The sequence below is a fragment of the Ornithorhynchus anatinus genome, chromosome 4 (genome assembly GCF_004115215.2).
Source record: "Ornithorhynchus anatinus isolate Pmale09 chromosome 4, mOrnAna1.pri.v4, whole genome shotgun sequence".
Taxonomy (NCBI): domain Eukaryota; kingdom Metazoa; phylum Chordata; class Mammalia; order Monotremata; family Ornithorhynchidae; genus Ornithorhynchus; species Ornithorhynchus anatinus.
The window spans coordinates 14,589,158-14,733,336 of NC_041731.1; the positions used below are offsets into that span (position 1 = coordinate 14,589,158).

At 45.9% G+C, this 144,179-nt stretch overlaps 3 protein-coding genes and 1 non-coding gene across 20 annotated transcripts in view; 2 read left to right on the forward strand and 2 right to left on the reverse strand.

Moving 5' to 3' along the window:
* Window positions 1–8,432: 8,432 nt before the first annotated feature.
* DDC (dopa decarboxylase) lies at window positions 8,433–87,120 on the forward strand. 2 transcript variants are annotated; one of them, XM_029064121.2, is made up of 15 exons: window positions 8,433–8,533; window positions 27,354–27,559; window positions 32,878–32,991; window positions 34,467–34,586; window positions 42,572–42,706; window positions 46,932–47,075; window positions 51,549–51,615; window positions 53,378–53,472; window positions 60,833–60,900; window positions 67,933–68,009; window positions 74,640–74,659; window positions 77,031–77,129; window positions 81,142–81,243; window positions 85,436–85,655; window positions 86,715–87,120. In XM_029064121.2, exons 2-14 carry the CDS (start codon window positions 27,359–27,361, stop codon window positions 85,643–85,645), a joined length of 1,452 nt encoding a protein of 483 aa, XP_028919954.1. In that variant the 5' UTR covers window positions 8,433–8,533; window positions 27,354–27,358; the 3' UTR covers window positions 85,646–85,655; window positions 86,715–87,120. The 2 variants fall into 2 exon arrangements, with proteins under 2 accessions (XP_028919954.1, XP_028919953.1); XM_029064120.2 differs by lacking the exon at window positions 8,433–8,533 and adding an exon at window positions 16,966–17,050.
* On the reverse strand, window positions 9,678–9,815 carry LOC114811923. Its single transcript, XR_003759618.1, has one exon. It is a non-coding gene; the product is annotated as a small nucleolar RNA SNORA7 (small nucleolar RNA).
* A 3,762-nt stretch (window positions 87,121–90,882) lies between the features above and the next one.
* Window positions 90,883–95,461, forward strand: FIGNL1 (fidgetin like 1). The gene is made up of 2 exons (XM_029063912.1): window positions 90,883–90,950; window positions 92,530–95,461. The coding sequence occupies exon 2, from the start codon at window positions 92,540–92,542 to the stop codon at window positions 94,589–94,591; it is 2,052 nt and encodes a 683-aa protein (XP_028919745.1). The 5' UTR covers window positions 90,883–90,950; window positions 92,530–92,539; the 3' UTR covers window positions 94,592–95,461.
* A 40,821-nt stretch (window positions 95,462–136,282) lies between these two features.
* The window catches only part of IKZF1 (IKAROS family zinc finger 1), a 139,100-nt gene continuing 131,203 nt past the window's right edge, over window positions 136,283–144,179 (reverse strand). For all 16 annotated transcript variants that reach the window (XM_039911720.1, XM_039911719.1, XM_039911718.1 and 13 more), the window contains one exon: window positions 136,283–141,047. In XM_039911720.1, coding sequence (XP_039767654.1) covers window positions 140,341–141,047 — 707 coding nt within the window. In that variant the 3' untranslated portion in view covers window positions 136,283–140,340. The remainder of the gene's footprint in view (window positions 141,048–144,179) is intronic.

The window sequence follows — 144,179 nt, forward strand, 5'->3', positions numbered from 1 at the left end:
GAAATTTTCCAGGCGTAGCCAAGGGTTTGAGCTGGCTATCTTTGCTGGCTCTGATTGGTTGTGGCTTTGACTAGCTCTCCATTCCACATTTTCCTATAATGGGGTGGGAGTTGACTGAGTTCCGCAGCAGATGTAGAGTTTCCGACGAAGCGTTTCAATCATATTAATCACCTCCCCACAGTGTGGTTTTTTTCCAAGAAAGGTGATTCATTCTCCCTGACATTTCTTTTACGTGGGTTTCTGTTGCCATTTGAGAGGTGTGTGTGTCTATTTTTACTGATGCAATCTTTTGTTTCAAACATTACATTTGGCCTCTATTTTCCTCCTGTTTTCAAAATAAGCCAATTTGGATGTCATCAGAGCAGAAGGAGGCTTCAACTGGGCCAACTCCGCATCTGCAAAATTCTTGGTGGAAATCAGTCCAAGCGACGTGGCCTAGTGCTCCCAGGCCTAAAGAATGGGCCTGGGAGTCAGCAGGACCTGGGTTCTAATCCTGGCTCTGCCACTTGTCTGCTCTGTGACATGGGGTGAGTCACTTCACTTTTCTTTGCCGTAGTTATCTCATCTGTGAAATGAGGATTAGGATGGAGAGCGCCATGTGGACAGGGACTCTGTCCAACCTGATTTATCTTTATCTACCCCAACACTTAGTACAGTGCCTGGCAGATAGTAAGTGCTTAACAAATACCCACCAAAAGGAAAAAAAAATCCTTCCCTGCCCCATAGGCTCCTACCTGAGATAGTAGCAGCCAAAGCCTGTTCCCTTATAACTTTCTCAGTGCTACAGAGAGTAAGCCTCCTTAGACATTGTCTTCCCTGTTTACTCCACTGCCATTCTTCAGTCCTTCCTGGGCACTGCCGGGACAGCTGCCCACTAGCCGATGGGTGGAGCAAAGCAGACTGCCCCGCTCCCTGTGGGCTGGGGTGGGGAGGACTTTTGGATGTATTTGCATATTTGGATTGATTTCTCACCTCCCTCCCCCCTCCACCCCCCCCATTCACAATCTCCCTCTCCCACCTTCTCCATTTTCTGATCTCTCCCCACAAAGCTCTTCTAAATCCCACCTCCTCCAAAAAGCCTTCCCCGATTCATTCCCAGCATCCCAAGTCTTACAAGACCACCAGCCAACTCTAGCACTTTCAAACTCATTCTCGGCCCTACCGTAGACTTTTTAAAATGCGTTTCAGCGTATTTGTAAATAATGTTGATATTTGTTTGTATCCGTTAAGCGCCTCCTATGTGCCGAGCACTGGTCTAAGCGCTGGGTAAGATACAAGGTAATTGGGTTGTCCCACGTGAGGCTCACAGTCTTAATCCCCATTTTACAGATGAGGGAACTGAGGCACCGAGAAGTTAAGTGACTTGCCCAAAGTCACACAGCTGACGGGTGGTGGGGATTAGAACCCATGACCTCTGACTCCCAGGCCCGTGCTCTACCGCTAGGCCATATCGTTATATCGTACTCTCCCAGGTTCTTAGTACGGCGCTCTACACGCAGTAAGGGCTCGGTAAACACGATTGACTGACTGTTAGACAAAATAACGCACAGTATAGTAGGCTAGAAAGCTCAAAAGCGGGGCTGGAAAAATCTTGGTAAGAGAAAACTGTAAATGGTAGGTAGGAAGCCTTTGGGTTAGAGCATCTGCAGCTTACAATCCGCCCACCTGATGGCAGTCAGAGTAGCTCTAACCAGCTCCTGCCCTGTGGTTTTAGCAACTGGAACCCCGAGCTTCCTTTCCATCCCAGCCCTGCAGAACTCTGCTTTCAGGAAACCTAAAAGTGTAGCAAGCCAAGCCCCGAATTATGCTGCAGCATCACATCCTATGCAGGCAGATCCGCCTTATCAAACGAATGTTCTCTAACTCCTCAAAAGCTTCACATCCCGAATGGGAAGCGCAAATACGTGTCAGGGTAAAACTGAGTGAACACATTCTGCAGGCATCCCCTGGGTGCCGATAGGGGTGGGCTGGAGCGAGGATTCAGAGAGACATAATGATAATGTTGGTATCCGTTAAGCGCTTACTATGTGCAGAGCACAGTTCTAAGCCCTGGGGTAGATACAGGGTAATCAGGTTGTTCCACGTGAGGGTCACAGTTAATCCCCTTTTTACAGATGAGGCAACTGAGGCCCAGAGAAGTTAAGTGACTTGCCCACAGTCACACAGCTGACAAGTGGCAGATCTGGGATTCGAACTCATGACCTCTGACTCCAAAGCCCAGGCTCTTTCCACTGAGCCACGCTGCTTCTCATTAAATAACTTACCCAAGAGCACGCAGAAGGAAAGTGACAGAGCCAGGTTTAGACGTCAGGTTTCCTCATTCCCGGGCTTGGGTCTTTTTCCACAGGGCTGAGGTGAAGAAGAGTCTGGGAAGGGCACACAAGTAAAGAAAAACACATCGGTGAAAAGACATACATCTGGCAGCCAGATAGGACTTGTGAAAACAAATACTTTCGGTGAGCATCTTGTGGAACGTGGATGGTGTTTGAAAGAATCGTTTTTCATTACTTAATCTCAGAGTTTAAAAAGGCATGTAACATTTTTTAAAGTCCCATATTTTGAAGGATCTTTCTGTTATACAGAAGCCATTAAGATTAAATACCTAGAATGAGAAGTCTTGGGAGCCCTTAGCCGCAGTAGGAATTCAAAAGGAATAAAGGAGAGGTGGAATCTGGCCAGAATCCAAAAGGGAACTCTACCTGGGTTCTTTGACAGTGCTTGACACAATGCTCGACAAAGTCAGTCTTCCATGAATCTACTGACTGGAGTTCTTTACTTCCTCTTAGACTTTCAGGAACTGTTAGTCTCAGAAGCAGGAGCTTCATGAGGTAAGGGCCGCTTAGCTGCATGGAATCAAGCTAGGACTAAAAATGGCCACCCAACATTTAGAGCATTCCAGGAAAAAAAGTTCCACCTATAAGCTCTGCAAGAACCCTAACCAGGGCCTAGCAGAATAATGGCTCAAGCAATATAAAAAAATGGGAAAAACACAAACAGAAAGATGCAAAGATTGAGATTTAAAGACTATTTAAAGCCACTGAGGTTTAAAATTGAAACTACAAAGTTTGACCCCCACCCAATTACTCCAAGCCACTTACCGTGTGTTTGGTCACCACTAAAATGGGTTTAATTAAAATAATCTCAAACCTGATCCCTCCTCCCCCCACCCAATGCATGGACCCTGTGATTAGGTTAAACACTAACAATAATGATGGTATTTATTAAATGCTATGTGCCAAGCACTGGGTTAAGTGCTTGGGTAGATACAAGATCATCAGATTGGACATAGTCTCTATCCCACATGCGTCTCACAGTGTAGGAGAGAGAAATACCTCCCTTACCACATGGATGACTTTTTCTAGCCCGTTTCAGGAAGGAGGAAGAGAGGGCACAGCAGGAGTCCAAGCAGAATACCCCTAAAAATGAGGCTTTTTTTTCCAGAGTTTTCTCTGAGGAAAAATTGACCCCACCTAGAGAGAAGGTAGAGCTCTTCCACTACTGATGGAGAAGCCAAATTCCTTCCAGAATATCCCAACAGCTTCTGGGAGATGTAAGCAAAATCACTCCCTTTGCACACTGGGTTTTTTTAGTCCTTCTGGTCCTTTTCTTCCTTGCAATGCTTCTGCCAGTCTTTTTAAGTGGGTTTTAAAAGTCACCAATTCAGCTGTGACCTCACCACCTAACACGAACGAGGGTGGTGAATCCTGGCTCAGTGGTGATCACAGTAGCTCTTTCTCCTGGGCTTGAGAAATGTTGGATTTGCCTGAATTCATCAGTATCAGTCCCAATTTATATTTAGAGCTAGGCCACGTGGAGCAGAAATGATTAGGGGTTAGCCATACGCTGGTCACACAAGTCAAAACCGGGAGGTTGATAAAGGTGACTTCTCCATTTGGGATTAAAACTGAAGCTAATGATTTGTTTTATTGTTTTATGGCTTAAGACTGATTTCACACTCACGTGCTTCAAGTGCTCAGTTCAATACTACCAGCGCTTTCCTGACCAGGCTATATTTGCGCTAAATACAGTCATTTAGTACAGTGTTCTGCACATAGAATGTGCTCAGTAAATACCATTGGTTTATTGAATGATGTGAAGCAGAAGCAAAAAACTGTGATTCAGGAGAAGAAGTCAGGCAGGCCAAACTAGAGGACAAGGTTGAGAATGAACAGGAAGCAAGAGGAGAAAATGGGGGAGGATCAGGAGGGAGAGACCAGAGATGAGAAATAAGACAAGAGAAATATTCAGTTCCAAAGTAGGTCTCTCAGGCCTTGGCTGTAGGACTGAATGCTCCATAGACCCTGGCCACAGCTGGGTAAAAGGCTGGACTTTCCAAGGTTCGTAGATATAGAGCACGTCTAGAGTAATACTCATTTCCCTAAAAGAACAGCTAATAATAATAATGTTGGTATTTGTTAAGCGCTTACCATGTGCAGAGCACTGTTCTAAGCGCTGGGGTAGATACAAGGTAATCAGGTTGTCCCACGTGAGGCTCACAGTCTTAATCCCCATTTTACAGATGAGGGAACTGAGGCACAGAGAAGTTAAGTGACTTGCCCACAGTCACACAGCTGGCAAGTGACAGAGCTGGGATTCGAACCCATGACCTCTGACTCCGAAGCCCAGGCTCTTTCCACTGAGCCATGCTGCTTCTTCTTATCCATGAAACAGTGGCACGAGCAGCCCAGGGAGGGACTTTTACCCAGGCCAACAGGTTGTTTGGACTACCGAAGAGAATTCTCAGCTAAGTTCCCAGGGAGGGATAAAATACTGATGGTATCTGTTAAGCGCTCACTATGTGCTGAGCACTGTTGAGAAAAGTGCCAGTAAGAAAGCACACCAAACTTCAAGAAACCCCAGTGGTTTCCCATGTCCCTCCACATGAAACAAACTTCTTACTATTGGTTTTAAAGCACTCAATCACCTTTCCCCCTCCTATTTTACCTCTCTGATTTCCCGTTTTCCCATTACAACCCAGCCTGCGCTCCTTGCTCACTGTATCTTGATCTCATCTATCTCACTGCCTACCCCTTGCCCGTGTCCTGCCTCTGCCCTGGAACTCCCTCCTCCTTCGTATCTGATAAATGATCACTCGCACTACCTTCAGAACCTTATTGCATGGGTTTGTTAAGACCCTGAAGAACAGGAATGTCACAAAGAGAGGCAACCAGAGAAGCAGTGTGGCGTAGTAGAAAGAGCCTGGGCCTGGGCCTTTAAGGGCTTACCACCTGCTTCAAAGCACTCATTCACCTTGCCCTCTCCTATCTTGCCTTCCTGATTCCTACTATAACTCAGCCCGAACACTTTGCTTATTCATTCATTCATTCATTCATTCATTCATTCATTCATTCAATAGTATTTATTGAACGCTTACTATGTGCAGAGCACTGTACTAAGCGCTTGGAATGTACAAATCAGCAACAGATGGAGACAGTCCCTGCCCATTGATGGGCTTACAGTCTAATCTCATGCCAACCTACTCACTGTACCCTAATTAAATCCATCTCCCTCTTGATCATTCTCCCACGTCCTGCCTCTGGACTGGAATGCCTTCCCTCTTCATATCTGCAAGACGATCACTCTCCTCACCTTCAAATCCTTACTTAAGGCACATCTCCTCCAAGAGGCCTTCCCCAAATAAAACCCTCATTTTCTCTTCTCCCACTCCCTCTGCATCACCTTGCTTGGATTTGCTCCCTATATTAACCCTTCCTTTGGCCCTACAGCATATATGTACATATTCATAATTTTTCTATAAGAATACCTGCCTCTCCCTCTGGACTGCAAGCTCATTGTGGACAGGGAACCTGTCTACCAGATGTTTTATGTTGTACTCTTTCAAGGGCTTAGTATGGTGCTCTGCACACAGTAAAAGCTCTCAATAAATAGGATTGCTTGATTGATTCATTGGGAGTCACAGAATCTGGTTTCTAATCCATGCTCCTCGGCTCGTCTGCTGTGTGACCTTGGGCAAGTCACTTCACTTCTCTGTGTCTGTTATCTCATCTGTAAAATGGGGATTTAAGACCATTAGCCCCATGTGGGACATGGGCTGTGTCTTTTCTGATTATCTTGCATCTACCCCAGTGCTTAGTACAAACAGAGAGGCAGCATGGCTCGGTGGAAAGAACCCCGGGCTTGGGAGTCAGAGGTGATGGGTTTGAATCCCGGATCTGCCACTTGTCAGCTGTCTGACTGTGGGCAAGTCACTTAACTTCTCTGTGCCTCAGTTACCTCATCTGTAAAATGGGGATTAACTGTGAGCCTCACCTGGGACAACCTGATTACCCTGTATCTACCCCAGCGCTTAGAACAGTTCTCTGCACATACTAAGCACTTAACAAATACCAACATTATTATTACAACGCCTGGCACACAGTAAGTTTTAACAGATACCATTAAAAGGGTCAGGAAGAAACCAGACATTAATTAGGCCAAGGAGAAATTTAAAGAGCACTTTTCAGGGAGTGCCAGAGCTACTCTTAAAAGTTTCTTCAAAACCAGGAAACAATTTAGGGAAACAGTAGGTCCTTTGGACAAAATAGTGAGGGAAAGGTGCACTCTTAGATAAAAGGAGATTGCTGATGTCAATGAACTCTAAGTTAAGTGCTTATATATGACATAATAATAAAATGAATGATCTGATCGACACTCATGCCCAATGCCCTCGTCAGTTGTTCCAGACATTTAACTGTCTCCTCAAGCACCCTGTCCCCACTTCTCCAATCCCTTGCCCCTAATGACCTGGACATCTCCTTTACTGAGAAAATTGAAACTAACTGACATGTCAAGAGGCCTTCCCTGACTAAACCCTCCTTTCCTCTTCTCCCACTCCCTTCTGCCTCACCTTAACTTGCTCCCCTTATTCATTCCCCCTCCCGGCCCCACAGCACTCATTTACATAGCTGTAATTTTATTAATTTATATTAATGCCTGTCTCCCCCTCTAGACTGTAAGCTTGCTGTGGGCAGGGAGTGTATCGGGTATATCATCATATTGTACTCTCCCAGGCGCTTAGTACAGTGCTCTGGTGCTCTGCACACAGTAAGCGCTCAATAAATACAACTGACTGACTGACTGACTGACTGATAAAGTTTTCAGCCACAGGAATAAAATGCTGGGTGCCCTGTTTTTAGAGAAGAATCCCATAGCTTATTGGGATAGAAAGCTGCAGGGAGAGAACAATTATCCATTCCCTTTCATCCAAAACAGAAATACCATCATCATCACCCTCCTGGAAAGGCACTACCTGGAGCCAGGAGAATTAGGATTTATTGCTAGCTCTGCCACTTACCTATGTTGTGACCTTAGATAAGTCATTTAACTTCTCTATTCCTCAGTTTCCTCAGCTGTAAAATTGAGATAAGATACCTGTTTTCCCTCCCCCTTAGTCCATGAGCCCATGTGGGATGGGGACCATGTCTGATCTGATTATAGTGTACCTACCACAGCATTTAGTGCAATGCATGGCACAGACTAAGTATTTAACGAATACCTCTATTATCTTCAACATCATCTATCGCACTACTGGGACACTTGTGCAAGAGACAGAATAGCCTGGAAGGGAGCGACCTGAGGGAAGGATTATCCCTCTAGAGTTAAGGTATTGTAAAAATTAAAAATAATAATAATAATGGTATTTTTTAAGTGCCTACTGTGTGCCAGGCACTGTACTAAGCACCAGGGTGGATAAGAGCAAATCGAGTTGGACGCAGTTCTTGTCCTTGTGGGGCTCACAGTCTCAATCTCCATTTTACTAGATGAGGAAACTGAGGCAAAGAGAAGTGAACTGATTTGCCCAAGGTCACATACCAGACAAGTGGTAGAGCCAGAAATAGAGCCAGGCCCATGCTGTATTCACTATGCCATGCTGCAGGTTACCAGAGATAGGTTCTCTCCCGTACAAACCATTTAGCACAGCAAGGAACCATATTTCCGGGGAAAAAATGTAGTACGGTGCATCAGACTTTTCAGCCACCCTCACGTGGCTATCTCCATCAGTAGCATCATTTTCTATAGTTTATGCGTACATCTGATTTCAGTTTTAATATTTAAATATCAATAACATCACGCACTGTCTTGTATCTTTTAAATATTTTATATCTCTCATACATCTCATGCCCTTTTTTAGCTACTCAAAGTTTCATAAATAGCGATTACTGTATACGCTACCTCCCCTAATATTTTGGAATATTACTCCACTCATTTTGCAATGTCACAGTGATCTTCTGGGCTTTCCCAATTGCTTATACTCACATGCCACAAAGCATTTTCTTGGCTAGAGTACTTTCTCCAAGATTCCATAATCTTTCTCACTGTAAATGCTTAATGATTAACTGGAGAAGCAGACTGAAAATATAAGGGCAGGGGTACATGTGAGTCATCAGATTGACAGATCAGTGCTTGGGTCTTCCTGAATACAAAGCTCCACTGCTGCTGATTCCCATTTTCCTATGTCATCAAAAACTAAGGAGACCAGAAAGGAATTGGACCTTCAGGAAGACTTTGCCAGATTGTTGGAAACCCCTGAAAAGTAAGTCCGATGATTATCGTTATTATTGCTTTCATTAATTTTATATTTGTTAGGTAATCAGTCACACTTATTGAGCGCTTACTGTGCGCAGAGCACTGTACAAAGTGCTTGGGAGAGTATGGTGTAACAGAGTTCGTAGACATGTTCCTCACTATGTGTCAAGCACCATTCTAAGAGCTGCATAGGTTAGTCAGGTCGGGCAGGGTACTTGTCCCACTCGGAGCTCACAGTTGAAGAAGGAGGGAGAACACGTCTCTAAAATCTCCATTTTAGACATGAGGAATCTGAGGCACAGAGAAGTTATTTAACTTGCCCAAGTTCACACAGCAGACAACTTGCCGAGTTAGGATTAGAATCCAGGTCCTCTGTCTCCCAGGTCTGTGCCCTTTCCACTAGGGAGTGCTGCTGCTCAGAACAGTCAGTTCTTTTTGAAAATAGTATTTTTGGAAAAGTGAGTTAGTGACTTGTACAGTTGTGGCTGGTTAACAGCACTGTAACTGAAAATGTGTTTTAAACATTAACTAGTTGTTGACAGGATAATAGTTCCGGTGGAACTAAATGGCAGCTATCAGCTTGGAAGGGGAAAGTACCAGCTGTTTTGAATTTGGTGATCGTCGCTCTTTTCCCAGTTCATTCCATAATGGCTAAAACTATTGAAAGTGGATAAATTCTCCATAGTCAATTACTGATTCACTGTTGAACAAATTGTCCTTGAAAAAAACAGATTCTCCTTAGACTTGCGAATCACTGAAATAGTCACACTGATCATGCCAAACGAAGTATGTATCTTGCCAGCTGTATGTTTTAGGGTCTTACCTCTCCCTTTGATCCCAGTTGTGGTAACTGGGATACTGTTATGCTGAAAGTTTCAGGGAACTATTAAATGCTCACTGGACCAAGCTAAAACAGGGCCTCTGTCTTCTCATGTCTTATGCCGTAGAGCCGTTTCCTATCCATAACAACCCAGACACATCTCCTCCAGAATGCCCCGCTCTCCATCTGTAATCCTTCTGGTAGTGTATCCATAGAGTTTTCTTGGTGAAAATACGGAAGTGGTTTACCATTGCCTCCTTCTGTGCGGTAAACTTAGTCTCCACCCTCGACTCTCTCCCGTGCCTCTGCTGCCCAGCATGGGTGAGTTTTGACTTGTAGTAGATTGTCTTCCACTCATTAGCCACTGGCCAAGCTAGGAATGGAGTGGGTAGGCCTCTGCTTGACTCTCTCTCCTATAGCCTAAACTGGTAGAGGACTGGAAACTCTCCAGGTGTGACCCTGAGAGGACAGGGCCTCTACTCCATCCTAATCCTCCACAACATCTCAGCTTCCTTTGACACTGTGGACCACCCCCTTCTGGAAACATTAGCTAACCTTGGCTTCACTGATATTATCCTCTCCTGGTTCTCCTCCTATCTGTCTGACTGCTTCTTCTCGGTGTCTCGCACAGGCTCCTCCTCTACCTCCACCCTCTCACTGTGGGAGTCCCTCAGTGTTCACTTTTGGGTTACCTTCTATTCTACACCTACACCCACTCCTTTGGAAAACTGATTTTTCCCTAAATTTCAACTACCATCTTCATATGGATGATGCTCAAGTCTGCATCTCTAGCCATGACCTCTCTCCTGCTCTGTAGTCTCCCATTTCCTCCTCCCTTCTGGACATCTCTACTTGGATGTCCTGCCGTCACCTTCTACTTAACATGTCCAGAAAAACCCCAAAACCTTCACATATCCCCACCCAAACCCTGTTCTCCTCAGTCTTTTTCATCACTGTAGACAACAACACTATCCTCCCTGTCTCACGAGTCCATAACCTTGGTATTATCCTCTGCTCATCTCTCTCATTCAACCTACATAGTCAAACTGTCCCCAAATTCTGTCAGTTCTACCTTCATGTCAGTAATATCCACTCCTTCCTTTCTATCCAAATGACTACCACACTGATCCAAACACTTATCATACCCCACCTTGATTACTGCATCAGCCTCCTCACTGACCTCCCTGCCTCCTGACTCTCCCCTTTCAAGTTCTTACTTCACTCTGCTTCCCGGATCATTTTTCTAGAAAAAAAAATTCAGTTCTGATCTCACTACTCCTCAAAAACCTACTATGGTGGCCCATCCACTCCACTGCAAATGAAATTTCTTACCATCAGATTTAAGCACTGAATCAACTCATCCCCCATCTTACCTCGTTGATTTCCTATTGCAACCTAGCCTGCACGCTTTGCTCCTCCAACACCAACCTTCTTACTGTACTTCAATCTCTACTATCTCGCCGCCGAACCCTTGTCTCTGTCCTCCCTCTGTCGTGGAACTCCATGGGAATTCCTCCACTGTAGCCAACTTCAAAGTCTTATTAAAACCACATCTCCTCCAACAAGGCTTCCCTGACTAAGCTCTCATTTCCCCTACTCTCTTCCTTATAACATTTGCCTATGCACTTATATCTGTACCCTATCAGCACTTGATATTAACCCCACCCTCAGCTCTTCAGACATTATGCATATGTCTATAATTTATTTTAATGTCTGTCTCCCCACCTTGACAGTAAGCTCCTGGTGGGCAGGGAATGTTTCTATGAACTTTTGGGTATTGTACTTTCCCAAGCACTTAGTACAGTGGTCTGCATACAGTAAAGTGCTCAGTAAATGCCATGGATTGATTGATTAATTGGTTAATTAGGATTGGAATCCTAGATCAAGGAGAGGGGCCCAGCTGGGGGAAACCCAGAGAAAAAGATAAAATCATGTTTAGCGTAAAGATTTGGCTCCCCTTAACCTGCCTCACCATGATGAAACTGCGGCACAGAGAAGTTAAGTGATGTGCCCAAGGTCACATAGCCAGTAAGTGGCAGAGCTGGAATTAGAACCCAGTCCCCCTGACTCCCAAGCCCAGGTACTTTCCACTAGACCACACTTTTTCTTTAATTAATGATTATCACTATAATAATACAGGTTTTTAAATGCTTACTGTGCACCAAGCATTGTACTAAGTGCTGGGATAGATACAAGATAATGAGGTGGGACACAATCCCTGCCTAACATGGGACTCACAGTCTAAGTGTTGAAAATAATTGTTGGGTTTTCAGTTGCCCATCCCCCTCTAAGTGCAGTCTCCATTTTAGAGATGTTTGAGTTAATCTTTAGTTTTTGTACTTCCAACTGTACTATGCTCTGCACACTTGAACGCATCCATAAATTTTGATGACTGAAGACCAAAACCATGATTAAAAGAGCAGGAGGAGAAGGAATTTCCACTGAAAGTGTCCGTCCTCCTGATAGACTACCCTATATGTACTGAAGTTAGCCAGGCATCACTTGAAAACACCTTCCTGATTTCAGTACCACATTGATATATATATATATATATATATATATACATGTACATATTTCCCATGAGAACATTTTTGGACTTTCTTTTTTGTTTTCCTGCCTGGAAAATATAATAATAATAGTATTTGTTAAGCGCTTACTATGTGCCAAGCACTGTACTAAGCTCTGGGGTGAACACAAGCAATTTAGGTTGAACACAGTCCCTGCATCACGTGGGGCTCACAGTCTCAATCCTCATTTTACAGATGAAGTAACTGAGGCACAGAGAAGCGAAGTGACTTGCCCAAGGCCACACAGCAGACAAGTGGTGGAGTTGGGATTAGAACCCATGACTTTATAACTCCCAGGCCCATGCTTTATCCACTATGCCTGCAGGTTTATGTGTGTGGAGAGGGACCACATCTAATTCTATATTTGAGAGGGACTTAACAGTATGCTATTATATTTAGGGTTCAGAGATGATACTATGGATGATGACCAGTAGTTAGTGGTTGAAATGACCAGTGTCCCATTGGGCCATTCCAAAGTGGTTACAGAAAAAAAAAATACTGTCTCTCCTTTATGGACGTAAGACCAAAAGAAACATCGTTTTGAATCAGATTAATAATTCACCCAGGCCAGTTTTCTGTCCCTATCAAGGACAAAGGGACTCTTTGGAGATCCACTGTGCTGTTTCTAGACTGTAAGGTCGTTGTAGGTAGGAAACGTGTCTATAAACTTTGTTTTATTCTACTTTCCCAAGCATTTAATGCATGGCTCTGCACATACAGTAAGTGCTCATAAATACCATTGATTGATTTATTGATTCTTTAATATTCAAAGGGCTTGTGATGGCAGCCTGGCCCTCAGTTGATTACTCTGCTTTTAGGCTAATAATGAATAATAATACTAATAATAATACCAATACTACTGCTACTAATTATCATTAGCAGTAGCAGTAATAGTGGTAGTATTATTAGTATTATTATTCATTAAGCACTTACTACGTGTGAAAACCTTTACTATGCATTGCAATAAATGTGCATGAATGAGTGAATGCATTGGGGTAGATACAAGATAATCAAGCAGTACTTCGGCCGCCTTCACCTCTCCGCAGCTAAACCCTCTTCTCTCTCCTTTCCCTCTCCTCCTCCCCCTCTCCCGTCCCACCCCCTCAGCACTGTACTCGTCCGCTCAACTGCATATATCTTCATCACCCTATTTATTTTGTTTATTTTGTTTAATGAGATGCACATCACCCTGATTCTATTTATTTGCCATTGTTTTTATGAGATGTTCTTCCTCTTGACTCTATTTATTGCCATTGTTCTTGTCTGCCTGTCTCCCCCGATTAGACCGTAAGCCCGTCAAAGGGCAGGGACTGTCTCTATCTGTTGCTGACTTGTTCATTCCAAGCGCTTAGTACAGTTCTCTGCACATAGTAAGCGCTCAATAAATACTACTGAATGAATGAATGAATGAATACTGCATCCCACATGGGCTCACGGTCTAAGAAGAGAGGTTATGTGGCCTAGTGAAAGAAAATGGGCCTGGGAGTCAGAGGACCTGGGTTCTAATCCTTATTCCACTACTTGTCTGCTATGTGATCTTGTGCAAATCACTATCGAGTCTTCTTCGATGATGATGATGATGAGGGTACTCGTTAAGTGCTTACTATATGCCAAACACTGTTCTAAGTGCTGGGGTAGATACAAGGTAATCAGATTGGATTTAGTCTCTGTACCACAGGGGGCTCACACTCCTAATCCCCAGTTTACAGATGAGGTGACTGAGGCCCGGAGAAGTGAAGTGACTTCCCCAGGGTCACACAGCAGACATGTGGCAGAGTAGGGTTTAGAACCCAGGTCCTTTTGACCCCTAGGCCCATGCTCTATCCACTAAGCCATGCTCCGTTCTTTCTAGCTCTGTTCTGGTCAATTTTTAATAGGCTCAGAAATGAAGAATTCGCTTGTCTCCCCAGGAGACACTTTACCTAGTGGCAAAAGGCTCTCTAAGTGTAGATAATTTGTCTTGATATTTAGCAATGAATGTGCCATATCTTCACATTCACATGCCTCTGGAATCACAATGTGCTTACCAAAGGTACCAAAGATGAGGAGAGAGAGAAAAGTGACGAGGAAAGGAGTAGGATGGGAGAGAAAGTTGGGAGAGGAAAAGAGAAGGGGTGGAGAGGGTACAAGAGGAAAAAGGAGGAGAAAAAAGAAAGAAACGAGAGGAAAGGTCAGAAAGAAAAGAAAAAGGGGAGAAGGAGGAGAGTGGGTAGAGGGAAAATCCCTCATCTCTTTCCCCTCTCCTTCCTCATCCCTCTCTGAGGGATGTACAGCCACAGGTGATTCATTCATTCCATCGTTTATTTATAATAATGTCTTTCTCCCTCTCTAGAATGTAAACTCATTGTGGGCAGGGCAGGAAATGTACCTGTTAGATTGGTGCGTGTGTTCTCCCAAGTGCATAGTACAGTGCCCTGCACACAGTAAACACTCAACAAATATGACTGATTGATTGAGATCCTGGAGCAAGGTCCATCCTCCTTCATCAAAACCATGCTAGTCCCTTCACTTCTAGGGAACCTGTGAGGAGGATGAGGACCAGTAAAATATCCATGTTTCCCCCCCCCTCAAGAACCTCCAGTGGTTGCCCAACCATCTCTTCATCAAACAGAAACTCCTCACCACTGGCTTTAAAGCCCTCAATCACCTTGCCCCCTCTTGCCTCACCTCGCCTTTCTCCTACTTCAACCCAGCCTGGACACTTCGTTCCACTAATGCTAACCTTCTTACTGTACCTTAATTTCGTCTATCTCACCGCCGACCTCTTGCCCACGTCCTGCCTCTGGCCTGGAATGCTCTCCCCCTTTATATCCGACTGACAATTACTCTCCCCGCCTTCAGAGTCTTTTCGAAGGCACATCTCCTCCAAGAGGTCTTCTCTGACTAAGCCTTTCTTTCTTCTTCTCCCACTCTCTTCTGTGTCACCTGACTGGATCGCTTTCTTCATCCCCCCTCCTAGCCCCACAGCAGTAATTTGTTTATATTAATTTTTGTCTCCCTCTCTAGATTGTAAGCTTACTGTGGGTATGGAATGTGTCTGTTTATTGTTATATTTTACCCTCCCAAGTGTTTAATTCAGTGCTCTGCCCACAGTAAGTGTTCAATAAATATGGACTGAATGAATATCCAAACTGTTCCCATTGGGTGAGCTGAAATAGATAAGAAAGAGGAAGGACAGAATAAACAATTTAAAGACACAATGAAGAAAAACTTCCAACAGTGTAGTATAGTCATGGGCTACTTCAGAGTTAGCAACAGAAGACTGGTCAGCCTTGCATACGACAGATAGAAATTGGGTGAACCTCTTAGACTTTCTTGAGAAAATTCCAGCAAAAGGAAGGAGAAAGTAAAATGTGCTTAGTCCCTTTGGGTAACAACAGATCAGCAAGGGATAACCTCCATGTGCACATGAAAGGATTGTGATCATGCACTGGTCTTCTGACTCACTCCGACATCACTGATAAATGTCTTACCAGTCATAGCATTATCTTCAAATCCAAAAGACGACTCTCTATATGTGTATTTCTCTCTCTTTTTAAAATTTTCCCTAGGTTTCCTGGGTTAACATCTCTGAGAGGAAAGTATTCGGTTTGATACACAGTCCTAGGTTAGGGCATAGAGTTTCAAGCTCTGTATGTTGTTTTCATTCCTGGTCTTTCTCCACAAAGCAAAGACTCAGATTAGAATTGAGGGAGATAGAGCTTCTGAGATGCTGTAGAGGCACCACCTGAAGGGAATAAAAATGATTGTTCTAATAATTACATTTGGCAATTAGGGCCTTATTCTTGGCACGCAAATGACTAGCCCAGCACGGAGATTTTTATGAGGGCAATCGATCAACGTAACGGGCCTGATGGTCTTCTTGGAATCCATCCAAAATAGGGCAGGATTTCCTCACCTGCTGAAAGCCACCCTTATTTCTGCTCCTGGTTCCCACTGAAAGAGAGGAGCACTTTGTTCACTCTTGGACTCTTCAGATTGGATTCTTAACACAGTGACCCTGCCCAGATCACACAAGCTTTGGCATCCCAGAAGACTCTCAATATTGTACTCTCCCAAGCGCTTGGAAGCTCTGCAGACAGTAAACGCTCAATAAATAGGATTGATCGGCTGAGTGATTGAAACACCCTAGATATGCTGTCTCCATCATGCTCCCAAAGATCCGGGAAGGAGAGAGAACAACAAAAACCAATAAGCTCTTTCTATCGCACTGTCCTCGGCTAAGAACTCACAAGCGCCTACTATTGTGCCCTGCACAGTATAAATGCTCAATAAATACCACTGGCTAGTTCCCCAAAGACTGGCAGAATTTGAGTTTGAAGTCTGCTCGAGTCCTCGTCACTATTACACTGTAGGTTCTAGCCCTCAGAGGGCAGCTTCAAAGCATGGAATTGAAAGCAGGGAATGTGTCTACCAACTCTGTTAGACTGTACTCTCCCAAATGCTTAGTGCAGTGCTCCGCACACAGTAAGCACTTAATAGATCTGCTTGGTTGATTGATTAGTTGAAGCAGGCTTCCTTCATGGAGATTTAAAGAAGCTGAGGGCCTGTCAGAGGAATCTTGCTTCCTGTTTGCAGATTTGGTGTCCCAGGTAGAAATCACACCAAACATCTGAGGTCTCTGATGAAATGAAGCTCAAAATCCAAGTTAAGCAGTTGCACAATTCAGATTTACAGCTTACAATTAGCGCCAGTCCCCGTTTCCTCCCTTTCTTTCTCTACTCCAAAGAAACACATCCCCCAATTAGCATACCCCACCATTAATCATGAGGCTGCTGCCCTGGTTTTCTTTCAATCACTCAATCAATCAATCGCATTTATTGAAAGCTTACTGTGTCCAGGGCACTGCACTAGGTGTTGCAAAGGTACAATATAACAGAGTGGGTAAATATGTTCCCAGCTTTGGGATAGTTTGCCACTTTTTCCAGAATGCCTGGGGTGCGGGGAGTGAGATGGAAAGGGGAGGGTGGAGGAAGAGGTTGCTGATGTTAATGCAAAACAAGTAGATCTGATTGGCTTTGGGGAGGTGGATACTTTGTCTATATAAACTGGCAACTGCATCCTCTGGGTTTCTTAACTGTCACAGAGGAGCAAAGAGGGAAAAGAAGGAGAAGAATCGATTCTCACCCCCTGGTCTGTAAGTAACATTCTATGCCCTTGTAGCTTTTTGGTTCCTGCATCCAGGGTGAATATCTGGATTCATGCAACAGTTTGAGATTTAATTCTGCGAATCAATTGTAAATACCGAGTCTAATGTTTTGGGTTTTACTAGGGTAAATGAAAACTGGTTGCTTAGAATATCTTGGAAAATATTGGTACCATTTAAAATTCTATTCTGAGCTGTTCATTTTGTATTTTATAAGAATTATGTTAAGCACGTTATACCCAATCTCGTGACAATTTCAAATCTGCAGCTATCTTCCAACATACACTGTGTGAGAATATCAATATAAAGTTGTTCCTTTTTGTATGTTCATGCATTATACCCATAGCATTGAAGTTTGTCAAATAAATGCCCGTGATAAGAAACTCCCAGATGCATTTATTTACATAGAAAGAGCTCAGATAACTGGAAAAAAGTGAGTAAAATGATTTTTTTTTCCAGGAGATTTAATGGTGTGATTATACAAAATTTATTGAGCAGTACAAATGAACAAAAGAGAGAAACAAAGAAAACATGGCCCGACACAGTGATAAACCATTATGGTTTTCAAGTGGCATATACTGTGTCTTCAGGAAATTCAAGGAAATTCAAGGAAATGATGGGTTTTTTTAATCTTTAGCTAAGAAAGCATAGGTAAAATAACACTGGGAGAGAGGCATACCCCTCTCATGATACCCAAGAGGTGCTATTTAGTCACAAAAATGAAAACTGCCCTACCAGAGACACTTGCTGCATGAAAGAAAGCATTTCTTTTCAGTGGGTGCCTCCAGGGTGCTGAGTTGAAACTGCTTTGCCGTGTCTGCTCCCAACATTCATAACTAAGTGTTCTGAGAATTGTGCATAAAATGAGCAGCGACTCAGCCAGCGTCGGAGATCTCCCAAAACACACGGTGCTGGGAGCTTCGGTGGGATTCAGTTAATGAAATATAGAAGTGTGTAAAATTACAATAACGAGTTTGCTCAGGCTATGGGGCTTCCCGATCAATAGGGCTTCTGTTGCATTTTGCAGATAAAATGTCTTCAATCTGGACTGGACTTATTATTATCTCATTAACTGGATCATCATTTTTCTTTTCATCTACGTCTATGAAAGTGCTAGTGAAATGAAAGATCAATAGATATTTGAGGTTTATAAACCCAAGGTTTCTCTTTGTGCTGCTTCATCCTGCTTTACTTTATGAATTTGAATATTCGCTGCATGATAACAAGATCAATGATAACAAGACCTATCTCAATGGAAACATGAAATGTGTGGTCTGCTGCTATATGACACTCTTTTGTAATTGATTTCTTGTGACTACTATTCTCTAAATAACATATTGCCAGCAACGTAGTATCTATTCATCCATTGTGTTATTTCATTGAATTTATCGGAAAAATGTAAAAAGGAGGCAAGCATAAACGCGACAACTTGGAAATCCTTATTTTGGAATGTCTAAGGACATCTCTAGCTTCAGGAAGAGGGTCAGGGTGGTGTAAAGACTGTTCTGGGTTGCAGTCTTAAGGGGATTGGAGTGGGCATCACCTCTTATTTCTCTGTCAAGATCATTATTGGGTAGAATTACAGACAGAAAAAAGGCTACCTGCCAAACAGTATAATGGTCCAATGCAAAGCAGGAAGCGTGTTCTCTAATTTCTAGAGTAAGTTAGAAATTGCTGTTCTACCCCAATCAGATATTTTTCTTATTACTTAATTTTAGGACAATTATTATTCATTCATTCATTCATTCAATAGTATTTCTTAAGCCTTATTATGTGCAGAGCACTGTACTAAGCGCTTGGAATGTACAAGTCGGCAACAGATAGAGACAGTCCCTGCCCTTTGACGGGCTTACGATCTAATCGGAGGAGACAGGCAGACAAGAACAATGGCAACTAAATAGAATCAGGGTGATGTACATCTCATTAAACAAAATAAATAGGGCGATAAAGATATATACAGTCGAGCGGACAAGTACAGTGCTGAGGGGGTGGGACGGGAGGGGGGAGGAGGAGAGGGAAAGTGGGGAGAAGAGGGTTTAGCTGCGGAGAGGTGAAGGGGGGGTAGAGGGAGCAGAGGGAAAAAGGGGGGAGCTCAGTCTGGGAAGGCCTCTTGGAGGAGGTGAGTTTTAAGTAGGGTTTTGAAGAGGGGAAGAGAATCAGTTTGGCGGAGATGAGGAGGGAGGGCGTTTCAGGACCGCGGGAGGACGTGGCCCAGGGGTCGACGGCGGGATAGGCGAGACTGAGGGACGGTGAGGAGGTGGGCGGCGGAGGAACGGAGCGTGCGGGGTGGCCGGTGGAAAGAGAGAAGGGAGGAGACATTTTCTGCAGACTGCATACTTTTTTCCTAAACCAGAAGATGACTCTTGAGTCTCATTTCTTCTGGTTTCTCTGACCAGCCCTCTTATTTATCCCAGCTGTTATGATTTCTAGCTGATATGCTGCTTAACTTTCTCTGGCACATCCTCTAGCACTTACCCTACTTATAGAGAGTCTGAATCAAAAGCTTGGTACAGTGCCCTGCACATAGTAAGTGCTCAATAAATGCTATTGATTCATTGATTCATTGATGAATTTCCCAGCACTATATTACTCCCTGGTTGAAGAATAAATATCCTTGGAAACCACATAGTAGGGCTCCACTGAACTATTCCAAAACTTCAGGGAATGAATTTTCACCCTGGACATGTTAGAATCCAGTATGTGGAATTTTAATCTGCAGAGCAATTATGACTCTACCTCCCAGCTATCACCAGATCTAAGAGCTCTTATCATTTGGCTTGTGCGCCTCATAGATCACGTCTTTTAATCCTGAAGGCCAACACCACAACATATTTTTTTCCAAGAGTTATTGAGGGAGTGTCTGAAATCTACTTCTCTCAAGAATTCAATCAGTTGATCCATAGCATGTGCTTTCTCTGTACATTTAGGAAAAAGTGCCATTGGGGAAGCAGAGTGGCCTAGTGGAAAGAGCATGGGACTTGGGAGTCAGAAGATCTGAGTTCTAAACCCAGCTCGGCCACATACCTGCTGTGTGACCCCCGGGCAAGTCACTTTACTTCTCTGAGCCTCAGTTTCCTTATCTGCAAAATGGGAATCCAATACCTGTTTCCATTCCTACTTGCACTACGAGACCCAAGTGGAACCTGATTAGCTTATATCTCCCCCAGAGCTTAGTACGGTCCTTGGCACCTAGGAAATGCTTAATATATATCACAATCATTATAATTATCTTAACAATATGCACCTGTGTGGATAGAATTCAATTTAATGTCTGAAGAAATAATTAAAAAAACACTGTGGTATTGGTTTAGCTCTTACTATTTGCCAACCCTATACTAAGTGCTGAGGTAGGTACAAGATAATCAGGTTAGACCGTAATCCCTGTCCCAATGGGCTCATAGTCTAAATCCCCATTTTATAGATGAAGAAACTGAGGCCCAGAGAAGCTGAGCGACTTGCCCAAGGACACAAAGCAGACAGGTGGCGCAGCTAGGATTAGAACCCAGTCCTCTGACTCCCAGGCCTGGAGTCTTTCCATTAGGTCATGCTGCTGCGTGAAATGACTTCTTAAAGTCAGGTTCTTCATAAATGCAACACTGTGTCAGCAGAGAACTGATTATTCAGAACCAGAAGGATCATAGGATCTACTCCCTGGTCCTTTGAAGGCTCTGAAATGGAGGCCTAGCCTCTCGATATACATTTCTTGGGGCCTGTAGCTCCTGAAGGCCCAGTACCATTGCCAAGTGGCAGGAGCCACAGGCTAGCTAATCACTGGCGGCCTTAGTAAAGCTGAGCAACAACAAGTTTACAGATCCTGAAGCGACTTAAAGCAGCCCTAGCAAACCTCTGTAGGTTCGTCTGGGTCCAAGGTGACTTCAGGAGTCCTCTCACCTCAGTGATGTTGGATATAGGCTATGGATACAAGGCCATACCTTACCTTCCTGATGAACTCTGAGAGGCAGGGGACTTCCCTGAGTTTCAGTTCCCTCATCTGCAAAATGGAGATTCAATACCCGTTCTCCTTCTCATTTAGACTGGTAGCCCATTTGATTATCTTGTATTTACCCCAGCTCTTCCTACAGTACTTAGCACTTTGTAAACACTTAACAAATACCACAGATTAGTCAATTAACTCTTGACTCACCTCGAAGGGACAAGGTAACCCGAATCTTATAAAGAGGGACCTTCCATTTCTTCCTCAATATCTCACAAGCAGCTTTATCCTAGAGAAACAATATATAGAGGTCTAAACAAACTATTAAGTACTGGGGAGAAGAAACGAAGGAAAGTCGAATCTTGTTTCCCAAAAGTCAACACGTATGAGGAGTTTGGGATTATAGCTACATATTACATAGTGAAATTTGTCAAACATCTGATTTTAGAAGGAGGAGAAAATCAACAAGGGAAATGAACAATGTATCACTCACTACTGGAAAACTGAAATCCATGAACATTTTCACTGGTTTGTCTGAAGAATGATTACGGTGGGATGAGTGAAGAGTAGAGGTGATGCCATCCTTTTTTCAAACAAAGGTGGAAATGTGTGTGAGATGACAACGATGCTACATCTTGTGAAAAAACATCCGACAATCCGACATAAATCTCTAGGAAATACACAGAACTTATCTACCATGTAAACGTGACTGTCATTCCTATCTTTGCGCGAGTCGCCCCTAAACCATAGTTCATAGTTCCTAGATCAGATAGAGGAATTACTTAAACTTAAGTGCAGGTAAGGGTTGACCAGGGAAAAATATAGATGATCAGGAAAATTAGTTAGATCTATAGTTAGAAGATTATTTCACATTTCAGGCTTCTCCGTCCTGAAAATTATAATTTTCCTTGAATGATCTGTTTTAATCATTTCACTTTTACAATCCTCTAGACCGTAAGCTCATATAGGCAGGGAACTTGCGTACCAATTCTGTTATATTGTACACTACCAAGTGTTTAGTACAGTGCTCTGCATACAATAAGCACTCAATAAATACCATTGATTGATTGATTGATTGATTATTGTTATTAGACAGGACTATTCTTAGAGAAGAAGCCTGGCCTCCTTCGCAGGCACCTCCTCCCCCTCCCATCCTTTAACTGTTGGAGTTCCTCAAGGGTCAGTTCTCGGCCCGCTTCTGTTCTCCATTTACACTCACTCCCTCGGTGAAATCATATGCTCTCACGGCTTTGACTACCATCTCTACGCAGTTGACACGCAGATCTACATATCTGCTCCTGTCCTCTCCCCCTCCCTTCAGGCTCACATCTCCTCCCGCTTCCGGGACGTCTCCACCCGGATGTCGGCCCGCCACCTAAAACTCAACATGAGCAAGACTGAGCTCCTCATCTTCCCTCCCAAACCCGGTCCTCTCCCAGACTTCCCTATCACTGTGGATGGCATGACCATCCTTCCCGTCTCTCGGGCCCGTAATCTCGGTGTCATCTTTGACTCGTCTCTCTCGTTCACCCCCCACATCCTATCCAGTACCGAGACCTGCCGGTCTCACCTTTACAATATCGCCAAGATCCACCCTTTCCTGTCCACCAAAATGGCTACCTTACTGCTACGGGCTCTCGTTATATCCCGGCTAGATTACTGTGTCAGCCTTTTCTCTGATCTCCCTTCCTCCTCTCTCGCCCTGCTCCAGTCTATTCTTCATTCCGCTTCCCGGCTCATCTTCCCGCAGAAACGCTCTGGGCCTGTCACTCCCCTTCTTAAACACCTCCAGTGGTTGCCTAACAACCTCCGCTCCAAACAAAAACTCCTCACTCTAGGCTTCGAGGCTCTCCATCACCTTGCCCCTTCCTACCTCTCCTCCCTTCTCTCTTTCTACCGCCCACCCCGCATGCTCCGCTCCTCTGTCGCCCACCCCCTCACCGTCCCTCGGTCTCGTCAATCCCGCCGTCGACCCCTGGGCCGCGTCCTCCCGCGGTCCTGGAACGCCCTCCCTCCTCACCTCCACCAAACTGATTCTCTTCCCCTCTTCAAAATCCTACTTAAAGCTCACCTCCCCCAAGAGGCCTTCCCAGACTGAGCTCCTCCTCTCCCTCTACTCCCTCTACCACCCCCCCTTCACCTCTCCACAGCTAAACCCTCTTTTCCCCCTTTCCCTCTGCTCCTCCACCTCTCCCTTCCCATCCCCTCAACACTGTACTCGTCTGCTCAACTGTATATATTTTCATTACCCTATTAATTTTGTTAATGAGATGTACATCGCCTTGATTCTATTTAATTGCCATCGTTTTTACGAGATGTTCTTCCCCTTGACTCTATTTATTGCCAGTGTTCTTGTCTGTCCGTCTCCCCCGATTAGACTGTGAGCCCGTCAAGGGGCAGGGACTGTCTCTATCTGTTGCCGACTTGTTCATTCCAAGCGCTTAGTACAGTGCTCTGCACATAGTAAGCGCTCAATAAATACTTTTGAATGAATGAATGAATGGCCTAGTGGAAAGTACACAGGCCTGGGAGTCAGAGGACCTGGGATGAATTCCAGCTCTGCAAAAGTGTCTGCTGTGTGACCTTGGGCAAAGCACTTAACTTCTCTGTGCCTCAGTTACTTCATCTTTAAAATGGGGATTAAATTCTACTCCCTTCTACTTAGGCTCTGAGCCCCATGAGGGACACGGATTGTGTCCAATTTGCTTATCTTGCATCCACCCCAGTGGTAAGTGCTTAATAAGTGCTATTTTTATAATAATTATCATTATTATTATTATTATCATTATGATGCCAATACGTCTTCAGTTCAGCTGGAGGTCCCTGTCCTCTCAATTGCCGAGCTTAAGTTTTTCAATTTATTATTTTTTTGTATTGCTTCATTTATTCATTCAATTGTATTAATTGAGCATTTACTGTGTGCAGAGCACTGTACTAAGCGCTTGGAAAAGTACATTATAACAATAAAAAGACATATTCCCTTGCCAAAATGAGCTTACAGTCTAGAGGTGGAGACAGACAGTACTATAAATGTCTTTGCAAATCTACTATTGGTTTGAGAAAGGTGAGATCTGTTTCTTTAATGGACAATTAATTCGTTGTGAAATCAGTTAATTTTTATCAGTTTTTAATACTAAAGATGTGCCCCAAGAGCTGTCTGGAAATCATGGGGTAGATACACCTAGAGATTTTTATCCTTTAGAAGCTGTGAGTTCTGAACATGAAAGCTGTGAAATTAAATCCATAGATGCCTAAAGAGTAGCACTGTTTGCCTATATTTGGAAAAACATGTTTTTTTTAGCATATTCCCCACATAAAATATAGTGCTTTGCTCCTGCTTTCAAAAGCCAAGATTTAATTATATAAACAATCCCTTCTGGCTGGCCTGGTAACACAAGCAATAAAAGTTATCTAAGTTTGCATCTGTTAGTCAATATTTGCCCAGCTTGGGGGTCCTGAAACTTCAAGCATTATGTATAAATGAATAAAAAACCGACTTGTCATTGCTCTTAGGCAAAGCCACATAAATGATTTTAACTGAATTATTTTGATGGGCTTACAAACCAGCCAAGATTTGAAAGAGGATGATGGGGAAAAAAAGATAGTAAAGGCTTTTTAATGTCTTTCAAATATACAGCAGATTTTGGGAGGGTGATAGGAAAACTGTGGAAGTTGATATTTTGAAAGGTTTCTAAAATGCTTATACATTGCCCCAAATAAACAACTAGGGAAGAATATATAAATCTATCCTAATTTAGATATATATAATATTATATATTATATAATGATTATATAATATATAATATAAATATATATCTTCGAAGGAGGTGCCAGTGACTGTGAAATTCACCTCAGCATGTTCGTGTGCCTGCAAAAAGCCAATGTAGAACCCACAGCCACATTATACTCTCCAAGAAGCTATCCCTTGTGAGTTCATGTTTAATGTTTACATCCTAACTGCCGTATTCTCTTTCGTCTTTTCGTCTCTCTTTCCTTACAAAACCTTTGCTCAGAAAGCCACTCCTCTTTTTTGATATCACTGTGCCATGCTGCTATATTCTGGATGATGGACTGAAACTTTTTCAGTTTTCCACCGAGATGCAGCACTGTCTCAGGCTTTATCTTACTGTGTTCTTAAAGTGTTTCCTTTGCCTTCTTTGTCTTTGGTCTCCCATGGTGAGAATGTTGAGACACAATAGGTCTTAGCATGATGAATTGAAAGGCTTCTGGGAAGCTTTTATGATTTTATTCCTCCAATGAATTCATGGATTCTAATCCTGGTTTCACCACTTGTCTGTTGTGTGGCCTTGGGCAAATCACTTCACTTCTCTGGGTCTCAGTTATCTCATCTGTAAAATGGGGATTGAGACTGTGAACGCTATGCGGGACAGGGACTGTGTCCAACCCGATTTGCTTGTATCCACCCCAGCGCTTAGTATGGTGCTTGGAACATAGTAAGTGCTTAACAAATATCATAATCATTATTATTATAACTATTGAAGACCCAAAAAGTTAAGTAAATTTCACAGTCAGTGCCAGGTTCAGATGGTAAACATCCATTCTGTCAGGAAACAGAAAGCTCACTGGCAGTGGGGTTATAAATATGAAAGTGGCCACCAAATGAAAAATAAATACCACTGACTGCTGTTAACATAGACTCTGCTAATCAATCTGGGAAGGTAAGGTAATTGGTCTAGAGCAAAGAGGACAAGTCAGGATCTGCCCAGAGGAAAGCTAGGTCCAGGACATTGTGTCCATACAAAGGGTAATGTAATGGTGTCATAGGGAATGACCGAGAGCAACAAATGTATTCCTGCTACTGGAAAACCGAAACTCTGAAGCCGGCCTAGCTCAAAGTTCGACAGTGAATTCCCAACAGAGAGGTTGACTCCGGTTGCTCTCTTTCCTCAAGTTCTACCTTTCTGGTTGATTCAATAAAAACCTTTAGATAAAACACTCTTTCACAGCTTACCCAGAGCAAAAATTTCAAAAAATGGTTTCCATTCTTGGAAAATTTAAATCTGAAGTAAAAATTCAGATAAAGAAACCCTTTTACGGAACATTTGTTTTTGAATAGGGAAGACATTGTGTTTTTCTAGCAACAGAGTAAGAAAAGACATGACCACAAATTCTTCCCAAGTTAGGTGTCAGGCTACATTTACCTCTATGGTCACTTGTTGTTTTTTTTGTTTGTTTGTTTTTAAAAAAAGTTCGCAGTGAAATAGTAATAGTAATGATAACTTTTATTGAGCAACTACTAGGTGAGATGCATCTTTATAGGCACTTGGGAAGTACAGAATAACAAAGCCAAACATTCCTTGCCCACAAGGAGCCTACAGTCTAATGGAGGAGACCAACATAAAAGTACGTACGAGCTGTCAAGGTAAATACAGTGAGTAGACATATATCGTATCCTACACTGTAAGTTCATTGTGGGCAGGGAACATATCTGCCAACTCTGTCGTATTGTACTTTTCCATGTGCTTAGTACAGTGCTCTGCATAAGTAAGTGATCGGTAATAATAATTGTGATATTTGTTAAGTGCTTACTATGTGCCAAGCATTGTTCTAAAAGCTGGGGTATTTACAAGATTATCAGATTGGACAGAGTCCCTGTCCCACATGGGGCTGACAGTCTCAATCCACATTTTACAGATGAGGTAACTGAGTCACAGAGAAGTTAAATGACCTGCCCAAGGTCACAGAGCGGACACATGACAGAGCTGGGATCAATAAGTCAATGATGAATTCATAACTGCTAGAGATGGATGAAGAAATGATACGGCTCAAGAGGCTGGAAAATTAATCAGGAAAAGCTGGTTGGAGGAGGTGGAATTTTAGAGGGGATTTGCATGTGGGGAATGTTGTGCTCTGACTGATATTGGAAGGGAGGGAGTTTCCAGCTGGGGAAACAATGTGAGCAAAAAGATAGAGGTGGGAAAATTGAGAATAAAAAACTAAGCTAGCAGATTGGATTGGGAAGAACAAAGATAGTGTGTTGGGGAACAGTGGGTGAAGAAAGCAGATAGGAAAGTTCTGATTAGATGGTGGAGACCCTTGAAGCCAATTGAAAGGATTTTTCCTTATAACACCTGCATCCAGTGGAGTGTTTTGAAGAGAGGAGATATGTGGGCTGAGAGATGCTTCAGGAAGATGAAGTATAGATTAGAGGGAGATGAAGCTGGGAGGCTAATGTAATAGTCTTAGCCTTGGCAAGAACAGGGCTTGTACCAGAGTGGTAATCATTTGGTGAATCTGGGAAATGGCATGAAAGAATAAATGGAAGGATTTGGCAGCAGCCTGAAATGGTGGTCTGGGGAGTCCTTAGTGTTGCTTTCAATGTTGTGATTTGACTTTCAGGTACTATGAACATCAATGAGTTCCGCAAGAGAGGAAAGGAGATGGTGGACTACATTGCACATTACATGGAGGAAATCGATAAACGCCAGGTCTTTCCAGAGGTGCAACCAGGGTATTTGAGAAATCTCATTCCAGACTCAGCTCCGCAAGAGCCAGAAACTTTTGAGGATGTCATGAGAGATGTTGATAGGATAGTTATGCCTGGGGTAAGAGCTATTTCATGGAATTCAAATGCAATAGATCCATCAGCTAAAATGCCATCACATTTATTCCACTGAAAAATCATCAAAAAAGAAAATGGATAAGTAGATGACATTTAATGACCTTGAAGTGCTGGGTCAAAGGAATTAAAACGTCCTTGAGTAAATCTAGCAACTTATCCTACAAATGATGCAAAATAACAGAGCTAGACATAAGGAAAAAGAGAGCTAGAATGCTTATCACTAATGTTTCATGTTTAGTGAGTTAACCATGTTCATAATCATGTTTGGTAAGTCATTATTAAGTGAAAATGTTTTTGGAACCAAATTCTGAAGCTGGAAATTGTATATGCATAGGAGAGATTTCCCCAAAGTCTTTGATTTGTAGCCAGCAAAACAATTCCATTTGAAATCTGTGTCCCACTTGTGATAATTATGTATGTGTACATGGAAAAGATTTGAAAAAATATGACAGCTTACAAATCTGCCTTTTAAAAGGAAAGACTAAGAAATTATTGGTTCTTATATGATGGAGAACAATTATTTCTCCTGGGTTTTTTTTCTAGTTTATTACTACTGGGCATTTTGGGCTTTAAAAGGAGACCGAGGTTGAATGTTTTATAAAGGAGTTGGGAGGTTTAGCTGCACTGTGCACAATGACTAAGCTACTTATCAAAAAACTGTATTTGTGGAAAATGTCAAGTGTGCAGAGGAATTAACTATCTATTGCTTTACCTTTTAAAATTAATTTGAAATCATTTCATGCTTGGTCTGTTGATTTATTCATCCAATATTTTCAGTGCAGCTGGCTCCTCTGTCAATATTATGTCCTCCAGATTCATGTTTGATACGATGATAAAAGACAGAAGGTTTAGTAATATTTCAAGGTCCCCACTGACCCAACTGCTCTGTCCAAATGCTGATTTTCCTTGTAAAAACATCAGCAGTGCCACACTAGGTCAAGCTAGTCCAGAATGGTTCTTCCAGCCTGGAATTATGTCTCCAACTCTGGAATGCTGAAAGATTCTTGGAAAGGCAGGGTGATAGTTACCTCAACAGCATTATAATTAATTATAATTCCTTAGTTTTCCCCTTTCAGTAATCCACAAAGACCTACCATCCACAGATCTATTTAAACCCATTTTGAGATTTTGGCCGTCCCAATATTCTCTTTAATATCTCATTATGCCTTTCACCATTAATTTATGTAAAACGTTCTTAAACCTGTTGGTATTGTCTCCCTGTGCAGTTTACAGCCTGGCGATGAATTCTATATTCTCACCTCTTGCTTGTGCTAAAGGTAGTCTTCCTTTTGGCTTTGAACCTAACGTCTTCAGCAGTGCAGCTATAGACAAGTGGTGCACCTATTGGGCAGGGAAATAGAAAATCTAATGTCCAAGGCCAACCTATCCTCTGGTAGAGATGTAGATATGTATAATGGCGTATCTGACATCAGAGAAGTGCAAATTTCTACATTAGTGTAGTGTTTTCCAACATCAATTATCATTCCAACTCCTGGCCCAGTTCCATCAGTGCCACTTATGGCCCATATACAGAATCGAGTGGCAAGATTGAATCACGAACAATGAAATCCTAGTCGTCAAGTAAACATTTTGCACTAATCAGGATGGAAAAATGGCTGGCCCAGAAACAGAGATCAGCTCTGTAGGGGATAAACCCGTTAGTGCAGCAAGAATCTAGTTTTAGATGCAAGTCAATGTGGGCTATGCTTTGGCAATGCATCAGGCTCCCCAGTCCCCAAGCGCATCCATGGGTAAGTTCTCCAATGGAGAAAAGAACAGTTCATTCAGTTGTATTTTGTGAGCGCTTAATGTGTTCAGAACACTGTACTAGGTGCTTGGGAGAGTACAATACAACGATAAACAGATACATTCCCTGCCCATAATCTGCTATGGTTATTTGTGAACAGATGGTAGTAGGATCACGAGATGAGGAAGCAAAAGCAAAAACAGCACCAGATGCACTGCAGACAACAAGTATGATGACCCAACAAAGGTTAGCCATCTTGTATGCTCAAGTGGCCAAGACTGCAGGCCTTGTGTGGGCCCACTCAGAAGCACACACACCCATTGGTGAACTTCACCATCCAAAGCAGCACCTTTGAGTAATGAAAACCAATTAGATGGATGGTCTTCCAACTTCTTTGGTGTCTACTCCTTCTGGAAAGGCCAGCACTTGTGCTCATTCTACTCATAGCTTCCATTATTTTGTAGTCTTCGCTCAGGAGCCTTCTCGCCATTAATCTTTTCAGACAAAAAGTTTCCAGCCTTTTCATTTTATACCTTTCCATTCATTCATTCATTCAATCATATTTATCGAGCGCTTACGGTGTGCAGAGCACTGTACTAAGCACTTTCCGGGAGCTGTAAGCTTGCGGTAGGCAGGGGATGTGTCTGTTACTGTGTTGTATTGCACTCTCCCAAGGGCTTAGTAATAATAATAATAATGTTGGCATTTGTTAAGCGCTTACTATGTGCGGAGCACTGTTCTAAGCGCTGGGGTAGATACAGGGTCATCAGGTTGTCCCACATGAGGCTCCAAGTTAATCCCTATTAATCCCCATTTTACAGATGAGGTAACAGGCACAGAGAAGTGAAGTGACTTGCCCACAGTCACACAGCTGACAAGTGGCAGAGTCAGGATTTGAACCCATGACCTCTGACTCCCAAGCCCGGGCTCTTTCCACTGAGCCAAGCTGCTTACGGTGCTCTGCACACAATACGTGCTCAATAAATACGATTGATTCATTGACTCTACCAAATCTAATCTCTGTGACCTCCATTCTCCCTAACCTGCACTATTCTATCCTTCCTCAGTTATGATGATGAGAATTAGGCTAGCATTCCAGGAATTTACATACCATATTGCTATAATAATATAAATGATTGTGGTTGTTGTTGAGTGCTTACTATGGAGCAGGCATTGTACTAAACGCTGGCTCTACATGGGACTCACAAGCTAAGTAGGAGGGAGAATGGGTTCTGAATTCCCATTTAATATGAAGGAACTGAGTCACAGAGAAGTTAAGTGACTTACCCAAGGTCACACAACAGGTACATGGCAGAGCTGGGATTAGTACCCATGTCCTTGGCCCACCAAGCCTGCACTCTTTCCACTAGGCCATGCTGCTTTTCTTTATACATACGTAAACCCAAGTTTTTGTTTGGATTTCTTTCTCTTCCTGTTAATGCCTAGAATTTATCAGCCTTTATGGTTGCACTGTACAGTGAGCCAATGATCAGAATGGAATAAGTGGTAAACAATGACTCTGAGAGCTCTTTCTGAGCCATGGACCTGTAATTCAGAATTAATTGTTCTACTGTCCTTGGAGGCTTTTTTGTGCTTATTCGCATTTAAGCTCTTCGGCATTTTATCCTGTCTACAAGATATTACATCACTTAGAAGGAATAAAGGCACCTATAAATTTAGAGATTTTACTGGATACTCTCTTCCAATCATTTATGAAAATGCTAAGTAAAATCAGTCCTCGCTCTGATCCTTAAAATGCCCCGCTATTAGAACTTCTTCACACCCCCAAAACCGGTCATTTTATCTCCATTTTTTTCTGCATTCCTTTATAAGTACCTTTTTAAAACCTTATGCAGAGGAAAATTTTTCAAAAGTCGTTTGAAAAATCTAACTATTATGCCTACAGACTCTTCTCCATCCATATGCTTATTAACAAACTCCAGCATGTTCTAGTAGAAAAAGCACAAGTCTGAGAGTCAGAAGACCTGGATTCTAATGTGGGCTTCACCTGTTGCCTTCTGTGTGACCTTGGGCAAGTCATTTAACTTCTCTATGCCTCAGATTCCTCATGTGTAAAGCGAGGATTGAATACCCATTTTCCTCCACCCTACGCTGTGGAACTGGGATTGTATCTGGCTTGATGATCTTCTATCTATCCCAGATCTTAATATAGTGTTTACCACATAGTAAATGCTTAGCAAGTACCACGATTATTTATCATTATTCTTTCTAACAAAAAAACAAGGCATGATACCCCTTCCAGAAACTAAGACAGGTTGCTGAAAGCTTCTCTAATTCTACATCGAGCAGATTTTGCCAGGTTTCTAGGTACAGGTGACCTCCACAGGCTGATAATTATCAAGGTCTCTTCTAGAAACCTGATTATAGATGGAACACAAACCCCCCTTCTCAGTGAGATGTGGGAGTCACTTCTCTCCTTCAGTGGGATTGGGTTCCCGGCCTGATAAGGCTAGTGTCCAAAGTGGGCAACCCAAAGAGGGAGGTGGACCCAGGAACAGGATGTTATGTTACTTGCAGTTGGACTGTTTGCTTTTGATCTACATCTCTAGCTATTTGTTTGTTGTGCATCTCTCTTTTGCCAGATCAGTATCCTGCTCTCCATCGCTCTAAACACTTCACTGATCCACATACCTCTCTGCTTAGGAAGTCCAGATCCGCAGCTGGTTCACTCACCTGAGAGCAAATGACACCCCAGCATGCACATCCACCCCCCTCGCCCAAAGTCCAATAAAACAGTAATCAGGCCTTCTCTGGGAAGAAATGATCCTTTTGCTCTTTCTCAGTGTGACACCTCCAATCTTCTTTGTTTCATCAAAGAAATGCTCCATGGATCAGTACTAAGTTGATTTAACTTGATTAACCCAGGCTGAAGGACTCAGGGCCACCTTGTCAATCGGCCCGAGGTTTATGGTTATTGTAAGTAGGATGAGTTTTTAACTAAGTCAGAGAGAATCTATATCTGAGATTTAGCCTATCCATGGAAACTGTAATGTGCTGTTTCCACTTTTGTGAATCATAAAGGGGAAAGAATATTGGTTTTACATTAAAGGTGCAGCTTGCAGGTAAGATGGCTCCATGCTGAAGTCTCCCTCTCAGTGAATCTTATCTCCTGGCTTAGATTTAAAACAAAAGATCGTATTTTTCAGGTCTAGGGAAGAAATTATACTTCCTAGAAAAGATCTACATAATCAAATACCTCAACATTTCCATTTCTTTCCACAGAAGACTGTATGCATATTTCATTTTGGAAAATATTTGTATGGAAGAAGAGTTGATGGCATTGCTCTTGACTAAATATGAACATGATGGACCAAAAAAAAAATCTTGGTTGTCACTTAGTAAAGATCAGTCCTGAATGACTTTACAAACTCTTTTAAAAAGCACCAAATAACCTGGTATCTTTCATGTTGGAAAGAGCTGCTCCTGACTTTTGAACTGACCATCTCCTGCCCAAGAGGTAGTGCCCCAGAATCCCTTAAGAATGGATCACCCATCTCTTTCTCACCTTTAAAATGAACTTTTTCTCCTCCCAGGTGACCCACTGGCACAGTCCCTACTTCTTTGCCTATTTCCCAACAGCCAGTTCCTATCCGGCAATGTTGGGAGACATGCTGTGTGGGGCCATTGGCTGCATAGGATTTTCTTGGGTAAGTGGTGAATTTTGGGGGAAGAAAAAACACAGTCTTTCAAGTATGTGGCACTGTGACAAGCAGACTTTCTACTCACTATCCAGAACAGCAAGAGTGGCAAATAGTTTGTTTTGTTTGTTAAAAACATTCTGTTATTGAAAAACTATGTGAGGACCAAAAGGGGACTCTGAAAAAAAATGTAATTGGGAGGAAATGAGGGAAGGGCAAGACTAGAAGCACAGTTTAAAATTAATCCATGTCGTTAGGTCTGGGGCCTGATTATAGGGAGCACTTATTGAACACCTACTGCATGCAGCACACTATATACCAAGCATTTGAGAGAGTAAAATAGGGCTTGGAAAAATGATCACTGCTTTAAAGGACTTTCCATGCTGATTTGAGTTTAGTGCAGACAGAATCAAAATTCAGTGGGTTGCAATGGGATGCAATTCTGACTCTACTGTATTATCCTCTTCCAAGTGCTTAGTACAGTGCTCTGGGCACAGAAAGCCCTCAGTAAACGCCACTGATCGATGGACTGACTTCGCTCTTTCAGTTAGTTGAAGAGAGGCTCCTATTTATCACTGGTGAGCGCCATTTCTCTATTTAGGTCTGGTTTTATGACTACTCAAACGTAGAGAAAATATTATCCAGGGAAGTGGCATTGTGAGGAGAAATGGAACAGAAGAGGGTTCTTAAGATTACAGACTCCAGTTCCGAAAAGAGGATCAAGGAACCACGGGGATTAAAAACTTGATATCACGTGACCCGAAATCCCCTCTCCTCGGCTTTTCTCCCGCTGCTTCAAAAATTGTGCGGGTTCAGCCTTTGGAGATGAGGAAAGAATCATGTTTGAGAGTTGAGAAATTGTTCTCCTTCTACCTTTAAATAAGGAAGAGAGTGTTTCAGGAAATTAAAGAATGATTTGCAGACAGACAGAAAAACTCCAAGATAAACATATTAGACCAAATTCTTACTTTCAACTTAGGTGGGACAATAATAACAATAGTAATAATTATGATATTTGTTAAGTGCTTACTATGTGCCATACACTGTTGTAAGCGCTAGGGTAGATACAAGCTAATCAGGTGGACACAGTCCCTGTCCCACAGTCATAATTCCCATTTTACAGATGAAAGAACTGAGGGACAGAGAAATTAAGTGACTTGCCCAAGGTCACATAGCAGACAAGTAGCAGAGTTAGAACTCACATCTTCTGACTTGCAAGCCCGTGTTCTTGCCACTAGGCCATGCAGCTTCTCAGACTGGTTCTCTCACAATCATTGCTCTCCTTTGGGAAACTTGATGGGAGATTCACTTCAAAAAAAAATGGTGATGTGACTCCCTGAAGAAGGAGAGTAAACTTTTCTGATTTCACTGAGCAAAAGTAAGGCAACACCCTGCAGATCAAGCACACACTTATTCCCCAAGGAACCTATTATGACTAAGTACTCTCATGATTTTTGGTTCACACTGTCTTCCTTTCCCAACAGGTTGCTAGTCCAGCTTGCACTGAACTGGAAACTGTGATGTTGGATTGGCTGGGGAGGATGATTAATCTTCCAGAAGAGTTTTTAGCTGGGAGAGATGGAGAAGGTGGTGGCGTGATTCAGGTAAGGAGAAGCAAGAAATTGGGAATTATGTTCTTCAGTAAGCTCCTTGCGGTCAAGGAAAGTGTCTGTAATATTGTAGTACTGTATTCTCCCTCACACTTAGTACAATGCTCTGCACACAATAAGAGCTCAGTAAATATGATTTGTTGGTTGGTTGATTAAAACTCTACCCATTGGCCTCTGCTAGAGGCCACTCACATTTATTGAATCCCTACTGTATGCAGATTACTGTACTCTGTACTTGGGAGAATACAACAGGAGTAGGAGACAAGGTCTTTGTCCCCAAGGAGCTTATAGTCTAAGAGGGGAAATGACCAGGCATAAAATGTTTACAGAAAGTGGAAGCAGAAGAAAGAAGCAATGCTATAATGGCTTATAGCAAGGCTGTGGTAAATTAAAGAGGAACATAAACAAATGTGAGTGAATTTAAGTCAGCAACATAACTAAGTGCTGAGAACACTTGTTGGACTAATGCAATCTGGGAAGGTGGAGTTTAATTAGGAAATGCCTCCTGAAGGACATGAACGTCAAATCAATTAGTCAATAGTATTTTTTGAGCTCCTACTCTGGCAGAGCACTGTCTTAAGCAATTGGGAGCATTCAGTTGAATAAAAGCTCCAAAGAGTTTATAATCCAATTGGAGAAACTCAGAGACCCAGAACGTTCCCAAAACACTACAGCTGTTGAAAGCAAAAGTAGACAGTGGTAAATAGGTGTTAAAATATAAACTGAAAATAGGCACAAACACAAGGTATACCATCACGAGGGTGAATGGTGGTTGTTGAATGAAAGGTACCCTAAAATCAGTCAATCAATCAATCAGTAGGATGCATTGAACCCCTGCTATGTGTAGCTCATTGTACAAACACACTTGGGAAAGAACAACAGAGTTAGTAGACATGATCCCTTCCCTCAAAGGGCCTTGAAATTTAGAGTGGGAGACAGACACTAAAACATATTACAGGTGGAGGAAGCAACCAATTATAAAGGTTTGTATATAAGTGCTATGGGGTGGAGGGACTGATTTCCTAAGTGCATAGGGGTGCGGACGTAAGCGCATAGGTGACGCAGAATTCCTTAAGAGGCAGGAGTGTGGAGAAATAGGGTGGGGAGATGAGAAATTAATCAGGGAAAGCCTCCTTGGTGGAGAGGTGATTTTAGAAGGGTTTGAAGATGGGGAGAGAATAGTGGTTTGATGGATATAATAAGGTAGGAGGGAGGGAGAGAGCAGGAGCGAGCAGGAAGTCGTCAGTGAAAGAGATGAGATCGAATGCGTAGTCCATAGGTTTGGTGCATAGGTTTGGTGCATAGAGGAGTGCATTGTGTGGGCTGGGCTCTCCTGGGAGAGGACTGAGGATAGATAGTGGGCAAAGAGTTGAACTGAGAGTTGAACTGAGCGTCTCGAAGCTGGTGGTGAAGGGTGAGTTTCTGTTTGATGTGGAGAGAAACAGGCAGCCATTGGAGGCTTTTGAGGAGTGGAAAAACATCTAAGCACTTAAATGTCTGATCGACCCACACATGTGTTAGAAAATATGGGAAAAATCAAAGTTCAGCTCAGTGGCTACAGAAATGTCCCTGTCTCTGATATTTAACACACTTCATAGCAGTGAAGTAGTATTTATTGAATAAAAGCTACTAGGGAAAAATAGCTGTGATAGAGAAATGACTTTACTCATCTCTTAAAACATTTGATTGTTACATTAAAACAATTCTGAATGTTGAGAAAGGAGGGCAGCCAGCCAGAGCATGGCCTAGTGGAAAGAACTTGGGCCTGAGAGTCAGAGGACCTGAGTTCTAATCACAGCTTTGCCACTTGCCTGCTGCGTTACCTTGGACAAGTTCTCTACGCCTCAGTTTTCACATCTGTAAAACAGGGTTTAAATGCCTGCCCCTCTCCTCCTTAGACTGGGAGCCCCATGTGGGACAGGGACTATGCTCAACCTGATGACATTGACTCTACCCTAGAGCTTAGTACAGTGTTTGGCACATAGTAAGGACTTATCAAATATTACAGTTATTACTGTGATCGATAGGTCTAGCAGCTTCTGTAGGTGCCGTCCCCTGGAGGATGCAAATCTGTGCTCGCTCACCCTGGTTTCCCTAATGCAGTCGATTCTCCTCTCAGTCTTCTGGTGGCTTCCGGAAAATCCCAGGTTGTTTTTGGATGAGGATTTACAAAGTTTTGGGGGGCAGTTCTGGGCCCAGACCCTTTTTCAAATGGAAGCACATCTCTTTCCCTTGGAGTTTAGTGGCCAACAATCCTCGTTCATGCAGCTAAGTGGCTAGTTGGAAGATTAGGACTCTTAGAAGCCAAGAGCTCATAGAAATCAAGGGGCTTCCAGCTCCAGTTTTCTCCCCACATTCTATCCTCAACTCGTTTCCACTCTCCCCTGCCCCAAGGACCAGAAATCCAGGGAGGGCTTTGTCTGGAGTCAGCACTATAACATCTCTGAGGGAAGTGATTTGCTGCCACACAAGATATCTTGCACTTCAATTTCCCCCCTCCTACTAGACTGTAAGCTCATTGTAGGCAGAGAACGTGTCTACCAAGTCTGATATATTGTGCTCTCCCAAGTGCTTAGTACAGGGCTCTGCACACAGCAAGCACTGAGTAAATAGGATTGATCGATTTGATTGAGGTCTTTGCCTGATGCTTCTCCGCATAGATTGCCAATTCTATATATTGCTACTTTGCGGCCTGCGTCATTTCGTTTGCCGTGTTCTTTATAATCCATTTGATTGGCTGTCAGTTCTGAAAAGAGCTTGGTCTGCCAGAGGTGCTGTTTAAATAACATTTCCCTGAGAAACGCACTGAATCCCAGGAAATTATAATGGCAACCCATTGACATGGTAACTAGGGAAGCATGATTCAGTAGAGTCATCTATTCAAAAAGATAAACATCTAAGGCATCAGCAAATGAAACGCAATGTGGCCTTGATCAATGAATGAGCCTATTATGAGAGGACTGAGCCCCTCTCCCTCACAAGGATCCATTGTTCCTTTTGGGAATGCCTAGGATTATGGTATTGGTGGGAAGCTATAGAACAGCTTTTCCATGGGTCCTAGGGCCAGATTTCAGCCTGGGGACCCCGCATTCTAGAATTGTGATGTCAGGCATCACTCGTGGGAGCAAGGAAGGAAGGAGCATAAATGCAGTCCCATTGGGAACAGTGGGAGAGACTCTATTGCATGGGCTCCCGAAATTCACCGTTGTACTCCGCGGAGCTGGGAATCGTATTCTGGTCACCAGAGTAGCAGAAGCAGCAGTAGAATTAGTATTTATTAAGCTCCCATTAGGTGTGATTCACCGTCCTAGACACCGGGGTTGTTCATTAATTCATTCAGCGGTATTTACCGAGCGTTTACTGTGTGCAAAGCTCTGTACAATAGAACAACAAACAGACACATTCCCTGCCCACAACGAGCTCACAGTCTAGCAGGTTCCCTGCTCAGAAGTAGCTTATACTCCACAGGGGAGACAAACATAGAAATATTTTCAACTAGAGAGATGTCAACTAAATAAAGAAAGTGGACATATTCTGTTGGCATGAGGCATGGATCCCTTCTCGTGTTAGAGCCCTGAGGCAGTTCTCCAGATTGCTCCTGTTTCATCCAGTCCCTTTTGCTACATGTGTGTTAGTGATTCTAGGGTGGTATTTAAAGTTCAGTTCCATCCTAGTCTATTCCCCATCCAGCGAGAAGGCTTCCAGTATTACAGAGTCATGAAGGGCATGTGGATATTTCCAGAGCGTTTTCTTTTTTTAGCTGAGATTCGAAGTATCTTTGCCTCTTGGGCCTGAACTCCTCTGTTCTCTGCTGACGACAAAGGGTAATTACATTGACTGTTCACTAGCAGGAAATGTCACCCTTCCCAGCTGACAAGGTTGATTACCTGTAATTTGGAAAGGCCTCGGACATCAGGAAGGTTTAGGAACAGCTAGAGAGGTGTCCATGCTCTTGCTTAAGATGAGACACTTTGAAGTATCGATTCTCTCCCTTCGGCCCTCCTCTCCAAAACAATCAGAAAGGAACGTATAGCAAGGAAAGACAATAGAGGAGTGTCAATCATTTTAGACTCAAATGCCAAACGATAATTGTGCTGACGGACCAATGAGGCCTTTGAAAATTGGCCGTTAATTGTGTTTGAAAGCCCATAGTGCCGTGAAGCCAATTTCCCACTGTGAGTGAGGGGACACTTGAAAAAAACAAAAAAACAGAAGATGAAAGAAAATTTCGGTCTGCGGCTCCAGCGGTCATTTAGCATCAACTCCCACCAATATTTCCTTATGCCTCTTGATCCTGGCTCCCCATGGCAACCATTGTTTGACTTCAATAAAAATAAAGGTATCATTACAGCCCTTATAGCCTAGAGGATGGCACTTTTCAAAGATGTGTTTTCAAGAAAGGAAAAAAAAATCATGGTTAATTCCTTGTGTGGGTTTGCGGGAACATATACTGCATACTGCGGACTGCAGCGGTGGGCTCTTTGATATGCTTGGGAAAGCTTGGCCCATTATGTGTGTTTTTCCGATATTTTTGATCCTTGAGAAAGGGAACTAGTCATTCTTATGGCCTACAGAACCTTCACTCGATAAATGAAAATCCTTACATAATTTGGTTAATGGAGAATGGAGTGAGGGAAGGGAAAGGTATTTGCTTACAAGGGGAAAGATGGGACAACTAGATTCAGTAGCACATCCAGAAGAGAGGAAAATGTCATAAACTTTGATCAACTTGAGTCATGTCTTCATCCCTCTTTTAACTAGTCCTTCAGTCACCCTTTTCTTCACTCTACCTCTTCCAACGTGGCCCTTATTTTTCTGGCTTCCTTCCGTTCCGGTGTGCTGTGGTTTCCAGTTGCACTTCCTCTTCTCTTTTCCTGTCCTGAGACTACACTCGGAAACTCAGGATGGACAATAATCTCTACGTAACTTTTAATGATGGAAGGAATATGATATACTCGCTCCCTTATCCCTTCGCCCTTCTCGTACCACAAACCCTCAGCCCTGGGTCACCCCCAGAATCAACATCTTCCCTCTTCATATCTGACAGACCATCACCCTCCCAACCTTCAAAATCATATTAAAAGCACATCTCCTCCAAGAGGCCTTCCCTAACTAAGCCCTCATTTCCTCTCTTCCACTCACTTCTGTGTCACCCTTGCACTTGAATTTACGTATTTCATTCAACCCTCTCTCAACCCACAGCACTTATGTACATATCTGTAATTTGTTTATGTTAACGTCTGTCTCCCCCTCTAGTCTGTAAGTTCACTGTGGGCAGGGAACGTGTCTGCCAACTCTGTTTTATCATACTCTCCCGAGTGGTTAGTGAGCTTTGCACGCAGTAAGTGCTCAGTAGATATGATTGATTGGAATACCGATGGATGCTACAGTGACAGGAAAACAATGTTAGACTGAGGATGGAATAAAAAGCCTTTTTGAAGTCTAGAGAGATTACATTACTGCTTCCCCACCTTGTCATTTTGGTTTGTCATTCTATCATAGAGGAGATTTAACTAAGTTTATAGGATTTACTTTTCACCAAGAATTGAAATCTAGTTTAAGAACATGAAAAACAATCAGAGAAAATCTTTCCCGTCCTTACCAAGCCCTCTTCCTTTCTTTCTTCCTTTCTCTTCTGATGTCTGACTTACATTTATTAGGTACTGACTGTGTATTATGTTCTTCCCCTTGATTATGCTCTTCCCCTTGTTTTTATTTATTGCCATTGTTCTTGTCTGTCCTTCTCCCCGGAGTAGACTGTAAGCCCATCAAAGGGCAGGGACTGTCTCTGTCGGTTACCGATTTGTACATTCCAAGCGCTTAGTACAGTGCTCTGCACATAGTAAGCGCTCAATAAATACTATTGAACGAATATGGGAATCTCCATTAAAAGCAAAAGATAGACTCCCTGCTCTCAAGAGGAAGACAATCCAATGGGAGAACATGCAAATGCAGATTGTATCCAGGCAGCCATTCCCAAGAGATGACTTCAGAAGGTGGAAAGGGGTTTCCCACTGCCACGTGACAGGAGGCCAGTAGATCAGCAGTGGGCAAAGAGCATAGGAGTTGTGGGTGTGAGGTGTGGTGCTCAAAGACTTTCAGCCCACAGAGAGCTTTTCCGGATCAGATAGACTTCCCCTCCCCGGCCTGGGTTACTAAACTTGACACAGGACAGATTGGGATGAAGTCCTGGAGAGACAGGCATTGTTGGCTGTTCTAGAGTAGCAGAAGCAGCGTGGCTCAGTGGAAAGAGCCCGGGCTTTGGAGTCAGAGGTCATGGGATCGAATCCCGGCTCGGCCACTTGTCAGCTGTGTGACTTTGGACAAGTCACTTAACTTCTCGGTGCCTCAGTTACCTCATCTGTAAAATGGGGATTAAGACTGTGAGCCCCACATGGGACAACCTGATTCCCCCGTGTCTACCCCAGCGCTTGGAACAGTGCTCGGCACACAGTAAGCGCTTAACAAATACCAACATTATTATTATCAGAGTATCACTCTGGCAGTGAAAGCCACATCTTCTTAACCCCTGACCTACTAAGTGGCACTCGGTCAATTAACCAGTGGTATCTATTGAGCACTTATTGTGTGCAGAGCACTGTACTAAATGGTCTGGAGAGCACAGAAACAGCTCGGCCTAGTGGAAAGAGCACAGGCTTGGGAGTCAGAGGACTTGGGTTCTAAATCCGGCTCTTCCACCTGTCTGTTGTGTGACCTTGGGCAAGCCACTTAACTTCTCTGTGCCTCAGTTACCTCATCTGTATAATGGAGATTGTGAGCCTCACATGGGACAACCTGATTACCCTGTATCTACTCCAGTGCTTAGAACAGTGCTGGCACATAGTAAATGTTTAAACAATAGCATAATTACAATTATTATTACAAAATAATTGGTAGATGTGATCCCTGCTCTCTAGGAGATTACAGTTTTGTGGCAAATAAAATCTTACTGAATCCCACCTGTCGCCACTGGGTATCGCCCTGTCAGAGATTGCTCTGAATAATAATTATAACTGTAGTAGTAATTATAGTTATGGAATTTGTTAAGCACTTTCTATGTGCCAAGCACTGTTCTAAACACTGGGGTACAAACAAGGTAATCAGGCTGGTCACAGTCCCTGTCCCACATGGGGCTCACAGTCTTAATCCCCATTTTACAGATGAAGTAAATGAGGCAAAGAGAAGTGAAATGATTTGCCCAAGGTCACAGAGCAGTGGAGCCAGGATTAGAACTCATGTCTTCTGAGTCCCAAGACTGTACTCTTGCCACTAGGGCATGCTGCTTCTCTGAAAGGAGCTTTCTTCATGATCCAAAGAGATGGGGCAGGAAGAATATATCGTGGGCACGGCTGGGACTGTAGTCCTTCTGAGTGCAGAGGGATTTCTGGGACTGCGAACCTGGGGTCGCTGACACTATTTACACAAGGCCACAGTCCCCCTCCCAGCCCCAAGACTTCTTTGAGAAGCAGCGTGGCTCAGTGGAAAGAGCCCGGGCTTTGGAGTCAGAGGTCATGGGATCGAATCCCGGCTCTGCCACTTGTCAGCTGTGTGACTGTGGGCGAGTCACTTAACTTCTCTGTGCCTCAGTTCCCTCATCTGTAAAATGGGGATAAAGACTGGGAGCCTCACGTGGGACAACCCGATAACCCTGTATCTCCCCCAGCGCTTAGAACAGTGCTCTACATATAGTAAGCGCTTAACAAATACCAAAATTATTATTATTATTATTATTAAATGGCAGCCTAACTACAACCTAGCCAACTTCATCAATCAATCCTATTTATTGAGCGCTTACCTGTGCAGCTCATTGTACTAAGTGCTCAGGGGAGTACAGTATAACAGAGTTGGTAGACATGTTCCCTGTTCACAACAAGGTAACAGTCTGCAGGACTGAAGGTCAAACAGAGTTCATTCACAGTTTTATCTCAGGGTTTGTCTCCTTCACTTGTGTCCTCACTGGGCTTTCTTTTTTACCTCAGGGAAGTGCCAGTGAAGCCACACTGGTTACTCTGCTTGCTGCTAGGATGAAAGCCATTCGACACATCCGCTCGAAGAACCCAAAGCTGACAGAAACAGCTGTCATGGAAAAGCTGGTTGCATATGCCTCTGATCAGGTGAACTCACTCGGTCTCACGGAAGATCCGAAAATGTAGCCAAAGCTCAAATTTTCAGTTAGTAATAATAATAATAACTGTGGTATTTGTTAAGTGGTTACTATGTGCCAGTCACCGCACTAAGCACTGGGATAGATCCAAGTTTATCAGGTTGGACACAGTCCTTGCCCCTCATGGGGCTCACTGTCTTGATCCCCGTTTTACGGATGAGGTGGCTGAGGCACAGAGAAGTTAAGCGACTTGCCCAAGGCCAGGCAGCAGCCAACTGGTGGAGCTGGGAATAGAAATCAGGTCCTTTTGACTCCCAAGCCCATGCTCAATCCACTAAGCAACCCTGCTTCAGTGTGGAAAACAGGTGATATAGTGTTTTACCAAGCATTAGAGTATGCGCAATCTTGCATAAACAAACATTTGTGGTGTCTCGGTAAACTTTATAATAATAATGTTGGTATTCGTTAAGCGCTTCCTATGTGCAGAGCACTGTTCTAAGAGCCGGGGAGATACAGGGCAATCAGGTTGTCCCACGTGAGGCTCACGGTCTTAATCCCCTTTATCATTCATTCATTCATTCAATAGTATTTATTGAGCGCTTACTATGTGCAGAGCACTGTACTAAGTGCTTGGGATGAACAAGTCGGCAACAGATAGAGACAGTCCCTGCCGTTTGACGGGCTTACAGTCTAATCGGGGGAGACGGACAGACGAGAACAATGGCAATAAACAGAGTCAAGGGGAAGAACATCTCGTAAAAACAATGGCAACTAAATAGAATCGAGGCGATGTACAATTCATTAACAAAATAAATAGGGTAATGAAAATATATACAGTTGAGCGGACGAGTACAGTGCTGTGGGGATGGGAAGGGAGAGGTGGAGGAGCAGAGGGAAAAGGGGACAATGAGGCTTTAGCTGCAGAGAGGTAAAGGGGGGATGGCAGAGGGAGTAGAGGGGGAAGAGGAGCTCAGTCTGGGAACGCCTCATGGAGGAGGTGATTTTTAAGTAGGGTTTTGAAGAGGGAAAGAGAATCAGTTTGGTGGAGGTGAGGAGGGAGGGCGTTCCGGGACCGCGGGAGGACGTGACCCAGGGGTCGACGGCGGGATAGGCGAGACCGAGGGACGGTGAGGAGGTGGGCGGCGGAGGAGCGGAGCGTGCGGGGTGGGCGGTAGAAAGAGAGAAGGGAGGAGAGGTAGGAAGGGGCGAGGTGATGGAGAGCCTTGAAGCCTAGAGTGAGGAGTTTTTGTTTGGAGCGGAGGTCGATAGGCAACCACTGGACTTGTCTAAGAAGGGGAGATCAGATGAGGTCACTGAGGCACAGAGAAGTGAAGTGACTTGCCCACAGTCACACAGCTGACAAGTGGCGGAGCCGGGTTTCGAACCCGTGACCTCTGACTCCCAAGCCCGGGCTCTTTCCACTGAGCCACGCTGCTTCTCTATGCCACAGATACCTCATCTGTAAAACCGAGATTCAATCTTCCTTCCTCTGATTTAGACTGTCGGTCCCATGTGGATTAGGGACTGTGTCCAATCTGATTATCTTGTATTTACTCCAGCGTTTAGTTCAGTACCAAGTACATAGTAAGTGCTTAACAAGTACCATTAAAAAATAATTACACTTACAATGGAATCGCGGATGTTCGGCCTGAACTACAAATCTTATGAGAAAGCTGAGTGTATCCGTCTGGATTTTAACCACAGCAGTTTTAGTGAGCTAAGAAAATGCACAGCCAATTTATGGTAAAACTGTGAATTCTCATGCTCACAGAATTATATAAAAATTCTTATTTAACATGACTAATTAGCCCACTGGCTCCCCACTCAACAGTTTCTAAAAATGCTAATCCTACCCGAGGGAGATTACCCAATTCACTTTAAAAAGTATATTTTTTCAATCTCCAAGGATGGAAATAACTGAGATAATAGCAATGCTCTGAATCCATTAATCATGCAACAGGATAGGGCCGCATCTGGAAGTTTGTCTACAGTGGCCCGTTAAGATCACGAGGATTTTCTGAATAGACCGTGTTTTATTCAGGCCGTATCTGGATGTGGTAATGGACGGATGTGAATATTTGTAGAAGCTAAGTGAAAAACACGCAAAGAATTATTGCCCCTGTTCAGGGGCAACATGGCCTAATGGAGAAAGCACAGGCCTGGGAGTCAGAAGATCTGGGTTCTAATCCTGGCTCTGCCTCTTACCTGCTCTGTGACCTTAGGCAAGTCATTTCACTCTCTGAGCCTCAGTTCCTTCATCTGCAAACTGCGGTTTCAATACCTCTTCCCCCAACTACTAGAATGTGAGCTCCGTGGAGGACCTGATTATTTTAAATCTACTCCAGCACTTAATACGGTGCTTGGAACATAGTGTTTAACAAATTCCATAATTATTATTTTTTTAAATCACCCACTTGCTCTTCTTCATCTCACCTCCGCTTTTACCATTTCAGCATCCCCCTCAAGAAATCTTCTTTCCTGAAACAAATTGTTGCGTGTCATGGGTTTGACTATTCGAAATGATAACTTGTTAGGTAATAGAAGTAAAAGATTCCGAACCACTTGCTTTTTGGCTAAAATGAGAAGGGTCGGAAATGCAGCTTGCAATCGGATTCCGATTTTCTCTTAGGGATTGTCGATGTTCCCATCCCTTTTCTCCTCTACCACATTTCCACTCTAATCTCCAAATTTTCAAAGCCGCAGAGCATTGCAGCAATAGGTAATCTATGACAGAATGCCACTTGTCTGCTGTGTGACACCGGGCAAGTCACTTCACTTCTCTGTGTTTCATTTACCTTGTCTGGGAAATGAGGATTGTTGACTGTAAATCCCATATGGACCATGGATTGTGCCTAACCTGATTATCTTGTATTTATCCCGGCACTGAGTACAGTGCCTGACACAGAGTAAGCACTTAAAAAATATGAAAAAATGCTGCATTTAGACTTGAGCCATATGGATTTCCAGCTGGGAGAATAGTGAGGGAGGAGCTTCTAAGATTCATGCTCCACAAACTCTATCGTTTTTTGCTGCTGTGGAGAGCTAATTAGAAATAGAGGACAGCACTGGAGGCCTGGGGAAGGAGGATTCATTTTATGAGTAATAATAATAACTATTAAAATTGTGGTATTTGTTAAGCACTTACTACGTGCCAGGCACTGTACTAAGCGCTGTGGTGGATACAAGCAAACTGGGTTGGACACAATCCCTGTCCCACTTGGGAATCCCAGTCTCGATCCCCATTTTACAGATGAGGTAACTGAGGAACAGAGAATTGAAGTGACTTGTCCAAGCCCACACAGAAGACAAGTGGTGGAGCAGGAATTAGAACCCATGACCTTCGGACTCCCAGGCCCGTACTCTATCCACTAAATCATGCTGCTTCTCTTATGACATTACTGACCTTTTAAGGTAGATCTGGGCTGTATTTACCTTCATTATTTGCTTGCTGTAATCACAAGACCTCTCTGCTGGAAATCCAGTGATAAACCTATGGCTTATCTTGGATGCGAAAGCAAAGTAGTTTAAACACGATCACAAGATGGGTGTTCTTGCAGAACCACTCTTGCTGAATATGTTCTATATACTCTAAACGTTTTAGAAGTCTTGGGAAACTTAAGTTACACAGTACTCTGCTTTCTTTTTGATTTTTAAGTGCCACTTCTGCTGTCATATCACGGCAGCATTGACTTTTTTTAATATTCCCAGAGTCAGAAACAAAATAGCCTTTTAGGTGGATGATGATGTTGGTATTTCATAAGCGCTTACTATGTGCTGAGCACTGTTCTAAGCGCTGGGGGAGGTACAGGGTCATCAGGTTGTCCCTCGAGGGGCTCACGGTCTTCATCCCCATTTTACAGATGAGGTAGAGAAGTGGGTCCCCAGAGCGGCAAGCAAAAGAAGGAAAGAGGAAAAGCGATTAGAGATTTTATAATTTGTCACACCATCCCATGCTGTGTGCTGTGTGTGCCCTTGGGCAAGTCACATAACTTCTCTGTGCCTCAGTTTTCTCATCTGTATTATGAGAATTAAATTCTACTCCCTCCTATTTAGATTGTGAGCCCTCTGTGGGACAGGGACTGTGTCCAACCTGATCAACTTGTAGCTATCCCAGTGCTTAGAACAGTACTAGCTAGATAGTAAACACTTTAGTAGTACCATAATCATTATAATAATAATTATCATCATCATAATACTTATTAATAATAGTAATAATGCTGCTACTTTCCTCCTAGTCCCATTCATCAGTGGAAAGGGCTGCATTGATTGGGGGAGTGAAGTTCAAGACCATCCCATCAGATGATAAATTTGCTGTGCGTGGTGCAACCCTGCGGAAGATTCTGGACGAAGACAGAGCTGCAGGACTCATCCCGTTTTTTGTAAGTTCTTGAGAACATGTTCAATTGGTTTCAGGAAAATCTAAGTTCCTGAAGTCCTGTTGTTAAGTCTATTTACCCCTTTGCAAAATGGGAAGCAAAGTGGCCTGAGGAAGCTGAGCTAAGTACTTGTGAACTCACTGACAAAAAGGATAAACCTGAGAGAGGAAATACCTTCCTTTGCCTCTAACTAGACCTCTATATCTAGACTGCATTAGGGCCTATCTCTCACCCTCACTACCAGATTCCCTCCCAATCAATCAGGGATATTTTTTGAGCCCCAATTCATACTGGGCACTGTAGCGAGGATACACTTGGAAGAGAGAGATACAGTTGTAGATACCAATCCTGTCCAAAAGGCCCATTGGTTGGAGGATTCTCTCCCTACAGACCTCCACTCTATCCCACTTTGAAGATGGAAAAATCCATCCTCTGAGTCTAAGATTAGCTACCTCACCAGTCATCCCTCTATACCGCCCTTCCCATCATCCCCACCTGAGAACCCACAGCCTCTTGGTGACCACCAGTGGAAGCAGCATGGCTCAGTGTGGAAGCAGCATGGCTCAGTGGAAAAGAACCTGGGCTTCGGAGTCAGAGGTCATGAGTTCGACTCCCAGCTCTGCCACTTGTCAACTGTGTGACTGTGGGCAAGTCACTTAACTTCTCTGTGCCTCAGTTCCCTCATCTGTAAAATGGGGATTAAAACTGTGCGCCTCACGTGGGACAACCTGATTACCCTGTATCTCCCCCAGCGCTTAGAACAGTGCTCGGCACATAGTAAGCGCTTAACAAATACCAACATTATTATTATTATTATTATGAAGTCAAGGCCTCTCTCTTGACGATGATGGTAGATCTCATTTTCTCAATAGTATTTATACCTACCAGGTGCAGAACACTGCAATAAATGCTGGGGGAGGGCCATAGAATTCAAATACATGATCCTTGCCCTTAAGGCACTTACATCTAGCTGGGGAAGACAAACATTAAAATAAGTTACAGGCAAGAAGATGTAATAGAATATAAAGGTCCGTATATCCATAGGAGCAGCTGAGGAGTCCTAATACAGTATCATCATTTGAACTTGAAGATAGAGTTGTACTGCCTTGGTGGGTCTCCCTCGTTACATTGTAAACTCCTTGAGGGCAGGGATTGTGTCTCCTAATTCGACTGCACTCTCCTAAGTGTTTAGTACAGTGCTCTCTACAGAGTAACCGCTCAGTAAATACGATCGACCGATGGACGGATTGATTGATTGAAGCAGGGTTGGAGTGTCTTGGAAGAGGCTGGGCAAAAATATTTCTTGTGGGGTTCCCTTGCCGAGACATAACCCTTCCGCTTCCTGGTTCCTTGGCTGTAAAGTCCTCTCTGTCCAGGCCGTGTGGAGATCAGTCTGCCTTCTCCACGGAATAAACTGCCAAGGTGTTCTTATCGTCAGCAGTGTGGGACCTGACAAACCTAGAGAAGTAGAGTGGCCTAGTGGATAGAGCACGGGCCTGGGAGTCAGAGGAATCTGGGTTCTAATGCCAGCTCCACCACTTGTCTGCTGCCTGACCTTGTGCAAGTCACTTGATTTTTCCGTGCTTTGATTTCCTTTGTAATCCTCATTTGTAAAATGGGGATTAAAACTGTGAGACCTATGTGGGACAGGTACTGTGTCCAACCCGATTTGTTTGTACCCACCTCAGTGCTTAGTACAGTGCATAGCACATAGCAACTACTTAAAAAATACCACTATTATTAGCATTATCATTATTAATGAAGACAATTGAATTTCTAGGTTCCCAGAAAAATCTCAGCACCAAACGTTAGTGACTTGAGTCTCATTAAGTCCACGAGCAGATCACTTTTTTGCAGTCCACAGTAGACTTTAAAAGAAGATTCCCAGAAAAATCAGAATTGGACCTGGGTTTGGAACGCTTAAAAATCACAGGTCCTCATTTTGACTTGCTCTTTCTGAATGGGTTGTGCTTTTCAATGCGAGGAAGATGACGGCAGTTTTAAATGTTCTTATGCTAAAAACCCACAAGGCATTCCAAATATCAGAGGTTCACTAACGTGGACCTTTGAGGAGACAGGTGATGCATGAGTTTGGCTGACAGAGATTTTGCATCCGGGCCAAGACCTCTAGATTTAGTTGAAAATGCCCCTCCTGAAAAGAATAAAGCTTGAGGGCTATTCTGAGCTGTCAGATCAATTTCTAAAATGCAGCCTCCCTGTCTTTCTCTCCCTGCAAATGTGATTATGCTTCTGTACCTCGGGTTATAAATTAGGTTAAAATCATTGTGCAGTGCTAAAGCAGGGTAATAAGGGCCTTGAGGAGAGCAGGTGCTGTTACTTTCAAGTGGTTTCTGGGAATTAGTACAAGCAGCTTTTTGGCTCATACGTCTTTAGAAAGGGCACAGAAAGATAGCACTTAGCAATGTAAAGGCCATTTTCTCACGTAGGCAGGGTCTTGGTGAAAAATATAATCTGGACGTACACACTCACAAGGCATCCTGGGTCTCTGTTTGTCACAGCTCCATTTGGACTAACGGCTTTACCAAGCCACTGGCCCAGATTCTGGATTCTGGTTCTCCAAGCCACGGTGGGCTTAGAGTCGACCGACAGCCCAGATTATACTGTCTGAGAAACGAGGGCACAAAGAAGTTTTTCTTCAGCCATTTCCTATGTTTTGGTTGACTCTACCTGTTTTGAGCGGTGCATCTGAGCTTCCTGAATAATCAATATGAGGAATTCGGGAAAAAAATATCTAATCGAGGGTCTGAATTACGAAGCCTGGCTGTGGATACCGCCCTAAATTCTCCAAATAACTGCCAGACCCTTCCCTTTCCCCCACCCCTATGGAACAGATCTGCTCTTGGAATCAAGTCCTCTCTAATCCCATGCCGTTTTGGTTCTGTAGGTCAGATCACATGCTGGATTTAGAGGGGGAGACAGACATTTACAGAAATAAGCAATTGACAGGTTCGTAAGTGCTGTGGGGCTGAGAGTGGGGTGAATAGCAAATTCCCAAAGAGGACAGATCCAACTCCAGAAACAACAGGTTGGATCACTCCCAGTGTTTTAGGGTGGCACACTCCTTCATCTAATTCTCCCCCACTCCTGTTTTTCCTCAGAGATCAGGCCACAACGTCATACCCTCCAGGGCCAACGCTAACCTTTCGCTGGCACTCGGCAACCTGGCATTTCACAGCTCCAGCACGGGGGCGGGGGGGCGGGGGTTGGGAATCTTCAAGAAGTGCTTCAGGGAGAAGAAGCTCCTTTGCTCATCTGCTCCTTAAGATGCCCCATCCCTGGACTGAGTCCAGGAGACGACGGTTCCTTCACAGCCGAGAGTTTGGTCCGGAGAGGAGGCATTTTAATAATGTTGGTATTTGTTAAGCGCTTATTATTTTCAGACCACTATTCTAAGCGCTGGGGTAGATATAGGGTAATCAGGTTGTCCCACGTGAAGCTCACGGTTAATCCCCATTTTTCAGATGAGGGAACTGAGGCGCAGAGAAGTTAAGTGACTTGCCCACAGTCACACAGCTGACAAGTGGCAGAGCCGGGAGTCGAACCCATGACCTCTGACTCCGAAGCCCAGGCTCTTTCCACTGAGCCACGCTGCTTCTCTTGAGCCACGCTGCTTCTCATTTTAAGGAACGGAAGTACTGGGGCCATAGTGACTCAATTCTTTCTCCCTAGCCTGAAGCCATGAGAGGCCAGTTTACCTAAAGCTTCCTCAAACTGAGGACTTGTACCACTCCTTAGGAGGAGAAGGCAGCCCCATCGGCAGCCCGAACGGGCCCTGCCCCCATTGAAACGACAGTGAGTCCCAGTAGGATCGGAGATCCACTGCTATTTTCTCAGTGGGCTTCCCCTGTCCCCGGGAGACCACCTCCCACACATTTTACCTGTTCTGAGGGCAAAACTATAGGCCCCTGTGGGTGAGTAGATTTGTTCTAATCCCGGCTCCACTATTTATCTGCTGTATGATCTTGAGCAAGTCACTTTATTTCTCTGGGCCTCAGTTCCCTCATCTGTAATATGGGGATTAAGACTGTGAGCCCCATATGGGACAGGGACCGCGTCGGACCAGACTACCTCTCATCTACTCTAGTACTTAGAACAGTGCTTGGCACACAGTAACTGATTAACGAATACCACAATTACTAGTATTTTCATTATTATGGGGCCTGGTCCAGCCTGTTGAAGGTTCTCCTGGTCCAGGAATTTCTCAGCTAGAGAGAGAGCCGTGATCTGGGTGCTGGCTCAAGTCAGTGCCGCTGCTCATGCTGACGTCGAGGGCCAGGTGCGCAGCAGGAACTTGGAAGGGGAAAGGCTTAATCGCTTCCCAAGCGTCAGGCTGAAATCGAGGCAGTCAATCTCACAGTTTACCCCAACGAGTTTTGGGTCATCACTCTCGACATTTCTGTTGTCCGGGATGCAAAAACGAACGTGAATCTTTTGTCTCGTTCTTCGGCTTTTCAGTTTGTTGCTACCCTTGGAACTACTCCCTGCTGCTCCTTTGATAAACTGGAAGAACTGGGTCCGATCTGTAAGTACTCACCTCCTCCTCCTCTTTTGGGGAGAAGGAGCGGGGTCTGCCAGAGGAAGAGCCGTTTCCGGGACGACCCTCTCAGAGAGAGGCAGCTCTAGTTTAGGGTGCACAGTAGAGGCTCTGGCCGACATCAGAACCCAAAGTCAAGGACCGATGATGCCTAGCTTTGTCTTGACAGTGATTTTCTTGGGTGGCTTGTGAATTTAGATCTGCGGAGCCAGACAGGAAGCTTTGTTTTCCTCTTGTAATTTAGAGAGAAACAAACATAAAGCAGCTCCTATCACCTTCCGAAGGTTTCCCTTCCCCCCAAAGTCTTAGAAAAGCATGGCACCTGTAGTATTATTTCAGAGAAGCAGTGTGACCCAGTGGAAAGATCTTGGGTCTAGGAGTCAGAGTTCTGGGTTCTAATCTTGGTTGCACTACTTTTTTTTAAAAAACGGTATTTGTTAAGTTCCCCCCTCAAGATCTCACCTAGAGAGTTTCCAGTACTCTACCAGTCTCTGCTATGGGAGGGAGAGTCAAGCAGAGGCCTACCCACTCCATTCTTAGCTTGGGCAGTGGCTAGCGAGTGGAAGGCAATCCGCTACAAGGCAAAACTCATCTGTGCTGGGCAGCAGCAGCACGGGAGAGAGTCGAGGGCAGAGACTCAAGTTTACTGTGTGAAAGCAAAAAAAAAAAAAAAAAAAAAAGTTGGTATTTGTTAAGCGCTTACTATGTGCCGAGCACCGTTCTGAGCGCTGGGGTAGACATAGGGGAATCAGGTTGTCCCACGTGGGGCTCACAGTCTTAATCCCCATTTTACAGATGAGGGAACTGAGGCCCAGAGAAGTTAAGTGACTTGTCCACAGTCACACAGCCAAGTGGCAGAGCTGGGATTCGAACTCATGAGCCCTGACTCCAAAGCCCGTGCTCTTTCCACTGAGCCACGCTGCTTCTCCTGGGTGAAAGCAGGCAATGGTAAACCATTTCTGTATTTTTAACCAAGAAAACCCTATGGATACATTTCCAGAACGATTGCAGGTAGAGGTGGGGCATTATGGGAGAGATGTGTCCATGGCACTGCTATGTGTCGGAGATGATTTGACGGCATAAGACAAGATCCGATAAGTGCTTGCTTTGTGCCAGGCACTGTTCTAAGTTCTAGAGTAGATAGAAGGTAATAAGGTTGTACACAGTCCTTGTCCCACATGGGGCTCACAGTCTCATTCCCCATTTTACAGATGAGGTAACTGAGGCACAAAGAAGTGAAGTGACCTGCCCAAGATCACACAACACACAAGTAATGGTGGAGCCAGGGTTAGGACCCACAACCTTCTGACTCTTAAGTCTGTGCTCTTTCCACTAAGCCATGCTTTTTGTCTCTTTCCTTCTGCTCTGTAGTGTGTAAATCAGCATACACAGCCAAATTGGCCTATTCACCATTCAGTTTACCTTGCCTGGTTCTAATCCCGGCTCTGCCGCTTGTCTAGAGTGGGCCTAGGGTAAGTCGTTTCACTTCTCTGTGCCTCAGTTACCTCTTCTGTAAATTGGGCATTCAGAACGTGAGCCCCAATTTGGGACAGGAACTGTGTCTAACCCAATTTGCTTATATCCGCCGTAGTGTTTAGTATAGTGCCTGGCACATAGTAATGGCTTAACAGATAATTATCATTATTATTAATAATGTCATTCCACAGAATCAGTTTGGGATCTCAGGAAAAAGAATCTTGAGTTTTCTAATTCCCATAGCTCTTCTCTTTTGATTAATTTCATATTTCAGGCAATAGGGAGAATATTTGGATGCACATTGATGCAGCATATGCAGGAAGTTCTTTCATCTGCCCTGAATTCCGACATCTTCTGAATGGAGTAGAGGTAAGCATGGAAAATGATTAAGATTTAATCAATTATTTATCGAGCATTTATTCTGAGGAGCTCACTGCACAATGCGCTTGGGAGAGTTTAGGTGAGTCGCCTCATTTACAGAGATATTTTTGTTTTATCAATCAGCCAATTAATGGTATTTTTGAGTGTTGAACTGTGTGTCAAGCACCATAGTAAGCATGATTGTGTCCAACCTGATTTGCTTGTATCCACCCCAGCACTTAGTACAGTGCCTGGCACATAGTAAGTGCTTAACAAATACCACAATTATTATTACATGAAAATAGCTTAGGGATTGGGAGAAATAGGACAGTAAAATAATATTTTCATATATATCGTAGGACTAGGATGAGTATCAAAATGCTTAAATGGTACTAACTCAAGTTCACATTTGATGCTGAAAGGAGGGTGGATGGGGAAATAATCAACCAATCAATCATATTAATTGAGTGCTTACTGTGAGCAGAGCACTGACCTAAACACTTGGAAGAGTTCAGTAAAACAGAGTTAGTAGACATGTTCCCTACCCACAAGGAGCATACAGTCTAGAGCTTAGTCTGGGAAGTCCTCTTGCTTCATTATTTTTAAAAGGTCCAGACTTGATTTTTCTCGTGGCTCACTGGAAAGAGCACGGGCTTTGGAGTCAGAGGTCATGGGTTCGAACCCCGGCTCTACCACTTGTCAGCTGTGTGACTTTGGGCAAGTCACTTAACTTCTCGGTGCCTCAGTTACCTCATCTGTAAAATGGGGATTAAGACTGTGAGCCCCACGTGGGACAACCTGATTCCCCTGTGTCTACCCCAGCGCTTAGAACAGTGCTCGGCACATAGTAAGCGCTTAACAAATACCAACATTATTATTATTATTATTAATGCCGCACAGTCCCCCAGTAGAATAATGGTCTGGCAAAATTATTTTGAGCAATGCAATCTCATTTTCAAGCACCCTGGACTATGGCCTGTCATATCAGAAAGGAGATGGCAAAAGGAACTCCACGGAGCTGTGACATTTAAAAGCACATTAAAAGCCTTATGAAAGCACATCTCCTTCAAGAGGCTTTCTCTGAGTAAGCCCTCATTTTCCCTCTCCCACGCCCTTTTACGTCACTGTTGAACTTGAATTTGCACCCTTAATTCACCCCTCCCACAACCCCACACCACTTATGTACATATCCATAATTCATTTATTTATAGTAATGTATCTCTCTCTGTCTAGACTGTAAGCTTCTTGTGGTCAGGGAACTTGTCTACCAACTCTGTTGTATTGTACTCTCCCATGAACTTAGTACAGCGCTCTGTACCCAGTAAGCACTCAGTAAATGTGATCGACTGACTGACTGATGACTCTACTAGTCAGTCCACAGAGAAAAGTCTCCATGCTAAGCACTGCTTGGCAAGTCAAATGTTGTGATCACTCCATTCTTCCCAAACCTGCACATTTTTCTCACTCGGAGCAGTTGTCATGATTGGAGAAGATGGTTATTTTTTTCCTTTTCATTTGAATCCACTTTGAGGGTTGATATAGAGATCCCCCGGATTTTGGGGAATCAAGGAGTCTAAACCATCATTATTAATATGGAATTTATGGAACTCTTCCTAGGTACCCAACACTGTGTTAAGCCCCAGGGTAGAAAAAGGATACAGTGTCTCTCCCCAACACAGGGTCCACAGCCTAGGGAGTACTGCTATCTTATCCCCATTTTACAGAAGAGGAAGTTGAAGCCTAGAGAGGTTAAGTCTCTTGCTCCAAGGCCGCCCAGCTGAAACTTTAGTGTCCTGTCTCCCAAGCCGTAGTCTTCCACTATCCCACGTCACCTCCCTAATCTTCAAACTTCAGAGGCTTGCCTCATGTCTCGCCTTATAGTAATCCTTTCATCTTCCTTTCTAATAATTTCCTCAATCTTATGAAAAAACTCTCTCCCTCATAAAAAGAGAATGCAGGGAAAAGGAGGAGAAATTGAATGGGTGAGATCAGAGATCTGTAGCATCCTGTGAACCTGATTCTGGACTCAAATGCTGCTCTCTTGCTTGAAATTCCAGTGAAATTCCTTTTAGAGGCCAGTGAAAACAATTTTTTAAAATAGGCAGGACAATTCGGAAGGTTCCATTTCGATGAAAGAGAATCAAAGGGTTAAATCAGCTTGACATATAAGGTTTTCTTAATTAGTTCCTATCTAATAAGGCCTTTTTTAAAAAAACCTCGGTTGGTACCAAACAGTTATATTTTTCATCCTTATCTAAGTGTCTAGGGAAGCATCAGGAAATTAAATACCCCTTATCTGACTCTCTGAGCAGGAAGTTCCGTAGCAAGACAAGGGAAAAAGGCTGAAGGCAATATTGGAGGGACACGTAGAATGACTCATTCTAGACTGGTAAGCACTGTCCGAAAGAGATATGCTTAGGCCAGAATGTCCCTTATAATGACACTTGTTAGAATTACATATTTCTCTTCTTAAAGAAGGCACCTCTTAAAATGATAACCGGGGAGACAAAGACCATCATGTTGCATGACGTTGAACCCTGAGTTGAAACGGTGGCTGGAAAACTTCAGCAAAGTGTGCTCTAGAAAATCTTTAATTCAAATATATATATTTTTTCAAAATGGAGCCTTTAGCATGGCTTAGCCCGGTGAGTGACATTGAGTCTTTCATCACTCCCTGGAGTATCTCCAGAGGAGAACCCCCATCGCCTCTCAAAATCTATCCCTTCCACCCCATCCCTTCACAACTAATTAAATCACTTGCCCTCTCCCTTCTTCCCTCCCTGTCTACTATTTTCAACCGTTCACTTCCAATGGTTCCTTCCTCTCTGCTTTCCAACATGCTCATGTCTCCCCTATCCTGAAAAAACCCTCCCTTAACCCCAAGGCTTCCTCCAGTTTTTGTCTCATCTCCCTTCCACTCCTCCTCTCCAAACTCCTTGAGTGAACTGTCTACACCCCCTGCCTCCACTTTCTCTCCTCTAATTTTCTCCTTGATCCCCTCTAATCTGTCTTCTGTCTCTTTCACTCCAGGGAAGCTGATCTCTCTAAGGTCACTAGTGACCTCCTTCTTGCCAAATCCAACGACCTGCCAAATCCAACGACCTCCATTTCATTCTAATCCTTATTGACCGCTCAGTGGCCACCGACATCCCCTTCTCCTTGAAACATTCATTCATTCAATCGTATTTACCGAGCGCTTACTGTTTGCAGAGCATCTAACCTTGGCTTCACTGACATTGCCCTCTCTGGTTTTCCTCCTGTCTCTCTGGCTGCTTCCTCTCAGACTTTTTCCACAGGCTCCTCCTCTGCCTCTCTCTCTCAAGAAGTCCCTTCTTTTCTCTATCTAAATCCACTCCCTTGGAGAACTCATTGCCTCCCATGGCTTTAACTACCATCTGTACAAAAATTATTCCGAAATCTATATCTCCTGCCCCGACCTCTCTCCCCACATTTCCTCCTGCCTTCAGGACTTCTCTACTTGGATGTCCCGCTGACACCTCAGACTAAAAATGTCCAAAACAGAACTTCCCATTTTCCCACCCAAACCCTGTCTTCCCCTAGTCCTTTTTTTCATGATATTTGTTTATCACTTACTATGTGCCAGGCACTGTACTAAGTGCTGGAATATATGCAAGCTAATTGGGTTGGACACAGTCTATAACCCAGCTGGAGCTAGCTGTCAATCCCCATTTTACAGATGAGGTTACTGAGGCATGGAGAAGTTAAGTAGCATTCCCAAGGTCACACACAGTTTAAAATCCAGCTCCTTCTGAGTCCCACCCCATGCTCTATCCACTAGGCCATGCTGTTTCAGGTCTTTCCAACACCGTAACCAACACCACTATCCTCCTTTTCCTCGACTCATTTCTCTCATTCAACCCACATAGTCAATTTGTCACAGAATCCTGTTGGTTTTACCATCACAACATCAATAAAATCTGCCCTTTCCTTTCCATCCAAACTGCTATTACAATGATCCAAGCACTCATCACAACCTGCCCTGACTACTACATCAGCCTCCTCACAGACTTCCCTGCCTTCGGTCTGTCCCCACTCGAGTCGTGTTGCCAAGATCATTTTTCTAAAAAAAATTCATTCTACATCTCTCAACTCCTCAAGAACCTCCAGTGACTGCCCATTCACCTCTGCATCCAACAGAACCAGCTCATCCCCTCCTCCTTAACTCACTCATTTTCTGATTGATTGGGTTTATCCAATTTTTGCCTTGGGTCCAGCCAGGGGCTTCAAGGGTTCCCCATGGAGTCCAGTGATTAGCCCTGGTTAGCGACCTCATGCTTGCCTCACTCCAAACATTATCGTTCGATCAATCAGTGGTATGTATTGAGTGCTTACTGTGTGCAGAGCGCTGTAGTAAGCATTGGAGAGAGTAGAGTATAATGGACACGATCCCAGCCCTCCAGGAAGTTTACAGTGTCGTGAAGAGCCGGGCATTAAATTACAGATAAAGGAAACTACAGATAAAGGCTACATGCTATGGGGTAAGGGGCAAAGTATCAGAGCACTTAGTGGGTATGGACCCAAATGCATGGGTGACAAAGAAGGGATAGAGAACATGGTGGAGAAATGACAGATCAAGCATGGAAGGCATCCTGGGCAGCATGGCTCAGTGGAAAGAGCCTGGGCTTTGGAGTCAGAGGTCATGGGTTCGACTCCCGGCTCTGCCACTTGTCAGCTGTGTGACTGTGGGCAGGTCACTTAACTTCTCTGTACCTCAGTTACCTCATCTGTAAAATGGGGATTAACTGTGAGCCTCACGTGGGGCAACCTGATTACCCTGTATCTACCCCGGGGCTTAGAACAGTGCTCTGCACATAGGAAGCGCTTAACAAATACCAACATTATATGACCCCCTGTGGGACAAGGACTGTGTAATCTGATGACCTTATAGTTTCTCCAGAGCTTGGCGTATAGTAAGCACTTCATAAATGCCACCATCAGCATTATTATTATGTGGGGGAAAAAACCTGGACACCGGCATTCTGCCTTAAATGGTGGGAGGAAAACATTTAGAATAACTTTTCGGGCTACTATAAATGTCTCCTGAATATACTTCCAATTTCAGTCATGCAAAAATATTCCAACAGTTTTGAGATGTAGAAAGTTAGCAGTTAAGCCTGTGAAATTGATGGGAGCTTTCACATAACAACCAACGGAAGCAGTTGCTGAAATACAGCATATGTCCTTGCCTCGATATTCAACGGCCAAGCAGTATCTCAAGGAATGGAGTTGTAGAATGAAGTTAGTCTCCTAGCATCGAAGCAAGGTTCGCCCTTCAGTGCAGCTATACCGAGCAACACATGGGAGGAGAATGAACAACAGCCAGATACCCCAACATCTGCGTTGTGAAGAGCTGAAATTGAGAAACCGGAAGTGAGGAGGAGCTTTTAAAGGACAGGGTAGTACAAAATCTTGGCTAATACTCAAAGCTGGGGGTCAACTGCCAAGGATAGACCAGCACAGGGCCCTGCCATCAAGTAAGGAATGGCTGATTTTGAGCAAAATCTCCATAAGGAATGAGCGAGGTGGAGGTAAAAAGGAAGACAGCACTAAGTACTAAAATCTCCAAACATGATAATAAAACAGGAGACAGCGAGTTTGCATGCAGAATAGTTCAGAGATGGTGAATCCTCCGGTGGCTTTTTTAGTCACATGTCAATCAATCAGTCAATCATTTATTGAGACCTAACTGTGCACAGAGCACTGTACTAAGTAATTGGGAGAGTACAATAAAACAGAGTTGGTGGACACATTCCCGGCCTACAGTGAACTTACAATCTAGGCACGCAGAGGTGAATTTTACTATCGGTGGCATCTTCTTTGAATACGAAAGACTCAGGTTCCTCTCCTGGCTCTGTCACTGATCGGCTGTGTGTCTTGGGGCAAGTCACCTAACCACCCTGGGCCTCGACTTCCTCATCTGTAAAAGGGTGCTAAGGTACCTGGTCTCCCTACCCCTTAATTGCTAGTCTGTGTGGAACAGGGATTGCATCATATCTGTTCCTCTTGCATCTACTCTAGTGCTTAGCACAATGCTGGACTTATAGTGCTTAATTAAACCCCTTCTTTTTTTATAGTTAGGACTTTTATATATTCCTTTATTATCTGCTGATAACAGCTATTGAAGAAATAGAAATAATTTTCCCCGGCCAGGTTTGCTACCTCATGCTTGCCTCACCTTAATCATTATCAATCGATCACTGATATGCATTGAGTGCTTACTGTGTTTGGATGATGATATTTTCATGCAAAAGGGCATCCTGGCTGACAAAGACCTTAATTTATGTTTTTCCTCTCTATGCTAGCTTTCTTCATTTAGATTAGACTGTAAAGGAAATACCAGACTTGAGACGGAGAGAACCGAAAACTGCCAATTACCCAAAGAACTGCCCCAAGGAGGAGTGAAATGGGGCAACTATAACTAGGGAGGCAGGAAGAAATGACAGTGAAGCTCCCTCCCCCTTTATATCCATCAGACCACCATTCTTCTCATCCTCAAAACCTTATTAAAATCACTTCTCCTCCAAGAAGCCTTCCCTGACTAAGCCTTCATTTCACAATACTATTCACCTTCCCCACTGGATCGTCTTTGCACTTAATTCTGTAAATCTGTAATTTATTTTACTGTCTCCCAACTTGATTATAAACTCCTCAGGGGCAAGGATCATGCCTGCCAACTCTACGGTATTGTACTCAACTGTGCACTTAGTACAGTGCTCTGCACACAGTAAGCACTCGATAAATACCATTGATTGATAACATAAATACTTTTGTTTGCATTTTAACTGTCCTTGGACTACACTTTTTACCCATCCAGGGAGAAGACCAGACAGCAACTTAACTGTAACAGTAGAAGAGAAAAATAAAAATTCCTACCAACAGTTATTTTCACCAACAGTCTTTCCAGTGTTGGCTTCCAATTGACATTTACTGGAGAGGTTTTCATTTACATGTTAAAATAGAAATTTTCTCTTGGGGCTCTAGCCTGAGAAGCTGATAAACTAGTAATATGAGCATTTTTAGTTCCATGCATATCTCTTTTATGGTATTTGTTCAACTCTTACTGCGTGTCAGGCACTGAACTAACTTTGGAGTAGACACAAGCTAATCGGATTGAACACAGTCCACGTTGCACATGGGGCTCACGGTCTTAATTCCCATTTTACAGATGAGGTAACTGAGGCATAGAGAGGTTAAGTGACTTGTCCCAAGTCACATAGCAGTCAAGTGGCCATACCAAGATTAAAATCCAGGTCCTCTTACTCCCAGGTTTATGCTTTTTCCACTAAGCCACGCTGCTTCACACAGAATTTGGAATACTATTTGATTGGATGCATTTTTTTCTTGTCAGTTTGCAGATTCATTTGACTTTAACCCCCACAAATGGCTGCTGGTGAATTTTGACTGCTCTACTCTGTGGTAAGATCTATAATATCTGTTTGTCATGTCTCCGTATTCTATGGCATTCTCCCAGGCACTCAGTTGTTTGATTGATTATATACTGATCTTTCTAAAACAGGGGAGCTCTTGGTCAGTTCCTTGCTTTCACCATTTTGCTCTTCTCATTTCTTCTTTTCTAGTGCTGGAAAAAAGAAACTTTGCTTTCCTACTATTATGCACATTAAAGAGGATAGCCAATATTTATCATTTTTATGGGTTATTGAGAAAAATTTATTAAAGATAGGCCCCGGGTAGAGCTATATTGCTTTATACTGGGGTTTAGGGGAATTTTTCAGAGACTTAGAGGTAGGAGGAGTGTTTGTCCAAACCTTGATGAATGCTCCTTTCCATTGTTTTCCCCCCAAAGTTAAGAATGTTGCTGTGAAATTCCCCATTCCTTCTAAATGGTCAGAACTAAATTGAATGAACATATCACTGATTATAAGAAAATTTGGTTCCACTCCCATTACTGCATTATTTCTCAAGCCATGCCTAGTTCCAACTGAGGAACCACTTTTCTCTCAGATTGGATTCATCCTTCCCCACTGACTACCTCTCGTATCAGTGCAGCTTCAGAACTTAATGCATCCATCTACAGTGGTCTTCAGGTACCTATTAAAAGGACTGTGGGATTCCAGGAAGTTATGAAAGCTTTTAATGGAATTTCTTCTAGTATTCCCAAAATTTTATTGACTTTGGGCAATATGCTGAGAAGCAGCTCGGCCTAGTGGAAAGAGCATTTTCTGGGGAGTCGGAGGACCTGGGTTCTAGTCCTGGCTCCGCCGCTTGTCTGCCGGGTGACCTTGAGCAAGTCACTTTACTTTTCTATGCCTCAGTTATCTCATATGTACAATGGGGAATAAGACTGTGAACCCCATGTGGGACAGAGACTGTGTCCAACCCGATTATCTTGTAGCTACCCCAGTACTTATTAGAGTGCCTGGTACACAGTAAGTGCTTTATAAATACCCTTAAAAAACAAATATGTAAAATTGGGAAGTAGTCACATGACCTCGAATGCATGAAGGCTTTAGGTAGTCCGGTCTAGTACAATGCGTAAAGTAGGCGCTTAATCAATCAACCAATCAGTCGGTGGTATTTATTGAGCACTGACTCTATGTAGACCACCGCAGTAAGTGTTTGGGAAATTTCAGTACAATGGAGTTGGTAGACACAGTGTCTGCCCACAAGGAGTTTATAGACTAGAGGGAGAGAAAGACATTAAAATAAGTTATTGATGGATGTGTACATAAGGGCTGTGGGCGTGGGTGGAAAATCAAAGAGCTCAAGGGGCATAGACCCAAGTACACAGAAAACGTGAAAGGGAGGGAAAATAAAGGAAGCTAGGGTGTAGTCAAGGACCTCTTGGAGGAGATGTGATTTTAGTAGAGTTTTGAACATGTGGAGACTGTTGGTCCATAGGATATTAATGAAGTTCCAGACTGGAGGGAGGATGTGAGCCAACTGGTTAGTGGTGACAAAGATGAGATAATAATAATAATAATGTTGGTATTTGTTAAGCTCTTACTATGTGCAGAGCACTGTTCTAAGCGCTGGGATACGGGATAATCAGGTTGTCCCACGTGAGGCTCACAGTTAATCCCCATTTTACAAACGAGGTAACTGAGGCCCAGAGAAGTGAAGTGACTCGCCCACAGTCACCCAGCTGACAAGTGGCAGAGCCGGGAGTCGAACCCATGACTCTGACTCCCAAGCCCGTGCTCTTTCCAGTGAGCCATGCTGCTTCTGTAATCCAGGTACAGTGAGTAATCGGAGGTGTTAAAGGACAAAGTGTGTGGGTTGGGCTGTAGTAGGAGATCAGTGAGGTAAATTAGGAGGGCAGAACTGATTAAGTGCCTTCAAACTGATGGTAAGGAGTCTCTGATAAAGAGGTGGATGGGCAGCCATTGGAGATTTCTGAGGAGAGAGGAAACGCGGACTGATCGTCTTTTTAGAAAGATGATCCGGGCATCGCAGAATGAGATGCTACCAGTGTTACTACTTGGGAAAAACAATTTGAGCTTTCCTCACTGTTCAAATATTATCCCTTCTGAGTGCAGCCCAGCCTATCTGTGAATCGGGCCATTCCAGCAAGCAAGGGTGGATCGAGGAAGGGTCAACTACTCCCCGAGGCCCAGTAGGGTTCAATCAGGAAGCACCACCGGAACCAGTGACAAGAAGCAGCGTGGCTCAGTGGAAAGAGCACGGGCTTTGGAGTCAGGGCTCATGAGTTCGAATCCCAGCTCTGCCACTTGTCGGCTGTGTGACTCTGGGCAAGTCACTTAACTTCTCTGTGCCTCAGTTCCCTCATCTGTAAAATGGGGATTAAGACTGTGAGCCCCACGTGGGACAACCTGATTCCCCTATGTCTACCCCAGCGCTTAGAACAGTGCTCGGCACATAGTAAGCGCTTAACAAATACCAACATTATTAAAACCAAACCAGTCAATACTTGGAACCGAATCATTTAAAATCAGTGTGTCTATACTTAGTTGTGTCCTCTCCGTTAAATCCAAAAGCCACTCTGGGGTCCAGTGGTTTGGAAGGCTGTTCTAAGGAAGCAGCTTGACTAGTGGATAGAGCATGGGCCTGTGAGTCAGAAGGACCTGGGTTTTAATCCTGACTCCTCCCCTTGCCTATTGTGTGACCTTGGGCAAGTCACTTCACTTCTCCATGCCTCAGTTACCTTATGGGGGTGAAGACTGTGAGCCCCTTGTGTGACAGGGACTGTATCTATCCCTGTGCTTAGTACAGTGCCTGGCATATAGTAAGCTCTTAATAAAGATCATTAAAAAAATAAGGGAGGCCCAGTCTCAATGAAATACTGGTATCACCCCCAGATCTGAAAAGAGGAAACAGCTTCATCAAATGAATTATTTTCACCATCTCAGTTTCAATCAGCCGTTAGTGCCAGGGAGATTGATCTGTTAGCCAAGAAACAACAAAAAAAAAAACCCCAAAATAAGACCATCACGGAGACCCTTGGCCCAAGTCGTGTTCCTAGTCAAAAAGAACTGCTCTTTAGTGACCAAAACCTAACTCATTCTCAAGTCTTCTCATGATACTGAAATACCAAAGGCTGAGCTTAAAAGCAGCTGGTTCCTGTTAGAAATCTACAGAAACCGGTGATAGCAGAGGCTGTTTTATTACTAGTCCTGCAAATATTTTCTCACCTGGGCCGCTATTGATTTCCCTTCCTGCCCAGCGTGTTTCCGCATGTTCATTAACCAGGTGTCAACTAGGCTAGTGCAGTTGTGATAGCTCTAATTGATTTTCTGCATCTAAATGCCAAGCCCCTCTACTTTGTGTCCCTCCCCGCCCCCCCCCCCCCCGCCCCCGCCGGTAAAAAAACAAAAAACAAAACTATAAATAGTAGCAATGATGATCATGATTCAGTGGCAAAACTCACCATGAGTAAAATCGTTAAAAGATGAGGCATTAAATGAGAATGGTTTTTAATGCTGGATTCAGCTGCTTTGAATTGGATTTCTTCGGGTGACTATTTTGTTTGATTACGTGTGTGTTTATTCAAATAGGAACGGTTCTGACAAGATTGGTTTGGTCAGTTTCCCTACAGCAGGCCTACAGGGGACCTGGAGCAGGGAAGGCAAAATTTCAGGAGGCCAGATCACAGGATGGATCCCTTCTCTCAGACACCTACGCTTTTTCTCTTTTAACCTTTTCCATTTTCACCCCCATTACCACACTCCCTGCAGCCCTACCCCCACCAGCAGTTCAGGGTCACTGTGTTTTCCACTGCCCAAGTGGCATTTTCCCCAGGATCCTCAGCAGAAGAAAGCAAGAGAAAAAGAAACAGCGTCACCTAGTAGAAAGAGCACAGGAATGGGATTCAGAGAACCTGGGCACTAATCTCCTGTGGGACCTTGGGCAAGTTACTTAACTTCTCAGTGCCTAAGTTACTGTAAAATCTGTAAAATGGGGATGAAGACTGAGTAACTTGCCCAAGGTAACCCAGTAGGCATATGGTGGAGCCGAGCCTGGAACCCAGGGCGCGCACCTTGTAGAAGGCAAGTCAGTTCAGGTCTGGTCGCCTGGCGAGCACAGACCCAAGACCCAGAGAAATGGGGTTTATGACTGCAAAGATGTTAATTCTGGCAATTGAACCGGGTCGGGCTAAATCATAATGGTCTGGGGGAAAGAGCTTGGACCTGGGATTCAGAGAGCCTGAGTTCTAATCCTTGCTCTGCCAACCGTTTACCGTGTGACCTTAGCTGAGTCACTTCACTGTACCTCAGTTTCCTCTTCTGTAAACTGGGGATTCAATAGCTGTTCTCCCTCCACCTTAAACTGTAATCCCAACATAGGACCACACTGTGTCCAACCTGGTTATTTTATCTCAACTCCAGCGGTTAGTACATAGTGTAAATGGGATTACTAAATCACCTGACTGGAGGATAGAAACCCCAGTTCAGGTGACAAGCCAAAGTCCACTGAACAAAAACACCCAGTGTGTCCTTAACCATTACTGCCATAGTAATGGTTAGTATTACTAACAACAAATGCAAAGCACAGGAATAACGCTGAAAGATAGTGTGAGATCACTTTGCTCTAATAGGATGTACTTCCCTAGTAATTCTGTGCAAGAACTGAAAGAAGTATATTCATGAGTTCAATGGTATTTAAGTGCTTACTGTGTGCAGAGCACTATATATCAAATCCAGGGTTCTTCCTTATCAATAAACATCGCAGGAAAGAGTGATGCATGACATTCTGAGTTTAACGTAGCATCCTAAAAGACCGCTATCAAAGAAAGCACCGCCTGGTCCTGGGGTTTAGTACAGGACAACAAAGAAACATGAAATCAGGGAAAACTAAGGTAAGAGTTTCTCAGGTTGGTACAGACTTGGCTATATAACAAACAAAAGAGGATAGGACAGGAAATTGTCCTATTATTTCATTATCTGTTGCATACTCCCCACCATAAAAACTGTTCCTGTATTTGATAATGAAATTTTACCAATAGTTGGTTCATAATGTGAAGTAACCACTTTGGTTATTTTCTTTAAATATTGAAACGGACAAGATAATTGCGTTTCCTAAAAGCTGCAACTGCACAAGCACAGTAAATACTTTTCATTATTCCGGTTACAGATCTTTTATTAGGCAGTTGGCTTTATGAATCCTTAATATGCAAGCTTGAGCCACTTTTGCTCAATCTTAATATGTTATTAACACAGCATCAAGTCTTAAAGAAGCTGCCACCTCCCTAGCATGTCAGTGGAACTGAGTTTTTTTTATTGAGTTGAAAAAAAATCCCAATTAAGTTGAATCCATTATCACCCTAAAATTCATAAATACTGCAACGGTCCTTTGAGGTTTGAAGATGCCATTTGTGATGGAGAGATTGTATCACTATGAGCAAATGATGCCGGTATAACCGTTGCCTGACCAATCATCTTCCTGTAATGTGGACAAGTAGATACTCTCTTATTGCCCTCACAGTTGCTTCGCAGTTTATTCTTTTTAATAATATTTGTTAAGCAATTACTATATATCAAGCACAGTTTTAAAAGCTGGGTTGGTTAATCAGATTGGACGTGGTCCTTGTTCCACATGGGGCTCACAGTCTAAGTGGAAAGGAGAAAGGGCACCGAATCCCCATTTTATAATTGTGAAAACTGTGGCATGGAGAAGTTGTGACTTACCCAAGTTCACACAAGGCAAGTCGAGAGTCAGGATTAGAACCCAGGTCTTCTGACTCCCAGGCTCGTGCTCTTTTCACTAGGCCGTGCTGCTTCTTTGCAACTATAAACATCTGTGGGCTGCATATCTTTTAAAGGAGGCTTATAAAAAGAGTCCAAATTCGTCGACCAGGGTTCATTTTAAAATTGTGCCTTCTTTTTCATTCAGTCTCCCTCTCTCATCTCTCTCTCTGTGCGTGTCTCTGCCCATCTGCTCCTGTTTGCCCATTTCTGTGTCCACTAGAATACAACCTCTGGAAACTAAGACACAGCCACTATCTCTGTATCTGATGAGCAGTGGTCTGGAGACGAGCACTGGTCTGGAAACCACAATGGACCCTAAATTTAATTCCCTCACCTCTCGAATACCTGGATTTTTGGGGATTCTGTGCAATCTGAGAATGCCAACACAAAGCCTATGCAAATATTTAGAGCACTGCAGGACTTTCAACTCTCAGCATGTTTTCATGCCTCATGGGAGCTTAATTCCCATCAGATTAGATGGCATTCTCCTACATATGGCAAGCAGATAATTCAGTCCAGAATGTTTATTTTCACTCATGGACACAGCACCCCGCCCACTGCCCCCGCTTTTTGAAAGGAAAAAACACACCACCATTTGCTTTTGAAAATGAGTCAAGCTACTTTGCTCTCTTCTTTCCTCATTGGTAGTCAATACTTAGTCATTCCTTATTTCATGCTTGCTGGGCTTTCTCTTTCAGTGGTTATTATATTACATTTGTTTTCAAAGCCAAGCCTCTTATCAGATTGAAATTTCTTCTTCAATATGCCACGAGGAAACTTTTTATCCAATGCAAATTTATGTGATTTTATGCAGGAAAAGTGAATTTGGAAACCAGAACTGTCTGGGCTCCCACATACCCTGCTTTGAGGGGAAGAGCACAGGATTTGGGGCCTGAATGATGGGGAGTCACCATCTTTGGCTGAAATTTCCAGAGAATATTCACTTTCCCTCGTCCCGTCATAGTAACAACAATAATCGCGACAATAATCGTGGTATTCATTAATCACTTACAGTATGCCCAACACTGTACTAAGCCCTGGGTGAGATACAAGATAGACAGGTCCTTAATCTAGACACTTTATTTTCCTGTTTAATAATTTGGCGTCTTTCCTTCTTACCTGATAGACCATGGTCATATTAGAGCAAAGTCAAGGATTGGGGCTGATGCACAAGAGTTTGGTTCTGAAGCAGCTCTGGGCAAAGAAGTTCAGGTCCTATTTCCTGGTCATTCCTTGGGACATGAAGGCAACCATGGCAACTGCTTCATCTGATCTTTTCTCCCAGGGTGAAGAAGAGAGTGGATTTAACAGGTGCCTTTAAATTGGACCCTCTCTATTTGCAGCACCATCACCAAGAATCTGGTAAACAGTCTTGCTTCCATTTTATCCTTGTTGTTGCAATCCAAGTGGTAATCTGATGGGCCCTAGCGCATTTTAATACTAATGCTAATAGTAATTGTGGTTAAGCACTTTCCAAGTTAAGCACTTATTTTGTGTCAAGCCCCTTATTAGGTGCTGGGGTAGAGACAAAATAATCATACTAATGAACATACCTATATATTATATGAGTATTTATATTGATGTCTGTCTCCTCCCCTAGACGGTAAGCTCATTATGGGCAGGGAAGTGTCTATCAGTTCTGTTGTATTGCACTCACCCAAGTGCTTAGTACTGTGCTTTGCACACAGAAAGTGCTCAAAAAATACGATTGATTGAATGAATGAATTTAGAGGAAAATATCCCCTGCCCAGGTCCTCCTCCTTGGCTCTGTGAAGAGCTACCAGTTTTCTACTTGGCTTCCCCTAGAGAATCACTCTTCCTCAGTTCATTCATTCAGTCATATTTATTGAACGCTTGCTGGGTGCAGAGCACTGTACTAAGAGCTTGGAAAGTACAATTTGGCAACAAATAGAGACAATCCCTACCCAACAACGGGCTGCCTAAAGTCAAGGCGAGGCTCAATCTGAGATGAAAACTAAGCATTTTCTGCACAGTTGCTCAGGAAGAGGTCAAGACCTAGAGGGCATGTATTAATAATCATAACCATAACTGTAGTGTTTGTTAAGCACTTACCACATGTCAAGCAAGGATTGTCTCTCTTCATTGCCATACTGTACTTTCCAAGCGCTTAGTACAGTGCTCTGCACACAGCAAGTGCTCAATAAATATGATTGATTGAATGAATGAATGAATGTTCAACCCTGGGGCAGACTCAGTCAGATCAGATTCAGTCCTGGTCCCACTTAGGGCTGACAATCTAAGCGGGTGGGAGAACTGGTGTTAATTCCCTATTTTACAGATGAGGAAACTGAGGCACAGAGTTTGTCCTGTGTTTAGGGAGGTCGTATCAAGCTCATTCCCATAAAAGGGTGGATCACGAGAAAATTATAAAATTATCATTATTCAGAATAAAAACTGTTTGAAGTACTCAATCCAAATTAAATAATTAAGTACAGATTGTTGAGAAGTTAGCATGTGTTCAAGGTAAGAAAATGATTACATGCTAAGCATAACAAATCAGTAGAGAACCAAATGAACTATCCAGGTTCTGACCTGCCCATAGAGAAGTTTAGTTTCTCTAGTCTGTGTCCATTTCAGATTATTAACTCATTTCTGGGTCTCAGCACCAATTTTATTGGCTCAGATGTCTCTGGTTAATGTTCAATCATTAGGAACTATGAATTATTTCACTAAGTTGGATCTGTCTAGATTTACAAAGTGTGCTGGTCATCATCATTTGTGAAAAACCCCTTTCTTCCTATAAATTTTAAAAGGAAAAATCTAGAGAACCTTATGAAAATGATGACATAACAAAAGCTTTTGAAAAAAGTAATCATATTCACTTCCAAGTGATTTGTAACACCACGGGCATTAGTGTCTTAATGTGGGCATTTTCTAGGCTTGAAAAACTCAGGTAGGGATCCCCTTGCGTTTCTTGGGTCATACACGTGGTTTTAGAAAGATATGAAGGGCCATGTTTCCTGGTTTTCCTCAAAATGACTTTCCTCATAGGACACCATTGGTATGAGCTTGTTCTCAAACCTCTATAATAGGTTCACATTCTGTTCACTAGATGAATAGTTCATGGCTATACTTGGCTATATAACTATATTTCCCTTTCCTCTATACACTTTGGGAGCTACAGGGGTGGTCTCACGAGGGCCTCTGTCATCTGGAAATCTAGGTAATGATAATAATAATGATAATGGCATTTGTTAAGTGCATACTATGTGCCAAGTACTGTACTAAGCGCTGGGGTAGGTACTTCATATCCCTCGTGGAGCTCACAGTTTAAGTAGGAGGGAGAACAGGCATTGAATCCCCATTTTTGGAGATGAGGAAACTGAGGCATTAAGAAGTTAATGCCTTGCCCAAGGTCACACAGCAAAACATGGTGGAGCTGGGTTTGGAACTCAGTTCCTCTGATTCCCAGGCCTATGCTCTTTCCACTAGGCCATACCGCTTCTTCTAATGATAATTTACGGAGAACATCAAGAGTTCTGGGGAGTTCACGCAGCACAGTTACCCACAGTTACACCCAGACCTCAAGGAACAGACACACAAAATCAAAATTAGATTCCTAGTAGTCGATGCTCACTGATAAACCCAGAAAACTTACTGGGATTTGGAGGTAGGCGGAGGAAAGGGAAGATTTGAAAAAGGGAGTAACATAAGAAGTAGATGGGGTCATCTACTGAAGAACATACCATCTCACAAGCTGAATGGAACACAAAAGAAAGGTCATCAAATGGTGACTTGGGTTGTTAAAAGTCTTAACCAGTCATTGTGAGCTGTCTTACTTGGGACCTATTTCTGAAGCACTTAGTACAGTGCTCTGTACACAGTAAGTGCTCAATAAATACGACTGAATGAATGAAGGAATGAACCCATAATTCTCTCATTTCCCAAAGCTGGGTTAGGTAAGTGATGGGTTACCTCATTTCTGTTACTCATCAGTTAACATGGTTGACTAACATGAAAAATGGTCCTGTGTACATTTCCTTTCAATAGCCAGATAGCAGCTTCCGAAGAACTCCAAAGAGGGAGTTCTTTTTTTCTGGCAACAGAGATTACTTGGAATGATTTTTTTCTTTATGTCTTTATAATGCAAGAAGCCTACCATTCTGCCTGGCGACCAAAAATATAAGTGAGACGCTATCATTCCAGATGTAAAGCTAAAGCTTTGCCCCCTACTGCAAGTCGATCCCATCACGTACCACCACCATTCATCTGTGATTAAGTCCAGGTGTCGGAGGATGGCTTATCACTGAGACAAGGAATGATCATGGATTGCATCATGCTTCAGGGCCTCCCCAAAGGGACTCCGATGGATCATCAGATTCGGCCCGTTACCGAAACACGCAATTAGACACCCGTCACCAGTTGTCTCACTCCATACTGTCAGCCCTGGAGCCGTTTAGTTAAACGTAGGAGAAGGGAGACAATGTTATCCAATTGTAATATTCCTCATCTGGTCTACATCAGATCCTCAGAACTTCAAAACGAATGACCGCCTTCTCTACCCATTTGGATGTGGGGAGTAGAGAGAAGAGGTCTGGGGACCGTTTGTACGAGCAAATGGAAGGACAGGCACCATATCAGTCTTAATAAGGAACTCTCCTCTCATTCTAAGCTCTTATCCTATCAGCTTTTTTTATTTGGGCTACGAAGTCGGAGCAGAATGTCTAAATGGCTTTGAGGAGCCACGCAACCGATGGGAAACTAAATGATCTAGTGAATTCAGAAGTGTCCTGGAAGCTCATCTGGATATTTCATCAACTCTCTTGGATCTCCTGCAATGTAGCTTCCTTCCCCTTCAGTCTACTGAGACTAGGGTTCCTCACCAAGGTTTCCAAAGACTTTTCTTTTTTTGGCAGAATCTTTTGGACTATTCTGTCCTGGTCTTCCTCTGCCTCTCAGTTACCACTGACGTTATCGACTGCTTTCCTCTTCCTAGATTCTACACTTTGGCCGTGGTTTCACCGACATCGTACTCTTTTAGTTCTCTTCTACCTCTCTGATTGTTCCTTCAGTGGTTGTCTGCTCTCCCCTCAACCGTTAACTGTGGAGTCCCACAACGCTCTGGGATGGGGCATCTACTCTCTCCCTCCATTTATTCATTCAGTCATGTTAACTGAGCGCTTAATGTGCTCAAAGCACTGTACCAAATGCTTCGGCGAGTACAATATAACAATAAACAGACACAGTCCCTGTCCACAGTGACTTATAGTATAGAGTCGAGTTTACAGTCTAGAGAAGAGCTACTTTAGTTTCATTTTCTCTGGATGCTCCTTGGACTCCTAGGAGTTTCAGCTACCAACTCTGACTCCCAAATCTACCTCACCAGTTCAGACCACTCCTCTGTTTTACTCTTTCTCATTACCTCCAGCCTCCAGGACATTTCCACAGGGTTGATCCACTAATGTCTTACACTTTAATAGGATACAACTGAACTTCTCCTCTTCCCTTCTAAACTTAATCCTTCTTCTAATTTTCCCAATCAATCTTCCTGTTGCAAGGCTTGCAACCCTGCTGTTTATCTCTGTTTATTCCTTGTCTTCAAGGAAGAAGTGTGTGGTGTGTATATGTGTGCATCTGTGAATTTAGAATCTTGTCTGTGTTTATCTTTCTCTCCCTCTCTTTTTGATTATGATGATCATGGTATTTGTTAAGCGCTTACTAGGTGCCAAGCACTGATCTAAGCGCTGGGGTAGACATAAGGTAATCAGGTTGTCCCACGTGGGGCTCACAGTCTTAATCCCCATTTTGCAGATGAGGTAAATGAGTCACAGAGAAGTTAAGTGACTTGCCCAGAGTCACACAGCTGACAGGTGGCAGAGCCAGGATTAGTACCCATAACCTCTGACTCCCAAACCCGTGCACTTTCCCGCAAGCCATGCTTTTAGTCTCTTTCCTTCTGCTCTGTAGTGTGTAAATCAAAATACACAGCCAAATTGGCCAACTTGCCATTCAGTTTAATAATAACAATAATAATGGTGGCATTTGTTAAGCGCTTACTATGTGCAAAGCACTGTTTTAAGCGCTGGGGGATACAAGGTGTTCAGGTTGTCCCACGTGGGGCTCACAGTTTTAATCCCCCTTTTACAGATGAGGTAACTGAGGCACAGGGAAGTTAAGTGACTTGCCCAAAGTCACACAGCTGACAAGCGGTGGAGCCAGGATTCGAACCCATGACCTCTGACTCCCAAGCCCGGGCTCTTTCCACTGAGCCACGCTGCTTCCCTTACCTCAAGTATACCAAGCTTCATGTTTGGAAACAATGAGGCGCACATGACTAGCAACAAAAGAACTTAAATAAAGAATGATTAGGCCAAATACATATATATGTATACATACATATAAAATCTAGTGTGTATATTATGTGACATATATGTATCTATGTATATAGATACACACACATCCTATCTGGATGTGATATCACATATCCGTTTTCCCTTCCCCTTCGATTGCATGTAGAACTAGGACTATGTCCAGTTTGCTCATATTGTATCTTTGCCAGAGCTTAATGCAGTGTGTGGCATAAAGTAAGCATTTAACAAACACAACTATTATTAATAATGATAATAATATTGAAAATTCTATCAAGCCAGAGAATGTTATTGCATTTGAATGTCGCCATCTGGATTTCATTTCTCAGCGCCATTCTGTCGAACCTTCGGTAACAAAGACTTGCTATTATCTGCAGTTCACGGTTCAGAGAGCAGACGGCCTTATCGGACGTCTCCACGGAAGCACCATTTGTTTCTTTGGGTTCTGTTGCCCGAATGCTTATCATAGATTAGTGATTCGGATCCCAGCAAATGTATTTCCAGAAGAGATGACTCCAGGTGTCCAGGTGGATGGATACTGTAGCATTGAAAGATGGAGCTCTGAATCCCAACCCAGGCCGGATATGAGACACCAGAGCAGGAAGATGGAGAGGCAGCTGCAGTCAATGAAAGACAAATGTTTCTTGAGTGGCTGCAGTCTCATGCTTGCCTGAGCTCACCTACCAACATAGAAACAGCGCGGCTTAATGGGAAGAGCACGGGCCTGGGAGTCAGAGGACCTGGATTCTAATCCCAGTTCTGCCAATTGCTCGCCCCGTGATCTTGGGAAAGTCTATTAATTTCTCTGTGCCTCAGTTTCCTCAAAGGTGAAATTCATGATTCAAACCCTGTCCTCCTCCTTAGACTGTAAGCCTCACGTGGGACAGGAATTGTGTCCGACCTAATTAACCCGCACCTACAGAACAGTGTTTGACACAGTAAGTGCTCAAGAAATATCATTTTAAAAGATGAACCGAAAAAAACCCCCTGCTTCAACCCCACTCCTCGGCCTTCAGCTGCCGAGAAAAGCAGCTTGGCATAGTGGAGTGTGAGCCTGGGAGTCAGGTTGTGGGTTCTAATTCCGATTCCACCACTTATCTGCTGTGTGACTTGGGACAAGTCACTTCACTTCTATGTGCCTCAGTTACCTCATCTGTAAAATGGGGATTGAGACTGTGAGTCCCATATGGGGCAGGGACTGTATCCAACCCAATTTGCTTGTATCTACCCCAGGGCTTAGTACAGTGGCTGGAACATAGTAAGAGCTTAACAAATACCATAATTATTCATTATTATTATTATACAATAAATCACATCAGGCACAGTCCCTGTCCACCATGGGACTCAGAGTCAAAAGGGGAAGGAGAATAGTTATTTAATCCCCATTTTACAGATAATGAAACTGAGGCAGAGAGAAGTTTAATGACTTACCTGAGGTCACGGAGCAGGCAAGTGGCAGAGCCGGGAATAGAACTCAAATCTCTCGACTCCCAGGCTCTTGCTGTTGGGCCATGCTGCAGAGAGGGAACTTGAAGAAAAGTTAGTCATTTAAGAAACTCCCTATTTGGGGCATTAATAATGTAATGCAATATTCAAAGTATTCCTAAATGGCATATTATCTGGATTTCTGAAAAAGTTGTCTTCTGTTTTTTTTTTTTTTCAGGATTTGTCACGGATTATAGGGTAAGCAAAATCCTACTCATCTCTATTTTGCTTTTTCTTTGTGTCATTACCATTTTAATGAATGCTTATACTGTCCTGGGGTGACAGGAAGGATGTGGCAATATTATTGACTTTGAATATAATCTATACCCCTGGCAATTTCTAATTCAGTCAATTATAAATTTCTTAAAAATACATCTAGATGATGGACTATTTCAAATAAATAGGCCTATTACTAACTTAATCACTTCATAGACTAGGTTTGGAGATTAGAAACATGTTTTCCTGAAGACATGTTAATTGGTTTCAATAATTCGGTTGACGCCACGTGGCCTAATGGAAAGAGCATGGACCTGGGAATCAGGAGACCCGGGTTCTAATTCCGGCTCTTCCGATTCCTTACTGTGTGACCTTGGGCAAATCAGTTAACTTCTCTGTGCCTCCGTCCTCTTCTTCTCTCTTCTACTTAGACTGTGAGCCCCATGTGGGACAGGGAGTGTGTCCAACCAAATTAACTTGTATCTACCCAAGCGCTTAGGACAGTGTTTGACGCATAGTAAGCATGTTAAAAAAATAAGATAGTCCACTGAGATCTGAGTCGACAGGTGTGTAAAGGAGACAAAGAAAACTTGGAAGTCAGTGTCAGGGACTGTATCCAACCTAATCAACTTGCATCTACCCCAGAGCTTAGTACACTGCTCTACACATAGTAAGCGCCCAATAAACCTTGATTCTATTTATTTGCTGTTGTTCTAATGAGATGTTCATCCCCTCGATTCTATTTATCGCTATTGTTTTTATCTGTCCGTCTCCCCCCGATTAGACCGTAAGCCCGTCAAAGGGCAGGGACCGTCTCTATCTGTTACCGATTTGTACATTCCAAGCGCTTAGTACAGTGCTCTGCACATAGTGAGCGCTCAATAAATACTATTGAATGAATGAATGAATGAATACACTATTGATTGACGGAGACGGGAGAGGATTTGTAAGGCTTCTCTCCTAAAAAGGACCTACACTAGAGAGCAAGAAGTTGGAAAACTCCCTAGTGACTGTTACTTCACAAATAAACACAACACGCTCAAGTAAAAAGGGGGACAGAAGACACTAACCTCGTATTCTCAAACGAAGTGGAAAGTAGAACCACTCATTTCAGTTTAGTAGTTTTCAAGAGAAAGAAGTAAACTCGGGGTCCACCTCATTTTTTAAAAAATGGTACTTGTAAGCTGCTTACTATGTGTCACACCCTGTTCTAAGCGCTAGGAGAGATAGACATTAATCACAATGGACACCGTCCCAGCCCCACATGGGGCTGACAGTCTAAGTAGGAGAGAGAACAGGTATCGAATCTCCAGTTTATCGGTGAGGAAACTGAGGCGCAGAGAAATGAAATGACTTGCCCAAAGTCACGTAGCAGGCAATTAAACTACTCACTTTAGGTTTCAAGGCTCTCCATCACCTTGCCCCCTCCTACCTCTCCTCCCTTCTCTCTTTCTACCGCCCACCCCGCACGCTCCGCTCCTCCGTTGCCCACCTCGTCACCGTCCCTCGGTCTCGCCTATCCCGCCGTCGACCCCTGGGTCACGTCCTCCCGCGGTCCTGGAACGCCCTCCCTCCTCACCTCCGCCAAACTGATTCTCTTTCCCTCTTCAAAACCTTACTTAAAAATCACCTCCTCCAAGAGGCCTTCCCAGATTGAGCTCCCCTTTTCCCTCTGCTCCCTCTACCCCCCCTTCACCTCTCCGCAGCTAAACCCTCTTCTCCCCCCTTTCCCTCTCCTCCTCCCCCTCTCCCGTCCCACCCCCTCGGCACCGTACTCGTCCGCTCGACTGTCTATATCTTCATCACCCTATTTATTTTGTTAATGAGATGTACATCACCTTGATTCCATTTATTTGCTATTGTTTTAATGAGATGTTCTTCCCCTCGATTCTATTTATTGCTATTTTCTTGTCTGTCCGTCTCCCCCGATTAGACCGTAAGCCCGTCAGAGGGCAGGGACTGTCTCCGTCTGTTACCGATTTGTACATTCCAAGCGCTTAGTACAGCTCTGCACATAGTAAGCGCTCAATAAATACTACTGAATGAATTTATGAATTGGCAGAACCATAGTTTGAACCCACGTTCCTCTGACTCCATGCCTGTGCTCTTTCCACGAGACCACGATGCTGCTTCTTAGAAGAACAGCCTTCCAATCTGATCGACAAATAGCAGACATGTTCGCTTTCATTGTCTTTTCAAAAGATCCGGGAACAAATGTATCGAATTAGGTATTAACGGGTTAAAGGGTAATAAATGTCTTTGAGGACGTAGATTGATGAGCCAGAAAGTTATACTTATGGGGAAAAGGCTCCAAGTGAGCATCCACTGATGTAATGCTTTCATCCGTTTTCAGCACTGGCAGATCCCCCTGGGACGAAGATTCCGCTCTTTGAAAATGTGGTTTGTGTTTAGGATGTATGGAGTAAAAGGCTTACAAGCGTACATCCGCAAGGTGATTTTATTTAACAGTTAATCTGGCATAATAAAGGAATATATTAAGGCATGGGGCTCCGGTCTAAGTGAGAGGGAGTAGGATGTCATGCCCATTTCACAGATGAGGAAACTGAAGCCCAGAAAAGTGAAGTGGCATCTGGGAAGTGCTTACTGTGTGCCAGGCACTGTACTAAGCGCTGGGATAGATACTAGTGCTGGGGCAGATGGGAAGCGGCATGGCCTAGTGGATAGAGCAAAGGTCCGACAGGCAGAAGGACATGGGTTCTAATCTCCACCCTGCCACTTGTCTGCTCTGTGACCACGGGCAAGTCACTTTACTTCTGTGTGTCTCACTTACCTCATCTGTAAAATGAGGATTGAGACTGAGCCCCATGTGGGACAGGGACTGCATGCAACCCAATTTGCTTATATCTACCCCAGCGCTTAGTACAGTGTCCGGCACCTATTAGGTGCATGATAAATACCGCAACTATTATCGGTATTATCATTATTAAGGGGAGCAAAAAGGGGAGAGGGAAGAGATGGTGGAACCCAGCCAGGTCAACGACTCTCCAAAGCTACTTGTCTGCTGTGTGACCTTGGGCAAGTCACTTCACTTCTCTCAGCGTGGCTCAGTGGAAAGAGCCCGGGCTTGGGAGTCAGAGGTCATGGGTTCTAATCCCGCCTCTGCCGCTCGCCAGCTGTGTGACCTTGGGCAAGTCATTTAACTGCTCTGTGCCTCAGTTCCCTCATCTGTAAAATGGGGATTAAAACGGTGAGCCCCACGTGGGACAATCTGCTCACCTTGTATCCCCCCAGCGCTTAGAACAGTGCTTTGCACATAGTAAGCGCTTAATAAATACCACCATTATTGAAGCAGCGTGGCTCAGTGGAAAGAGCCCGGGCTTGGGAGGCAGAGGTCATGCGTTCGAATCTCGGCTCTGCCACTTGTCAGCTGTGTGACTGGGGGCAAGTCACTTCACTTCTCTGGGCCTCAGTGACCTCATCTGTAAAATGGGGATGAAGACTGTGAGCCCCACGTGGGACAACCTGATTCCCCTGTGTCTACCCCAGCGCTTAGAACAGTGCTCATAGTAAGCGCTTAACAAATACCAACATTATTATTATTATTATTACTCTCTCAGTTACCTCATCTGGAAAAATGGGGATTAAAAAATGTGAGCCCCACGGGGGACGATCCGATTACCCCGTATCTACCCCCAGTGCTTAGAACAGTGCTCAGCACACAGTAAGCGCTTAACAAATACCAACATTATCATTATAATTCTTCACCCAAGAAATAGCATCATAGGTACTGTGGCTATCTGATAGACCGGGTCATGCCCGTGGTCTTTCTCCTGAATGCCCTGTTCCCTTCATGTCCCCCGCATCTCACAGACTTCCCAGGGGTCTGACATCGTGCCCGCTCCCTGTCTGATCCTTCAGGGAAGGACAAATTTAGGAAAAATCCCTGCCCAGGGAGAGGGGGACCTCACCTGCCTCAGCAGCTTCCCTGGGGATCAGAGCCAAACATTTGCTGCCCTCTCTTGACTCAACGGGAAACGGCTTCGCTACTGGAAAGGGACTTCTGCGGGGTAGAAAGAAATGATAAGGTTGGTATTTGTTAAGCGCTTACTATGTGCCGAGCACTGTTCTAAGCGCTGGGGGAGATACAGGGTAATCAGGTCGTCCCACGTGAGGCTCACAGTTAATCCTCATTTTACAGATGAGGGAACTGAGGCCCAGAGAAGTGAAGTGACTTGCCCACCGTCACACAGCTGACAAGTGGCAGAGCCGGGAGTCGAACTCATGACCCCTGACTCCCAAGCCCGGGCTCTTTCCACTGAGCCACGCTGAGAGAGAGAGAGAGACGGAGAGAGTCATTGGAATATTTCTGACTGTGACGATTTCATCCCTGGGTATAAGTGAAGCTGAGAAGACATAGGCCACCCTCTCCCCCACCCCCAAAGCTTTACTGAAGGCCCTTCTCCTCCAAAGGCCTTCCCAGACTATGCCCCACTTTTCCTCCTCTCCTACTGCCTTCTGCATCTCCCTGATTTGCTCCCTTTAACAATAATAATAATAATAATAATACTGTTGGTATCTGTTAAGCGCTTACTATGTGCAGAGCACTGTTCTAAGCGCTGGGGTAGAATCAGGTCGTCCCACGTGAGGCTCATAGTTAATCCCCATTTTACAGATGAGGTAACTGAGGCCCAGAGAAGTGAAGTGACTTGCCCACAGTCACAGAGCTGACAAGTGGCAGAGCAGGGATTCGAACCCATGACCCCTGACTCTGAAGCCCGGGATCTTCCCACTGAGCCACGCTGCTTCCCTTTGCGGTTCTTCCACCCCCAGCCCCACGGCCCTTATTTATATATCCGTAATTTTATTTCTTTGTATCGACGTCCGTCTCCCTCCTCTAGATTGTGAGCTCGCCGTGGGCAGGGAAGGTCACCCCCCGTACTTTCCCGAGCGGGTACTAGAGCGCACCGCACTCCGGAAGCGCTTAATAAGTATGATTGATTGGTTTGATTATTTGTATTAATGTCTGCCTCGCCCACTATAGACCGTAAGCCCACTGAGGGAAGGGAATGTGACTGTCTAATGCCGTATTGTCTCCCCAGCGCTCAGTACAGTATTCTGCACACAGTAAGCGCTCGGTAAATATGACAGAAAGAAAGAAGGAATGAATATGCCCTTGTGCAGACTGTATCACCTTGGGCTGTCACGTTTGTTTGCCTGTAGTGCCTCGAGTCAAATACCATTTCACTACATTCCTCGTATCAAATGGCTGGGGTTTTTTTCTTAGACACGTATCATTTCATCGTCGGCCAAGTGATAAAACACAACATGCATTTTTTAAGGGAATGGTTGTGGATCTGTAGTTTATAATTACTATTTTTTTAATGGTATTTAAGTCCTTACTATGTGGCAGGTACTGTACTAAGTCCTGGGGGGGGGGGGGGCGGGGATACAAGCTAATCAGGGTGGACACTGTCCATGCCCCACATAGGATTTACAGTCTCAATTCCCAATTTATAGATGAGGGACTGAAGCATAGGGAAGCAAAGTGACTTGCCCAAGTTCGCTCAGCAGACAAGTGGCAGAGCTAGAATTAGAACCGGGGTCCTTCTGACTCCCAGCTCCAACCTCTTTCCACTAGACCACACGGCTTCTCAATTATTATTACTAATTATTCACTACATTTGTTAATTTCAAATGTAATTATGGATATGGATCCGTTCACTTAGTAAAGAACTCTGACCTACAAGATGATTTTTAGTCCAGAGATTGCAGCTCATTTTTGGATCCTGCTAGCCATTTTCTCTCAATATTTTATTCCATCTGAGCACCAGTTCCAAAAGATCATTTGATCATTTAGTTAGGAGAGTGGAGTGTATGCCCTTATGAAAAACTTCAGACACTACTTTCTTTCATTTTTCTCAGTATTGAGGTTCAAACATTTTGAAAATAACATGACTAATAGTAATTGTGATATTTATTAATAATAATGTCGGTATTTGTTAAGCGCTTACTATGTGCCGAGCACTGTTCTAAACGCTGGGGTAGACACAGGGGAATCAGGTTGTCCCACGTGGGGCTCGCAGTCTTAATCCCCATTTTACAGATGAGGGAACTGGGGAACGAGAAGTTAAGTGACTTGCCCAAAGTCACACAGCTGACAAGTGGCGGAGCTGGGATTCGAACCCATGACCTCTGACTCCAAAGCCCGTGCTCTTTCCACTGAGCCACGCTGTTAGGTGTTCTGTGTCTTAAACGTTGTGCTAAACAACATGAATACATAGTGAGATTAGACATAGTTCCTGTGAGACATGAGGCTCACAGTAGAATAAGACTAACAACTAAACATCAAAAGAAACCTAAAAATACCCATAAAGTATGTAAGGGATAGAAAAATTAAGAGGCAATCTCAGGAAGCAGAAAAACTCTTGTAGGTCTAATAGTTCTGATCATTTCAGTTTCAAAATCTTCTTACTTATGAAGAATCTTTTCTTTACCTTGTCTAGCATGTAAAGTTAGCGCATACATTTGAAAACCTGGTTCTTCAGGATGATCGATTTGAGATCTGTGCTGAAGTCGTCCTGGGGCTGGTATGCTTCCGGATGAAGGTAAACTTATGCCTGTTTCAATTTCCCCACCTTCCCTTTTATTTGATAAAATCTTTGAGCATGGCAAATGAGAGGGAGCGAGAGACTAAACTAAAAACAAACTGATGTTATTTTTTAAGCTGTGATGTCTGATCTTATGGGATAAATACAATACTCTGTTTCCTGGGCGGGATAGTCTTGCCTATATGCGCGGAATGAGATAATTCCTAGCCCCGACTCTTGATTTTCCCTGTCTGTCTGGCCTTCTAAGAATCAAAGCAGAAAATTCATTTGTCCTTTACTGAAGTGAGGATGAAGCTTAAGCCAAGAGGGCGCAGTGAGGTGGAGATACTTATTTTTCACGTGTCTCAAACTACAGTGAGTTTCCAACCCTGAATTGTGCTGCAGTTTTGGAGGTGGTGTGGTTTTCAGTTAACCTTCCCCTGTGTAACTTCCGTCCAATCCTGGACACTGAGGAGAGATTTCTTGCTAAACATAGTGCAACGGAGGACTTTCTTACAAATCAGTGTTTTGCTTTTACTCATCCTGGACATCCTCTAATCTCAGGTATTTTCCTCGACTGCTTCAAACCAGAGTTCAAAAAATCCATTGTTCTAATCCGTTCAGTGGCTTCCTTCCCCGCAGACAGGTGACACCTAGGAATTCCATATCATAAGAATATTATTCTGCAGACACCGCGATTGAAAATCTTGTGAACTAGTTGTGGTAATGCTATTTAATGGTATCTCCAGTTTAGGTTTTAGGCTTCAGAAGGGCTTTTGATTCCATCCCATATAACTTTCTCATTGATAAGTTAGGGAAAATTGGTCTTGATTTACCACCAAAAGTTTGGTGGGTGTGGAGCTGGCCAGATCTCAAAGGACTCAGTCCTGACAGTATACTGCAGATGATACTAAATTGGATGGGGCTGCTAGTCAACCAATCAATTGTATTTATTGAGGGCTTACTGGGCGTAGAGCACTGTAGACACATTCCCTGCCCAAAAGGAGCTAGAGGAGCTAACACTTTGGAAGAAAGAAATAGAACTGGAAATGACCTTGGCAAATCGGGAAATACTCTTAGTAATGATAATGGTATTTGTTAAGCACTTATTATGTGTGAAACATCGAAGTATATTTCAGTACACGCAGTTCAGACACAATCCCTGTCATATGTGGGGCTCACAGTCTTAGTAGGAGGGAAAGTCCCCATTTTCCAGATGAGGAAACTGAGGCCCAGAGAAGCTAAAAAAAATGATGGTATTTTTAAAGTGCTTACTATGTTCCAGGCACTATTCTAAGAGGTGGATGGTTTACAAGCAAATCGGGTTGGACACAGTCCTTGTCCCATATGGGGGTCACAATCTCAATCCCCATTTTACATTATAAAGTAACTGAGGCACAGAAAAGTGAAGTGACTTGCCCGGCATCACACAGACAAGCGGCAGAGCTGGATTAGAACCAGGCCCGTGTCTCTCCACTAGGCCCTGTTGCTTCCTGCAGGAACAGAATGAAATTTTAGAACAGACACTCTTATGTGCTTACGTATGTCCGGCAGACGACGCAATGACAAGATGAAGAAGATATGTCCAAGACAAATAGAGAAGAAAAAGACCGCAAGCTGAATATGAATCAACAATAAAATACCTTTATTTAAAAAGCCAAACAGGCACTGCGATGAACCAACAGGAATACGGCATGACAAAAATAGCAATCTTTCTGCTGTTGTCTGAACTAATTAGACAGTTGTTTAGAGTGCTCTCCTTAATTTGGGTCCGCACATTCTGAAAAGGATTTTCAGAAGTTGGAGTGAGTCCAAGAAAGGGTGTCCAAAATGAAAAAAGGAATGGAAAATAGTTCCTAGGGGCAACGAAAGGTATTAGGGTTAATTCCTAGAAAAATAAAAGAATCAGGGATGACTCTGTATCTGTGCCTCTAGGCCATAAGATCTCTGTGGGCAGGGAATGTGTCTGTTATATTGTACTCTCCCAGAGAGCTTAGAACTATACTCTGAACACTGTAAGTGCTCCATAAATACCGTTGCTTGATTGACTGAAAATGATCAGTTCTGCATATCCCTTGGGGACCCAACAAGGGAGACCGGGCTTATGCTGCTGAAACAGACACCAATTCAGACGAAGAAGAACTTCGTGACTATCAGGGTGAGAAAACACTGGAGTAGGATCCCACAGGAAAGAATGGAGAAAAAGGAGGTTAAGACTCTCTGTCCTGGGTGGTTTAATCATTATCCTGCCTGGAGGGAGGGAGGGAAGGAAAAAGGGACTGCATTAGATCAGCTCATTAGCTCTTTTCCAGATGCTGGATGAGCTAAACCCATGTAGTTTCAACAGGTGATTTATTTCAGCTTTGTCCATTACCAGGGAAGATTTCCCCCCAAATTCCCGCCGTTCTTCCCCTAAAATATGAGTTGCCAAGTGATTTTTTTTTTTAATAGTCACAGAAGAGTCCAACTGCATGACATCAGGAACTGTTACCCTGAATCCAAGCCGAGGCTGGAGGGAAGAGCAGTTTCTGTGTGTTTATTTGTTCAGCAGGGTCCTTTTATTATTGTTTTATTCAGAAACCTCAGATACACCATTGCGTTGCTAGAGTGTTTTTTTTTCCCCTCTTGGATTTATTCATGCACTTGGGTTTATTTTTCTCCCTAATCTGAACTTTGAAGTTAGCAAAATTGTCAGGAGCCAAGTCAGAGGAAGGCAAGAAAACAGTATTTTACAACTTCATAGTCTTCCAGATAAAGTAGGTGAGCTCTCCCAGCTCCGTAAATCTAATGTAAAGCCGCTTGCCGCTCCCCGAGGACGATTAGCTGGAAAATTATGGATTTTCCATTTTTCTGTTAGTGTATGAAATTCAGTAAAAATCACCTCCTCACACCTTAATCAGGAGCAGCATCATTTCTGGTTAACACTTTGACTTGGGGGTCCCCTCTGAAATCGATTTCAGAGCAGCTGATCCTGTTCGCCTCTCCCCGATTAACAATTCGGAGGCAAGTATTGATACTTTCTGCCTTGATTCGTTTTCACCGGCCACCAAAAAGACCCTGGGTATATTTTCACCTCTTCGCGCCGTATTTTCTTACCCTTTCCAATCCACAATTACCCTTTTTTTCCAGGTTTCTGTATTTTCTTTTACAAAACACATCATTGCTATGAAAAAAAATCGAATCTAATTTTAGATTACGGAGGACAGAGTATTCTCAGGGAGAAGTGTGTCATTTTTCACAAAAAGACAATGAATTAGGTATAATAATAGTGGAATTCGTCAAATAGTATATGCCAAGTATTGCGATAGATACAATACAATCAGATCAGCTGCAGACTTTACAGGGCAGAGATCATGTCTATCAACTCTACTGCACATTTTTCCAACCACTTAGTACAGTGTCTTCCCTGTTTAGACTGTGAGCCCGTTATTGGGCAGGGATTGTCTCTATCGATTGCCGAATTGCACATTCCAAGTGCTTAGTACAGTGCTCTGCACATAGTAGACGCTCAATAAATACTGTTGAATGAATGAATGCTCTGCACAGTATGCACTCGATAAATGCCATGAATTGATACATCGATACACCCCCTATCTTGGGGGATAATAATTATTATGGTACTTGTTAAGTACTTACTGTGTGCCAAGCACTCTTCTAAGAGCTGCGGTAGATACAGATTAGGATGGACACAGTGTCTGTCCCACGTGGGGCTCGCAGTCTTAAGCCCCATTTTACGGATGAGGTAACCGAGGCCCGGAGAAGTGAAGTGACTTGCTCAAGGTCACACAGCAGACGCGTGGTAGAGCTGGGATTAGAATCCAGGTCCTGCTGACTGCCTGGCCTGTGCTCCATCCATTAAGCCACGCCGCTTCTCCAGTGGGGTGAGGGGGACCGAATGGAGAGATGGTAAGAAGTCAAGGTGGTGGTTTTTAGATTCCCTGCTTGGACACGGGGCTTGAAGTTACGGTCTCGGCCTCAGATCTGTTCCGAATATAGGAGGTTCCGTCCACCATCTCCATGTCTTCAGCCTCCTTCCCTACCCTGGCGGCCTTTTCATACTCACCAGCCCCTAGAACCGGTAACCACTAGGTGATCTCATCCAAATCGATCGATCAGTGGTATTTATTGAGCACTGTGCGCCCAGCACTCTACTAAGCATTTGGGAAAGTACAATGCAGTCGTCGCCTCTCATTTTCTGCATCTGTTGCAGGGATCCAACGCACTGAATGAAGCGCTTCTTGAAAGCATTAACAAGGCCAAAAAAATCCACTTGGTCCCCTGTCATCTCAGAGATAAGTTTGTGCTACGTTTTGCTGTCTGTGCCCGCACTGTGGAATGTGACCACATCCAATATGCTTGGAAGCACATTACGGAACTGGCAACAGAGCTTCTGGAAGCAGAGAAACAGGAGAAGAACTAATAGTAGGCGGGTATGCTGCTTTTATTCTGTTGAATTTCCTTTTGTCCCTGAGAAAGCGGTAATGGGAATTTGATTCAAAGCTGGGATTGCTCCCTTCACTCAGTGATTCTATCAGAGAAACAGCATGGCTCAGTGGAAAGAGCACGGGTTTGGGAGTCAGAGGTCATGGGTTCTACTTGGCTCAGTGGAAAGAGCACGGGCTTTGGAGTCAGAGGTCATGGGTTCGAATCCCGGCTCGGCCACTTGTCAGCTGTGTGAATTTGGGCAAGTCACTTAACTTCTCGGTGCCTCAGTTACCTCATCTGTAAAATGGGGATTAAGACTGTGAGCCCCAAGTGGGACAACCTGATTCCCCTGTGTCTACCCCAGCGCTTAGAACTGTGCTCGGCACATAGTAAGCGCTTAACAAATACCAACATAATTCCGGCTCTGCCACTTGTCAGCTGGGTGACTTTGGGCAAGTCACTTAACTTCTCTGTGCCTCAGTGACCTCCTCTGTAAAAGGGGGATGAAGACTGTGAGCACTACATGGGACAACCTGATCACCTTGTATCCCCCCCCAGCGCTTAGAACAGTGCTTTGCACATAGTAAGTGCTTAACAAATACCAGTCAGACAACAGTAATTATCAGTTGCGTTTGGCCATAGAACTATGAGGTGGGTGAGAATGAGATTGACGGGCATAAAAAGCACCCTGTTCACCCAAATAACTTTGAGTCTTAGTGGGCTCAGTTGTATTGGTATCAAATCCTTTGACTCTAAAGGGCCTTTTCAGATTCTGTAGTTTCAATCTCACAGTGGTGGCCACATGCGGATATAGCCGGGAAATAAGATCTAGTGTCCAAGACTTCTGGTTCCCTGTCAAAAACTTGTCTTCCCCTTGATCATATACTTGATCGGGGCAGGGCTACATTTCTCTCTGCTTTCACTCACCAAAAAAATAAACAAATACAAAGGATTTTGCTTTTTTACCCTGATATACCAACTCTTTATTTTGGGTTTTCTTAGATGGGCTTGAAGATGGGACCTTTCAAATTGAATTTTAATGATTGTATTTTTTTTATTTCCAGAGAGAAGTTGAACCAGGGGACAGATGAAAGAAAATTGTTCTTCTAGCATCCATCGTGGAATTCCTATCCTGAATTTATTCAGAAACATTACGATCTTTCAATTTCATCACTTTTCAGAAATAGTGTTTTCTCTGAGTTAGATTTTTGTCTCAATTCAAAAGTTATTGATCAAAAGCTAAATTATTCAAGTCCCAAACTACTCCGATCTACATTATTCTCTAAGTACTTAAAGTATAATCGCAAATTGTGTCCCAAACTGACAACTTCTGTGTAAAATCATATTTTTTCCTTGTTTCTAAATTAATTTGATGTGAAGAAACCATTTAAAAATTATCCTGGGCAAATCATTTTTGTGCTTCGAAATGCCGTTTGATGTGATTTAGTATATCTCTGGCTTTCATCATCATCACTATGAGCAGTAGTATTTATTGAGCGCTCAATGTGTGCAGCGCCATGAATTAAGCGCTTGGGAGAACGCAGTACGACAGAGTTGACGGACACATCCCCTGCCCACAGAGAGCTTACGGTCTAGAGGATTTTGGGTTTCAATGATAATAGTGCCTGTCAGTTAACTGTGGTGGTTCCTTCATTGATGAAACAGGGGCCAAACGGTGAGAATGGGTCAGATACTCGACCCAGTAGTGGGCTGGAACTCAAGAGACCTGAGTTTTTCTCCTCAATCGGTCAATCATTCATTCAAATAGTGGTATTACTGAGCACCGTTTGCAGAGCACTGTACTTAATGCCCCTGTTCACTGTGGGACCTGGCAAGGGAATCCGAAACTCTAATCTTGGTCATTAACAAATAAACACTTACTCTGTGCAGAGCACTGTACTAAGCTCTTGGGAAAATACAAGAATAAACAGTGACATTCCCTGCCCACAGTGAGCTTACAGTCTGGCGGGGGGAGACGGACATCAATAAAAATAAGTTAAATGACAGATATGTACCTAAGTGCCGTGGGGCTGAGAGGGGGGAAGGGCAAAGGGAGCAAGTCAGGGTGACGCAGAAGAGAGTGGGAGATGAGGAAAAATGGGGCTTAGTCTGGGAAGGCCTCTTGGAGGAGATGTGCCTTCACTAAGGCTTTGAACGGGGCAGGAGTAGGGGGAGAGTAATCGTTGGATTTGAGGAGGAGGGGCATTTAAAGGCCGGGGCAACAGGCTAGATGCCCCTTCCTTGCCCAGCTCCAGAACTGAGGTCTGGGTTCCCACTTAATAATTATGGTACTTGTTAAGTGCTTACTCTGTTCCAAGCACCGTTCTAAGCACTGGGATAGATACAAGTTCACTCTGTCACTCACTGCCACCCCTCGCTCACCCCACTGAAGTCACCGATCGCCCCGCCTCCACCCATCCGCTCTTAGGGAGGTGGGAGGGAAATTCGGGATCCCGAGGCACTTTAATAATAATAATATCTAATAATTATATAATAAAGTCTTACGGAGATGTTGTTATTTCACGGGGCAGAGGCAAGTCGTTAAAGGAGGGAGTGCCCAAGGCCCCGGAGTCACCGTTATGTTACATTGCATAAATTGCGTAACATACATTAATTCTGGTTTGGCAAAGTTGTGTCTGGTATCATTCATAGATTGATTCAATAGCATTTATTGAGCGCTTACTATGTGCAGAGAATGTACAAATAGGTAACAGATAGAGACAGTCCCTGCCCTCTGACGGGCTTACAGTCTAATGGGGGGAGACGGACGGACAAGAACAGTGGCAGTAAATAGAATCAAGGGGAGGAAAATCTCATTAAAACAATAGCAAATAAATAGAATCAGGGTATCCTTCTGGAAACCCCTTAAGGAAGAAGAGACTGTTAAAACTGGTATATATATATATATATACATATGTAATTAATAATAATAATTATGGTATTTGTTAAGCGCTTACTAGGTGCCAAGCACTGTTCTAAGCTCTGGGGTAGATACAAGGTAATCAGGTTGTCCCAAGTGGGGCCCACAGTCTTAATCCCCATTTTACAGATGAGGTAACAAGAGAATATCAAAAGGAAGGCAGCATGTGCTTTACTGATTACAGTAAGGCCTTTGACCGTGTGGATCATGAGAAACTCTGGAGCACACGAATCGGAAACGACTCGTCGGCCCTTAAAAACGATAACTGAGTCGTGGAGAAGTTTAAGCGACTTGCCTCAAGTCACACAGCTGATAAGTGGCGGAGGTGGGATTAGAACCCACGCCCTCTGACTCCGAAGCCCGGGCTCTTTCCACTAAGCCACACTGCTTCTCGATGCTTCTCGTGAGGTGTGGGGGGAAACAGACTGATCACACCGGTAACCCCCAGTTGGTTCATCACATACCACTGAGGCGTCCCCCTCCTTCTCCTCTTCTCCTGACCACTTAATCGGGCTGGGGATGAGCAGCGGACCCCGGACGGGAAGCAACATGGCGTAGTGGCAAGAGCACGGGCCTGAGAGTCAGAGATCGTGGGTTCTAATCCTGCCTCTGCCAATTATCTGCTGTGTGACCTTGGGCGAGTCACTTCACTTCCTCTGTGCCTCAATTACCTCAAGCGCAAAATGAGGATAAGAGTGTGAGCCTTACGTGGGACAGGGACTCTGTCCAACCTGACTTATATCTACCCAGTGCTTAGAATAGTGCTTGGCCCATAGTAAGCTATTAACAAATCCCAGAATTGTTATTATTATGAGAAGCAGCGTGGCTCAGTGGAAAAAGCACGGGCTTGGGAGTCAGAGGTCGTGGGTTCTAATCCCGGCTCCGCCACTTGTCAGCTGTGCGAGTTTGGGCAAGTGGCTTCACTTCTCTGTGCCTCAGTGACCTCATCTGTAAAATGGGGATTAAGACTGTGAGCCCCACGTTGGACAACCTGATGACCTTGTATCCTCCCAGCGCTTAGAACAATGCTTGGCACATATAAGCGCTTAACAAATGCCATCATCATTGTGATGATGATTATTTTCTAGACTGTGAGCCCATTGTGAACAAGGGATTGTCTCTGAATCTGAATTGTGCTTTCCAAGTGCTTAGTACAGTGCTCTGTACACAGTAAGAGCCCAGTAAATACGAATGAAGGAATGAAGTTTTGAATGACCGAATGAATGGCTGACTTAATGAATGACTAGCTGAATGGATGTCTGACTGACTAAATGACTGATTGACTGACTAAATGACTGACTGAATGAATGAAAATGAATGAATGAATGACCATGAATGAACGACTAAATGACTGACTGAATGCATGAGTGAATGACTGAATGATTAAATGAATGACTGACTGAATGAATGTATGACTGAATGGCATTGAATGACTGAATGACTGACTGACTGGCTGAATGAATGACTGAACGACTGCCTGACTGGATGACTGAATGAATGAAAATGACTGAATGACAATGAATGAATGACTGACTGATGGACTGATTGAATGACTGAATGAGTGAATGACTGAATGAGTGAATGACTAAATGAATGACTGGCTGACTGAATGAATGAACGAACGAATGTATGACTGAATGACTGATTGAATGACTGACTGACTGAATGAATGCATGACTGAATGACTGATTGAGTGACTGAATGAATGAACGAACGAATGTATGACTGAATGATGGATTGAATGAATGACTGACTGACTGACTGAATGAACGAATGACTGACTGACTGAATGACTGACTGAATGAACGAACGAATGACTGGCTGACTGACTGAATGAATGAATGGCAGACTGACAGAATGAATGACTGACGGACGGACTGACTGACAGACAGAATGAATGAATGACAGAATGAATGAATGCCTGAGTGACTGAGTGAGTGACGCCGCGCCCCCCGGCGGGCTCCCTCCGCAGCGGTCTCTCTCTCCCTTTCTCTCTCTCTCTCTCTCTCTCCGCCCCCCCTTTCTCTCTCTCTCCCTTTCTCTCTCTCTCTCTCTCTCTCTCCGCCCCCCTTTCTCTCTCTCTCCCTTTCTCTCTCCCTTTCTCTCTCTCTCGCTTTCTCTCTCTCTCGCTTTCTCTCTCTCTCTCTCTCTCTCTCTCTCTCTCCCCGGCCCCGCCCCGCGGCTGTAAGGGGGGCGGGGGTGGAGGGGGAGAGCGGGCCGGGCTCCGCCGCGCAGGCGCACTGGCCGGGACGAAGCCGGGCGGCGGCGTGGGCGGGGCCGGGCTCACGTCGACGTCGGCGAGGGGGGGGGGCCTGACGCGATGACGCGGTGACGCGGTGACGTGGGACGCAGCGGGCGGCGGAGGGCCGGAGGAGCCGAGGTAGGGAGGTCCCCCGCGGCCGCCGCTCCCCTCCGTCCCCCTCCGTCCTTCGTGCCCTCGCCGTTCCTCCGCCTTCTGGCCGTCGGAAAGCGTTGACGCTGTGCTGAGCGCTGGGGGAGATCCCGGGCCTCCCCCCGCTCCCCGTCCTTCCTTCCTTCCTTCCTTTCTTCGATCGCGTTTATCGAGCGCCGGCTCTGTGCAGAGCACTGCGCCAAGCGCTTGGAATGGACAGATGGGCCACGGAGAGAGAGGGACGGCCCCTGCCCGTTACAGTCTGAGCGGACGAGACGGACGGGCAAGCACAGGGGCGAGGAAACAAGAACGACACTCGGCCGAGGTCCCACGGCCGGCGCCTGGCGGGGGCGGGATTCGCACCCACGCCCCGCGACTCCCAAGCCCGCGCTCTTTCTACCGAGCAGCGGGGCTCGGGGGAAGGAGGCCGGGCTGGGGAGTCAGAGGTTCGAATCCCGCCCCTGCCCCTTGTCGCTTGGGTGACGGTGGGCGAGTCCCCTCACTTCTCTGGGCCTCAGTGACCTCATCTGGAAAATGGGGATGAAGACTGGGAGCCTCAAGTGGGACAACCCGATCCCCCTGTGTCTACCCCAGCGCTTACAACAGTGCTCTGCACATAGTAAGCGCTCAATAAATACTTATTGAATGAATTTCCCCTCTCTGTGCTTCAGTTACTTCGTCTGTAAAATGGGGATTGAGACTGTGAGCCCCACGTGGGACAGGGACTGGGCCCAACCCGATCTGCTGGCATCCACCCCAGCGCGGACTACAGTGCTTGGCGCACAGTTATCGCTGAACAAAAATACCACAGTTAGGAGTAGTATTTTTTGATTGCTCGCCGTGTGCCAAGCAATGTGCCGAACGCTCGCGGGTGGATCGTGGAAGACGTCCCTTCCCACAGGGCGCTGACGATTTGACTTGTGAGGTTTGCCCCTCTGATTGCGAGCTCTTTGTCGGGCACGTTGTGACATTACAGTGTGGGTCTCCTAAAATACTATTGCGGAGCATTTGCTCCTGGAGGTCCGTAGGAGCTCTGGAAGCAGCGCGGCTCAGTGGAAAGAGCCCGGGCTTGGGAGTCCGAGGTCGTGGGTTCGAATCCCAGCTCTGCCACCCGTCAGCTGTGGGACTGGGGGGCGAGTCCCTTCACTTCTCTGGGCCTCAGTGACCTCATCTGGAAAATGGGGATGAAGACTGGGAGCCTCACGTGGGGCAACCCGATGACCCTGTATCGGCCTCGGCGCTTAGAACAGTGCTCTGCACGTAGTAAGCGCTTACCAGATACCAACATTATTATTTAGGGCCAAGGCAAATTGGCCCAATGCAGAAACTATTGGAAAGGTGGTCAGAAATCACTTGCAGAGGCTCTTTTGGCACCGCCACTTACAGGTCACTCCGCAGCAATGACCGGTACCTGCCGAGGCACGTGTCCGCCAGTCTTCGGGTTTTTAAAAGCGGACCGAAGCGTTCTCGGTACCCGCGGGCCGAAGTTCAGACGGTGAAACATCACAGCCCCGAGACTTCCCTCTGTTCTTAATTCTGAATTTTTCCGATCTGTTCTCTCTTACAGAGCCTCCACGATGCAGGCCCCTAACGGTAGTCCTGTGCACCTGAGCGAATGGCAGAAGAATTACTTTGCGGTGACCTCCGGCACCTGTTCATCAGAACGGAAGGCGGATGCGCTCCGTGCCCAGATTTTAAGCATTCAGTACGCGTGGGCAAACGCCGAGATCTCCCGGGTCTGCGCCTCCAAACTGTTCAGGCGCTACGCGGAGAAGTACTCTGCGATCGTCGACTCCGACAACGTAGAGACCGGCCTGAATAACTACGCCGGAAACATCCTGACTCTGGCCAGGTGTCAGCAGGCCGACGGTGACGAGTGGCGATCCGGCTTAACGATGGATAGCGTTTTCCGATCGGATCGCGTGCGGGAGATGATGCGGGCCGGCGGACGGGTCAGAGACTCTCTGATGGCCTCGGCGGATTCTTCCGCGGCGGTCGGCGAGGGGGCCGGCGCCTCTGGAACTCGAGGCCTTCCTGAGCCCGCGGCCGGTCCCGGAGAGACCGACGGGCGAGTCCTCGGATCGGGGCGCGCGGACCGGGGACCACGTACCCCGGAGAGCCCCCCGTCCCCGGCCTGCCCTCCCAACGGCCGGCTGCCCGGAGCGAGGAGCCGGCCGGACGGTCTCCCCCTAGACGAACGGCCCGGTGCGAGTCTTCACGCCACTCCGTTGTTCGGGAAGGTCGACCCAGCCGGCCGTAGCTCTCCGAAAGCTCTTAGAGCCTGCGGTCCAGACCCAGGCTTCTCCGATCGGCCTTCTGTCCCCGCGGTCCGTGGCAACCCGGGGAAACGGAAGATTTTCTACGGTTCGGCTCCCGAGCCCGTCGAAGCGGTTTTCGACCCTGCCCGGGGTAAGTCTTCTAACGGCGTGGAAGTCGGCGGCCCCGGGGGCGAGAGCGGCCTACCCGGTTTTAAAACGGCCAAAGAGCAGCTGTGGGTCGATCAGCAGAGGAGACCTCCCGCTGCCCAGAGAGGACCGGGTTCTGCGTATGGAGGAGGAGGAGGAGGAGGAGGAGGAAAGAGATCTCTGGGGGCCGGAAGATCCCGGGGGCCGTTCGGCAAGTTTATCCCCCCCGTGCCGAGGTCGGATGGTGGCGTCGCGAACGGAGGAGCGCGGTGTGGTCCTCGTGCGGCGGCTCCCGCGGAGCCAGCGCCCCCCCCGGATGAGCGCCTGAGAGGTTTAGAACCGAAGATGATCGAGCTTATTACGAACGAGATCATGGACCGCGGGCCCCCGGTGAACTGGGACGACATCGCCGGCGTGGAGTTCGCCAAGGCCGCCATCAAAGAGATCGTGGTGTGGCCTATGCTGAGGCCGGACATCTTCACGGGCCTCCGGGGTCCCCCCAAGGGGATCCTGCTCTTCGGCCCCCCGGGCACGGGTAAGACCCTGATCGGCAAGTGCATCGCCAGCCAGTCCGGGGCCACGTTCTTTAGCATCAGCGCGTCGTCCCTGACCTCCAAGTGGGTCGGGGAGGGCGAGAAAATGGTGCGGGCCCTGTTCGCCGTGGCCAAGTGCCAGCAGCCGGCCGTGATCTTCATCGACGAGATCGACTCCCTGCTGTCTCAGCGGGGAGACGGGGAACACGAGTCGTCCAGGAGGATCAAGACGGAGTTCTTAGTACAGTTGGACGGGGCCGCCACCTCCTCCGAAGACCGCATACTCGTCGTGGGGGCCACCAACCGGCCGCAGGAGATCGACGAGGCGGCCCGCAGGAGGCTGGTCAAGAGACTCTACATCCCGTTGCCGGAGGCTCCGGCCAGGAAGCAGATCGTCGTGAGTCTGATGTCCAAGGAGCGCTGCAGCCTCAGTCAGGAGCAGATCGATTCGGTGGTCGCCCGGTCCGAGGGGTTCTCGGGAGCGGACGTGACGCAGCTCTGCCGCGAAGCTTCCCTCGGCCCCATCCGGTCCCTGCGGGCGGCGGACATCGCCACCATCACGACGGACCAGGTCCGCCCCATAGCCTACGTCGATTTCGAAAGCGCCCTCGGGACGGTGCGGCCCAGCGTGTCCCCGCGAGATTTGGAACTCTACGAGAACTGGAACCGGACCTTCGGCTGCGGGAAGTAAATCGACCGAGCGGAACCGAGGGTCTTGCAACGTGGAGGTCCACAGGTTCGGTCGCTGGGGTCGGTCAGCGTGCCCCGCGTCTCCCGACGACTCCTCCTGGAGAGTTGAATGACCGCCCCGGTGCCCGTCCTGGGTGTCGATAAGTCGCGGTACCCCGGAGCCAAACCGTGTCCGTTGCGAGGTCGTTCCCGGGCATCGGGCGCCTTCTGGCCGCTTGAGCGAGATGGACGATATGATTAAAAAAAAAAGTCATATTTTAGGGAAACCGTTTTGTAATCATCTTGCATCTGAGGGTTTATTACTGTTTCGTGAGTGCTGCGAAGAGGAAGCCTTCAGAATTAAATTGGCTTTGGAAAACTTAGGAGGGATTTTCGGTGCGGGTTTCGGTGAGCCGAGGGTTAAGAACGTAAAGACGGAAGAGTCTCCTTATGTTTTCGGATCCCGTGGGGCTAGGCTGAGACCTTGGATAGTGATGAAAAGATCAAGAAAAATGGAAAAAATCGGTATTACCTTCCACCGGGGAAGATGTAAATTTGCAACAAAGCTAAACTTGAATCAGGGCCGGCGATGCACACGGACACTAGTGGTTTTCGAACGCGGCCACGACTACCATAGATGCAGACGTGAAGTTTAAAGTGTCTTTTCTTTGTCACAGAGGAGCTGTGGAATTTTATACTTGTAATTAAAAAACAACAACTTTCCTCTAAGGGGAAGATAACCTCGTATTATAATATGATGTGACAGGAGCGATATTGCCACTATGTGGAGCACTATGGATCCAGTTGGGGCGATAGAAAACAGCGTGGATCACTTCGGTGCCCTGCGAAGGAGAATGTTCTGTTTCTGAAATAAATCAGTTGCATATCTTTACTTTGGGGAGACGTTTATTCTCTTCACTAGTATTCACTGAGCGCCTACTCATTGTACCCCACGCTGGGGAAAGGTACAAGGATGACACTTCAGATGCAGTGCTTGGCCCCCCGGGGGTTTCAGATTCTGAGAATTCAGGATCGTACACGAGGGAGAGTTAAATGATCAAAAACAATCAAATGTAAGAAGACAAAGACAAGTGGGTGTCTGTTGGTTTCGTGAAACACACCCAGGGTGGAGAATCCATAACAGCCCTGGGTAGCCTGAGTCAGTGTTTTACCACTCTTAAGAACATCTCTCTAAGTTGGGACTCGGAGGATCCCGCCATGTTCTAGGTACATCAGTTAAACACAGATTGGAGGGAGATGCATTCCAAGAAAACAGTCGTTGGATACTAATAATAATAATAATAATGTTGGTACTTGTTAAGCGCTTACTCTGCAGAGCACTGTTCTAAGCTCTGGGAGAGATACAGGGTCATCAGGTTGTCCCACGTGAGGCTCACAGTTAATCCCCATTGTACAGATGAGGGAGCTGAGGCCCAGAGAAGTGAAGTGACTGGCCCACAGTCACACAGCTGACAAGTGGCAGAGCCGGGATTCGAATCCATGACCTCCGGCTCCCACGCCCAGGCTCTTTTCCACTGAGCCCCGCTGCTTCTCTATCGATCGTATTTATTGACTGCTTACCGTGTGCAGAGCTGGTAGACACATTCCCTGCGCACAATGAACGTACACCCTAGAGGAGGGAGACGGGCATCAATATAAATAAATCAGGGGTGCCGTGGAGCTGAGGGAGGGGTGAATAAGAGGAGGAAATGAGGGCTTCATCCGAGAAGGCTTCTTGGAGGAGGTGTGCTTTCAGTAAGTTACTAATCGCCGTGACCTTCACCGTGTTTTGCAGTTGTGCGTTTGTGGCTCCTCCAGTGTCGGGAGGGACGGATGGTGGGGCTGAAGCCACCTCCCCTCTTCCCCTAAAGCTCCAGGGGAGGGGAGGATTCAGGCTTCGTGATGCTCTCCAGTTCTCCCTCCTTTTCATCTCTTTCTTCATGTTAATAATAATGTTGGTATTTGTTAAGCACTTACTACGTGCAGAGCACTGTTCTAATCGCTGGGGGAGATTCATGGGAATCAGGTCGTCCCACATGAGGCTCAGAGTCTTAATCCCCATTTTACAGAGGAGGTCACTGAGGCCCAGAGAAGTTAGGTGACTTGCCCAAAGTCACACAGCTGACAAGTGGCAGAGCCGGGATTCGAACCCATGACCTCTGACTCCCAAGCCCGGGCTCTTTCCACTGAGCCACGCCGGCTGCTTGTTTCCGAACCCTGATCCGCAATTACCGTTCCAAAGGTATCGTCCCGTAGACGTATTCCTGGCGCCCGCCCATTCAGGACCGGGATTCTCCGCTTCCGAGCAGGGCGGGGCCTGGCGTAGGATAGAAGAACTGGCAGGGAGAGAAGAGGACGGAGATTGGCTCCTTCCAGACTGTAAGCTTCATGTGGGCAGGGAAACTGTCTACCCATTGTGGTATATCGTAATAATGTTGCTATTTGTTAAGCGCTTACTATGTGCAGAGCACTGTTCTAAGCACTGGGGGAGATACAGGGGAATCAGGTTGTCCCACGTGAGGCTCAGAGTCTTAATCCCCATTTGACACATGAGGGAACTGAGGCCCAGAGAAGTGAAGTGACTCGCCCACAGTCACCCAGCTGACAAGTGGCAGAACCGGGATTCGAGCCCATGACCTCCGACTCCCAAGCGCGGGCTTTTTCCACTGAGCCACGCTGCTTCTCCTACTCTCTCAAGTGCTTAGTACAGTGCTCTGCAGACAGTAGAAGCTCGATAGGATTGATTTAGACTACTGTGTCAGCCTTCTCTCTGACCTCCCTTCCTCCTCTCTCGCCCCGCTCCGGTCTATTCTTCACTCCGCTGCCCGGCTCATCTTCCCGCAGAAACGCTCTGGGCCTGTCACTCCCCTTCTTAAACAACTCCAGTGGTTGCCTATCGACCTCCGCTCCAAACAAAAACTCCTCACTCTAGGCTCTGAGGCTCTCCATCACCTCGCCCCTTCCTACCTCTCCTCCCTTCTCTCTTTCTACCGCCCACCCCGCACGCTCCGCTCCTCCGCCGCCCACCTCCTCGCCGTCCCTCGGTCTCGCCCATCCCGCCGTCGACCCCCCGGGCCGCGTCCTCCCGCGGTCCCGGAACGCCCTCCCTCCTCACCTCCGCCAAACTGATTCTCTTCCCCTCTTCAAAACCCTACTTAAAACTCACCTCCTCCGAGAGGCCTTCCCAGACTGAGCTCCTCTTCTCCCTCTACTCCCTCTGCCACCCCCCCTTTACCTCTCCGCAGCTTAACCCTCTTTTCCCCCCATCTCCCTCTGCTCCTCCCCCTCTCCCTTCCCGTCCCCTCAGCACTGTACTCGTCCGCTCGACTGTATGTATTTTCGTTACCCTATTTATTTTGTTAATGAAATGTACATCGCCTCGATTCTATTTAGTTGCCATTGTTTTTACGAGATGTTCTTCCCCTTGACGCTGTTTAGTGCCATTGTTCTCGTCTGTCCGTCTCCCCCGATTAGACCGTAAACCCGTCAAAGGGCAGGGACCGTCTCTATCTGTTGCCGACTTGTTCATTCCAAGCGCTTAGTACAGTGCTCTGCACATAGTAAGCGCTCAATAAATACTATTGAATGAATGAATGAATGAATTTCTAGATCGTGTTCTAGGACAAACAGTCCCATTCTGAGGCTGTCCAGGGGTTGGCATAATCTGCACAGCTCACGTGCCAGAAAAATTGGGATTAGGGGCAGAGGAATTGAGACGGTAGAGGGTGAAACAACAATGATGCAAAATCACAGCCCCCTGCTCCTCCCCCTTCCACAACATGGCCCCAGAGCTGCAGCTGCTCCTCTGCCTCAGTTTCCTCACCTGTAAAATGAGTGTGAGCCCCATGTGGGACAGGGACTGTGTCCAGCCCGATTAACTTGTATCTACCCCGGTGCTCGATCCAGTGCTTGGCACATAGTAAGCCCTTTACGAGTACCATAATTATCATTTCCCTGCCGCGGAGCTGCTGTGAGAAAGCAGCGCGGTTCAGTGGAAAGAGCCCGGGCTTGGGAGTCAGCGGTAATGGGTTTGAATCCCGGCTCTGCCACCTTGTCAGCTGTGTGACTGTGGGCAAGTCACTTCACTGGGCCTCCGTTACCTCATCTGTAAAACGGGGATGAAGACCGAGCCTCATGTGGGACAATCTGATTACCCTGTATCTCCCCCAGCGCTTAGAACGGTGCTCTGCACAGAGTAAGCGCTTAACTAATGCCAACATTATTATTATTATTATTAATTCTGTGGCGGAGAAACAGGACTCGGGGGTTCCTACGGCCAGCAACGGGAAACAACTTGGTCGAGCGGATGAGACGTGGGCCTGCGAGTCAGAAGACCTGGATTCTAATGCCGCTCTACAACCAGTCTGCTGTGTGACAGTCGTGTCCCAACTTCTCTGTGCCTCAGCTTCACCAGCTGCAGAATGGAGTTTCGAAACCCACTGTGCCTCCTCCTTAGACTGTGAGCCTCAAGTGGACTCAGGGACCGAACTGAGCCTGTTCAAAACTTGCATCTATCCCGGCGCTTAGCACGGTGCTCAAAACATAGTACTTAACCACTTGGACACTCTCGCATCGACCTTATGAACAGAAAGAGTTTGGTGAATGTTGAAGTCTGCAGGCAGATCTTCATAAAATACAAATAGAAGCGAATCGACTCATTTTTCCCGGCTCCCGCTTCCTTCTGTTTTTCGGTTTGGTTTCTCTGCCTAATTGTAACGTGCCCCGTACTGAGCAAATAAGTGCACCCCCAAGGCTGCCATGACTTCCCCTTTTTAAAAAAAATGGTATTTGTTCAGCACTTACTATGTACAAGCAGTGGGCTAAGCACTGGGGTAGAAACAAGATAGGTTGGACTCGATCCCTGTCCCACATGGGCCTCGAAGGAGGCTTATGCTCTGATAGTAAAGACCCATATTGGACTCTAGACTGTAGGTTTTTTTTGCGGGCAGGGGACGTGCCTACCAACTCTGCTATCGTGAACTCTCCCTTGCCCTCTGTGTAGTTCTCAGCACACAATAAGTATTGAGGAAAAATGATTATTAGCTGTCCTTAATGGATGAGAAGCATCATGACCCGGTAGCTAGAACGCACCCCTGGGACTAAGAAGGATCCGAATTTTAAATCCGGCTCTGCCACTTGTCTGCTGTGGGACTTGGAGGAGTCACTTCACTTTTCTTGGCCTCTTGCGAAAAAAGTGGATCAAGATTGAACCGCATCTGGGCCACGGACTGCGTCGAACCTGACTAGCTCGTATCTACCCCAGCCTGGCGCGTAGAAATCGTTCAACGAATACCATGAAAAAAACCCCAACAAAAAACTATAGTGCCGTTAGGCGTTGATAGGTTTTGAATCGACTCATGTGCTCCCTCTACCGCGGGCCAAATATCGTCCAGCTGTGCTGGTCTGCAGCTGCTGCAGCCTCTGGACTAGGGCCCGGCCCTTCTCGTTACCTTCCCTGACTTTACTTGCACCGAAAGGTTCTTGCGGGGCGAAGGCAAAAAGAGGTCAGAGAGCCTCAGGAACATGACACGGGCTCAAGGGAGTAGCCCGCAAAGAGGTGGAACAGAGAGGGTGTCTTATTCTCACCTCTGTATTCACTCCCAGAGCTCAGTACAGTGTTCTGCGTGCAGCAAACAATAAGTGTTATTACTACCACTTGGACCCCGGGCAAGGGTAGACAACAGTAGTTATATCCACGTGGGAATCTTGCATGCATTTCTCTCCTCACAGGTTGGCTCCGACGCTGTTATCGTCGTCGTCGCCAGTTCTCGTCTTGTGCCGTCGAGTCATCTCCGACCCACAGCGACGGCACGGACACATCTCTCCCACAACGCCCTACCTCCATCTGCAGTCGTTCTGGTAGGTATCCATAGGCTTTTCTTGGTAAAAATGGGGAAGTGGTTTACCGTTGCCTTCTTCCACCCGGTAAACTCGAATCTCCATCCTCGTCTCGCTCCCGTGTCTCTGCTGCCCAGCACCGGTGAATTTTGACTCGTAACAGATGGCCAAGCTAGGGATGGAGTGGACAGGCTCGACTCTCCCTCCCGTAGCCAAGACCGGTAAGAGTACTGGAAATTCTCCGGGCGCAATCCTGAGAGGGGACATCGTCATTTCATGGGCACCTATTGGGTGTTTACCAGTTCCCCGGTTCCTTATTTCCCTCAAATTGCCCTCAAGTTAACTTCCTGCTGATTTGAGTTGAATTTTGGTATGACACACTATTATTAATGAGGACACAACTCCATGTCTCCTGGAGTTTAATTGCTGAAATGCCAACTGGATAGAGATGTGCAGGCGTATAGGTCAAGCGTTATGCTATTGAGAATCTGTACAGTGTTTGTGCTCTTAAATTTCCTTAATGTTTTAAGTCCCCGATACTTGAGCTTTATGTGTAATTCAATAGTATTTATTCAATAGTATTTATTGAGCGCTTACTATGTGCAGAGCACTGTACTAAGCGCTTGGGATGAACAAGTCGGCAACAGATAGAGACAGTCCCTGCCGTTTGACGGGCTTACAGTCTAATCGGGGGAGACGGACAGACAAGAACAATGGCACTAAACAGCGTCAAGGGGAAGAACATCTCGTAAAAACAATGGCAACTAAATAGAATCAAGGCGATGTACAATTCATTAACAAAATAAATAGGGTAACGAAAATATATACAGTCGAGCGGACGAGTACAGTGCTGTGGGGATGGGAAGGGAGAGGTGGAGGAGCAGAGGGAAAAGGGGAAAATGAGGCTTTAGCTGCGGAGAGGTAAAGGGGGGGATGGCAGAGGGAGTAGAGGGGGAAGAGGAGCTCAGTCTGGGAAGGCCTCTTGGAGGAGGTGATTTTTAAGTAAGGTTTTGAAGAGGGAAAGAGAATCAGTTTGGCGGAGGTGAGGAGGGAGGGCGTTCCAGGACCGCGGGAGGACGTGACCCAGGGGTCGACGGCGGGATAGGCGAGACCGAGGGACGGCGAGGAGGTGGGCGGCGGAGGAGCGGAGCGTGCGGGGTGGGCGGTAGAAAGAGAGAAGGGAGGAGAGGTAGGAAGGGGCAAGGTGATGGAGAGCCTCGAAGCCTAGAGTGAGGAGTTTTTGTTTGGAGCGGAGGTCGATAGGCAACCACTGGAGTTGTTTAAGAAGGGGAGTGACACGCCCAGATCGTTTCTGCAGGAAGATGAGCCGGGCAGCGGAGTGAAGAATAGACCGGAGCGGGGCGAGAGAGGAGGAAGAGAGGTCAGAGAGAAGGCTGACACAGTAGTCTAGCCGGGATATAACGAGAGCCCGTAATAGTAAGGTAGCCGTTTGGGTGGAGAGGTAAGGGCGGATCTTGGCGATATTGTAGAGGTGAAACCGGCAGGTCTTGGTAACGGATAGGATGTGTGGGGTGAACGAGAGGGACGAGTCAAGGATGACACCGAGATTGCGGGCCTGCGGGACGGGAAGGATGGTCGTGCCATCCACGGTGACGGAGAAGTCTGGGAGCGGACCGGGCTTGGGAGGGAAGATGAGGAGCTCAGTCTCGCTCATGTTGAGTTTTAGGTGGCGGGCCGACATCCAGGTGGAGACGTCCCGGAGGCAGGAGGAGATGCGAGCCCGAAGGGAGGGGGAGAGGACAGGGGCGGAGATGTAGATCTGAGTGTCATCAGCGTAGAGATGGTAGTCAAAGCCGTGAGAGCGGATGAGTTCACCGAGGGAGTGAGTGTAAATGGAGAACAGAAGAGGGCCAAGAACTGACCCTTGAGGAACTCCAACAGTTAAAGGATGGGAGGGGGAGGAGGCTCCAGCGTAGGAGACCAAGAATGATCGGCCAGAGAGGTGAGAGGAGAACCGGGAGAGGACAGAGTCCGTGAAGCCAAGGTGAGATAAGGTATGGAGGAGGAGGGGATGGTCGACAGTGTCAAAGGCAGCAGAGAGGTCAAGGAGGATCAGAATGGAGTAGGAGCCATTGGATTTGGCAAGAAGGAGGTCATGGGTGACCTTAGAGAGAGCAGTCTCGGTAGAGTGGAGGGGACGGAAGCCAGATTGGAGGGGGTCTAGGAGAGAATGGGAGTTAAGGAATTCTAGGCATCGATTGTAGACGACTCGTTCTAAGATTTTGGAAAGGAAGGGTAGTAGGGAGATAGGACGATAACTGGAGGGGGAAGTGGGGTCAAGAGCGGGTTTTTTTAGGATGGGGGAGACGTGGGCATGTTTGAAGGCAGAGGGGAAGGAGCCCTTGGAGATTGAGTGGTTAAAAATAGAAGTTAAGGAAGGGAGGAGGGCAGGGGCGATGGTTTTAAGAAGGTGAGAGGGAATGGGGTCCGAGGCGCAGGTGGAAGGGGTGGCACTTGCGAGGAGGGAGGAGATCTCCTCTGAGGATACTGCAGGGAAGGATGGGAAAGTAGGGGAGGGAGTTGTTGGGGGGGAGGGGAGAGGCGGAGGGGTGACTTTGGGGAGCTCAGACCTGATCGTGTTGATTTTCGTGAGGAAATAGGTGGCCAGATCATTAGGGGTGAGAGATGGGGGAGGGGGAGGAACAGGGGGCCTAAGGAGAGAGTTAAAGGTCCGGAACAATCGGCGGGGGTGACGGGCATGGGTGTCGATGAGGGAGGAGAAGAAGCTTTGCCTGGCGGAGGAGAGGGCAGAGTTAAGGCAGGAAAGGATAAATTTGAAGTGTGTGAGGTCGGCTTGGTGCTTGGACTTTCGCCAGCAGCGCTCGGCAGCTCGAGCATAGGAGCGTAGGAGGCGGACGGAGGAGGTGATCCGGGGCTGTGGGTTAGTGGCGCGAGAGCGGCGGAGGGAAAGGGGGGCGAGAGAGTCGAGATGAGTAGAGAGGGTGGAGTTGAGAGCGGAGACCTGATCGTCGAGAGTGGGAAGAGAGGACAGGGCGGCAAGGTGAGGAGAGATGCTATTGGAAAGACGGATGGGATCGAGAGAGCGGAGGTCTCTGTGGGGCCGTAGCGAAGATTTGCAGGGGGAGGGAGTGTGAGAGATGAGGCAGGTGAGAAGGTTATGGTCCGAGAGAGGGATTTCAGAGTTGGTGAGTGAGGAGATAGTGCAGCGGTAGGAGATGACGAGATCGAGGGTGTGACCGAGTCGGTGAGTTGGCGCGGTATGGTGGAGGAGGAGGTCGGCAGAGTCGAGGAGGGATAGCAGGCGGGCGGTAGAGGAGTCGTCGGGTACATCCGTATGGATGTTGAAGTCTCCGAGGATCAGAGTGGGCAGAGAGAAGGAGAGGAGGAAGGTGAGAAAGGGGTCAAGGTGGTTGAAGAAGTCGGAGGTGGGACCGGGAGGGCGGTAGATGACGGCGACAAGTAACTGGAGCGGGTGGTAGAGGCGAATGATATGGGCTTCGAAGGAGGGGAAGGAGAGGGAGGGGGGAGGAGGGATAGTGCGGAAGCGGCATCGGGGCGAGAGGAGGAAGCCGACGCCTCCTCCCTTACCGGTGAGTCTGGGGGAGTGGGAGAAGGAGAGGCCTCCGCCGGAGAGAGCGGCGGCGGAGACCGTGTCTTCGGGAGAGAGCCACGTTTCCGAAAGGGCGAGGAGGAGGAGAGAGCGGGAGAGGAAAAGGTCATGGATGAAAGGTAGCTTGCCTGTAATAGAGCGGGGGTTCCAGAGGCCACACTTGAAAGTAGCTGTGGGTGCAAGGGGAGGAGGGGGGGAAGGGCGGGGGGAGGGGAGGGTTTGGATGGGAAGGAGGTGGCGGGGCCCTGGACGAGGAGAGGGGGATGAGGGGTGGCGGTGGGACAAGAGGACTGGGATGGGGCATGGGTGGGGAAGAGAGAAGGAGGGAGGGGGTGAAGAGGGGGTTTGGTGGGGGGAAGAGTAGGGGGAGGGGGAAGAGGGGTAGCGCTGGTAAAGTGGGATTCTAGGGCGGGAGAGAGGAGGGGGGGAGGAGACAGAGGAGAGAGCGGGAAAGAGCTGGTAATTGTCTAGTCGTCTTTGTTGTGCCTTCCCCATTCCAGAGGGAGCTCTTTTAGGTTTATTCATTCATTCGGGTGTATTTAATGAGTGTTTACTGTGTGCAGAGCACTGTACTAAGCGCTTGAGAGAGTACAATATAGCAATAAACAGGTATATTCCCTGCTCACAGTGACCTTACGGTCTAGAGGTCTGTCAGTTCTTGTCTAGATTTCCCCATAATTGGGACTATAATACATTCAGTCGGTGCTGAATATCGTCGTCGATGATAATAAAGACGGTAATGAAGGGCATCATGGGCCTCTGAGTTGAATTTCTCCATGGAGTTGGTGGTGGTAACACCAGTGTAGTTCATTGACAACATTCTCCCATTCAGTTACCTCTTATCTTTTTTTTAATGGTATTTGTTGTTAAGCACTTACAACCCAGGCTCTGAACTGATCACTGGGGGAGATACAAGCAAATCAGGTAGGACAGAGTCCATGTACCCCATGCAGTTCACAGAACTCATTCCCATTTTCCAGATGAGGTAACTGAGGCACAGAGAAGCAAAAGTGACTTGGCCAAGGTCACATAGCAGGGATTAGCACCCAGGTCCTGCTCTATCCCCTTGTTCTATCCACTGGGCCACACTGCTTCCCTTTTGCAACCACTTCCCTGAAGTAGAGAGAGAAGGAGATATTCTTATCGTCCCCGTTTTCTGCATAATTAGACGGGCCTACAGTAGTCAAATGACTCGGCTGACATCGCTTGCATGAGAACCTAGTTGTCCTGATCCCTCTAGGCTGCGCTATCTCTACCCTGCATATTTTTGTCAGGGGACCAGAGGTTAAACCTGACGTGTCTATCAGCTCTGTTATAGTGTACTCTCTCAAGCTCAAGTGCTTCACACAGAAAGCACACAATAAATATGATCGATTAAAGGAATGCACAATCCCTGCTCTCAGAGTGGGCTTCTAGTATAATGGATGTGTGAAACCAGGAGGAGGAAGAGTTAGCAGTATTTATTGAGGACCCACTTGATGAAATGCATTATATTAAACACTCGGGGAAAGTACAATACCCCGACATGACCCATTCCCTACCCACAAGGGACTTGCAGGCTAAAGCCTCCGAAGAGGAGTTGATCCTTCCGGGGAGAGATTTCAAGATAATCGGGAACCCAAAAGTGACAGACGTTGCAAAGGTCAAACGCATCTGCTCGTCAAAAGAAAGTCCACAGGGTTAACCTGCAGACGAGGCGGAATGGACACCGGTCCGGACTGAGGTCTTTTCATGGTCACTGACCACCTTGGGCCGTGGAGGACAGCTTTAAAAAGATCCTTGTTACGTATGTTGGAAAGAGAAATGGTTCCTGGATTGTGCTAGAAGGTAAATCTAGGTAGTTTCCCGGAGCAGGCAACCTGTTTCTGAAAATTAAATATTCACCGGGAAAACTGTCACTCTCTCTTCTTTTGTTTGTTTAATGGAATTTGTTAAGTGCTTACGATGTGCAAGGCACTGTAGTAAGCGCTGGGATAGATACAAGTTAATCAGGTTGGATACGGTCCTTGTCCCACATGGGGCTCATGGTCTTAATTCCCATTTTACAGATGAAGTCACTGAGGCACAGGGAGGTGAAGTGACTTGCCCAAAGTCACACAACAGACAAGTAGCGGAACTGGGATTAGAACCCAGGTCCTTCTGACTTCCTAATGCTCTGTCCACCATGCCACACTGCTTCACTCTTCTAGCTCCCTGTTGGACCTAGAAGACCCAAATTCCCAAAAGAAATCCTGAAACAAATCTGGGATTGACGGGCAAAAATGTTTCAGGAACTCAAAGGGGAAATCTATAGGGAGTCTGGGAAGTGGGTTGAGACACCAAACTCTAACCTAGGGAGAAAGTGTCAGAACAATATGTATGCTTTATGACCTAAGCAGCAATGCAGACCCCAAAAGAATAATGAGATCCCAGTAACGTGTTTTCACAAAGTACCGAAAATCGCCACCAAGTAGGGCACGGTTGTAATCTAAGGGAAATGGTGCAGATAAATCTATTTTAATGGACCTGCTTAGTAGATGCAGACAATATCAACGCTCCCTAATTTATTCCTTTTGCCTGGCTGAACTTGAAGGAGGAAAGCACCGCAGGAGGCCCAGACCATAATCTGAGAAAGATAGAAAGGGGCTTTTCGGAGCTCCCCTTTCCTGTCTTTGCTCAGGCACAAGTCAGGGATTCTGCTGAGTTGAAGCCCGTCCCGGAGAGGAGGGGCAGTTGCCTCGTCAGGGATGGCTGTCTCACCGAAGCAGCGGAGAGGAAATAGGCGGCTCACAGACTCAGCCCACGCACGGTTTAAGAAGCGGGACAGATGAGTCTGGAGCCAACCAGGGTGGAAAGGAAATGACTCTTGAAATTGGGGTTTGTTTGCACCATATTTTAAGCACCCACTGAACTGAGAGCGTGAGGGTTTCTTCATTCTGGTGGTCTATTTCCAAGACCGGTAGATTTTGCACACCTCAGAGTGTTTGCCTGAGTAGTACAACTCCAAAGTCGGACGTGACTACAGCAGAACGCAAGCTCATTGGTCTGGCCAGACAGATATTTTTTCTCTGGCAGTGGCACCAAATGGATCAGTCGGTCAAAAGGTACTTAAAGGGCCAGTGTGAGAGTCACCTACCTTAGCATCCAACCGATCAATCAATCAATCAATCACTCGTATTTATTGAGTGCTTACTGTGTGTGGAGCACGACAGGAAGCGCTTGGGAGAATACAAGACAACAATAAACAGGCACATTCCCTGCCCACAACGAGCTTACAGTCCAACGGACATGGCTGGAGATGTTCCATCTCATCGTTATCCTCATTAGTATTTCTTGAACGCCTAATGGGTGCAGTTCATTCCGCTGCCCAGTTGATTATGTATCTCGCTTTCTCTGCTTTAAATTGTTTATGTCTGCCTCCCCTTCTAGAGTAAAAGCATCTTGAGAGAAGGAACAAGTCACTTGTTTGGGTTGTACTTTTCCAAGTGCTTGGTACAATGTATTGCATTCAGGGGACGCTCAATAAATACTGACTGCTGACAGAATCCAGTCTTCCAAACTGGGAGAAAATGGTGAAGGTCCTGAAAGGAGTGCTTATTGAATGGTTAGTAGTTTTCTTGGTATATTCTCTTCACTTCCAAATTTTAATTCCTTTTTACACTTGTAAGTTTATTTGAAAAGCATGACACTAAATCCTGCGTGGTTTTTTTTCCACCCCATTTCCCAGACCCACCTCTTTCTCTTCGTGAAAATGGCAACCATCCTAGTGTGGACCCTGAACATACTGTAGCGGCATCCTCACTCGTTTTGGCTCACCGCCCCCCACCCCCCCCAAGATTCTCTGTCATACCTTGGCTTAGCTCATAGCTTAGCTCTTTAAAACATCATTCAGTTTACAGCCCTCCACGCCTAAAAAAGAAGTTCAGTATGTTTTATTATAGCAATTACCACAAGAATACAAACTGTCCATTCTGTGGTGTTTCCAGTGACAATGTATTGATCCGGAAACCGGATGGTGAAAAAACAGGATAGGCAGAGCATCAGATCTGGCCGTCGCGGGACCTGGGTTCCCCCTTCCCAGCCCCGCGGCACTTAGGTACACACCTGGAATTTATTTATTTTAATATCTGTCTACCCCTCTAGGCTCTAAGCTCATCGTGGGCAGGGAATGTGTCGGTTGATTGTTATATCGTATTCTCCCCAGTGCTTAGTACAGTGCTTTGCACACAGTAAGTGCTCCATAAGTATGATTCCCTCAGCTCCTCCCCCTCTCCCTTCCCCTCTCCTCAGCACTGTGATCATTTTTATCACCCTACTTATTTTGTTAAGGAGGTGTCCATCCCCTGGATTCTATTTATCGCGATTAAGTTTTCTTGTTTTTGTCCTTCTGTCTCCCCCGTTTAGACTGTGAGCCCGTCAGCGGGCAGGGATGGTCTCTATCTGTTGCCGAATTGTCCATTCCAAGCGCTTAGTACAGTGCTCTGCACAAAGTTAGCGCTCAATAAATACGATTGAATGAATGATCGATTCCCCTCCCCCCCACCAACCCCCTCCCCTACTTTCCCATCCTTCCCTGCAGTATCCTCAGAGGAGATCTCCTCCCTCCTCGCAAGTGCCACCCCCTCCACCTGCGCCTCGGACCCCATTCCCTCTCACCTTCTTAAAACCATCGCCCCTGCCCTCCTCCCTTCCTTAACTTCTATTTTTAACCACTCAATCTCCAATGGCTCCTTCCCCACTGCCTTCAAACATGCCCACGTCTCCCCCATCCTAAAAAAACCCGCTCTCGACCCCACTTCCCCCTCCAGTTATCGCCCTATCTCCCTACTACCCTTCCTTTCCAAAATCCTAGAACGAGTCGTCTACAATCGATGCTTAGAATTCCTTAACTCCCATTCTCTCCTGGACCCCCTCCGATCTGGCTTCCGTCCCCTCCGCTCTACCGAGACTGCTCTCTCTAAGGTCACCCGTGACCTCCTTCTCGCCAGATCCAATGGCTCCTACTCCATTCTGATCCTCCTTGACCTCTCTGCTGCCTTTGACACTGTCGACCATCCCCTCCTCCTCCATACCTTATCTCACCTTGGCTTCACGGACTCTGTCCTCTCCTGGTTCTCCTCTTACCTCTCTGGCCGATCATTCTCGGTCTCCTACGCTGGAGCCTCCTCCCCCTCCCATCCTTTAACTGTTGGAGTTCCTCAAGGGTCAGTTCTTGGCCCTCTTCTGTTCTCCATTTACACTCACTCCCTCGGTGAACTCATTCGCTCTCACGGCTTTGACTACCATCTCTACGCAGATGACACGCAGATCTACATCTCCGCCCCTGTCCTCTCCCCCTCCCTTCGGGCTCGCATCTCCTCCCGCCTCCGGGACGTCTCCACCTGGATGTCGGCCCGCCACCTAAAACTCAACATGAGCGAGACTGAGCTGCTCATCTTCCCTCCCAAACCCGGTCCTCTCCCAGACTTCCCTATCACCGTGGATGGCACGACCATCCATCCCGTCTCTCGGGCCCGCGATCTCGGTGTCATCCTTGACTCGTCTCTCTCGTTCACCCCACGCATCCTATCCGTTACTGAGACCTGCCGGTTTCACCTCTACAATATCGCCAAGATCCGCCCTTTCCTCTCCACCCAAACGGCTACCTTACTGCTACGGGCTCTCGTTATATCCCGGCTAGACTACTGTGTCAGCCTTCTCTCTGACCTCCCTTCCTCCTCTCTCGCCCCGCTCCGGTCTATTCTTCACTCCGCTGCCCGGCTCATCTTCCCGCAGAAACGATCTGGGCGTGTCACTCCCCTTCTTAAACAACTCCAGTGGTTGCCTAACGACCTCCGCTCCAAACAAAAACTCCTCACTCTAGGCTTCGAGGTTCTACATCACCTTGCCCCTTCCTACCTCTCCTCCTTTCTCTCTTTCTACCGCCCACCCCGCACGCTCCGCTCCTCCGCCGCCCACCTCCTCGCCGTCCCTCGGTCTCGCCCATCCCGCCGTCGACCCCCGGGCCGCGTCCTCCCGCGCTCCCGGAACGCCCTCCCTCCTCACCTCCGCCAAACTGATTCTCTTCCCCTCTTCAAAACCCTACTTAAAACTCACCTCCTCCGAGAGGCCTTCCCAGACTGAGCTCCTCTTCTCCCTCTACTCCCTCTACCGCCTCCCCTTCACCTCTCCGCAGCTTAACCCTCTTTTCCCCCCATTTCCCTCTGCTCCTCCCCCTCTCCCTTCCCATCCCCTCAGCATTGTACTGGTCTGCTCAACTGTATATATTTATTACCCTATTTATTTTGTTAATGAAATGTACATCGCCTCGATTCTATTTAGTTGCCATCGGTTTTTACGAGATGTTCTTCCCCTTGACGCTGTTTAGCGCCATTGTTCTTGTCTGTCCGTCTCCCCCGATTAGACTGTAAGCCCGTCAAACGGCAGGGACTGTCTCTATCTGTTGCCGACTTGTTCATTCCAAGCGCTTAGTACAGTGCTCTGCACATAGTAAGCGCTCAATAAATACTATTGAATGAATGAATGAATGAATACTATTTCTAACACTACTTGGGAGACTAATGTAGGTGTGACAAACATGGTTCTTACCCTCTAAGAGTTTAGAGTCTGAGGGAGAAAGGCAAGCACGATTTAACAGATAGAGGGAAAGGAATAAGCAGAGGTACATCTGATGCTTAAGGGATAATGGAAAGATGAATAAATGAATACGTAAAAAAGACCACACGCATTACCGAATTTATAAGTGGCTGTCGGCAGCACTTGACTTAGGGTGGGAGAAAATGAATCGGGGAAGGCTTCCTGGTGGGGGGCGATTTCAGGGCTTTGGAGCTGGGGAAACGTGGTGGATTTAAAAGGGGTTCCAGGCCTGGGAAAAGTCATGAAGTGGGGTTGGAGGTGGACGAATTGGAAGCAAGGCATAGTAGGGCCGTTGCTGAGGAGCAAGTGGAGTGAACTGATAGTCAAGAGAAGAGAAATTGAAAAGACTTGAAGCCACCAGTCAAGCTTTTCTACTTGATGTGGAAGGAAAGGGGTAGCCTTTGGAGGAGTTTGGTGAGTGGAGGGTTAGGTCTAAAAAAAACTTTAGGTGGTTTGAGGATCAGAGAGTAAAATGGACAAGAAGGAAGTGCTCATCTAGCATAAAGCGAGACTGTAAGCTCACTGTGGGCAGGAAACGTGTTTACCAGCTCTGTTGTACTGTACTCTCCCAAGCGTTTAGTGCAGCATTCTGCACACAATAAACACCACTGATGATGATGATGATGATGATGAGAATAAAGGCTGAATGCAGGAAATGAAATAGAAGAACGGGAAAAAATTCAGTAATTTCTCAGGTGGTTTTTTTTTTTTTTTTAAAAAAACAAGGTTCACAGGGATAGCTTTTTCAGGAAATGATGAGGAAGTATTGACTGAAGGTGGGTTTTATCGACTTCTCTAGAGAACTGAAATTAGTGATGGTTCCAAACACAGGCTGGGGGAGAAATCCTTGTTCCCTGTGGAATTTCTAATGTTCTAACTTCAGTAGGATTTCACCAGGCCTATTGATTTGGGGTTAAATTCACTAAAACGACAATTTAATATCATCTGGGTCACTTTTCATTTTCTTCCATTACCCGTCTTACTTGTTACTATTCTATCAACCCCCATTTTACTTATTAAAAGTTTTATAAATAATGATTATTATTGCCAGTGCCGGATGGAGGGATGAGAGTCAGGTTTTCGGGATAGGATGTATCTGTTTATTGTTGAATTGTACTCTCCCAAGTGCTCAGTACAGTGCTCTGCACACAGTAAGCAAATTAGTTTGAGTGAATGAAAAATGATAGAACAATGACAGGTGTTTGTTGAGGCAGATCATTGAGCTTTCACCCGGCAATCAGGCCCTTCCTCATAGAATAATAATAACTGTGGTACTTTTTAGCACTGTGTGCCAAGCACTGTTCTAAGCGCTGCGGTAGATACAAGGTAATCCCACATGGGGCTCACAGTCTTAATCCCCATTTTACAGATGAGGTAACCGAGGCACAGAGAGGTCGAGTGACTTGCCCAAGGTCCCCCGGCAGACAAGTGGCGGAGCCGGGATTAGAACCCATATCCTCTGGCTCCCAGGCCCGGGGTCCTTCTACTAGGCCACGTTGCATCTCCGTGCACATGTCACACCTGGCAAACTGACCCCAGACAGCTCTGCTTTCTGTCTTTTAAGTCCATATATCCAACCCGATTTACCTGAATCCACCCCAGAGGCGTCCCAACCACAGTTCTTCACATAAGGAATAAGAGCATTCATTCGATCGTGTTTATTGAGTGTTTACAGTGTGCAGAGCACCGTACTAAGAGGTTGGGAGAGTTCAATGCAACAATAAGCAGACACATTCCCTGCCCTCAACGAGCAAAGAATAATGGTGTTTGTTTAGTGTTTACTATGTGCCAAGCCTTCTGTCAAGCGCTGGGAAGATGAGGACACTGAGGCACAAAGGATTTGAGTAACTTGCCCAAGACCATAGAGCAGGCAAATGGCGGGGCTGGAATTTGAACTCAGATCTTCCTGCCTCCCAGTTCTGCTCTCTATCCAGCAGCATTTGGCTGCAACATGGGGCATGGGATGAGAACATTTGCAGCTTTTGCTCTCCCCTCTGCTCCCTTCAATCCCTGCCCCTTCACAACCTTTGTTAGGTAAGACTCCTTAATAATAATAATAATGATGATGGTATCTGTTAAGCGCTTACTATGTGCCAGGCAGTGTACTAAACGCTGGGGTGGATACAAGCAAATCTGGTTGGACAACAATCCCTGTCTCACATGGAGCTCACAGTCTTAATCCCCATTTTACAGATGAGGTAACTGAGGCCCAGAGAAGTAAAGTGACTCGTCCAAGGCCACGCAGCAGACAAGTGGCAGAGCCTGGATTAGAACCCACGTCCCTTTGACTCCTAGGCCTGTGCTGTGTCCACTGGGTCATATTACTCCTCATCAAGAGAGACACATTAAAACTTAAGATCGACAATTCGGGAATGAAGAAACATCCAAACGCGACATAAATACATAAAATGAACACAAACATCAGGAGGGTGCTTGGCCAGAGGAGCAGAATTTCAAGCTCCTCGGGGTTCAGATTTCAGGGCGCAGCAACAACTGCAGCGGCCACCAGTTTTTCCAGGGGTGGGGGGAGACCTCAGGCTGCAGATGATTTTCTTTTTCCCGCTGGGGCGGTGGCGGAGGAGGAGGAGAACCGTACCCAGAGCCCGGAGAGGCAGCGTGGCTGGCCGACCAGTGCTTAGTGCAGGGCTCGGCACATCGTGAGTGCGCAGCAAAGACCACAATCATTATCATTTTTCTTATAATTATTATTAAGAGGTCTTGTCCAGAGCACAGAGCAAAGGAAGACATGCCTAAACTCGGACTCCGAGGAAGAGACTATTCATGAGTTTATCGAGTGCTTAAGAAATACTCTATGTCAACACCTAAACTTGCCCAAATAAACCTGACGAACACTGATTATTGCTCTGACACAATTGTACAGACCCTTTGCAAGGCTGAGCCCCCGATTCCTTCCATCGGCGTCGACCAACTCCTACAACTCATTCAGAGCTGCGGGGTGATTTTCAAATGCCTCAGAAGCCACCCTTTTTGATAGTCTGTGCTTAGGTGGTGAATTTTTTCAGAATCCTCCTCTCCCAGCCAGAATGATTGATATATTTCCATAATTTTTATAATCGGGAAATACCTGTACTGCCAGAGCTCGAGAAGACGTAGGATGCATAATGTCAGATGAATGTGGGCAGCGGCTGTTCCAGGCTGTAGGGTGCTGGACAAGCAGAGTGCCAGATAACCCCACACACCACTGGGCTTATTTCCTCAGTAGGAGCTGGTTTGCTCGAAGCAGTGAGATCACATGGGAGTTTCCACTACATCCAGTTCACAGGATTCACCCTGATCAAAGAGCGGAAAACCATTTTTTCAATATTAGTGTTTTAAAAAGCACCAAATGCCGTACTCCCTTGTACCTCGAACCCCATTTGGGACCGGGACTGCATCTTTTCTGATTATATTGCATCTGTCCCAGGGTTTAACGCAATGCTTGGCACATAGGTGCTTAACAAAAACCACAGTTATTTTTACTATTATTACACCCTGGATTCTGCCCTCTGACAGAATATGCAAAGTTGCCATAACCAATGACTCATTTGGGTCTTTTCTTAGTTCTCACTTTATTATGCCCTGTCTAGTATTCTCATGAAATGAATGAAAAATTTTTTCTTTGCATTGTTTTCTTAATGATTTTGTTTCCCCACTATGAAGTTCTTTAACATTTATGTCTTACATCTTATATAATAACAATAATGTTGGTATTTGTTAAGCGCTTACTATGTGCAGAGCACTGTTCTAAGCGCTGGGGGAGATCCAGGGTAATCAGGTTGTCCCCCGTGAGGCTCACAGTTAATCCCCATTTTACAGATGAGGTAACTGAGGCACAGAGAAGTGAAGCGACTTGCCCACAGTCACCCAGCTGACGAGTGGCAGAGCTGGGAGTCGAACCCATGACCTCTGACCCCGAAGCCCAGGCTCTTTCCACTGAGCCATGCTGCTTCTTCTTATATCTTATATAATATATATATCTTATATCTTATATGTTGGTCATAGCTGGTTAGAATTAGTCCTCATTTACGTTCAATCCATCGGTCTAAAAAAGGAATTGTCTCTCCATCATTTTGCATTTAAGGCATTTTGAAAATCTCCTGGGCCTTTCCAGGAAAGTATAGAGCTTATGAGGCCCAGAGAAGTGAAGTGACTTGCCCAAGATCACACGGCAGGCAAGGAGCAGAGCCAGGATTAGAATCCAGGTCCTTCTGACTCCCAGGCCCGGGCTCTATCCACTAAGCCCTGCTGTTTCTTGCCTTACTACTACTAGAGCTTGCCCGCAAAGAGCTTACAGCTTAGAGGTTTCTTCAAGGTTCTCTGTACAACGTCATTTAGCAGGGAAATGGGGAGGGTGAAAGAGTTAGAAGATATCCTCAGGTTACGCTGGCTCAGCGGAAAGAGCCCGAGCTTGGGAGTCAGAGGTCATGGGTTTGAATCCCGGCTCCGCCACTTGTCAGCTCTGTGACTGTGGGCGAGTCACTTCACTTCTCTGGGCCTAAATTCTCTCATCTGTAAAATGGGAATTAACTGTGAGCCTCACGTGGGACAACTTGATTACCCTGTATCTAGCTCAGCGCTTAGAACAGTGCTCTGCACATAGTAAGCGCTTAACAAATACCAGCATTATTATTATTACAGTGGGGGGAGAGGAAACCTCTGCCTCCTATCTTGGTTAAAGCATCGCATGACATCATAAATATTATAGTATTTATTGAGTCTTGCGAGGTGACAAGCTTTACGCTGGGATGTAGTGCTCTGCACGCAGTAAGTGCTCAATAAATACGATTGAATGAATGAATATACCAGATGCACTGCTTCGACACAGTCTCTGTCTTACATGGGGCTCTCGCAGCAGGCAAGCAGTAGAATTAATAATAATAATAATAATAATAATAATGTTGGTATTTGTTAAGCGCTTACTATGTGCAGAGCACTGTTCTAAGCGCCGGGATAGATACAGGGTCATCAGGTCGTCCCACGTGAGGCTCACAGTTAATCCCCATTTTACAGATGAGGTAACTGAGGCCCAGAGAAGTGAAGGGACTCGCCCACAGTCACACAGCTGACAAGTGGCAGAGCCGGGATTTGAACCCATGACCTCTGCCTCCCAAGCCCGGGCTCTTTCCACCGAGCCACTCTGCTTCTCATACTGGGCCTAGCACCTGGGTGCATCAGTCAACGGATCAGTGGTATTAACTGAGCGCTTACTGTGTGCAGAGCACTCCATTCAATTCATTCAATAGTATTAATTGAGCGCTTACTATGTGCAGAGCACTGTACTAAGCGCTTGGAATGTACAAATCGGCAACAGATAGAGACAGCCCCTGCCCTTTGACGGGCTTACGGTCTAATCGGGGGAGACGGGCAGACAAGAACAATGGCAATAAATAGAGTCAAGGGGAAGAACATCTCATGAAAACAATGGCAAATAAATAGAATCCGGGTGATGTACAGCTCATTAAACAAAATGAACAGAATAAATAGGGTGATGAAGATATATACAGTTGAGATATATAGAGAGATTTATACTCTACTATGCGCTCGAGAAAGTGCTCAACAAAAGAGTAGGTATGGATGATCTCTGCCCACAGACAGCTTTCATTCTAGAGGGGGAGACAGACATAAAGATAAATTAGAGATGTATATGTGGATTAAAGGACGTGGGGCCAGGGTAGAGGTGAATTAGAAGCTCTAGTCTTTCTCCCATACTCCTTTCAATGGGCCATGATGCTTCTCTTCTTAAAGTGTGTCAGGCGTCGTTCGTTAATAGAATAATCCTTCCTGGATTAGACTCACTGTTGACGATAAATGTAGGGAGTGGTGGATTTAGGGTCCATGAGAACAAACATTTATTTCTTTGTGATTCAGATTCCCGGGAGAATTATTCTCTGGCAGTTTTGGAATCCACTGACGAATCACATCATTCTGATTTGTACCCTCGAAATAAGTGGCGTTTTCAAAAGCGTTTTTATCTTAATTGGATCCATACATTTTGTCAAAATGGTTTGAATTAGGTCAGCCTGAGTACTTTTAATAGCGATTGGAAAATACTTTCCAGAAACCCAAAGTAATTTACTAAGATTAAAAAGAGACGTTGATATCTCAGCTATGAAAAAAGCAAAGATTTCTCGGCGACTAATGCCTAACTTCAAAGATTGAATGAGGTATCAAAACGTATAGAAGATGGATGCAAAGACACCAAAACGAATTAATGTTTAGAGTTTAAGTCTTGAGGAGAGCAGAGCGGCGGAACGTCTATCCTTATTCAAACTTCGAGTGGGTATCAACTTCATTAGAAATGAGAACTAGAATCAGTCAAGACTTTTAATGTATGTTAAAGTTCTAGAGCAAGCTTTTGGAATATGGGCGATCAAATGACCTTTTCTAAGAGAATGCAAATTTCTGCAATTTTTATTTTGCTGGGAATATTTTTTTCTTGCCCGTTACCACTAGATGGAGATCTTTTCTAAAAGAAACGTCTGGATCTTAGGATTCTTCACAAATAAAGTACCGACATCCTACTTATTTTTTTTAAAAGCCTTTTAAATGGCCAAACATTAATATCGTTTTATATGCTTAATTACTAATTGAATACTAGAAAAATTCAAAATGAATTCATGTGTGAAAAAAAAATCACAACTTCTGTATTTTCTCCCCTGGAAATTTTAGAATTTTTATTTTCAACTACGCAAGGCACAGTCCAATTATTCGAAAAATCATCTTATCTAAATTAGGCCTGGTAAATCGCCTCACAGAGAGTTTCAACTTTAGTGCTGACCTCCTGCAGTAATTCAAGAGCTTCCTCGTACTTAGAAAGTGATCATACCTCCTCCTCGGCTCTCCTTGACCCCACACCCAAAATTTGGACTTAATTCAAATTTTCTAGAATTTCCTTCTAGAAATTGACATGCCAAACTTCAACCCCAAAGAAATAAATGTTTGCAAATATAATGGCGACATCTTCCTGCTTCTTTCTGGATGAAACCCAGATGCCAAACTGTGGGGCTGTCTTCACCGAATTCACAATTTGTAGGCCCCTATGAGGGAATGTTTTCATAATAATAATGGTATTTGTTAAGCACGTACTATGTGCCAGGCACGGTACTAAGCTCTGGGATTGATGCAGGCAAATTGGGTTGGACAAGGTCCCTATCCCATATGGGGCTCACAGTCTTAATCCCCATTTTACAGATGAGGTAATTTAGACCCTGAGAAGTGAAGTGACTTGTCCAAGGTCACATAGCAGAGAAGTGGTGGAGCTGGGATTAGAACCCAGGTCCTTGTGATTCCCAGGGCTGTGCCCTACCCCAGTCCACCCCGGTTACTTCCTCTGCGGGTTTCTTGTAAGGCCTTCGGATACTCATACGTTTTTCCACTGTCAGGGTGTTTCTGCACCTACCCTACTCCCAGAGGCGAATCCTCTCCAATAATACTAGTAATCGTGGCATCTATTAAGTACTTTACAGTGTGTCAAAGACTGTCCTAAGCACTGGGGAAGATAGAAAATAATCAGATGGGACATAGTCCGTGTCCCTCATAGGGCTTTTGGTTTCTCCAAAATGCTGGAATAGGCTCCTCAGGCTGCCTCCTGTCAGGCTGCCAATCATATTTATTGAGCGCTTACTGTGTGTAGAGAACTGTACTAGGTGCTTGGGAGAGTACAACATAATGTCTCCCTGAAGACACATTGAAATTAGGAGAATGGATTTGTCCCAGTGAAAAAAACAACAGAAAGAAAATTTGGGGCCCCAAGGGATATTGAATCTTGGCATAGGCTAGGGGGAGTTAAGAGACCATTGCACAATTAATTGGATCAGTCATTTTCACAGCCAAATAGCCATGCCAGTTTGTTCCGGACAACACTTCCAAGATAGCAGCGGGAAGTTTTTGAATTTTGCTGTTGGAAGTCTTGGAAGCCCAGGCACAGTTATTCCAACAACCCCTAAATTAATTCAATTCATGAGAAGGTGTCGCTCAGTGGATAAAGCACCGGCTTAGGAGTCAGAAGAACCTGGGTTCTAATCCTGGCTCCTCCACTTGTCTGCTGTGTGACCTTGGGCAAGTCACTTAAGTTCTCTGTGTCTCAGCTACTGCATCTGTAAATGGGGATTAAAACTGTGAGTCTCATGTGGGACATGGACTGTGTCCAACCTGATTAGCTTGTATCTACCCCAGCGCTCAGTACAGTGCTTGGAACATACTGTTAAAATAGAAACAAAAAACTCAATGGATTTGGGGGCTATTTTTCAAAGTATTTAGCACAGCACTAAGTGCTAGGGTAGATAATAATAATAATTATGGTATTTGTTCAGCACTTACTATGTGCCAAGCACTTAGATACAAGCTAGTGGGGTTGGACACAGTCTGTGGCCCACATGGGACTCACTGTCTTAATCCCCATTTTACAGGTGAGGTGACTGAGGCAAGAGAAGTTAAGTAACTTGACCAAAGTCCCTCAGCAAATAGCGGAGTTGGGATTAGAACCCAGGTCCTCTACCTTGCAGGCCCGTGTTCTTTCCACTAGGCCACACCGCTTCCCTACGAGTTTTATTCCTGAAAAAAATAACCAGAGCTTTCCATCGGTCAAAGGCAGCATTCTCAGGGGAGGGGTGAAGGACACCTTCCCTTGCCACAAGAATCAATCGGTCTTATCGGTGGTATTTGTTGAGTGCGAACTATGGGCAGAGCACTATACTAAGCACTTGTGACTGCTGTACTAAGCACTTGGGAACAGTTACGTTGCTTGAGAGGCCACAGAAAGCAATGTGACCCTCTCTCTGGGACCACATCTTATTTACCTGAACATATTTATCTTATTTAGTAGTGATATTAAGCACGTACTATAGGTCAAGGACTGTGCTAAGCCCTGGGCTAGATATGGATGAGGAAATTGTGGCACAGAGAGGTTAAGTGCCTCGCCTAAGGTCACCCGGCAGGTAAGTGGCAGAGCTGGGATTAGAACCCGGGTCCTCCGACCCCCAGACCCGTGCTCTTTTCACTAAGCCATGCTACTAACATGCCCACTCAAGGGAGCTTTGGAGAAGGAAGAGAAAATGTTTGACGAAACTTCTTCAACTTGAGCAGAAAGGGACGCATCAATCCGAGAATTATAGTTACTGTATTTTTCTGGTTGGTTTGCCTTACTCTGATGCTTATCCTTAACCTAGCTAATGTTAGCAAATCAATGAGGAAATGATGGTTCAAGAACGATTGCAGAATCCCAAAAAGCACAGGTTTCCCTCTGTTGCTTGGGAAGGCTACCCGGTGCGGCTGCATGTGGAAACCATGGTTTTCAAAAGGGACATTTCTCTAACTGCAAAGGAAATGAGGCAAGCGGTTTATTTAGGAGAAGCGGAAGCAAGGAAAGCTCCTCGTCTTTCTTTTTTCCTCTTTTTCTCCCGAGCCCCGGGCAATCCGTAAGAATCTAAGAACAGGGCGTAACGAGTCCTTCCCTATTTTCTAGAAATCCCACCCTCCTCCTCCAACTTATCTCAAGTTTCTGGGTGGCACGTTGCTATTTGGCCTGGGGAGGATCTGGAGATTGGACCCGTGCCAACCCAGGGCCTATTTTTTTTTAAAAAAAAAAGGGAAAGAAGGAGATCCCGGAAACTGCAGGCTTTCTCTACTCGGAAAACCTGCCCAGATCAATTTGAAACCACCTTGCAGATAAGCCCAGGGTACTGAGTAACGCGTCCTTTTGGACAAATTTATCTCCTCTCGCAATAGTCACACTCTTGGAAGATACAAGGAGAAGTGAGAGATGCAACTGATCTTGACCTCGGCAGGGCTCTGGAGTCCATCCCCAGTTGGGCGATTGCACTGGTTCCCTCTTCTCTTCCCTCTCTCTCTCTCCCTTGCTGAGGGACAGCTGGGGTTGACTTTCCCTCCCAGGCTCTGTTCTGACCCATTGAGGATGGGAAGATGAAGAAACTCTGTGAAGTCTGATGCCCTTCTGTGTTCTGTTCCATCCCATGCTGGAGCGGGGAGAGGGGAAGACTTCCAAGATTCATTCGTTCATTCAATAGTATTTACTGAGCACTTACTATGTGCAGAGCACTGTACTAAGCGCTTGGAATGTACAAATCGGCAACAGATAGAGACAGTCCCTGCCCTTTGACGGGCTTACGGTCTAATCGGGGGCGACAGACAGGGACAATGGCAATAAATAGAGTCAAGGGGAAGAACATCTCATTAAAACAATAGCAAATAAATAGAATCCGGGTGATGCACATCTCATTAAACAAAATAAATAGGGTGATGAAGATATAGACAGTCGAGCGGACGAGTACGGTGCCGAGGGGATGGGACGGGAGAGGGGGAGGAGCAGAGGGAAAGGGGGGAGAAGAGGGTTTAGCTGCGGAGACGTGAAGGGGGGTGGAAAGGGAGCAGAGGGATAGAAGGGGGGAGCTCAGTCTGGGAAGGCCTCTTGGAGGAGGTGAGCTTTAAGTAGGGTTTTGAAGAGGGGAAGAGAATTAGTTTGGAGGAGCTGAGGAGGAGATAGCAGGAGGTACCTTGGCCACTTTTTGAGCACTCTTTAATGATAATAATAATAATAATAATAATAATAATTTTTATGGTATTTGATTGCACTTCCTATTTGTCAGGCACCATATTCAGAGCTGGGGTAGTTTCAAGTTACTCAGGTTGGGCACAGTCCATGTACCACATAGGGATTGCAGGATTCAATACCTGTTTTCCCTTTGTGGGCAGGGAATGTGTTTGTTTATTACTGTATTCTAATAATAATAATAATGTTGGTATTTGTTAAGCGCTTACTATGTGCAGAGCACTGTTCTAAGCGCTGGGGTAGACACAGGTGAATCAGGTTGTCCCACGTGGGGCTCACAGTCTTAATCCCCATTTTACAGATGAGGTAACTGAGGCACCGAGAAGTTAATTGACTTGCCCAAAGTCACACAGCTGACAAGTGGCAGAGCTGGGATTCGAACTCATGACCTCTGACTCCAAAGCCCGTGCTCTTTCCACTGAGCCACGCTGCTTCTCTACTCTCCCAAGCACTTAGCACAGCACTCTGCACACAGTAAGCACTCAATAAATATGACTGACTGATAGACTCCTACTTGGATATTGAGTCCTATGTCAGACAGGGACTGGGTCATATCTGACTATCTTCCCTCTACCCCAATAATAATAATATAATAACTTGGTATTAAGCGCTTACTATGTGCCAAGCACTGTTCTAAGCGCTGGGTAGATACAAGGTCATCAGATTGTCCCACGTAGGGCTCACAGTTTGAATCCCCATTTTCCAGATGAGGTAACTGAGGCACAGAGAAGTCAAGTGACTTGCCCAAAGTCACACAGCTGATAAGTGGCAGAGTCGGGATTAGAACCCACGACCTCTGACTCCCAAGCCCGTGCTCTTTCCACCGAGCCACGCTGCTTCTCCAATGCAGTGCTTAGTACAGAGTTTAGCATAGAATGAGCTCCTGTCTGCTTTAGGACCTCGAACAAGTCACTTAACTTCTCTGTGCCTCAATTACTTCATCTGTAAAATGGGGATTAAGGCTGTGAGCCCCAAGTGAGACATGGACTGCGTCAAACCTGATTAGCCTCTATCTTCCGCAGTGCTTAGTACAGTACCTGGCACACAGTAAGCACTTAACAAATACAATAAAAAAAAACCCGACAAAAGAAAACCTGATTAATTGGAGGTGCTCACCTAACAAGCATTAGATAATAATAATAATAATTATAATTGGAGAAGCAGCGTGGCGCAGTGGAAAGAGCACGGGCTTTGGAGTCAGGGCTCATGAGTTCGAATCCCAGCTCTGCCACTTGTCAGCTGTGTGACTGTGGGCAAGTCACTTAACTTCTCTGTGCCTCAGTTCCCTCATCTGTAAAATGGGGATTAAGACTGTGAGCCCCACGTGGGACAACCTGATTCCCCTGTGTCTACCCCAGCGCTTAGAACAGTGCTCTGCACATAGTAAGCGCTTAACAAATACCAACATTATTATTATTAATAATACTAATAATGATGACAATTGTGATATTTGTGAAGTGCTGATTAGTTGCCAAGGGCTATGATAAAATTTGGGGTAGTTCCCAGATAATGCGTGGCTCAGTGGAAAGAGCCCGGGCTTGGGAGTCAGAGGGCATGGGTTCGAATTTGGGTTCCCCCACTTGTCAGCTGTGTGACCTTGGACAAGTCACTTAACTGCTCTGTGCCTCAATTACCTCCTCTGTAAAATGGGGATTAAGGCTGTGAGCCTCACGTGGGACAACCCGATTCCCTTGTGTCTACCCCAGCGCTTAGAACAGTGCTCTGCACATCGTAAGCGCTTAACAAATACCAACATTATTATTATTATTGATTGTGTGCAAAGCACTGGGGAGAGTTCAAGAGAAGCAAAAGACAGTCCTTGCTCCTAAGTGCTCTCCACCTTGCTCTTAAGGCAGACGGAAAAAAGTCATTTACAAACAGAAGGGTAGGACACGAAATACGTTAAGCGGTTCAGGATAAAGTGACAGAAGAAATCATTGAATATATGATGAAGATAACATACAGATGTACAGAAATAAGACAAGAGCTAAGGGTTTACGCAAATAGGGAATTATGAACTAGGTAGACTTCCTGAAGGAGGTGAGATTTTAGGAAGGTTTTGAATATTGCTAGAGCCGTGGTCTGGCATATTTGAGAGGGAGGTAGTTCCAGGCTGGGGAACGGTGTGGGCAAGGGGTAGGAGGTGGGAGAATTGAAAGTGAGATATGGTTAGGAGAGACGAGCTGGGGGCGAACCAAGAGTGTGATTGGTGGGGTGTGAGTGAGAAGTGAAATGACTTAATAATAATAACGTTGGTATTTGTTAAGCGCTTACTGTGTGCCGAGCACTGTTCTAAGCGCCGGGGTAGAAACCGGGTAATCAGATTGTCCCACGTGAGGCTCACAGTCTTAATCCCCATTTTACAGATGAGGGAACTGAGGCGCCGAGAAGTTAAGTGACTCGCCCGAAGTCACACAGCCGACAGGTGGCGGAGCCGGGATTAGAACCCATGACCTCCCGACTCCCAGCCCCGTGCTGTTTCGTTACGGAGGTGAGGCGGCCCGGCAGCTGCGGAATAGACTCCATGACCTCTTCGATCTCCCGGCTCTGTGAATGCATGCTTTGTCAATCAACAGTAATAATGTTGGTATTTGTTAAGCGCTTACTATGTGCAGAGCGCTGTTCTAAGCGCTGGGGTAGTCACAGGGGAATCAGGTTGTCCCACGTGGGGCTCACAGTCTTCATCCCCATTTTACAGAAGAGGAAACTGAGGCACAGAGAAGTTAAGTGACTTGCCCACAGTCACACAGCTGACAACCATCAATGGTGTTTACCGAGCGTTCGCTGTGGGCAGAGCACTGTACTAAACACTTGGGAGAGCACAGTACAACAGAGTTGATAGATGTGATCCAGCCCAGTGTATCCGACTTCGGGCAGCACGGTGGCCATTTCGATAATCGCTTCATCCGCATTCCCAAATTACTTTTATCTTTTCCGTTTATCGATATCGAAGCTCAACCCGGCACTCTAGATGAGGAATAACTCGGCATCCAAACTATTCTGTAAAGATCTTTATCTAGATGCCTACGTTTCAGTGTTCGGGATGAGCAAGGCGTAAATTGAATTTAGGTAGTCTCATTACCACATGGATTCATTTTCTGCAAAATCAACAAGTGACATCATATGACTACATGTCTTCTTCTGACCATCCTAAATACTGCCTCGAAAAATGCCTTAAAACATCTCATGAAAAAATTTGGAAGCCAGTGTCTTTCTCCAAAGCTATCCTTGTCTCTGGCAGTTGGCCTCTTCAAAGTGATAACTGCACCTAATGTGGAAAAGCATTTCAAAGGTAAAGGCCAAGTCCTAGAATATCATTCTATCGATCTAATTAGTCAGCATTAGATTCTAAGGGAGGTGAGCAAGGCAATTTTAGACACGTACAATTGTCTGTGAGGCATGAAATTTAGACAGACAGGGTCATAGGAGGCCCTTGAAGTTTGGGAAAATGCCAAGATGGGGAGGCGGACACATACTGGTCCTGCAGAAACGCTCTGGAGATGTCACTCCTCTTCTTAAAAACCTCCAGTGGTTGCCTGTCGACCTCCACACAAAACAAAAACCTCACTCTAGGCTTCGAGGCTCTCCATCACCTCGCCCCCTCCTACCTCTCCTCCCTTCTCTCTTTCTACCGCCCACCCCGCACACTCCGCTCCTCCGCCGCCCACCTCCTCACCGTCCCCCGTTCTCGCCTATCCCGCCGTGGACCTCCGGGCCACGTCCTCCCGCGGTCCCGGAACGCCCTCCCTCCTCACCTCCGCCAAACTGATTCTCTTCCCCTCTTCAAAACCCTATTTAAAGCTCACCTGCTCCGAGAGGCCTTCCCAGACTGAGCTCCCCTTTTCCCTCTGCTCCCTCTACCCACCCCCTTCACCTCTCCGCAGCTAAACGCTCTTCTCCCCCCATTTCCCTCTGCTCCTCCCCTTCTCCCGTCCCATCCCCTCGGCACCGTACTCGCCCGCTCGACTGTCTATATCTTCATCACCCTATTTATTTTGTTAATGAGATGTACATCACCCTGATTCTATTTATTTGCTATTGCTTTAATGAGATGTTCTTCCCCTCGATTCTATTTATTGCCATTGTTCCTGTCAGTCCGTCTCTCCCGATTAGACCGTAAGCCCGTCAAAGGGCAGGGACCGTCTCTATCTGTTACCGATTTGTACATTCCAAGCGCTTAGTACAGTGCTCTGCACATAGTAAGCGCTCAATAAATACTATTGAATAACGGTCCCTTCCCACTCTTCAATAATCTCCACTAGTTGCTCATCCACCTCCACATCAAACAGAAACTCTTTACCACTAGCTTTAAAGCCCTCCACCAGCTCCCTCCCTCCAACTTACCTCCCTGATCTCTGACTGCAGCCTCCACACTTCGCTCCTCCACTTTCTCACTCTACTCATCTATCTCACCGCTGACCCCCTGCCCACGTCCTCCCTCTGGCCTGGAACATCCTCCCCCTTCATATGTGATGGACCATTATTTTCTCTACCTTCAAAGCCTTATTAAAATCACATCTTTCTTTATTAATTGTTTTACTGGGATTTCTTAAGCACCCCGTACATGTCAAACACTGTTCTAAGGGCTGGGGTTGGTACAAGTTAATTAGGTTGGAAACACTCCCTATCCCGCATGGGGCTCTCATGGAGAAGCAGCGTGGCTCAGTGGAAAGAGCCCGGGTTTGGAAGTCAGAGGTCAGGGGTTCGAATCCCGGATCTGCCGCTTGTAAGCTGTGTGACTGTGGGCAAGTCACTTCACTTCTCTGAGTCTCAGTTCCCTCATCTGTAAAATGGGGATTAAAACTGTGAGCCCCACGTGGGACAATCTGATCACCCTGTATCTACCCCAGCGTTTAGAACAGTGCTCTGCACATAGCAAGCGCTTAACAAATACCAACATTATTATCTCCCCCAAGAGGCCTCCTGACTAAGACCTCATTGCCCCTACTCCCTCTGACTTCTGTGTCATCTACGCTCTTGGATCCAGATACCCTTTAAAGACTTTATACTCCCTCTACCCTCAGCCCCACAGCACTTAGGTACATACCCATAATTAATTTATTTTTTAAAGTCTGTCTCCCCTCCAGATTGGGAGCCTCTTCTGGGTAGGGAATGTTGTCTACCAACTCTGTTGTACTCCCAAACGTTTAGTCCAGTGTTTTGCACACACTGAGTGCTCAGTAAATGCCATTGATTGATGGTATCGAGGCTTCTGTGTCTGCTGGTAAAAGACTCTGAGTTCTTCACGGAAGATAGCGGTGTCACATTTTAACCAAAATGACCTCTGGGAGATAGTGTGTAATGAACTATTTTTATCCCTCGCTTAGGCTAGTAAAGCCAGTGAAAGCTCGACCACATCTGAAATGAACTGGTGTCCCTTGCTAACTCAGAGCAGATAATCCCTGTGTGGTAGAAAGCAATGACATCATTCAGCTCGGCTGAGTCTAATGAGTTCATTTTTCCACCCAATTTTCCACTGCCCCGGTCTTCCTCCCGACCTACCTATCGTTTCCAGCGCATTTCCTCGACCTTAAATTTCCCTCTAGACTGTAAGCTCAATGTGATCAGGGAATATGTCTGTTATATTGTTGTGTTGTGCTCCACAAGCGCTTAGTATAGTGCCTTGCACTCAGTAAACACTCAATAAATACGATTGATGGATTGATTCCCGATGATTGGAAGTCCATTCGGACTTCACCCTGCCGCTTAAACAAGTGTTCACAATCTCCCTAATGTGGCTTGGGGGTCAAATCAAGTCTCTTTGGCTTAAAATATTTTTCTATCATTTAATTCTGCTTTTGAGCCATCCAATTAAAACAACCAGGGTTTTATTTTGTTCTTTCCTTCATATCTCTCCCCACTTAAGGGCTGTCGGAGCCACGATTTAAATCACGGGCATCCATTCACTGAAACTATGTGAGTGGGGGAAAGAAAGCATTCATTAACTTTTATGCTTAGTCAGTATTTCCCCTCTGACAACAGCAAGCCCCTCCCTGTCCGGCTCCCCAAAGCTGTGCCTATTGCTAATGGAGGGATTATTGGACCTTTGTCTTCTGAGCTTCCTTGCTCTCAAGGAATTAAAAGGATTTGGGATTTCTGCCAGTATTTCACGCTTAGGCTAGGTCTGCATCTCACAGAGTGGGAAATGCGGACGACGTAGTCAGTACAGACCTCCCCTTCCTCGGACCCCTCCCATGGTTGCCCATCCATCTCTGCCTCAAGCAGAAACTCCTCGCCATCGGCCTTAAGGAACTCAGTCAACTCTCTCCCCGCCACCTATCCTCGTTCCTCTTCCGTTACAACCAGTCTGCAAATTCTGTTCCTCTAATACTACCAACCGTCTATGCCTCGCTCTCAATTGTCTCATTGGCTCCCCTTTGGGACCACAACTTCCAGTGCGGTCTAATGAAAAGAGCACAGGCCTGGGAGTCAGCCGACCTGGGTTCTAATCCTGATTCCGCCTCTGGCCTGATGTGTGACTCTGGTCAAGGCACTTAACTTCTCCGTGCCTCAGTTTCCTCATCTCTAAAATGGGAATTGAATACCTGCTTTCCCTACCCCTCAGACCGTGAGCCTCAAGAGGAAAGGGGACTGGGTCCGACCCGATCATCCTGCATCTACCCCAGAGTTCAGTACAGTGTTTGTGGCACCTAGTAAGCGCTTAACAAATATCACAGTTATTACAGTTGTCGTCAATCCTTCAACTGTCCTCCCAATCCTAGGGTCCCCCTGCCACCCCAGCCCGGTTCCACCCACCGGCAAAGGGATCCGTTCTGGGGCTTAGAGATCCGATATCTCTGCCAGGTCAGATTAATTCTACTTCAGGCAATGGGAGGATTTCTTCCACCCCTGGGAAAGTGCCCTGAGCACGCCCATTCACCACACTGTGCAAGGCCGAGAGGAAGCAAGGTCAAAAAAAAGGAGAACTGGAGCCAGGACTTGGCCCCAGAGGGCAAAGTTCAGAGTCGGGACTTTGACTCTCAGAGAGGGCAAACCCGAGTGGGAGAGGCCGGAACTGGCCTCGGGGGTTGCTCACAGAGAGAGTGAAGGGTAAGCAAGGCCCAGAGACCCGACGGGCGGAGTGAACTCAGGGAGGGGGACCTGGAGCTGGGTTAGAATTAACTGACTCTGTCGGTTTCTCCCCGGGTTGGCAGCTATGATAACTTCCTGCCGGCAACCAGCAGGCTATGGAGCCATCTTGGCTCTCAGTGTAGAGAAGGATACATGAAGCAGGATAGGCATGCGGTCAGGCCCCGTGACCAGGATGGAACCAAATCCACTGCAGTCACTGGTGCAGTAACTGAGACAATTACTCTCCCCCACTTGGAAGTCTTATTGAAGGCACGTGTCCTCCGAGATGCCTTTCCTAACTAAGCCCCACTTTCCTCTTCTCCCACTCCCTTCTGCATCGCCCTGACCTGCTGCCTTTGTTCATTCCCCCCTCCCAGCCCCACAGAACTCATGTACATTACCCGTAATTTATTTATTTATTTAATGTCTTTCTTCTCCTCTAGACCATAAGCTTGTTATGGGCGGGGAATATGTCTGTTTATTGTTGTATTGTACTCTCCCAAGTGCTCGGTACAGTGCCCTGCACACAGTAAGAGCTCAGTAAATACGATTGAGTGAATGAAAGGGGAAGAAGTCAGGGGTTAATTTAAGAAGCACATTATGCTTGCAGGAAAGCATTAATAGATGTCCATCCCTCCATCCGGAAAGAATCAACCATTATTCTTAGAGCTGGAAGAGATCTGAAGAGGTCATTTGGTCCAGTCTCCTGCCTTCTACCTAACGGCCAGTACTTCTCTGGGCAGGGAGGACTAGCTGGGCGCTAGCAAGATGCTGCCCGACCTTGGGGAACTGTGGGATTTTATCCACATTTTCTACCTTTCCGTCTTTTCCTCTTCCTGCTCCGCTCCTACCCCTGTCACAGGAGGTTGTTTCACCCTCACTGGGCTCCAAAGCTGGGCCAGAGGGTTCTGTTGCTCCCAGACCTGGGGTTCTGTGCTCTCTGCAGGGGCTCACTCAGGCTCACTCGGGCCAGGTCCCCACAGTCCTCTTAAAGACAATGCGAGGGGGAGGCGTTCAGATCCGTTGCGGCAGCAGCGAATTAAACTCCCCGGGATCGCAGTGGTCAGGCAGCTTCCCTATCCTGAGCCACGACCGCCACCATTGTCTGAAGAACGGTGGCTTTGGCAGAAGCAGCGCCTACGGAGCACAGGACTGGGAGTCAGAAGGTTATGGGTTCTAATCCTGGTTCTGCAACTTGTCTGCCGTGTGACCTCGGGCAAGTCACTTTACTTCTCTGGGCCTCAGTTCCCTCACCTGTCAAATGGGAATTAAGACTGTGAGCCCCAAATGGGATAACCTGATTATCTTGAATCCACCCCAGTGCTTAGAACAGTACTTGGCACATAGTAAGCGCTTCACAAATACCATTATTATTATTTATCTTGGTGAGAATTTCCAATCCCCACAGGGATGGTTATATCTGTAAGCGTGAGAGAGAACTTTGCCAAGTTTGGGAGACAACCGCCCCCCTCCCCTTCCCCGGCCCCAACAAGTGTAGATGTTTGAAATAGAGGCTCTAGTAGAAATAATGGTATTTAGTGAACGGTTTGGGAGAACACAGTGGAAGCAAAGCACGTGCTCCTTAACCGCAAGGAGTTTGTAGAAAGGTAGATTTCTGTGCCTTTAGTAGAGCACACTGAACCAGGAGTGTGTAGAGTAGACAAAGCAAAGAGGGATTCTCCCAGATGCCAAAGGAAATATTCCACTGCACTTGCCTTGCCCATGGCCCTAATTCTGGACAGTGTCAGTCTGTGAAAACCCTTGGATCTAAAGGCTGGTAGGAGAAAGAACAGGGGTCAGAAAGCAAAAGCCAGTGAGTCTCAGTAATGCTTATAATAATAGTAATAGTACTTGTTAAGCACTTACTATGTGCCAAACACTGTTCTAAGCACGGTTCTAAGCTCAAGCGAATGTGCTTATAACAGAGATACTGGTCTCCCCCATCCTGCTCTTGGGCCCCAGGGTCGGATGGTGGTTCTTCTGGTTAAAAAAAGCACTGAAAATCACCTTGAGATGGAAGCTAGCAAGGGATAAGAACAGCCTACTCAGCATCTAGGTGGACCGTAAGCTCCCCGAGGCAGGGTTCAGGTCTACTAACTGTATTGTACTCTCCCAAGTGTTTATTGCAATTCTCTGTCTAAAGAATGCACTCAATCGATACCGTTGGTTGATTGATTGACAGAAGTTGACAACGGAGTAGGCAGGGAGAGTCAGCCAGCCAGTCAGTCAATACTAAGTACTAAGCGTTTGGTGCAATGTAACTAATAGACAGATCCCTCCGCGTCCGCCCCCCAACCCCGATGAGCTTACAGTCCAGTGGGAGACAGACATAAATATAAATGATAAATTACAGATATGGACATAAGTGCTGTGGGGCTGGGAAGGGGATGGGAAAAGGGAGCAAGTCAAGGCAGAGCAGAAGGGAGTGAGAGAGGAGGAAAGGAGGCCTTAGTCAGGGAACGCTTCGCGGAGGAGACGTGCCTTCGATAAGGCTTTGAAGGGGGGAGAAAAATCGTGGGATACGAAGAGGGAGGGCGTTCCAGGCCGGTAATACAGCTCATCTTTCTGAGCAGAGGCGGAGGTAATTGATATGGGGCGGGATTCTCCATCTTCTAGAATGTGGAAGAGACCAGTAAGGAAAAGGGTGAGAATTAACAGAGAAACCCAAAGAGTTGGATCATGCCCATGTTCAAAATAAAATCGAATTTGTTTGACCAAAGTTGGGGAAACAAGAAGTGAAATCGGTGGCTGTTCGGAGATCCATACGGTTCGCTCTAGGGGACAGTTGCGCTACCAAATTATCCTCATCATGCAAATTTCCTCACCAAGCGGCCGGTTCCCGGTTATGCATGGGGAGCAGTGTGGGGCACATCTGCTTCCCGTTTTGCCGACTCACAGGCCGACCATCTGTGAGGCTTCATCCCGAACCGCCTGTTGAGTGCTGATAAACTTACTTCCCCGGCCAGCTTGAGGCCCACGGCCTGCTGCAAGGTGTAGATGTTTTTTTCAAACTGCTCACACACCAGAACATAGTCTTGACTCCTGGAGGACAGGAAGGGGAGGGTTTAGATGCCCCCGTGGCCCCCTCCTCCTTCAGATGTTTAACGCGGATGGTGCTGGCAGATAAAACTGCGAATCGATGTCTGCCCTGGGCCGCAGAGCGCCACGGGGTCGAAACTTTTTGTGCGAGGAATACGTGTGTCGCTCTATACGGCGTGCGCGGGCTTTTGAATTTTGAAGCGCACTAGATAAACAACTGATAGCTCAGCAGCGATATTTTTCAATAGCAGTCAGAGGAAAAAAACGCATTTTCTCAAGTAGCATTTGGTGGAGCAGAGGTTGTTCCTGTTTCTCTCCAGGATTCTTTTTTTTTTTTCCCATTTTTCTTGTCCCTGTGCCTTTCTCCCATGCATTTACCGGAAACAAACCGAATGGTCAATGCGGTGCGAGGTGGCTGTCCTTCCAAATGGACAGTTCTATAGACAAGACCAGTGATTTCCCCATCATTTTTCCTTTGGCTACTTTTAGCGTCTGATGAAATTTCCTTTTGGACCATTTGGGTTTTTATTCTTGCCTCATGCCTAATTGGACTGGTTTCGTCACCTTCCAATACCTCCCAATGCCATGCGTGAATGGCTACCAGTCTCTCTTCCTTTCCCATTCCTAACCCTGGCTCTCTCCTCCTGGACTCTCTGACAGTAGAAAGAGCATGGGCCTGGGAGTCAGAGGTCCTGGGTTCTAATCCCGGCTCCACCCCACACCTGCTGTGTGACCTCAGACAAGTCGCTTAACTTCTCAGTGCCTCAGTTACCTTATCTGTAAAATGGGGATTGAGACTGTGAGCCCCCTGGGGGACGGGGACTCTGTCCAACCCGCTTTATCTCGTCTCTACCCCAGTGCTTAGAACAGTGTTTAGAACATGGTAAGTGCTTAACGAGTACCATAATCATTATTACTGAAGGAGAGTCCCTTATGACTTGGAGGTGTGAGGATCAGTTATTGCTTTATCTCTGACAATATGGTGACTTTCAGCAGGCTTCTCTCCTGTTGACACACTGGATCATTATCTGTTTGGACTTCTGAGGTATGATCTTCAAAACACAAACCGGAAATCCGAATAATGGATGAATAATGAATTAGATGAGATCCCACCCATCCACGAATTCCAGCTGTCAGAAAATGCCCAAGAAGGTATTTAGCTTTAAGGCACTCAATCAGTTCTCTTCCCTTCTCTTATCCTGGCTCCACTACTACTCAGCCTGTTAGCTTCCCTTCTCTAAAGCCAACCTGGTATCTGTGAAGCTCTTACTGTGCTCCAAACACTGTACCAAGCACCGTGGTAGATCAATTGGATGTTCGATCGCTGGAGGGGCGTCGGGGCCTTATTGCAGAATGCACTCTTCACCCTAACACCTGTTTTCACCGCTACCTATCATCTGGGTAATCTCAGCTTGATGACTGCCGGCCCACCAGATGAGCCCGGCTGCCTTCTCCGTATGTGGCCCGTCCACCGGGGAAAGTCCGGCAACCAGAAGGTCTGTAGCATCGTCTCCCTCTTCTGCACCGCAGGATGACACGGTTATCTCGGCCAACCCAGTGGATAGAGAATGGGCCTTGGAGTCAGAAAACCCTGGGTTCTAATCCCGGCTCTGCCGCTTATCTGCTCGGTAAACTTGGGCAAGTCAATTCACTTCTCTGTGCCTCAGTTTCGTCATCTGTAAAATGGGAATTGACCGTTAGCCCCATGGACACAGGGACCGTGTCTAACCTGATTTGCTTGTATCCACCCCAGCGCTTAGAACAGTGCCTGGCACATAAGTAAACGCTTAAATACCACGATTATCATTATATTCTTGAGCGCTTAGTGTGTTCAGAGCACTGTACGAAACACTTGGGAGAGTACAATATATCAGAGTTGGTCATCACGATCCCTGCCCACAACCAGCTTGTCAGGTGGGTGATCCTGGCAGGCCAAGTAGAGAGTTCCAGAAAGGAGAGAGCTGTAGTTTTTTGAGATGAGAGCCTCACAGATGGTCGTGTAAAGGCTGGCTTGAGCAGAAATGGAGGTTGGGGATACAGGGAGAGCTAGGGCTTAATTGTGCCGACACTTCCCCGGCACCCAGCTGCATACCGGTGCCCCCCAGATGGCACGCCAGTCATTGGCTACTCCAGGGGTGGAAATAAATACCTCGGTCTAACACTCGGGACACGGGACCTGAGGTGAGGGTTCTACGGCCTGGGTAAAACCATCGGGGCCTCTGACCCGGGGAAGGGAAAGACTCACGGGGGTCTTTGGGCCCAGAGTGAATGTGATTTAAAATGGCGGTAGTGATGATGGTACTTGTTAAGCACTTACTATGTGCCAAGCACTGTTCTAATCACCTGGGTAGCTACAAGTTAATCGGATTGGACAGAGGCCCTGTCCCACGTGGGGCTCACACTCTTAATGCCCACAGACGAAGGAACCGAGGCCCAGAGGAGTGAAGTGACTCGCTCGAGGTCGCACAGCAGACGTGAGGGATCCGGGATTAGAACCCAGGTCTTTCCGACTCCCGGGCCCGTACTCTATCCACTAAGCCACGAGACCTGTCGTCTCCAGCAATCTTCACCCACCAGAGGAAATGAAGGCCCATTGAAAGATGGTTTTAGGTGATGGGCATCTCTCTCTGAACCCTGACAAGAACACCACCAACCCCCAAACCACTTGAGGGAACTTTTCAAATGAGTAAATGCAAAATTCTGGGTAAGGTCAGGTCTGACCCTGTAGGAAACTCCCCACTTGATCTCAAGAAGATGCCACTGACTAGGAAACAGCGTGACCAGAGGAAGCCCTCTAAGGTTTGGAAGGAGAAGCTAAACCAGGACTTCTGCTCTAGTGAGTCTTGGTTTTCCCCGACTGATATAGTCAGGCAAGAAATAAGCAAGTTGGTAGGATGCTGAGTGGCAGAGTCTGGGCGAACTACCAGGAGGAGTTTGCTGTGGTACTTTTGGTAGCCCCAGAGAGGCAGATGGGCAAACGGAAGAAGGAAGATGGTATGGGACTGATGCAGAGATCATTCGAGGAACTTGTTGGGTAACCCGTTGATCGTATTTATTGAGTGCTTACTGGGGGCAGAGCACTATGCTAAGAGCTTGGGAGAGTATGAGTACTTGCTTTTGGTCTCATCAAGGTCCAAGTATCACACACCATCCCATCAAAGCTCAAACACCCCACCTATGTCAGGGAGACTTCTCTGTGTGACCTCCAGAAATGAACTTATATATTTTCATTATCCTATTTATTTTGTTAATGAGACGTACCTCACCTTGATTCTATTTATTTGCTATTGTTTTAATGAAATGTTCATCCCCGTGATTCTATTCATTGCTATTTTGTCTGTCCGTCTCCCCCGATTGGACTGTAAGCCCGTCAAAGGGCAGGGACCGTCTCTGTTACCGATTTGTACATTCCAAGCGCTTAGTACAGTGCTCTGCACATAGTAAGCGCTCAATAAATGCTATTAAATGAATGAATGGATGAACTTAGGGCTCGGTCTAAGGAACTAAGGAACCTAAGGAACCTAAGGAGGTGGTGAGCCGATGTTATCGATGGACGAGCTAGCTCCTGGCGGAAGGTTTTGATCTTTTTGTTGCTAAGCTACTGCTGCTGCTCTAAAGCTAGTGCATATCATCGGTCACCGGTGTGTCCTCCATCGCTCCACCCTTTCAAACTCGTGTCTCTAGCTCTGAGGCAGGGAAGCAGCATGACACAGTAGATAGGGCCCTGGAGTCAGAAGGTCATGGGTTCTAATCCCAGCTCTGCCACGTGTCTGCTCTGTGGCCTGGGGTGAGTCACTTCACTTCGCTGGGCCTTAGCTGCCTCGTCTGTGAAATGGGGATTGAAACTGTGAACCTCACGTGGGACAGGGACTGTGTCCAACCCGATTTGCTTGTATCCATGCCAGGGCTTAGTATAGTGCCTGGCACATAGTAAGTGCTTGAGAGATTCCGATATTATTTTGAGGAGACACCCACTGTTGCACTGCGCTAAGCCGCCTTCACCAGCCTTTTTTTTTTAATAACTTTTCTTCCCCTCCCTCCCCTCCAACATCCCACAGCCAAGCGCCAGCGGGATCAAAACCAGCGCAAGAGGGACAGGGATGGATCCGTTTTCCCCTCTTGCTTCTGCCCCCGCTTCATTGGGAAACTGGAGTGGCAAGGGATTGTAAGAGAGGAGCACACCAGCCTGCTAGCTGTGTCAGACTTGCACTAGTCCAATAGGGACAGTGAGGAAGCAGGGGGATAAAGCATGTCTGAAAATACAGGAATGAAGCAGGGGCCATCGGGAAGATATGGAGACACAGGTTTGCAGGGGGGAAAGGGCAGAGTGGGAAGCTGCATGGTGTAGTGGATAGAGCCCGTGCCTGGGAGTCAGAAGGTCACGGGTTCTAATCTTGTCTGCTGTGTGGCCTTGGGCAGGAAGCTTCGTTGCTCTGTGCCTCAGTTACTTGATCTGTAACATGGGGATCGAGACTGTGAGCCCCATGTTGGGCAGGGATCGTGCCCAACCCGATTTGTTTGTATTGGCCCCAGCGCTTAGTGCAGTGCCTGGCACATAGTAAGTGCTTATCAAATACAATAACTATTATTATCAGTTGGGAAAACCAAAGAAAGGACAAAAACACTCACCTTTAGACTGTAATTACTAGGGATTATGTCTACTAACTCTACTGCACTGTACTTTCCCTAGTGCTCAGTACAGTGCTCTGCATTGACTGATTGATTAATTGAACCACCCAGGCCTGACTGCCTCTGCTTTCGAGCCGGCTAATCAGTATCTCGATCATTGTACTGCATTTAATGAACAGCCGGAAGCCCCAGGGAGATTTCTGACCTCTCTGACAGAGACTGCCTGGTAATACGTCCCTCCGATACCTAAATCTGGAGGAAGCGAAGGCAAGACGATCCCCTCGCTGACATTCAGACGCAGCACAACTACGGGTGCTCTTTCCTTCAGACGGCACACAAGTCAGGGCGTTCATCTAACAGGCTGGAGGTCTATTCTTTTCATTTATTTGTTTTCACTACAGAAGAAGCATTTCAAAATGGGTACAAAACAGCAATCTGTTCTTGCATTTGCACAGCTCTGTCTCCAACTTGTTACAGCTCAACAGAAATAAGTTAACAGAATCCCTTTGAGGCAGTTTGGAAACACATCTTGATTTTCACCATTACAATCCTATACATGTTTTTGTCAGAAAGTTATCCCTAGACCTAAAGTTGTATTGATATAAACAAATCAGACTGCTACAATCACCACACAAACCGGTATAAAAGGCATGTTAGAAAGTATCTGATAACAACATTGCATATTCATATCTGGTAACAGGTTCACAGTGACTATTCCTTTAAATGAGTAGCATATCGTTTTTCCTCGATGGTGTCTACATATTAACACTTTCCTAATCTTTATTCATATAAAATAAAATATAAAAAGTATATCATCTCCTTTTGCACAAAATAATATTTTTATAGTCTAATTTCCAAGTTAGCCCTTTCCTCGTTGAGCTGAAACTTGTAGGTGAAGGAAGGCGCCTGTCTTGTTCTGAGGGCTGCTCACTAAAGTCGATCATTTCACCTCTCTTTCATTCCACTATAATACTGTCATCCGGACCTAGCCTCATCCCTCCCCTCCAGCGCCCTCACCCCGGCTCCAACGTCACGTTCTAATCAGCGGAGTTTCAGATTAAGGCCGATCAAGGTTTGGGAACGGGGAGCCTTGGTGTTTGACGGGTTTGCTGGTGTTCAGAAATGATCAAGGCAGGAGCCTCAGTAGTGGACGGAGATGGTAGTGGAAATCGCTTCCGGCGCACCACACGTCTTTCTAATTGGAGTCCCCATCTTTCGATGACTATTTTCAACAATGAAAGGAATAGTGGTTGGAAGGCAGGAGACAACTTGCCGGGCACTGGCGTGTCAATGAACCCTTCACCCTTAACCCCTCACCCGTCCCCTGAACGTGTTTAGCCCTAAATATTCGGAGCTAAATGCTACACGTGCACCGAGAGCCCTTAGTCCAGAAGCATACATGGTGACACGCGTCCTTCCGGACACAGAGGTCAAGAAGACCTGGGTACAGCCCCCAAGCACCCCTAATAGAAGGGCACAGTGACCATGCAACACGCACGAATCTACTGACACCCCCAGAAGAAACGTTTTCACGCACACACATATCTGTTACAGGGTGGGGCCCAGTTTCTGATGTAATTTAACTGCAGGTCGTTCTTTTCAAATCTTTCTTTAAATCCATCATTCTCACGGCCAGGGGTGGGGGGTGGGGCGGGGAAATGGGGTTACACTATAAAGCCATAGCTAAAAGTGTCTAAATCAAAGTTTATATCGATACGAAAGGGAAGCGTTCCAGAAAAGCACTTTTCCAGTGGAGGCTATTTACAGTTCTTGATCTGGTGGGGGCGGGCGGATAAACACCATCGATGGGAAGATGGGATCACTGGACCACCCGAGGAAGGGTGGATAATAAAACAGGTGGTTTGCCAGTGCTCAGGATGGCACTTGGGCTGGACCCCGGGTACCAATTTGAAGTCATTTTGTTGAGATCACAGATTCTTATTGCGTGTTTCTTCCTGCATCCAGAAATAGAACGACTTAATGTTTCCAGTGAGTCAAACAGAAGAAAGAGATTTCAGGCAGCAATGAGAGGCCACGTGGCTGTTTTATTTCACTCCCCTTAACTCTAAGCATTATGGAACAAGCCAAATTATACAGTTCTTTTGAGTTTCAGGACTCAAATGTCAAAACGTCTTGAAAATGTAAAAATTACAAGTGAACGAAAAACTTCTTGGTTACTGTTTTCATATTCATTTAGGCGCAAATGTATGTTCTGAACATGTTCTGAGGACAGAAAAGAAACTCTAAATGTCACATTTCCTCTCAACTACTAGAAAGGCAGAGAGCCCAGGATTATATACACCTCAATGTGCTTTGAGGAAGATCTCGGGATTTTTGAAGAGGTACCTATCATTTAGCTGACTGAATCTTTAGGGTTTCCTTGAGGGCAGATATTGTCTCTACCACCTCGAATGTACTGAACTCTCCCAAGTGTTTAGTACAGTGTTCTGCACACAGTAAGCGCTCAATAAATACCACTGATAGACTGATGGCTTGATTGACCCAACTGGCATTTCCTAGTTTAGGAAAGCTTTGGGGCCTCCTTCCCATTCTTGAAATAGTCCCCCAAATGAAGAATTTTGATTAGGAATGGTGGGACATATATTCCCAATTCTGTGTCCTTTCTCACCTGGGTCACTGAAATCTGTCTTGAGAGCTGCCAAGTGTATGTGTAAGTCAAATGTGCTTAGTCAAACCATAGTGCAGCGGATGTCAAAAAGGGTGGTAAATGACACCGTGACTTCTGATGCTCAGTATGAAGACAACTGAGTACAGTGGGGAGAGTAACAAAGGCACGAACAAACCATTCACAGGTAAAATAGGTACATGAAAATAGGCATCATGTACTGGGAAAGATGTTGAGAGTTACAAGTTTATTTGGAAGAGGTATACCGGATGGATTCTAAAATGGATGGAATGGCTGGGGTTTGACATTGACGGTCGATCCCAGAGTGTTATCACTACCGCCGGGCACCCGTCAGCTCTCACAGCCTGAATTTTCATTTCCCATATTTGGAAACTGGAATGAAAAGGAATGAGGTCAAAATCTTAGGACATTTTCCCGGGGCATTCCTCTGTGTGGGTTTAAAACTTTTGCAAATGAGTAAGGAGGCTGTGGCGGCGAAGAATGACGGGACTTAGGCCCAGGATGGCCTAAGCACGAGATGAGGTCTCCACTAGACCGTCAGCCCCTTCAGGATAGGTATCGCGTCTACCAACTCTATAGTACTGTACTCTCCCAAGCACTTAGTACAGTGCTCTGCCCACGGTAAGCGCTCATTAAATACCACTGATTGATTGATTGACCGACTGAGAAACCAACGGGGAATTTCGTCCCGACAGGAGAGAAATGTTTCGAGAGGCTCTTAATGGGATCGCCAGACTTGAAGACCATCTCAGGGCCCAGTGTTTCAAACTGGAAGATAAATTAGGCTTGAAAATATTTTTGCAGCAGGGAAACGTTTCATAAATGGATGGAAAATGCATTCCTGACCCCGGAGGGTGCTTGGAGGACAGTTTGGAGGATATCAGTGCCGATCATGAGCTCTGTGTCTATTCAGACCTGTGTGCGGACCCCGGAGATATCAATAGAGAATGAAAATCATTTCCCTTGTATGTAGATTAGCCCTTTCGCACAATACTTCCTCTTCTAAGCTGATTTCTTACACGAAAAATGACTGAAAAGGGGGGCTTTCTTATTTTTTAAAAAGAAATATTTTCAAATTTCAGCCTGGAAGTCCAGGCTTTGGTCCGAGGAGTCCCAACTCTTCCAAACTCTGTTATGCTGCTGCTGCTGATACGCCCATCCTGCCACCTCTTTCCTTTCCTATCTCACCTGGAACTCTACCCTAGTTCATTCATCTCTTCTGGTCCGACAAGGGGAGGTTATCTTCCGGTAGGGGAATCCTAGTCCTAGCACGCTCATATTACGCAGTTCCAGTCTGCTGCTTTCCACCTGAAAGCCATGTTAGCGTCTGAGTACTGCCCGAACTCAGGCAATTCTAGGGAGGAAACCCAGGTGAAAAGGAGGGGGTCTCGGCTAGCTGACTACAAAAGCTCCTAGTTAACGTTACTAAAGATTTTTGTACTCCAAAATTTAATTCTGCAACTAACGATAAAATTCCCAACGCTCCCTTAAAAAACAAAACAACCCTCCCCCTCCCCACCCTCAAACAAACAGAACGAAAGTGAGTTGCGACGATGCTACCGTCCGATACATGCTGCTGGAAGGAGGATAAAAGGCATCTGTTCCGATGCTTTGAAAGTTTGTTTGAGATTTGTGCTTTTTTCTTCTGTGTGTGCGTGCGTGCGTGCTTGTGTGTGTGTGCGCGTGTGTGTGCGTGTGTGTGCGTGCGTGCGTGTGGGTCATGCTACTCCAGGAGCAGAGCAGAGACAGGCTACATCAGCGCAGAAGGGAGTTTTAACTCATGTGGAAACGATGCTCCCCCCGTGTTATGTGGGAGGAGAATTCATACCTGTCCTGACTATGGTAGCCACACATGTTGCACTCGAAAGGATCACGGAAGCCGTGGCAACCCATGTGGATGGTATACATCACGTGATCAAGGAAGAGGACCCGGCAGTGTTCACACTTGTACACCTTGACTTGCTCTCCGCTGCTGCTGATCACTTTGAAAGCATCGTGGGAATTGTCAGTTGCTGCCCTCAGGACCTCATAGGGTCTGTGCTCTTCTTTGATGGACAGGCCATTTCGGGCGTGGGGCGCTATGTGGTTCGTCAGGTAAATGAGACCGCCGCGCTCCTCGTTATTACTCTCCGTGTCCGTGGAGTCGTGGCAGCTGTTGCTCGGAGAGGCGTCTCTCTCGGACGAGATGGATTTGGCCTTGGAAAGGAGCAATAAGTTTTCCACAGCGCTGTCCTGAGCTGTATGGTTGGCTCGGCCGTGCCCGTCCCCGTGGGGCTTGTGGAGCTGGTACATGGGGCCGATGACGGGCACCACGTCCGAGCCGCCCGGGGGGGTCTGGACGAGGGGGCGCAGGGACTCGGCCCCCAGGTAGCTGATGGCATTGTTGATGGCTTGGTCCATCACGTGGGTCTGCATGATTTCGTTCTCCTTCTCATAATTTGCACTGGCATCGTACGGGATATCTGACAGGCATTTCTCACCTGCGGGTTTAAACAGCCAACAGTCAGACAAGCCTGTGGTCTGACCGGCTCGCGGCCCACCGACTTCCTGTGTCTCGAAAATGGAACACGATAGATGCCGCCGGGAATTGCCTATTCGAGATCAACCCCGAGGCGAAAGCGACTCCCATCTGGGGGTCCGGTTGCATACTGACCTGAGGGGTGCTGCCACTGCGGTCTGCCAGAACACCACAAGAGCATCACTGAAAAAAGCATTCGTTACCTGGAGAAAGAGCGGCGGCGTGGCCCGGGGGCCGGAGCACGGGCCTGGGAGTCAGGAGGACCTGGGTTCTAATCCCGGCTCTGCCGCCTGCCTGTGCTGTGACCTTGGGCTAGTCGCCTCACTCCTCTTTGCCTCAGTCACCTCATCTGTCAAATGGGGATCAAGACTCCGATTCCCACGTGGGACATGCACTGCGCCCAACCTGATCACCCTGTAACTTAATACAATGCCCGGCACATAGTAAGCGCTTAACAAATACTTCAAAAAATAGCGCACGTGCTCCTCGTGGGCAAGGATACTCTTCCAAACAGTACAGTATTCTGCACACGGTAAACCATACCACGGTTTGATCGACTGATTGACCCATCAGCTGGAAGGAGATTGGCAGTCATCGTTGTGACTGAAGAGACCGCTCCACGCCTACAGTTCTTTCACAAATAACGTTTCCTAAACCCAGTCCCTTGGAAATGTTATTGTTTCACTCTCCCTATGTGGAAATACAACACGAGACAGTGGGGTGCAGGGGGAGGGGGTATCTGAGCCCAAGCCAGGATGAGGAACTGACTCTTGAGATCCATTTGTAGTTATGCCGCTGACTTGTGGAATGGTTTTGTGCAACTCGCTTACCCGCTTTGCCTCAGCTTCCTCATCCTGAGAACAGATCACAATAATGACCTAAATCACCGGGGTGGGGCTTGGATGAAGTGAATGATGACTGACAGGTGCTTTAGAAATACGCTCTGGATACTCCCATGATTGCCCTCCTCCTCTTCTTCCTCCTCCTCCCCTCCTTCTCTTACGATTACTCCGATCACAATGAGCACTTATCGTTCGGCTCCTCCCGCTAGTTTCAAAGCTGTCCTTCACGCAACGATGGCCCCGTTGGTGTTTCGGACCCGGAGGAGGGAGCAGAAACCATCTGAGCAGAATCTGGTCAGAGGGTATAAAGCAGGCACTAGGTTGACTGAAAGGTTGGAAGCGGGAAGCGGGTAGGAGAACTTGTTTCACAGAAGTGTGGAAGTTCAGGCCAGCTTTCATTTACAAACCAGTTTCCCAACTCCTTAGATTAACCATCTCAAAAGGAGGAAGTAAAATCTATTTCCTTTATGATATACCTCCACAGTACATGTCAAAATAGAGATGATATCAAACACACTGTCCTGCTGTGCACCTTCTTATTTCACCTCCCTCCTCCTTATCTGGATTCATAGGCTAAAACTTTTTGGTTTCAGTTCATTTTTACCCAAATGCAAGGCATCCCTAGTGCCGGTATCACAAGAATGGGAGTAGTTCCTTATATTATGGAAGGAAAACCAAACCAAGAAGGAACTTTTTTAGAATCTGACCGGCATTCATAACACCCTGCAGGAGACAGATGATACTTCTCTTCGAGCAAACTTCAAAATAATATCCCCATTTGTTGTTTAACCAACAAACTAGTAGTCAAGCACACTACTATTCCTGGGAAGCATCCCTGCATTCGGGCAGTGTTTCAGCATTCCAAGTTCAGGGAACAAAATGCTAATAATTAAACTATGTCATTCGACTCTGACAAAGTATTTCTTCCAAGTTGTTGTTTTATCACATAAGACATATCACAAGCCAAGGCCACAGAGTCCATTTTGACATAGTCCATTGTCTGTACCAATCCAGAAAATCTTCTTCCTCGGTCTATGACCGTTATCCAAATATATATCCCCGTGATGTTTGCGTGTACGCGCCACATGAAATATATTTCGTCCTCTATTTTATATGACCCATATTACATATGATCCCCGGGATCAGCAGCAGAAGCAGTGGCCTAGTGGAAAGAGCAAGGGCCTTGGAGTCAGAGGACCTGGGTTCTAATCCCCGCTCTGACTCTTGCCTCCTGTGTGACCTGAGGCAAGTCAACTAACTTCTCTGTGCCTCAATTTCCTGATCTGTAGAATGGGGAGCACTTCATGTGGGATTGGGACTGTGTCCAACCTGGCTATCTTAACTCTATCTTAGTGATTAGCACACAGTAAGAGCTTAACCAATACCACAACGACTATCCTTCTGGACCCAGGAATAAGACGGCAGACACCTTATATACATCTAGGCATCTGTCCTCCATTTTCTAAGGTGGTGCCACTGACAGCGAGAGCCTGTCCCTGCGAAGGGTGAGTGGCTGAAAGGACCGACACATACCCAGCCCTTGCTCTCTCACTGACTGCCTTCCCAGATAGATCCTTCCTGCGCTAATCATTCTGAACCCCTTCCCAGGGGCTTGGTCTAAGTCTCTGCACACACTGAGGACTCAATAACTACCATCGATTGATGATTGAGAGAACTATACCAAGGCCTGACCGTCTCTGATTCAAGCCTGCCGCTCAGTATCCTGATCCCTGGATGCTCATTTCTGTAATGAGCACGGCCCCTCTCCCGACTGCTCTCTGACCGTCTTGGTCTGTCTCTTGCGGAGTCCCCCGACAGTCCACTGCCGTACTGCCCTGTCGGAGATTTTGCTTCGTTACATCTTTAAATGATTTATTCTCCTCTGCTGGCTTGGTAGGTCACCTTTCAGTCCATCGTAGGATAGTGGTTCACGCAGGTTAGCATGGTAAGTCTCTGGGGTTTTCACTTCTAATTATATGCTTGGTGAATAAGTAAAATCACCTGTCTGGAACTCTGCTTTCTAGCTAGAGCGTATTCCTGTTTGGGCGCATCCTAAAACTCTGATGTCACGCTACCAGTGCTTATTCTTTCTTGAGCTTGGCATCAGCGACAAACTGAGGACTGAATGGACAATGGACAATGGTTCAGCATTGTCGTTTCAGAGTTTTTCCCTTGGTTGCTGCTTAATTACCCCTATGGAAAGGTGTGTCTGACTTGCTTAGGTGATGGAGTATTGATGATAGCGATGACAT

Coding starts and splice junctions, on each gene's coding strand:
- DDC (XM_029064121.2), top strand. CDS start 27,359: ATGAACATCAATGAGTTCCGCAAGAGAGGAAAGGAGATGGTGGACTAC. Junction 42,707..46,931: donor TTGCATATGCCTCTGATCAG/GTGAACTCACTC, acceptor CTTTCCTCCTAG/TCCCATTCATCAGTGGAAAG. Junction 77,130..81,141: donor TACAAGCGTACATCCGCAAG/GTGATTTTATTT, acceptor TACCTTGTCTAG/CATGTAAAGTTAGCGCATAC.
- FIGNL1 (XM_029063912.1), top strand. CDS start 92,540: ATGCAGGCCCCTAACGGTAGTCCTGTGCACCTGAGCGAATGGCAGAAG.